The sequence below is a fragment of the Mustela erminea genome, chromosome 5 (assembly GCF_009829155.1).
Source record: "Mustela erminea isolate mMusErm1 chromosome 5, mMusErm1.Pri, whole genome shotgun sequence".
In the NCBI taxonomy this organism is placed as follows: Eukaryota; Metazoa; Chordata; class Mammalia; order Carnivora; family Mustelidae; genus Mustela; species Mustela erminea.
The window spans coordinates 49,848,059-49,985,446 of NC_045618.1; the positions used below are offsets into that span (position 1 = coordinate 49,848,059).

Here is a 137,388-nt window from a genome sequence, read left to right on the forward strand (position 1 = left end):
TTCTGATACACTGATTGATGAGGGAATCATACAGTGGTATTTTAAGTTATGAAACTGTGCATTAGAGGGAAGATGCCACATAGGGACAGAGTCAAGAAGAGTTTTCTTTCCAGAATATTCCTGCCATTAAGATACCAGTGCAAGAGAAAAGGTAGGAAACATAGAAAGCACACAGATTTATACTTCAAGATACAGATCTACTATATATGTCATTAGGCTTCTAAAGACATTCAGTGGTTCTGCTGGTATCACCTTTAGGCACAGGTGGGAGGGGCCTGCTTTAAGGGGCTCTGTTCTGGCCCTTCTCCAGCTGCATTCCCACATACTGAGCAGGAGGCCATCAAGCCAAAGGAGTGTGTCCATCTGGAGCCAATTTCACCTCTTCTGACCTTGCTCCAGGTACCCAGAAGCCAGAATTCCCTGTCCGAAACGCCCTGAGCCCACTTCCAGGGCCTGCGTGGGCTTCTCCTCTAGATCTTCTGATATGTACTCCTGGAGTGGCTAAGAAATGACAGTTTTATAGAGGGAAAAGTGGACATGTGGGCTAGAGTGCCTACGGGGTGTGGGCCTTAACTGGCTGTGGGAAGTGAAGTGGGGAAGCCTTCCCTGTGTGGAAACCAGCTCTCCCTGTTCTAGCAAGGAACTCTGAGAAGTCCTAGAATTCTAAGTTCAAACCTAAGTTTGGTCTTCCAAACTGTATTGAAAGTATATTTTCAAGGTGAAAGGATACACACACACACACACACACACACACACATTAAATTTCACAGTTTGTTAACTTCTTTTATAAAAAATTTACATATTTGTATATTTGACTGCGGGCTTCTATATGTAGCCTTTTTGTGGACCCTACAAATGTCAGGGTTGGTTCTGGCTCCCCATTTAATACCATTTAATACAGAACCAAGTTGAATCAGCTTGGCTTGGTTTGGAAGGCCTTTTAATATTGATTCCTCTCTAATCTTACCTCCCACTGCTGTTCTGCAGGAATCTTCCATCAACCAAACTGGTCGACCCATAGCCAGGCTCTGCTCACATTCTTTCCTCTCTGCTCGGTTCACACTATTTTTCTCTAAAAGGCCTCCACTTCTGTCCTGCATTTGTATGGGCCACACTACTGTTTTAAGACCCAGCCTCATAGTCACATGTCACATTCCACTGGCCTCTTCTAAAGGCTCTTGTCTGAGCCACTTACTGGCATTCAAAGTGTGCAACTACGTGTGGCCATTTTTTCTTATAATGGACAAGGAATGGCTATAAGATTAAGGAAACATCAATACATAATCATTTTCGGACCAAAAAAGGGGACCACCCCCCTCTTCCGCACCCCCCCCCCCAAAGTCAGAGGGGTAGCTAGGGAATGAGAAGAATGTAGTTAGGCAGGGACCCAAGGAGGAGATAGCCAGCATTGTCAAAAGCTGCAGAGAGCTCCGCGGGAAAGATGCCCCAAAATAGAATATTTGCCCATTAGAAAAGAGGTCTTTTGTGACCATTGAGAGAAGAATGTGTGGGTGAAACCAACATTGTAGTGGGAAAAATAAGAGATGAGAAAGTGGAGACAGCAAATATACTTCAGTGTCTCTCAAGAAAATGGGACTCGTGGAAAAGATAGAGTAGCTTTAACAGGGTGGAAGAAGTAGGGTTGGTTTTGTTCTGTTCAAAGGTTGGAGGAGACTGTATTTGTAGGAGAAAAGAGCCAGATTAGGAGGAAAATTGATAATGGGGAAAGAAAGGATAGATGATTCAACAAAATCTGGGAATGGCTGCGATCCAGTGCACAGGTGTAGGGGTTAACCTTGATGAGAAAGCTCGATTCTTCCTGTGGGTAAGGGAAGGAAGGAGGGAAGACGAATGAAGGCTACAGGATAGGCATAATAATGGAGTGATTGGACTTACTGGTGAAGAGATTGGCTGTCATTGCAGAGAAAAGGCTAAGGAAGTCCGAATTTTCTAGGGTGGGTCCAGATTTCAAATATTCAAACATCACATTCTTTATTCATTTCTTTTACTTTTGTTCAGTGTCCTGCATGTACCAGACACTGGGGTCTACAGCGATGCGACTTTTCATGCAATTTTGTAATTTGTTATACTGGGACTCAAGTGAGATTTACTTTTTACTCTCCTAGAAGGCTTGAAGTAGAAATAAATGCACGAATCAGAAGGGTCCTTTGTCAGACCAGATGTCCCGACTTGGGGTTTGGAAAACATGGGCATCTCAACAATGGCGCCCTGTTTGAGGCGGAGAGGGAAGAGAGGAGAGATAGGGGGAAGGTTTACACCCGGGTAACCCCAGGAGAGTGCGCCTTCAGCCAGGAGGGTGCGAATCTTCTGTGTACTTCGGGCCGCGTGTAACCAAGGGTAACGGCGCCTCAGCCTACACCAGTGTGAAGACCCGTTTCTTCCCTGAACCAGGTGTGTCTACGGAGGCTGAGCAGGACCAGACAGACACAAACCCAGCCTCGCCAACTCAGATACCTTGCCGCGATTCGCCACGGCCTCTATTTAAGGTCACTGCTCCTTTTGCCCCTAGTTAATTGGGAGGGGCGGGGGAGGGGAGAAGCGGTGGGCGGGACGAATCCCTTTTCTATTCTGCAACTGGTCGCAATGGGCTCCGAGTCCCGCCTCCTGCACCGCCGCCGACAGGCTCTGCGGGCTGTCACTCGAGCCGCCGCGGCCGCCCCTCGCCGTGGCTGGGATCTCGCGGGAAGAGCGGCGGGCACGGCTGTAGCTTGGTCTCCCGGCTGCGCGCGAAGCGGGAGGGTTCTCCTCACATAAGCGCTTCCTCGCGGAGAGGTTGGAGCTGCGGCAGTCGCAGGCCTGGGCCGCCCCTTCCCTGCCGCCGCCTTCTTTTCCTCAGGGCTCCTCGGTCCGCTCGCCCTCCGGCGCTCCCAGGTAAGGAAGCCCGGAGCGCGTCTCGGCTGCGAAGCGGTCGGGGCGCGGGGACTCGGAGCAACCGGGGTGGGCTGGCTCCCGACGGGGGCGGCTCCGCGGGCTGTTCGGCGCTGCCGGGTGGGCGCGAGGCTTAGCGGGGCTCGAGAGTGCGGGGGGCACGAGGCGGCGGGGTGGGACCCGAGTGCGGGCGCCCAGGGGTGGTGTGGCGGGTCCCGGGGCTCCTGAGGCGATGGGGCGGTTTATGGGGGGCTTCTTGAGGCTCTTCCAGCTTGGCGTGGGGGGTGGGTGGTGGCGCACAGGGTCCCACTTCGGGGTCAAGGGAGATTTGCCAGGGTCTTGGGGTTCCTCGAGGTGTCGTAGCGGGGTTTCACAACAAGGGGTCCTCATACCGCTGTCGCAGGCTCTTTGGAGGCAGAGAATTTAGCAGTTCCTAAGTCTCTGAAGGGGCAGATCATTGGGGTCTTGGGGGTCCTTTGAGCGGAAGCGTTTCACATCCGTGGGTGACAAAGCAGCGTATTAGGGTTCCGGGGAGGGGGCTCTGATTATCTGGGTCTCGGGGCGAGAGGGCGATGTGGTCTGGGTCCTGCAGGGGCCGGACCGCCTTGGTGGGCTGCTGGGGGCGGAAGGGTGTTCGGCGGAGACCGGCGTCTCCCCTGGGGTTTCTGCTTTGCCCAGAGGGGGGCGGTAACTTGACATGGTCTCCGGTCTTTAAAGGGGTGACAGGGCGAGTTAGCGGGTCTCCGGGAGATCTCGAATGGAGGGCGCGGCTCAGCTGGCACTACTGGGTCGGCTCGGGGTAGGAGGGGGGGTCTAGGGGCATCCGGAGCCAGCCCAGTAGACAGTCTGTGGTTGGTCGGCATCCTGGAACAGGTCTCTTTCTCCGTGAGATTGATTTGGTGCTCAGTGGGAGGACTGATCCGCGTTGTTTCTTAGTTGGAGAAATCGTGGGTTTGTTCTGCAGTTTTCTGTTCCCTGCCCCGGGCTCCCTGTGGGGGCGTGCTGGTCTCGCTGCTCTGGGAACGAGAGGGTGGCCGCACCTTAGGTTCTCTAGGGGGCGAGTCTCCTAAGGTTGGGCGTGCCAGCCACTGAAGAAAGGGAAGGCTGTGTGGTTTTGGCTTCTCTTTCCTAGATAGTCTGCTTATGCTGATCCTGCATTATTAGATCTGTCCTGAAGTCGTGCCTGAGTGGTAGGCAGTCGAGTAGGAATGGGAGGTGTGTTCTGGGTTCCCTCTGTCCTTTGAAAAACGTTCGTGCAGAGGGGTAACTTGAAGATGAGTCTCCAAATAATGTATTGGAATATGAAGTCCCAGAGCTAGAACTCTGCAGAAGCCTCATTTGAGACCTCTAAGGATGGCTAACAGCTCTTTTAGAGAATCCTGCAAAACAGTTTTATTGTTAAGGTTGAGTTAATCTTGTCTCTAATGCAGAGTTCTTGGTAACTAGCCCAGACTCTGGTGAAATTCAAGTAAAATGACCTATGTGTATGTGTATATGGTTTAAAAAAATAAATAAATGTATGGCTTGGGAAGTCTGCATTTGCTTGACAGTTCTTCAGGTTAGATAGCAACTTCATCACAGAGGCCTGTAAATGAAGTCTGATGTGACAGGGGGTGGAGCCCATATTAACAGTAATTCTGTCATTTTGGGTAAACAGACAAATTTGATTATGCCAAAGCAAAGAATTTTGCCTGCCTTAGTCTTTTTCTTAGTAATAGTTTTTTAAGATTGAGATTTCTTTTTATTTTAGAATCAAAAAGATTAGGAATAATGTACCTAATCCTTGAGTATTGCAGTCATTTAAAAAAAGGGAGGGATCCCACATAGCAATATTTAACCCATTGAGGAGCCTGAGCTTTTTGTTTTGTTTTCATCTTTGCCAGATTGACTTTTATAGCTATCAAAATTGATCAATTGAGCAGATACTCAGTTGGAACTACAGCCAGAAAACCTGAAACAGACCTTTGTTCTCCTCATTATTTTTGGAAGATGAATAATTAAGCAAATTTCAGTAACTTTTTAAAGCAGCTTATATGATTTCTAAGTAAGCATACTGAGCAGTCAACAAATATTTGATTAGGAGGTATCACAGCACTGGAGGTACAGTGATTCCAGCTCACATATAACCTATATTGAGAGAAAAAAAAATGAATATATAAAATAATTGACATACTGATAATGAAGAAACAGGTACTTGGGGTTCAGCTCACTTTTTAAAAAAATAACCCTTGAATAATAATATAATCGATGCCTGTTGTAATAACAAGAAACCAAATAAGGTAATGATCTGCCTTCTGAATTATTAAAGACTGAATTATGATCAGTACAGTTTGGATGTTAATTATATGTTGACTCTGAGCAGTAGCACCTTTTGTTACATAAGCATTAAAAAGTCTGTAAGGATACATACACATCGAATTTACAAGTATTTGGGGGATTCTTTAAGAGAGGGTTATAGAGGCGTGGAAGAGAGCTATTAATTTTAGGCTTTACTATTTGAACCTATTTCAGTGAGTGGACATAAGTGCAAATTAGAGAAGTCTAAAATTTAAAACATTTTGGTAACTATGCAAATCTCTGAAATGTACAGTATTTATAAGGCATTTTGTGAGTGTTGCTAGTTCACTGTGTGTAGTGAAGGAAAAAGTGTATTTCAAGAATCTGATAATTATAGGGGGTGGGGAGCACAACAGAATAAGAATACTGAGACCTAAGTAAAATGTTAAAACATGTTAAAGATGTTGGATATTTAAGTATATAAAGATAAATTAATTCAAGACCTTTCTTTTTTCAAATTTAATTATTTCCAAGTTTGAGAAGGGAAGTTTTTCAACTCCTTAGACAGAAATACCTTGTGTCTCTGTGTTGGGGGTAGAGGTGTTCTTATTGGTGCACAGACTAAAGGAAGAGATTTCTTTTTGTCAAATGTATGGGTACATCTACTAGATTTGTTTTTCTTCTGAGGCATATGAAACATAATAATTTTATGGTTATTACTATAATTTAGTATTAGTTTTTATATTTCATTATTGTTATACTGAAAATGGGACTACCAGAATGGCTCTTGGATTGTCATTCAAAATTCTAGAATTAGAAACATGATGTACTAAAGCAGTTTCTAGAAAGGAAATCATAAGGCATGGATCCCAGTCTTCACTGTCCTACTAACATATAACCAGGGTAATTTTTTAGACTCTTAGGGCCTCGGTTTCCATATATACAAAATTAAAGAGAAGTCCCTGTTAGTAATCAGTATAAGCTCCAATTCCAAGGATGCTATCGCATTGATTTTGATGTTGCATGTCAGCAGTGTTACATCTACAAAAAGGGATAGATGTCTGAAGAGTAGCTGGTTCTCAGGATACAACTAGTTCCATGTAATTTTCATTTATGATATGTAATTTTAGAAACCTCTTCCTTTTTAAGATACATAGGAAATATTTCATTCCAGAATATACAATCAAAGGTAAATGATTTTCTTTTGATAATTTAGCTTTATTTGTTAAAGCATTATTATTTTTATTTCCGATTTCTGGTTGAGTATCTATGTGATGATGTAATGTCCTTATTTAACTTGGAATTGTAGAATGAGGTTTGTAGTGGTTGACCCCCTTTAATCCATCTTTTACACTCCTGCCAAGGTGACTTTTCTAAAATGCAAATCTATTCAAAGCTTCTTTCTTAAAATCCATACTTCTTGTTTACCTACAGTACATATTTAGTTTTTAAAAAACTGAGTAAATTTTTAATTTATAAAATAATATTTTATAAAATTTATTAAAAAGATTATTATTTTATAAATAAAAAATTATTTTATATAATAATTATATAATTTATTTTTTATATAATAATTTATTTTTAGGTGTTCTTCATATAAATAATTATTTATTTGACAGAGATCACGAGTAGGCAGAGAGAGGAGGGGAAGCATGCTCCCTGCTGAGCAGAGAGCCCAACGTGGGGCTCGATCCCAGGACCCTGAGATCGTGACCTGAGCCGAAGGCAGAGGCTTAACCCTCTGAGCCACCCAGGAGCTTCGGGCTTTCTTTAATAAAATAAGATACTTTGCCCTTATACCTACGACCACAAGCTGATATTAGATCTGTAGTTCTTATTCTCATATTTAAGAAGTAAGACTCCCGGTACTATAGGAGTTAAGGGTTGCTCCATTATACTTGCAGATTTTGAGGCAACCACTAATTCCTGTAACTAAAATATAAGAGAGTTATAAACTAATTTGGGTATTTCAGATCTTGGATATCAGTGATTGGTAGATTTTTTTACCTTGGCTGCTTTTTGTATGGGACATGATTGTTGCCAACGTTTGTGTGTCTTTAGATTGTTTATTGGCTGAAGATTTATTAACTTGCTCAGGATCATTATCTACTAAGCAACAGGCTATAACTAGATTCAGGTCTGTTGTACTCCTGGTTCTATGCTTTTCCAAATACTCTACACTGCTTTCTGAATATGATGCCTTACTCAGTGTATTAAAATTATTATTTTTTTTTGATATTTTATTTATTTGACACAGAGAGAGACACAGTGAGAGAGGGAACACAAGCAGGGGGAGTGGGAGAGGGAGAAGCAAGCTTCCCACTGAGCAGGGAGCCGAATGCAGGACTCCAGGATCCTGGGTTCATGACCTGAGGTGAAGGCAGATGCTTAAAGACTGAGCCACCCAGGTGTCCCCAGTGTATTAAAATTATTAATAGATATTTTATTCATTTTACAAATTGAAGAAGCTAGGTTGTAATGTTTATTCATTCAGTTTTTTCAAAAAAAGCTAGAGAAGGGCGCCTGGGTGGCTCAGTGGGTTAAGCTGTTGCCTTAGGCTCAGGTCATGATCTCAGGATCCTGGGATCGAGTCCCGCATCGGGATCTCTGCTCAGCAGGGAGCCTGCTTCTCTCTCTATCTGCCTGCCTCTCTGTCTACTGTGAACTCTCTCTGTCAAATAAATAAATAAAATCTTAAAAAAAAAAAGCTAGAGAATTTGAGATTGTTTGGACGTTAGAGATCATTTAATCCAACTTCATTTTAGCATGTGAGGGAACTCAGGCATGCAAGATTGAATGACTTGCTCAAGGTCATGTAGCTAATTGGTTAAGATTTTCTTTGTTAAGTTAGTTATACACATTGGTGTTACAAAAGCATTATTTGAAAGGAATACCAGGTGCCTAGTCCTGTCTCCTCCCTGTAACAGGGAAAAAAAAAAAAAAAAAAGCCTGGAGTGGTTTTTAGAAAAGTGATGTTGAGGATCTCAGAGTCTTAAGGACATGGCTCAGAGAAAATCCAGACTTTGGATCATGACACATGGAGATGCCTCAGTGCCTTTACTCACATAGTTCCCTCATCTTGGTTTCTTCCCTTCCTCTTTTTCTTTTTAAAAATCTATCCACAGTTAACTAATCTTGTGCCTGATGAGATTATTAGTAACCACTTAAGTGCTATCCATAAGCCAACTAAGAGAGATAGAAAAAAGCATAAAAGCTAGTCACTGTCCTGAAGAGGCTTGGTTTATTTGCGAGTGGGAGACTGCATATTTAATTGCAAGGTAGTATGTAAAGATGCCAGTAGTGGTGCAGCTGTAGGAACTCAAAAGATTAGATAAGCGTGGACTGAGCTAGTGGTTACAGAAGTTTCTGCGTAGAAAAGATTGGAAAAAAGAAATAATCTTTTTTTTTTTTTTAAGATTTTATTTTTAAGTAATCTGTACCCCCAGAGTGAGGCTTGAACTCACAACCCCGAGATCAAGAATCAAATGCTCTAATGACTGAGCCAGCCAGGCATTCCGATTTAAGTTAATTTTTTTTTTTTTTTTTAATAGGGAGAGAGAGAGAGAGAGCACGAGAGGGTGGGGGAGAGGTGCAGAGGGAGAGAGAGAATTTTAAGCCAGTTTCATGCTGGGCTTGGAGCCTGACACAGGACTCTGTCTCATGACCGAGATCTTGACATGGGCCAAATCACGAGTCTATATTTAACAAACCGAGCCACCCAGGTGCCCCTAAGTTAATCTTTAAATAAGGAGTTGGAGTAAAACTCTTAATTAAACACGTTGAAACCCTTGCTATTTTATTTTGTTTTGCACACTTCCCTGTGGTCACAGTGGCCTTCTCTCTGCTTCAGGAGACCTGGAACATGTTCTTCCACACATACATGTCTCCCTCCCTTACTTCTTTCAAGTCTTAATTAAAATATTACCCCTTCTGTGAGGTCTTTACTGGCCCCCTTGTTTAGAATCCTAGCAGCCCTTCTACACATACTCTTCCTATTTCTCTTCCCTGTTTTGTTTCTTTGTTTTGTTTTTTCGGCTATCCAATGTACTCTGTATTGGCTTTCCAGGCCTATTATAAGATCCATGAGGGCAGGGATTTTTACCATTTTATTTAGTCCTGTATACCTAGCACCCATACAGTACCTGTTACAAACTGGGTGCTCAAATTTTTGTTGCATAAGACAACTGAACTTTAAAGCAGGAATCTGAAAACTATTTAACATTTTCTCCTTCCTTTTTTCCTTTCTTCCTGTTTTCCTGACTGGCATAGAGGAATAGGAACTTTCTCTTCCATTTTCTAAAAAATTTATGGGACTTCAGGAATATCCTACATGATAAAGTGCAGAAATTATAAACAGCTCAGTGTATTTCTACATGTGTAAACATGTAGTCACCAATCAGATCAAGATATAGAACACTTCCTCATGTTCTCTCCTAGTCAGAATTTTCCCAAAGTAACCACTCTTTAGACTTTTATCACAGTAGATTAGTTTTATTCTTGCTGAATGTCATACAAATGGAATCACCCTGGTTTCCTCTGCTCAGCATTGTGTCTGTAAGATTCATCCATGTTTTAAGTTAACAGTAATTCGTTCTTTTTTTATTGTAGTGTAGTATTCCATTGTGTGAGTACATATGTTTTTCTGTTCTGTTGATACATTTGGGCCATTTCTGGTTTTTAGCTCTTAGGAACAAAGCTACTGTGAACAACTTTGTGCCTGTCTGTTAGTGTGCATAAAGATTACTTTCTTTGGGTGCCTGGTGGCTCAGTCATTTGACTATCCAACTCTTGATTTTGGCTCAGGTCATGATCTCAGGGTCCCGGGACCAGCTGGGGTAGGCCTCCTTGCTCAGCGGGGAGTCAGCTTGAGAATTCTCTATCCTCTACCTCTGCTGCTTCCCCTGCTCATGTTCTCTGTTTCTCTCTCTCTCTCTCTCTCTCTCTCTCTTAAATAAATAAATAAGTAAATAAATCTTAAAAACAAAACAAAAGATTAGGGCACTTGGGTAGCTCAGTCAGTTAAGCGTCTTCCTTCAACTCAGGTCATGATCCCAGGGTCCTGGGATTGAGTTCTACATCAGGCTCCTTTCTCAGCAGGGAGTCTCCTTCTCCCTCTGCCCGCCCCCGCCCCCCCCCCCCACTTCTTTTCTGTGTCTCTCTCTCAAAAATAAATAAAATCTTCAAAAAGATTAATTTCTGGGGCACCTGGGTGGTTGAGTTTGTAAGCAACTGCCTTTGGCTCAGGTCACAACCCCAGAATGCTGAGATCAAGTCCGAGTCGGGCTCCCTGCTCAGTGGGAAGCTTGCTTCCCCCTCACCCACTCCCCCTGCTTGTGTTCCCTCTCTCACCATATATCTCTAGGTCAAATAAATAAAATCTTAAAAAAAAAGATTAATTTCTTGGCTAAATAACTAGAAGTTAACCTCATCTCCATATATATATATATAGAGAGAGAGAGAGAGAGAGGGATACACATAATTCTTAATACCACATAGTTTTTAAGCACATGCTAGATGATCATTAAATGATTGAAGATAAATCAGTGACTAATTATGTACTGTGAGATTATCTCAAACTTATTAAAAATATTGGAGAACCTTTTTTTTTTTTTAAAGATTTTATTTATTTATTTGAGAGAGTGAGAGCAAGTATAAGCAGGGGAGGGGCAGAAGCAGACTACCTGCAGAGCAGGGAGTGGAGCTCCAGGGCTTGATCCCAGTACCCTGGGGAAACAACCTGAGCCAAAGGCACACTCAGTTGATGAGTCTCCCAGGTGCCCCTGGAGAACTGTTTCTAAATCCATACTTTTTTCTTATGTCTGACGTTAAATATGGGTTCATCTAGGCTTTACACATTTCTCTTTCTTCTGGCATTGCCTTTTTTTTTTTTAAGCCATATTCCTTATTACTTGCTCTCCCTCCTCTAGAAAATGGGAGAAATATGTGCAGGAAAGAGAAAATTCAAATTAATTTCAAGATGTGAATTTCAGAACTGGTTGCTGTTTTTAATTTTTCAATAAGTCTTTTTTTTCCTGACATTTGGTACTACTGTACATTATATTTTTTCTAACGTTCTATACTCTTTTTGAAATCAGTTATACCAGTGCATTCATAACAGGTGGAAAAGCTATGAATCTTTTTTTTTATTTTTGTCATGTGTTAGTGATGTTTTGGGGTATGTTAAGCAAAGCCTTTCTTTGATGGCCTTAAGTAATTCTAGAAATGGCTTTAGTTGGTGAAGCATGCAAATGAGAGCTACAATAATAGAAGAAATCTTGAGTAATATTTTTCTAATTCTGGGAAAGTTTACAGTTTTCTTTTGAAGTGATTTCTAAGCTAAGACTTGAAAGATGAGTAGGAAACAAGGTGGATAGGACACCTCAGAGGGAATGAGGTAAAAGAAGGTAGGTAGCCAACTACATTTGTAGGAGAGAGTAGGGCAGATTTGGGGATCTGCAGGCAATTTAGGAAGGCCGGAGCAGTGTTTTCAAGCTATAATGTGCATATGAATCTCCTAATAGGAATGGGGCTTGTGAATTTGGAGTTCTGACATGCTTTGGTGATGGGAATGTTGCTGGTTCAAGGATCACACTTTCTTGTAAACTACTGGGTTCAGATGTAGAAAGCAAGTGAGAAGGAAGGAGTGGGGAGTGAAAGCAAGGACCGTCCATGAGTCTTAAAAACCAACCGAAGGAATTTGGGCTTAAGGCATTGGCAACCCACTGAAGGGTGCTGAGAGTAATAGTGAACTTGTGATTTAAGTGGGCAGTGGTGGTAGAAATAACCTTTAAGGGTAGGCTTCGTCTACATTTGAAACATACAGATTAATGTCTGAGAAATGATAATTTACCTATTCATCAGTAACTATTTTTGTTCTCCAGGAGCAGACTCAATGTATTTAAAGGAAAAGTTTGGTTATATTTATGAACTAGATGTTATATGTTAGTTTCAGCAGTTCCTTCTTGAAGGGATAGTGTTTATCCTATTAAATATTATTATAATTTTATATTATAATTTATCTCATAATTACATTATTAACCCTCTTCAATGGGATTAAATTTTTGTCCATTTTTGTACCAATATAATAGTCTGAAGTTTTCCTTTTTTATTATTTTGATTTAAAAATGAGCTAGCTGGTAGTGCTTATTGTATTGTATGGTAGTGCTTACTGTATGGTAGGAATGATCTTGATCCATAGTATGAGTAACTTGGGTTACTCTTCATTGGTTTCCCTAAATGTTATTAATTAAAAGGTTTTTAGTATTTCAACTGTTTAAACATAGTATCAGTTTTACAATATTATAAACTCCAGAATAAAGGTATGTGTTTATGTTTTACATATTTATATTGTATTTTCCCCTGATTGTGTAAGTTCTAGGTACTCTTTTTTTTTTTAAGATTTTTATTTATTTATTTATTTGACAGATAGAGATCACAAGTAGGCAGAGAGGCAGGCGGAGAGAGAGAGGAGGAAGCAGGCTCCCTGCTGAGCAGAGAGCCCAACGTGGGGCTCTATCCCAGGACCCTGGGATCATGACCTGAGCCGAAGGCAGAAGCTTTAACCCACTGAGCCACCCAGGCGCCCGCTAGGTACTCTTTTAAAAACTTGGAGAAAGGTAAAATAAGCTCAGCCCAAATATAAGCATTACTGCATTTTATGTCATTCTTCCTCCTCCCATGAATATATGAATATATTTATTTATTCATATGGATACTGTTTGTTGCCCCACCAAGGATTATATCCTGAGGACTTTTCTACTTTGTTAAAATTGTTTCAAAATCTAACTTTTAATAGTAGCACAGTTCTATTAAACGGATGTGTAGTGATTTAACCATTCTCATTTATTAAACATTTTTTTCCTCTGCTGCTAACATTGGAGAAAATCTTTGCATAAGTCATTCTCCATACCTGTTTTCTTAGGATGGGAATAAAAATGGTCAAAGGTAAGACCTTTAAAAAAAAATTAGGTATTGCCATACTGCTTTCTAGAAGGATCATGCCAATTTATATGCCAATATTCAGCTTTTCTAATTTGGTAAGCAAAAATGATCTTATTTTAATTTTGTCTTTTTGATTGTAAGAGAAGTCAAACATTGTAAACTGTTTTTAAAACAATTGCATGTTAAAATGTTTTAAATATATCTTTAAGAGAATCCTTTATATATTATATTGTAAGGTAAAATATTTTAACTGGAATTAATGTTTTCTTTTAATGGATAAATTAATTTTTTGAATAGTTTTTATAAAAACATAAAAAAACTCCAGGACCCAAACAGTTGCCTGAGAAGTAACCACTGTTAATCATTTTCTTATATATACTTTATATATACTTATATATACTTATATATACTTTCCAGAGTATGGTAGATCATGTATGTGTGTATGTGTGTATTTGTATGCCAAAATGTTAGATAAATTACAGAAAATACTGTCTAGTTCAGATGTGGTATTGTGTACTAAATTGTGTACTAAAAATTAGAAAGGGTCTAAATATGATTAGTATCTGGCTACTAGCCCAGAAAGAAGAAAAGCAGGGTCTGGCAGGATTTGGCAGTAATTTTCTATAAGACAAGTGGCCTTAGCTCTTTTTATTATTGGATCGATTCTTTGACAATAGCACTTCTGTTTATAGTACCAGTTCTGTAGTTCTGTTCCAAAAAGGAAAGCCAAGTTTATTAAAATTAGACAGTTGATGCCTGAAAGAAACTCTTTAAAGTAGGAAACCTATTTGGAGGCATTTAGGGGAAAGACACTTTATTCTTTTTTTTTTTTTTTTTTTAAGATTTTATTTATTTATTTGACAGACAGAGATCACAGGTAGGCAGAGAGGCAGGCAGAGAGAGAAAGCAGGCTCCCTGCTGAGCAGAGAGCCCGATGCAGGGCTCCATCCCAGGACCCCGGGATCATGACCCGAGCCGAAGGCAGAGGCTTTAACCCACTGAGCCACTCAGGCGCCCCACGACACTTTGTTCTTAGGTATTTTAGGATTTTTCTACTTGACATTTTTAGCAGAACTTTCATGACTTTGTTGTTTAACATTGAAAGTTTGAATAAAATAAAATAAAATTTAATTGTTTTCCTAAACTCTTATTTACCTATTTCAGAAACCAGTCATCCATGATATAAACATATTTTTAAAATGATATCCATGCTAATGGTACTATTTAATAGTAATTGGTCTCATACATCAAAGATTTTGAACTTGACTTGAATGTTACTCCTAAGTAAGTGATTTGAGCAATAAGAGAGCTTTTAATTGGATTTTAGAGAGTTTTAATGCTTTAGGCATAAGGATACTTGCTTTGCAGATAGATTTTTTTTAAGGCTCTTGTTTCCAAAAATAAAATTTGGGGACGACTATTGTTTACTGAATACTAACTCTCTGTGTGACCCACATAAGTAGGGGTATTATGAACATTCCTATTTTCTGGAATTCATACCTTCTATTCCAGATTAATTATCAGGCTGTAAAGGCCGCTAAAGAATTTGTACCTAATAGTGGTTGGTAATATTTGAGGTATTTTAGGAATGAATTTATCAGAGGTGAGAGAGATCATCTTAATTTTTTTAAAAGATTATTTATTTATTTATTTGACAGAAATCTCAAGTAGGCAGAGAGAGAGGAGGAAGCAGGCTCCCTGCTGAGCAGAGATCCTGATGGCGGGGCTCCATCTCAGGACCCTGGGATCACGACCTGAGCTGAAGGCAGAGGCTTTAACCCACTGAGCCACCCAGGTGCCCCGAGATCATCCTAATTTTTAAAAAACATTTAATTTTGAAAAACTTATGTACTGTATGTAAAAAAGTGTTTTAGCTACTGAAGTATAGACAATGTTGGAAAACAAGTAAAGACTGAAGAAAAAAAAAAAACTGATGAGCTAGGTGTCCTTCCTGAACAAATGCTCAGACTTTTTTTTTAAGATTTTATTTATTTATTTGGCAGACAGAGATCACAAGTAGGCAGAGAGGCAGGCAGAGAGAGAGGAAGGGAAGCAGGCTCCCTGCCGAGCAGAGAGCCCAGTGTGGGGCTCAGTCCCAGTACCCTGAGATCATGACCTGAGACAAAGGCAGAGACTTAACCTGCTGAGTCACCCAGGTGCTTCACAAATGCTCAGACTTTTTAACATGTTTGTTGTCGGTACTTAAAAAAGAAGGCGCTGATCACTAGGAGCTAGCATGGGTTCCCAGAGAGCAAGTAACATCGTACTGGCCTCATTTCTTACAGGGTCGGTAACCTGGTAGGTACAACAGGAGATATTCTGGCTGTATTATATCTAGAATTACAGCTACATTTATTGGATTTTTAATTTTGTGCTGGGCACTGGGTTAAATGCTTTTACATAGATTGTCTCATTTAGTGCTGTTTTACAAATGAGGGAAGGGACCCCCAAGGTTATACAGATAGCATTTGACAGCCTTTTATGATATCTTTATAGACAACTTAGAGAAATGTAGTGTGAATAATTGCATAGATAGGTGGATATGTGATTGATTAATGGGCTGATGTTAAAATTAAACTGCAGTTCATTCTTAGTGGTGTCCCTCAAGGTGCTGTCTTCCCCCATGTTCCATTAAAATGTTTATCCGTTACAAACTGTGAGGGAGTGCTAGTATGTTTTGTGGCAGAATCAAGCTCTTCCCTCTGTCCTCCCCCTTTATTTTTAATAATTGGAAAGACAGACGATGTCTAAGAAAATATTTGTTGTAATAAGTTTATATTTGACACGTATGTATTTGCTAGGGACAAGCAAAGCCCTGTAATTGATTTTTTTTTTTTTTCTCTTTAATCTGCACAATTACAGGGTTGGAGATTTGGAGGGCTAACAGGTAGTTTGTTGTTGTTGTTGTTGTTAAGTAGGTATGTGCCTGGCTGGGTCTCCTTATTTGTCTGAAGTTGATAAGTCATAGGTTTATTATAACTGCCCCAAAGGCTCTTACTCACTTAAATAATATTTTGAAGCAGGTTGTTTAAAACATAGTTGATTATCCTTTTCTACTCTGCATTTAGCTGACTGTTCTCAGTTCTGTTTGCTGCTTTTTGAGGAGGATGTTGATAGTGTATTTAGAGGAAAGTAATGGGAATGAAGCAGTGTCTTGAGACAAATATTTGCAAAATAATTGAAATATTTGAGATTTTCAGCCTGGAAAAAAGAAGACTTTAGTCGGGTATATGATAATACTTTTCTAATTGGGTAATTGAATGATCTTTAATATTCTTCCTGACTCAGATCTGTGGTTCTGTGAAAAGCATGAAGGAATGAGACATGGAAAAGGGACTAAAACATATCTTTTGTATCCCCAGAGGCCAGAACTAGGAACAATGAATGAAAATTAGAGGAAGGGAAATATTGGTACATAATGAAGATGTTTTTAACAATTGAAATAAAAAAGGAGTGGACATTTTCTCATTATGGTGTTAAAGTATGTACTGAATAGCATTTCATCAAGCTATTCTTATTCTCTAAGGACTTTTCCAACTCCTTTTTTTTTTTTTAAAGATTTATTTTTAAGTAATCTCTACACTCAGCGTGGGGCTTGAACCTCCAACCCCGAGATCAAGATTAACACGCTCCTCTGACTGAACCAGCCAGGTGCCGTCAATCTTACTTTATTTCTTCATTGGTTATAATTTCCCATAGCAAAATTTTCTTGGGTATATCACTTACTCTCAGCACCTTAAGGTGTTATATAGTACTAAATGTTAGTAATAACATATTATTATGCTGGTAATAAATTTAAACAACAGCATTTTTCACTGCTAGATTGATAAAGATTTTAAAAGTTTGACAATATACAACAAAGACAAGGGTTTATAGAATCACTAACATCTAGGCAGGAATGTAAATTAGTGCAGTTTCTTTGGAGGACTTATTAAAATTTTAAGTGTTCATACATTCTGACTCAGTAATTTTATTTTATTTTTTTGTTTATTTGTTTTCTGACTCAGTGATTTTAAAGAACTTATCTTTGTTTATTAAGTGCCTGAAGTCCTAAGTAATTCTTAATACAGGTTAAATAAATTATTGTACAGCCATATAGTGGGATGTCACACAGCTATAAAAGAAAGAGTAAAGGAGTACTTCTGCATGAGTTTATCTCTAACTTACTATTGAGTGAAAAAAAAAAGTTGCAGGACAGTATTTATTGTAAGCTGACATTACTGTAAAAAAGTAAGTTGTGAAAAAAAGTCAATTGTGTATATGTGGATGTATATGCAAATACAAATGCACACATTATTAGATACATTTATGGTTCTATATTCATAAACCTCTCAGGAAGGATACACAAGAAAAGAAGTAATTGCTTCTGTAGAGCAATTAGGAGATTAGCAGTTAGGAGATTAGAAGTCTGAGATCTCATTAAGACTTTGGTTTGCCTGAGTACACTTTTATGCCACCCAGACACACACACACACACACACACACGTGTGTGTGTGTGTATAGGTCAAGATTGTATTGTAAAAAATTTTTTAATTTTGAAGTCATTACAGAGTCATAGGAAGTTCCAAAGTTAGTATGGAAAGGTCCCACATACCCTTCTTCCAGTTTCTTAGGTAACTATAGTACAGTATCAAAACCAGGAAATTGGCATTGGTACAACCCACAGATCTTGTTCAGGTTTCGCCAGTTTTACATGTACTCATTTGTGTGTGTATATAATTCTTTTAGGTTTTATCAGATGTGTAGATTAGTGTAATCAACATCACAACTGAGATACAGAACTGTTCTCTCACCAAAAAGATCCTTGTGCTATACCCATCCATCCATCCTCTAGTCCCATTCAGTTCCCTAACCTCTGGCAACCACTAATCTTTATGCCATTTTTGAGCTTTGTCATTTCCAGAGGATAAATAAGTGGAATAAAAACATATGTAGCCTTTGAGACAGACTTTTTTTTTTTACTTAGTGCAATTCCTTTGGAATTCATCCAAGTTGTTGCATGTATCAATAATTGCTTTTTATTGCTGGGCAATATCCCATGGTATGGGTGTACCAGAGTTTGATTTTGTTTTGTTTTTTGTTAACATATAATGTATTATTGGTTTCAAAGGTACAGGTCTCTGTGTACCAGAGTTTTTTATATCTTCACTCATTGTTGGAGATTTGGGCAGCTTCCAGTTTTGACTATTACAAATAACAGCTGTTATCAACATTTGTGTGCAAGACATGAGATTTCATTTCTCTGGGAAAAATGTCTAGGAGTGTGAATTGCTGGATATTATTGTAAATGTATTTAAGAAAGTATATTTTAAGAGGCTGCCAAACCGTTTTCCAGAGTGGTATAACATTTTAGATTCCCATCATCATTGTATGAGAGGCCTAGTTTCTCTGTCTTCCTTGGCATTTGATATTGTCACTGTTTTTTACTTTAGGTGTTCTAATAGGTGTGTAGAGATATCTTTTTATTTGTGTTTTTTTTTCTTTTAAGATTTTTTTTTTCAAAGATTTTATTTATTTATTTGAAAGAGAGAGACCACAAGCAGGCAGAGAGGCAGGTAGAGAGAGAGTAGGGAAGCAGATTCCCCGCTGAGCAGAGAGCCTGATGCAGGACTCGATCCCAGGACCCTGAGATCACAACCTGAGCCGAAGGCAGAGGCTTAACCCACTGAGCCACCGAGGCACCCCTTTTTTAAGATTTTTCATTTATTTGAGAGAGAGCACAAGTGGGCGAGAGGCAGAGGAAGAAACCGACTCCCTTCCGAGCAGAAAGTCCAATGTGGGGCTCAATCCTGGAACTCTGGGATCATGATCTGAATTGAAGGCAGCCACTTAACCGACTGAGCCACCCAGGGGCCCCCCTCTCTTTATGGTTTTAATTTGCATTTCCTTGATGGCTAATGATGGTGAGCTTATTATTTTTGCCTTCTGTATTCTCTTTGGTGAAGTGTCTCATTTCTTCTCATTTAAAAATTTTTATTATTTTTTAAGATTTTATTTATTTGAGAGAGTGAGTGAGAAAGAGAGAACAAGAGAGCCCCTGAGCAGGGACAGAGGGAGGGGGAGAAGCAGACTCCCCTCCTGAGCAGGGAGCCTGTCACTGGGCTGGATTTCAGGACTCTGGGATCATGACCTGAACGGAAGGCAGACATTCAACTGACTGAGCCACTCAGGCGCTTCTCTTCTCATTTTTTTAATTGCATTTTTTGTTTTACTATTGGATTTTGAGAGCTCTTTATCTGTTCTAGATCTGAGTCATTTGTCATAGAAGTGGTTTGCAAATCTGACTTGTCAAACTTATTGGCCTAAAGTTATTATGTTTTCCTATTATTCTTCTAATGGCTATAGATTTTATAATGCTGTCATTTCTTTCATTCCTGATATTGGTTGTGTCTTCCTCTTTTCCCTTCTTTGTCTGGCTAGATGTTTAATAATTTTATTGCTCTTTTCAATGAACCAGCTTTTGGGTCCTCTGAATTTTCTCTGTTCTTTCCATTTTCTGTTTGTTTTTTGTTTTGTTTGTTTTTTTTAATTTCAGCTTTGGTCTTTTATTATTTCCTTTATTTGACTTACTTTGGGTTTAGTTTATTCTTCTTTTTTCTGGTTTCTAAAAGGTAGAAACTTAGGATAATTAATTTGAGACCTTTTCCAAATATAAGCAATTACTACTATAAATTTCGCCTTAAGTACTTCTTTAGCAGAATCTCATAAATTCTGATGTATTGTGCTTTTCTTTTCATTTAGTTATTAACACCTTCCGATTTGCCTTCCCCCCTTTTTAAGCCCACGAATTATGTAGAAGTGTTTTCTTTAATTTCTAGATATTTGAGGATTTTTCTATGATCTGTCTGTTACTGGTTTCTGTCTTAATCACACTATGGGCAGAGAACATACTTTGTCTAACTTAAATCATTTTGGATTTGTTTAGCCTTGTTTTGTTTCCCAGAATATGGTCTCTCTTCATAGGTGTTCTGTGTACTTTTTTTTTTTAAAATATTTTATTTATTTATTTGACACACAGAGAGAGAATAGAAGCAGGCAGAGGCAGAGGGAGAAGCAGGCTCCTTGCTAAGCAAGGAGCCCGATGCGGGGCTCGATCCCAGGACCCAGGGATCATGATCTAAGGTAAAGGCAGATGCTTAACTGACTGAGCCACCCAGGCATCCCAAGTTCTGTGTAATTTTTTTTTGTTTTTTTGAAGAGTTTATTTATTTGACAGAGATCACAAGTAGGCAGAGAGGCAGGCAGAGAGAGGGGGCGGGGAAGCAGGCTCCCCGCTGAGCAGAGAGCCGGACTCGGGCCTCTATCCTAGGACCCTGAGACCATGACCTGAGCCAAAGGCAGAGGCTTAACCCACTGAGCCACTTAGGTGCCCCACTTCTGTGTACTCTTGAGAGGCATGTGTATTCTGCTCTCAGGTAGAGTGTTTTAGAAATGTCAACCAGATCAAGTTGGTTGATAGTGTTGTTCAAATTTACTATCCTCCCTATTTTTCTTTTCTTTTCCTTTCCTTTTTTTTTTTTTTTTAAACCTATTTGTTACACTAATTTTTGAAAGAGAAGTATTGGAAATTCTTACAGCAATTGTGAATTTGTCTGTTTCCCTATGCACTTCCTTCAGTTTTTGCTTAATGTATTTTGAAGCTCTGTTATTAGGAGTATAAACATTGAGTATTGTTAGGTCTTACTGATAAAATGACTTGTTCATCATTATGAGATGACTGTCTTTATTCCTAGTTACAGTCTTTGCTCTAAGAATCTCCTTTGTCTTATATTAATATAGCTACTCCAGTATTTTTTCATATATCTTTTTCCATCTTTTTATTTTTAACCTACTTGTGTCATCTTCTTTATTTATTCATTTATTTATTTAGATTTAGTTGTTTGAGAGAGAGAAAGCGCAAGTAGGGGGAAGTGGGGGAGGGAGGAGCCTCAAGCAAACTCCTTGCCAAGGGCAGAGCCCGATATAGGGCTCAATGCCATGAGAGATCATGACCTGAGCTGAAATCAGAGTTGGATGCTTAACTGACTGAGCAACCCAGGTGCCCCGTGTCTTCCTGTTTAAAGTGTTTCTTATGGGCAGCTTCTAGTTGGATCACGTTTTTTAATCCAGTTTGATGGTATCTTGTTTTTTTGTTTGTTTGTTTTTTAATATCTTGTCTTTTAAGTAGATTCTGTAGATCATATACAGGCATACTTTGGAAATAGTGTGAGTTTAGTACCAGACTGCTGCAGTGAAGTGAATATTGCAATAAAGTATGTCACATGAATTTTTTTGCTTTCCCAGTGTGTACAAAAGTTATGTTTATACTATCATATATACTCTATTAAGTGTGCAATAGTATTATGTCTAAGAGAACACTGAACATAACTTAATTTAAAAATACTTGATTCCTAAAGTTGGTAACCATCTCATCTGAGCTTTCAGTGTTGTAATCATTCTTCACAGATCACCATAACATAGAGTAATAATAAAAAAGCTTGAAATACTGTGAGAATTACCAAAATGTTATAGGGACACATGAAGTGAGCTAATGCTGTTGGGAAAATGGCACTGATGGACTTGCTCAACAGTGTTGCCATAAACATTCAGTTTGTAAAAAACAATATCTGGGAAGTGCAATAAAGTGAAGCACAATAGGAGGTATGCCTGTGTGTCTGATGTGATTGTTGATGTTGTGTTTTGTGAATCTGTCATCTTGTTACTTGCATTTGTCCTGTGCTTTGTTCCTTCTTTTTTCTGTCTTCTTTTGGCTTAGTTGAGTATTTTCTATGATTCTGTTTTATCACATCAGTTGCCTTATTAGCTGTAACTGCGTGTTTGGTTATTTTAGTGGTTGCTTAGATTTACAGTATATAAATGTCTATAGTATATATCTTTCATTTCACTCCTTTTTTTTTTTTTTTTAGATTTTATTTATTTATTTGAGAGATCACAAGTAGGCAGAGAGGCAGGCAGAGAGAAAGAGGGAAGCAGGCTCCCTGCTGAGAAGAGAGCCTGATGCGGGGCTCCATCCCAGGATCCTGGGATCATGACCTGAGCTGAAGGCAGAGGCTTAACCCACTGAGCCACTCAGGTGCCCCTCATTTCACTACTTTCAAAGATAATGTCATTTTATGTATAGTACTATGAACCGTACAAAAGTGTATATACTTCCATACTCTTTTCTTAGCCTTTATGCCATTGTTGTGATCCATTTTACTTATACATGATATAAAACCTCATTACATTGTTATGTTTTTTAAACAGTCAGTTATCTTTTAAAGAGGTTTAAATACTAAAACAAAATCTTGAATATTTACCCTTGAAATGATCACTTCTGGTGTTCTTCATTCCTTTATGCAGATCCGTATTTGTATGTGGATTTTCCTTTTGGCTAAAGAATTTCCTTTAACATTTAAAAAATGTAGGTCTGCTTGTGATGAAGTCCTTCTACTTTTCATGTCTAATATTTCCATTTTTAAAAAATCTTCCATGTCCTTAAGTTTTTAACATGCGGAATGTGGTTATAATGACTATCTTATTGTTTTTATGCTAATTCTAATATTTGTATCAGTTCTGAGTCTTTTAAAAATAATTGTGGTAAAATATGCATAACATAAAATTTAACATTTTTAATCATACAAATAAGTGAAATTTAATACATTAACAATGTTGTACAACCATTGACACTATATATTTCTAGTACATTTTATCACCACAGTTTTAAGTCTTCCAGCCTATGAACATGCGATGTCTTTACATTGATTTAGGTCTTAATAATTTCTTTCACCAGTCATTTGTCCCTTGCAGTGTACATGTCATAGAGTTACTTGGTTAAATTTATTCCTAAGTGTTTTTTTCTTTTTGATGCTGTTGGAAGTGACATTGTTTTCTTACTTTCCTCTTCAGATTGTTCTTTGCTAATGTGTAAAATATAGCTGATTTTTATGTGTTGATCTTATATTCCACAACTTTACTGAATTTTATTAGCTCTAATGATTTTTCTTGTAGAGTCTTTAAGATTTTCTGTGTACGTAGTTTTACTTCTTTCTTTCCAATTTGGGTGCCTTTTGTGTATTTTGCCTTGCCTCACTGCTCTGACTGGAATTTCTGGTACAGTGTTTAAATAATCTTGTTCTTGATCTTAGTGAGAAAGCTTTATTTTCCCAACTTTGCTGAGCATTTTTTTTTTATTATTATGAAAGGGTGTTGGATTTTGTTATGCCTTTTTTTTTTTTTTTTAAGATTTTATTTATTAATTTGACAGAGAGAAATCACAAGTAGACGGAGAGGCAGCCAGAGAGAGAGAGAGAGGGAAGCAGGCTCTCTGCTGAGCAGAGAGCCCGATGCGGGACTCGATCCCAGGACTCTGAGATCATGACCTGAGCCGAAGGCAGCGGCTTAACCCACTGAGCCACCCAGGCGCCCCTGTTATGCCTTTTTTACGTTAACTGAGATGATCATGTTTTCCTCCCTTCATTGTATTAATAGGATGTATTACATTGATTTATTTTCATGTGTTGAACTTTGTTTACCTTTGCAGTCTTGGAATAAATACTACTTGCTCAAAGAATATAGTCTTTTTACTATGCTGCTGGATTACATTTACTAGTATTTTGTTGAATATTTTTGCATATGTTTAAAGGGACATTCATCGATAGTTTTCTTATATCTTTGTCTGGCTTTGGTATCAAGGCAATGTTTATATCTTAAAATTAGTTAGGAAGTGGGGCGCCTGGGTGGCTCAGTGGGTTAAGCCGCTGCCTTCGGCTCAGGTCATGATCTCAGGGTCCTGGGATCGAGTCCCGCATCGGGCTCTCTGCTCAGCAGGGAGCCTGCTTCCCTCTCTCTCTCTCTCTCTGGCGGCCTCTCTGTCTACTTGTGATTTCTCTCTGTCAAATTAATAAAAAAAAAAAAAAAAAAAAAATTAGTTAGGAAGTATTCCTTCAGTTTTTGTGCCAGAGTCTGAAAAGGATTGGTGTTAATTCTTTGGGAGGTTTTTGATTACTCATTCAGTCTCTTGTTATAGATCAGTAGATCATGTCTTTTAGGAATTTGTGCATCTCATCTAGGTTATCTAATTTGTTGGCATTCATTTGTTCATAGTATCCTTTTTTTTTCCTAAGATTTTATTCATTTATTTGACAGAGATCACAAGTAGACGGAAAGGCAGGCAGAGAGAGAGAGAAGGAAGCAGGCTCCCTGCTGAGCAGAGAGCCCGCTGCGGGACTCAATCCCAGGACCCTGAGATCATGACCTGAGCCAAAGGCAGAAGCTTAACCCACTGAGCTACCCAGGCGCCCTGTCATAGTATTCTTTTATGATCCTTTTTATTTCTTTAAATTCAGTGGTAATGTCCCATGTTCATTTCTAATTTTAGTAGTTTGAGTCTTCTCTGTATTTTCTTAGTTAGTCTAGCTAAAAGTTTGTCATTTTATCTTTTCAACTACCAACTTTTGGTTTCCTTGATTCTCTCTGTTGTCTTTATATTCTCTATTTAATTTATCTGGACTCTAATCTTTATTATTTACTGTCTTTTACTAGTTTGCTCTTCTTTTTCTAGTTCCTTAGTTAGATTGCTGACTTGAAAACTATTTTTTCCTGTAGATGTTTGCAATAACTTAGTTGTTTGAGTCTGTTTTAAGAGCTTGTTAATTTCCATTTATCTGTAGTTTTCTAGTTTTCTTTCTGTTACTGAGTTTAATTTTATTCTATTGTGTCCAGAGAATATACTTTGTATGATTGCAGTCTCTTAAATTTATTGAGACTTACTTATGTATGTAGCCTAACCTATGGTTTATCTTGAAAGTGTTCATATGCGGGGCACCTGGGTGTCTCATTCGGTTAACTGTCTGCCTTCAGCTCAGGTCTTGATTTCCAGAGTTCTGGGATTGAGCCCCACATCCAGCACTCTGCTCAACAAGGAGCCTACTTCTCTCTCTCCTTCTCCCTCTGCATGGCGCTCCCCCAGCTTGTGTTCTTTCTGTCAAATAAATAAGTAAAATCATTTAAAAAAAAAAAAAAGGAAGTGTTCATGTGAACTTCAGAAGAATATTCCAGAATGCCCTGTTGTGCTGTTGAGTGGCATGTTCTGTGTTTATGTGTTAGGTCTGGTTGGTTTATAGTGTTGCTTAAGTCTTCTATTTCCTTAACTTATTACCTGCCTGGTTTTTCTACTGAAAGTGGGATATTGAAGTATCCAGCTATTACTATAGAATGTTTCTCCCATCAGTTCTATTAGTTTTTGCTTTATATATTTTGAGGGTCTGTTGTTAGGTGCACATGTTTATATTTGATATATTTTCATGCTGGATTTACCTTTTATCGGTGTATAATATCTTCTTTTGTCTCTTGTGACTATTTTTGACTTAGTCTATTTTGTCTGGGGTGCCTTTGTGACTCAGTCAGTTAAACATCCAACTCTTGCTTTTGGTTCAGGTCATGATCCCTGGGTTAGGAGATGGAGCCCTGAGTGGGGCTTTGTGCTCAGCCTGGAGTCTGCTTGGGATTCTCTCTCTCCCTTTCTTTTTACCCCTCCTCCTCTGCCCCCTACTTGTGCTCTCTTGCTTTCACTCTTTCTCTCAAATAAATTTGAAAAAATTAAGCCTTATTTTGTTTGATATAAATATAACCACTTTAGCTCTCTCTTAGTTACTGTTTGTAAGGAATGTCTTTGTTCATTTTTTTGCTTTTAGCCTCTGATTCTCTGGATCCAGAATGAGTGCCTTGTAGACAGTATGTAGTTCAGTCATCTTTTAAAATCCTTTCTACCAATCTCTGCTTTTTTTTTTTTTTTTAAGATTTTATTTATTTGACAGACAGCGAGAGGGAGAGTGCATACACAAGCAGGGAGAGCAGCAAAGGGAGAGGGAGAAGCAGACTCTCTGCTGAGCAGGGAGTCTGATGTGGGGCTCGATCCAGGGACCCTGGGATCATGACCTGAGCCTAAGGCAGGCACTTAACTGACTGAGCCACCCAGGCACCCCCAATCTCTGCTTTTTAATTGAGGAATTAAGCTGTTTACATTTAAAGTATCTATAGGGAAGGGCTTTTTAATAAAAATATATATACTTATGGCTCAGTGGGTTAAAGCCTCTGCCTTGGGTTATGATCCCAGAGTTCTGGGATCCTGCACCTCGTCGGGCTTTCTGCTCAGCGGTTAGCCTGCTTCCCACTCTCTCTCTGCCTGCCTCTCTGCCTGCTTGTGATCTCTGTCTGTCAAATGAGTAAATAACATCTTAACTTAAAAAAATGTATCCCTTTTGTTCTTCAGTTCCTCCATTACTCCCTTCCTCTGCATTTATTTTTTCTAGTGTACTATTTTGTTTCCCTCTCTTATACTTTTAAAGAAAGGTTCTGGGAAGCCATGGTAAGGGAGAACCAAGTGGTGGTTAAAGCAAGAATTATTTTAGCCAGTTGAGGGGGTGAAGAACATCTCAAATAGAGAATATCATAAACAGAGGCTTAGAAGGTACCCAGTGTTGGAGAACAGAAATTACAGTGCTGTTTAGGAATTTAAGTGTATCCTTGTTTGAGATTGTCAGAGAACAAAATTGAACTGAGTAAATTTGAAGATCTAATTGGCTTTATTAAGTGATTTATGAATTGGGCAACTTCTTATCTAGCAAGTAGAGGGGAGCTCCAAGGGTCTGCACAAACTGGCAGTTTTTTTATAGGAAGGAAGTGGGGCAAGAAAGTTATTAGTGAAAGAAAAGAAAGGATTGTTCCAATCAAGATCACCTTCCCTTAGGTAGAAGGGCAAGAGGTATTATTAGCTGGATTTCCTCATCTTTCTTTCGGAGATGGAGAGGATTCATGTGAAGATTACCGCACTGGTGCTTATCAAAAAATTCCTGATGGACATGTTAAGACTTACATTTCTGTGGGAGGTTGAAACTGCAGTTAGGTAAGGGGTTAAAACCCTGGTTGGGTCTTTGCCTTCCCCAAGTGATGCCATTTTGGGCCTGTAGTTTTCTTTTTTTTTTTTTTTTTTAAAGATTTTATTTATTTATTTGACAGAGAGAAATCACAAGTAGATGGAGAGGCAGGCAGAGAGAGAGAGAGGGAAGCAGGCTCCCTGCTGAGCAGAGAGCCCGATGTGGGACTCGATCCCAGGACCCTGAGATCATGACCTGAGCCAAAGGCAGCGGCTTAACCCACTGAGCCACCCAGGCACCCTGTAGTTTTCTTTTTAACAGTGTTTTTGTAGACTTCCTCCTTTTAGTAGCACTTAGAATTAACAAATATTTTCTGTATTTTGGCATCCAGAAATTTTTCATAAAAATGAACATCAGACCCAAGACTGAAATCAGTAGTTGGTTCCCAAGACCAAGACTGATCCTGAACCATTAACAGTGATTTTTGTTGCAGCTTCCCAAACACCTCCTCAATTTTAGCTGTTGGGCATACAATGCAAAATAATGACACCTCTCCCCCTCATGGACTCTGCCTCCCTCCAGCTCTTCTAGGAATATCCAAGTCAGAGAAAATATTAATTATAAAATTATTAATTAAAATTTTTATTAATTATAAACATTTTAGTTATAAAATACAAGCATAGAGTTGTTACATTGCTTTTCCAAAATTCTGTTTTCTTTTTTCATTTTATATTACTACATCTAAATTACCTGCTGGGGGGACGCCTGGGTGGCTCAGTTGGTTAAGCAGCTGCCTTCGGCTCAGGTCATGATCCCAGCGTCCTGGGATCGAGTCCCACGTCGGGCTCCTTGCTCCGCAGGGAGCCTGCTTCTTCCTCTGACTCTGCCTGCCACTCTGTCTGCCTGTGCTCACTCTCGCTTGCTCTCTCTCTGACAAATAAATAAAATCTTTAAAAAAAATAAAAATAAAAAAAAAATAAATTACCTGCTGGGGTGTCTGGGTGGCTCAGTGGCTAAGGTCATGCCTTTGGCTCAGGTCAGGATCCCAGGGTGGTTCAGTGGCTAAGGTCTGTCTCTGGCTCAGGTCAGGATCCCAGGGTCCTGGGATTGAGCCCTGCTTCTGGCTTACTGCTCAACAGGTAGCCTGCTTCTCCCTTGCCCACTCCCCCTGCTTGTGTTCCTTCTCTCTGTCAAATAAATAAATAAAATCCTAACTAACTAAAGAAATAAACTGCTAATAGAATAAGTGTTCTTAAATCTTTTTTTAGAAATCCCAAAGCTCATTTTAGTTCTTAGGCATCTTTTGTAATTCATCAGCTAGATGTATTATCTCAGTGTCTGTTTCAGCTAGGCTTCTTTTGGCTCTGAGTATCAAAGGCCCATTCCAAATATGTAACAAGAAAGTTTTTTGTCTTAACATAACCGGCAGTGTTAAAGGACAGTAGTCTTCAGGATTCGCTCTTTACTACCCTACTGAAGACACCAGAAATTCAGATTCTTTTTTTTTTTTTTTTTAATTTTATTTATGTATTTGGCAGAAAGAGACACACACAGCAAGAGAGGGAACACAAGCAGGGGGAGTGGGAAAGGGAGAAGCAGGCTTCCTGTTGAGCAGGGAGCCCAGTGTGGGGTTCAGTCCCAGAACCCTGGCATCATGACCTGAGCGGAAGGCAGACGCTTAACGACTGAGCCACCCAGGCATCCCAAGAATTCAAGATTCTTTGCGTTGTTCTACTTTAGGTTCCATAATACTGGCTTTATGCCAAGGAGGGACTTTCTCTGTAGTTGTATGATGGTTGCCATGAAGGAACCATATGTTCTACAAGGAAGAAAAGTCTGGCATCTGTAGAGGCTGCTTTTAGGCAACAAGTTTCAGCAATGGAAACCTGAATAAGAGAGAAAGGCCCCAGGTGACCACTGAGCTAAACGCAAACAGGCATTGCAAACAGGCTCAATAAGCAGCCTACCTCAAAATAACCATAGGCCCTAACTGGCCAGTTACAACCAGACACAGCTCCTTCCTTCCTTCCTTCCTTCCTTCCTTCCTTCCTTCCTTCCTTCCTTCCTTCCAAGATTTTATTTATTTATTTGACAGAGAGAGAGAGAGATCACAAGTAGGCAGAGAGAAGAGAAAGCAGGCTCCCTGCTGAGCAGAGAGCCCAATGCGGGGGTTCAATCCCAGGACCCTGAGATCATGACCTGAGCATGGAAGGCAGAGGCTTAACCCACTGAGCCCCCCAGGCGCCCCCCAGGCACAGTTTCTAAGTTTACCAAAGAAAGGAAAATTCGTATGTCTGCATAACTCCCTCACTCTGCACTTAACTGCTGCCTCATCATAGGTAATCTTTGTTGCTGTCCTGCCTGCTGCTCCCTTGAATTCAGTAAACTTTCATCTCCTTTGCTTTCCCTTGGGTGAATGCTTTTACCACCAGAGGCATCAGCCTCTGCCCCAGAGTGCCCCATGTTTAGTGGCCCCCCCCCCCCCCCCATCCAGTGGGACACGCCACAGCTTCCTCTGGACAGAAAGGACAGACTTAACCAGAAGCTACCAGAAAACTTTTCTTCCTGTCTCTTTGGCATGATTGCCCTTATTTCTGAATTTCTGGCAGTGACGGTGAGCTGAAGTCAGCTTTCCTAGTTGCTGCCACGTAGAGTTGTGGAATGGGTATTGGAGCAGTCATAGTGTCTGCTTTGGTTGTGTCCTAGTGCTCTGAGGTTTCTTATTCATTCTTTTTCTGGTAGACTTTTATAATGAGTCAAAATATGCTTAGTCATATTTTACTGATTTAATTGCCTATGTTCAGAGCTTTCTATCATATAAAGCAATACAGCAATTTGTAAGCATTCCTTTCTTTAAAAAGAGAATCTTGAAATAGTGAAAAGATTGGAGATAGTTGGCAAATTTGAATCTGTTTCTCCTTGTAACCAATAATTTTTAACCCCTTTCACCTCCAGATAATTGACTTAGCTGCCATTTACATAGACACTTCAGTGATTTGATTTGTATCTCCTTTCTCTCTTCAAAAATTGCCTGGAGCATTGTGATAAAGTAGAAAGTGAGTTGGATTGTGATTAGGGTTCCAGTTATGTTTGATCATGGGCAAATCACTTCATCTCTCAGACCTTCAGCTGTCTTCTCTCTAAGATGAAATATCTTCTCGTGAAGTTGTTCTTATAGGAGTCAAATAAAATGATGTGAAAGAAATATGAGAAGTATGGAGTAGCACAATTTTAAATTGTCTTAATTGTTAAACTAATTAAAGAGTGGGCATTTAAAGGAGGAAAACCTAAAAAAAAAAAAAAAACAGAAGATTCTAGTCCTAAAAAATAATTGATCTTAGGTTTTGAGTATTCAAGAGCTATCAGTAGAAGATAAAGGTATGTGCAGCTTTTTTGAAATTAGATGCTCAATGAGTAAAAGATGTTTTATTGTAAACAGTTGTTTGAATGCTTGATTCTACTAAGTGTATCCTAGTAGCAGCTTTTCAGGTATTACCTACAATATTTTTACTTCAGATTTTTGCCTTGATTAAAGCTGTTTTCGAAGATAGCAGCCGTAGAGTAAATGTAAGCTGTAGTGCTTTATGTTGCTTGCAGGGTTGATGGATTTATTTATTTATCTATTTATTTATTCCAGTTATTGACTTTTCTCAAATGCACTTTTTCCTTCTTTGCGACATTATTCTTTTGGAGAATCCTGAGGTCTCCCACAGAAATGTGGGTGGAGTTTGATTGTTATTGCCAAAGGAGATTTGCATTTCATTTCTGAGAACTCTAATAAGCAAAAATTCCTCTTTGGTGTTGAATGAAATTAAAGTGATGGTGAGGAATTTGACTTTTAAAATACTATTTAATATAGTCATCATGTCTTAGGTTAATGTACAAGTGGAATCTGAATATATTAATAAACTATGTTAAATATAGTTTTTGTATTTTATTACATTAAAATCTGAAAACATAGATGCTCCTTGAATTGACATCATTTACCTTTTTGTTTTGACCTAGTTGCTGCTCTCTGTCATGTTGGATGTGGTTCTAAATGAGAAGACCAGCTCTGTAACTTGCCTTTTTTATATGAAAAATATTGCTTATAGATTTCGGAAGGAAAAAGGAACTAACGTATGTTGACTTTGTTACTATGTACTAACATACCAAGTACCTAATATTTATGTACTTTATTCTTCCTTCAGCCTGATGGGAGAGTATTAATATCCCCATTCTGTACCAGAAAACATTGAAATTTAGAGACTAAATAACCTCACAATTACTGCAATGGAGGAATCAATCACACTCTCCCTCCCTGTCTTGCTCGTTCCTTCATTACATTTCTTAGACTGCTTTCATGTAATTATTACATCTTTTTTTTTTTTTTTGAGGAAGATTTTATTCTTCTTGCAAATGAAGAAAAGTGTTAACATGAGTATATAAAGAATAAAAAAATTAGAACATGTATTCTGCATTAAAGGATAGAATCTTATATAAAGGTTTTTTTTAACAATTCATTTTTAACGTAAACCAATTTTGCTTTTCTCATAAAAACACCACTTGGTCATGATGCATTATGCTTTTTATGTATTGTTGGGTTTGATTTACAGAAATGTTAAGAATGTTTCTGTCTATATTCATGAGAGATTTGGTCTGTAGTTTTCTTAGGATGCCTTTGGTTTTGATATCAGGACAAAGATGGCCTTGTAGAATAAGTCAAGAAGTATTCCCACCTTCCTTTTCAATTTTCTGGATTTTTTAAGGTTTGGTATTATTTCTTACTTATATTTTAGGTAGAATTCACCAATGAAGTCAGTTGGGCCTGGACTTCTGTCTATGGAAAGATTTTAAACTACAATTGCAATTTCTTTAACTGATAATGGGATTATTCTGTTTATTTCTTCTTAAGTGAGCTTTGGTAGTTTGTCTTTCAAGGAATTTATCTGTTTCATCTGAGTTGTTAAATTTATTGGCATAGAATTGTTCATAACATTTCCTTCCTTCCTTCCTTCCTTCATTCATTCGTTAAAGATTTTATTCATTTATTTGACAGCACGCACAAGCAGGGGGAGCAGCAGGCAGAGGGAGAGGGAGAAGGAGGCTTCCAACAGAATAGGGGGAGCCCAATGTGGAACTTGATCCCAAGAACCCAGGTCATGACCCAAGCTGAAGGCATTTGCTGCTCAACCAACTAAGCCACCCAGATGCCCTCCCTTATTCTTCTAATGTTTATAATTTCTCTCCTATTTCTTTCTTTCTTTCTTTCTTTCTTTCTTTTTTTTCCTATTTCTGATATTGGTGTTTTGCCTCTTTGCCTTTTTTCCCTCCTGATTAGTCTGGCTAGAGGTTTCTTGGTTTTAGTTATATCAAAGAACCAGCTTTTGGTTTCATGGACTTAAAATTTTCTTTTTTTTTTTTTAAAAGATTTTATTTATTTATTTGACAGAGAGGGGCACAGCGAGAGAGGAAACACAAGCAGGAGAGTGGGAGAGGGAGAAGCAGGTTTCCTATTGAGCAGGGAGCCCAATGTGGGCTCTGTTCCAGGATCCCAGGGATCACAACCTGAGCTGAAGGCGGACACTTAATGACTGAGCCAGCCACGCAAGTGCCCCTGAAAATTTTTTTTTAAGATTTTATTTATTTATTTGACAGAGATCACAAGTAGGCAGAGAGGCAGGCAGAGAGAGGAGGCAGTCAGAGAGAGGAGGAAGCAGGATGATCCTGCTGAGCAGAGAGCCTGATGTGGGGCTCCATCCCAGGACTCTGGGATCATGACCCGAGCCGAAGGCAGAGGCTTTAACCCACTGAGCCACCCAGGCGCCCCTGAAAATTTCTTTTAAAACAGACTGTTTTTTAGAGTAGTTCTAGGTTCCCAGCAAAGTTGAGTGGAAAGTACAGATTTTTCTATATACCTCCTGCTCTCACGTGTGCACAGTCTCTTCCACCACTAATACTCAGTGAATCTACATTGACATATCATTATCACCCAAAGTCCATAGTTTACGTTAGGATTCACTCTTGGTGTTGTATGGGTTTGGACAAATGTTTAATGACCTATATTCACCATTATAGCATTATATAGAGTAGTTTGATGGCCCCCAAAATTGTGTGCAGTGCCTGTTCATTTCTCCCTCCCCCAACTCCTGGCATAGTTTTGACTTTTCCAGAATGTCATATGCCTTTTCACATTGGTTTCCTTTACTTAATAATATGCATTTAAGTTTCCTCCATGTCTTGTCATGGCTTGATAGCTCTTTTTAAAACCCTGAAGAATATTCCATCGTATAGATGTTCCACAGTTTACCCATTCAACTACTGAAGGACATCTTGTTGCTTGCAAGTTTTTGTTTTGTTTTGTTTATAGATTTTATTCACTTATCACACAAAAAAATTTTTTATTCACCTCCTAAAGAGTGCACACGAGCCACTGGGGGAGAGGCAGAGGGAGATGGAGAAGCAGACTTCCTGCTGAGCATGGAGCTGGATGTCAGGCTCCATTTCAGGACCCTGAGATCGTGACCTCAGCTGAAGGCAGATGCTTAACTGACTGAGCCACCCAGGCACCCCTCAAGTTTTGACAATTATAAATAAGGCTTATATAAATATTAATGTCCAGGTTTTTGTATAGAGATACATTTTTCAACTCATTTGGGTCAATTGGATTGTATAAGAATATGTTTTGTTTTTATGGGGCACTTGGATGTCTTGAGCTCAGATCTTGATCCCAGAGTCCTGGGATCCAGCCCCGCATCCTGCTTTTCCCTCTCCCTCTCTGCCTGTTCCTCCCCGTGCTTGTGCTATCTCTCTCTCTCTGTCAAATGAATAAATAAAATCTTAAAAAAAAAAAAAAAGTTTCGTTTTATAAGACACTGCCAAACTGTCTTCCAAAGTGTCTTTACCATTTTACGTTTTATTGATCTCAAAAAATTAGCTTTTTTTCTACCTGTTTTCTGTTTTGTTGTCCTAACCTTTTATTCTCTTTATCCCCGACATCTTCTGCTTACTTTTTTTTTTTTTTACAGAAAAGGAGAGAACATTTATTTACTGTTTAGGTTTATTTTGCTCTTCTCTTACTAATTTCTTAAGGTGGAATCTTAGGTCGTTGATTTCAGACTTTCTTTTTTAAGATACAGATGTTTCTAGATGTCTGGGGATTTTGAAGATGTTCAGATTTTAATTTGTAATTTAATTCCTTTGTGATAATAGACTTTTTTTATGATTTAAACTTCTTAAAATTATTGAGAATGGTTTTGTGGCTCAGAATATAGTCTCTTGGATAATGGTTCTGTGTGTATTTGAAAATAATGTATATTCTGCTGTTGGTGGAATGTTCTTTAAATTCAGTTAGATCAAGTTGGTTGATAGTATTGTTCAAGTCTGCTATATCCCTACTCGTTTTCTGTGTACTTGATCTATCACATATTGAGACTGTAGTGTTGAAATCACTGACAATAATTATGGTTTTGTCTATTTTTCCTTGCAATTTTATCAGTTTTTGCTTTATGTGTTTTGAAGCTCTTTGGTTTAGAATTCTTACGTCTTTATGATTAAATTGATTTCTTTATCATTATGAGATGACGCTTTTTATCTTTGGTAATAGTCTTAGCTATGAAATATACTTTATCTGATATTAAGAGAGCTATTCCAGCTCTTTTTTTTTTTAAGATTTTATTTATTTATTTGACAGACAGAGATCACAAGTAGGCAGAGAGGCAGGCAGAGGCAGGAAGCAGGCCCCCTGCTGAGCAGAGAGCCCAACGTGGGGCTCCATCCCAGGATCCTGGGATCATGACCTGAGCCTAAGGAAGAGGCTTTAATCCACTGAGCCACCCAGGCTCCCCTATTCCAGCTCTTTATTGATTAGTGGTAGCCTGGTATATTTTTATAATCCTTTAATTTTAACCTTTTTGTCTTTTATATTTAAGGTAGATTTCTTTTAGACAATATTTTAGACAATTTGATAATCTCTTCCTTTCAGTCAGGTGTTATATAATGTGATTGGGTTTATGTCTGCCATCTTGCTAATCTTGCTATTTGTTTCCTTTTTTCCATCTCTACTTTTTTTACTCTTACCATCTTTTTTTTTTTTTTTAAGATTTAATTTATTTATTTGACAGAGAGAGATCACAAGTAGGTGGAGAGGCAGGAAGAGAGAGGGAAACAGGCTTCCTGCTGAGCAGAGAGCCCGATGTGGGGCTCGATCCCAGGACCCTGAAATCATGACCTGAGCCGAAGGCAACGGCTTGACCCACTGAGCCACCCAGGTGCCCCACTCTTACCATCTTTTAAATTGAGTACATTTAGTATATGATTTTATCTTCACTCTTGCCTTATGAGCTATAAATATTTTTTTTTCTTTTTCAGTGGTTGACATGGATATAATAAGCGCCTTTAACTTACCACAGTCTTTCTACAAATAATCTATCACTTCATGTATAATGTGTGACTTTAAGCACAGTATATTTTTCCCTTATCCCATTACTTTTCCAAATGTTATCATATGTTTTACTTCTATATATTTTACAAACCCCATAATAGATTATTCTTTTAAAATAAGGAAAATCTGGGCGCCTGGGTGGCTCAGTGTGTTAAGCCTCTGCCTTTGGTTCGGGTCATGATCTCAGGCTCTCTGCTCAGTGGGGAGGCTGCTTCCCTCTCTCTCTCTGCCTGCCTCTCTGCCTACTTATGATCTCTCTCCCTGTCAAATAAATAAATAAAATATTTAAAAAATAAAATAAGGAAAATCTATTTTATGTTTATTGACATATTTACTTATTTTAGTGCTCTTCATTTTTTTGTATAGATTTATGTTTCTGTTTATCATCAGTTTTCTTCTGCAGAAATTATTTCTCCTCATTTTTTTAATGTACAAGTCTGCTGATGAGAAAGTCTCGCAATTTTATTTGTCTAAAAAGTATCTTATCAACATTTCAGAAAGATATTTTTTCTGGTACTGGATTTTAGTGTATTAAGAGTCTCCAGGACTGCCTTCAGGTTTGGTGGTTCGCTAGGAGAATTCTCAGGACTAGGTATATAGTTACAATCATGATTTATTACGGTGAAAGGATGCAAGGCCAAATTAGCAAAGGGAAAAGGTACGTGAGTAAAGTCTGGAGAAAACAAAGCACAGGAGTCTTCTAAGCATCTTCTCCCAGTGGAGTCACACAGGATATGTTTAATTTTCTTAACAATGAATTGTGTCAGCACATGAAAAATGCTGTCTAACAGAGAAGCCCATTAGAGACTCTGTGTCCAAAGTTTTTATTGAGAGTTGGTCACATGAGTATCCTCCGCCTAGCGTGCACCAAAATACCAGTCTCCTAGAAGGAAAGTAGGTGTTTAGCATAAATCATATTGTTTACACAAACACATTAGGTACAGTAAACCACCTGTATTAGTTAGAGAATGTTTTCTAAGGATAGCAGGCTTGAGCTTGGTATATTAATTCTCTTCTGTATCATAGGTCACTTTGTTTTTTACCTTTTTGCTAGATTTTATTTTGTTGTCTTCTGGCTTGGATACCTTCTGAGGAGGAATTTGTGGTAATTCTTTGTTCCGTTGTGTGTAATGTACTTTTTCCTCCTGCTGCTTTTAAGGCGTTTCATCACTGTTTTCAGTAATTGGTTTATGAGGTACTTTATGTGTACGTGTGAATGCGTTTTTGTGTTTATCTTGTGTGGGATTCCTTGGACTTCTTGGAACTGTGAATTTGAGGTACTGAACAAATTGAAATTTTCTCAGCCATTATTTTTTCTGACATTGCTCTACCTCTTTTTTTTTCATGCTTCAGTTATGTTAGACTGCTGGTAACTATCCCACGGGTCACTGTGTCTGTTTATTTGGGGAAGGGGAACATCTTTGTTACCCCGCTCTCCTTTTTTAAATAGTATTACTCTTTGGTCTTCAGGTTTACTTCTACAGTGGCTTATCTACTATAAATCCCTTCCAATGATATTTTTATTTTAGATATTATATTTTTCATCTCTAGATGTTCCATTTGATTTGTTTTTATAGGTTTCCTTGTCTCCTCATTATATTCAAATACTTTATTATGTTATTGAGGAAATATATCACTTTTAACTGTTCTCATATCTTCATCTGATTTGCTCCTCTCTTTCATTTCTGGTTCTGTTAATACTGGCTATGGTTTTCTAGTTCATGGGTCACATTTTATTGTTTATTCATAAACCTATTTTTGTCTAGTATTTTAAAATATTTTTTCATTATTTTATGATTATTGTATTTTTGATTATTGCTTTTTGATTATTGTATGCTTATCTTTGTTTTATGTTTGCTGGAATTTGCTGTATTACATTAAAGAATGTCAGAATTTTTATGGTAAACTGCTTAGTTACTTGCAGGTAAGTTTGGTCCTTTTATATCCTCTTTTTAAGCAGTTTCAGGGCAACCCCAGAATTGCCTTTACAGTAGGACTAATTTTTTTTTAATTTTTTTTAAAGTATTTTATTTATTTACTTGAAAGAGAGCACAGAGGGAAAGGGAGAAGCAGACCCTCACTGAGCAGGGAGCCTGCTCCTGAGTGGGGTCCGATCCCAGGACACGGAGATCATGACCTAAGGCGAAGGCAGATGCTTAACCAAGTGAGCCATCCAGGCACCCCTGTGGTGTAGGACCAAATTAACCTCACTTCTAAGGCATGGCCCTTCTGGGGTTACTGGTGGCTTCCATATTCAGCAAGATCTTTCCACTTTGGATTGGGGAAACTTTAACAATTCCTGGCCCTTTGTGAGCTCTGACAATTTTTATCTAACAGCTTCCTGGTAATATTCTTTCCTTAGAGTTTGATTTTGATTTTACCTCTTGCAGTTTCACTTTCTACATGTACAAATTGTATTCAGCTAAGATCCAATAGAACCCTCAGGCATTTTTTGGGACCTCTTTCTTTGTGTAGATCTCTCCTCTCAGTTAGTCTGTATCCTACACCCACACACATAGTTCTAGCCACCTTGGCCTCTCTAAACTTTGATCTGTGTCTTTTTAACTCAGTAATAGTGCTGGATTCTTTTGGGGTTATCAGACTTCTCTGTACCATTGCCTGGAAGTTACCTCCAGGTGGAACACTAGAGGTTTCTCTAATTTATTGCCCTTTATGAGCAGTAGTCTGGGATCACAGTCCTGTGTCGCCTTTGTTCAGTGTTTGAAAACAGTTGTTTCCTATATTTTGTCTAGTTTCTAGTTGTTGAGACAGAAGAATAATTCCAGGCCTTCTTTGTCCTTCATGTTCAAAGTGGAAATCTCTCCATAAACACTAAATTTTTCCATTTACACTATAAATTTTCCTTTTTCTAAAGATGTGTGCAATTGTCATTTTCCAGAATATGTGCAAAATGTCAAGCCTCTCATTATATTCAGAAGATGGTCATGATGAATGTGATCAGGATTTCAGACTTCAAATTCTGCTTAGGTAGTTCTTAAAGCCACATAATCTTCCACTATGCCTTTGATGAACGTATATCTATACATACATGCATGTGTGTGTGTGTGTGTGTGTGTGCGCGCGTGCGCGCGCATGTGTATATATAATTTTATATATATACACACATGTATATATTTATATATCACAGTGAATGAATATATATATTTGATGAATATATATTTTATTGATGAATATGTATATAGATATATATATCTCACAGTAGATCAGGGCTCTGAATTGGTGAGGCAGTGGGGCACCTACAGTACAGAATTTAAGGTGCCAATCCTGCACTTGAACTGCCTGTGGATTCAGAGCCTCCTTAAATATTGTGCCCTAGGCATCTTGCTTATCTTACTCTATTTCAGACTTTGCAGGGGATATTCCAGACAAAGATAATTTTTATTACTTAGGGTGTTGGTCCCAAACCACTATTAATTGCATCACATATTTCCTTTAGAGTAATTTTAAGTCTTTTTTTTTTTTTTTAACTTCCCTCCAACTGTTTATTTTCTTGAAGGAACTGGAAATAAAGTCTGATGTAGCATGTCAGTCCATAGATACTGGCTGAAAAATGGAAGTAACAAGAGTATCTGTGGTAGCAAATACTGTTTCAAAGAAACAAACCATGTATAGTGAAGTACTATATATTTTTAGGTTAGTCTTTTCTGGTCCGAGAAGTGAATGGCTCTCCCTACTTAGGCCAGGTTCTATCAGTTCCTGTGTGCTATTGCTCACTGGACTGGCAGCCATATTTGCAGTTTGAGAGTCCCAGGTAAGCCTGACTTGGCTTCATAAATGAACCTAGATTTCTGCTAGGAGAACTTTTAATATGGGTGAGAGACACACAGGTTCTGATGATAGGAAGAACAAAGCTTTTAATCTCACACGGAATGTACTCTTTTTAAAGAGTTAGTCTCTTGACCCACTTTTGTATTGCTTTAGGATGCAGATAGAATTATAAAGGAATCCCTCTCTCCTCATCTTAGAATATTAGAGGACTTCATGAAGAAGTCCAGATGAATCAAGTCATGAAACTATTTGTTGATCTAAAGCTGAGTTGAACCTTACGGGAGATGGGCAAAAAGAATTCACTCTTATTTCATTCTGAATTTCCAGGGTTGTTCAGATAAGGACCTAGTATGAGTTTTAGAAGTGATTTTTACCTGGAATTGACTTTGTTAAATATCTTCTTCTGGCTGCAGTGGTATTAAGTATCTGTTTGGTAGTTGAATGGTTCAAAAACATTTATCTTGGGGCACCTGGGTGGCTTAGTGGGTTGGGGCCTCTGCCTTCAGCTTAGGTCATGATCCCAGGGTGCTAGGATAGAGCCCTGTATCCGGCTCCCTGCTCGGCAGGGAGCCTGCTTCTCTCTCTCCCTCTGCCTGCCTCTCTGCCTACTTGTGATCTGTCGAATAAATAAATAAAATCTTTAAAAAAAAAACATTTATCTTATGTGCAGAGAATAACCATTAATCATATCACTACTGCTTTGGATACTGAGTTTTCTTTACTCCCATTTTATTGACTTCTTGGGCTTTTTCTCCTTTTTTTCTGTGAGAATGTTAGCACATTTGTAGCATCTGCAAAGCATTTTATAATAGGTTGGAATGTGAAAATATCCAGTCCTGAACGCAGACGCTTTTATAGTCAAGTTTTGTAGACTTAGGCAGTGGTACCTTTCTTTAATCACTGGGCGAGGTAATACGTCGTGATAGAAAACAGTAGACTTGTATTGGAAGGAACTTGGTTACCATCCAGTTTGAACCACTTACATAGTTTTGTGCCCCTGAGCAAGTCAGTTAATCTCTTTAAGACTCAGTTTTTCTCCATCTGTAAAGTGTGTGTAAGTATGTGGGAGGTGGGTGACGGTGTGATAATATCTGCCTGCTTACTGTACATATCAGTATGAAGATCATAAAGGTGTGAAAGCATTTGTGTAAAGCATTATACATATGTAAAAATATAGTTATAAAATTATTTTATCTCAGCTCGATCAAGTCCTGTTCTTTGAGAATCTGTTAAGTTTCATTTAAATAGTTCGTTTCTTTTATCACTGATAGTTCAGAGAAGAAAAATGTAGGGTGGAGTATAGATGGAAAATACATGATACTGTGTTACGCAAAGGTTATTAATTAACCTATGAAAAAATTTATAAAATCTTAAAAGTAGTTTTTTTGTACTAGTAAAATTTGATTGAAATTTTTACTTAACCTCTTCTCTACTCCTAGACTTTGCAAATTCTTAACAGTTATATCCTACGAAATACTCTGTGTAGATTTTTCACTTTAGATTATCTATAGAAAAAAAATGTTTTTAAGATTTTATTTATTTGAGAGAGAGTGCAGAGGAAGAGGGAAACGCAGGCTCCACACCGAGCATGTAGCCTGTCCAGGGGCTTGATCACAGGGTCCTGGGGTTATGACCTGAGCCAAAGGCAGACGCTTAACCTACTAAGCCTCCGTAGACACCCCTATGGAAAATTATTTTTAAAATAAATCTGGGGGGTGCCTTCTGTTGAGCATCCAACTCTTGCTTTTGTCTCAGGTCTTAATTTCAGGGTTGTGAGATGGAGCCCTGACTCAGACTTCGCAGTTGGTGCACAGTCTGTTTGAGATTGTGTCTCCTCTTGCCCTCCCTCCCTTTCTTTCTCCCTCTCTCTCAGATAAACCCATAAATCCTTAAAAAAAAAAAAAAAAGAATCAATAGGGGTTCTCCTTGTTTAAGATGAATCTGCCCTACTATTCCCCACATAATTAGTATTCATCGAAGGGAATGAACGAATATGAGCCCAATATGAATGTAATTAGAGACTTAAATCTGCCAGAACTTAAGTCATAATGATTGAAATATGGATGTAATATTTTGGTACCTTTGAAATTATCGAGATTATTCCCCTAACGACATTAGAATGAGTCAGTGGCAGGATCCCCTTGGTTGGTTCAGTCATTCATTGACCAAAAATGTTAATACAGTGCCTACTATTTTCAGGTACTCTTATATAGCAATATACAACAGGAAAGAAAAGAGACAAAAATTCCTGTTCTTATGAAACTTAAATTCTAGTGAAGGGAGACAGAAAATAACAGATGAGATACATAGTATGCCAGATAACAATAGGTACTGTAGAGAAAATTAAGAGATGGAAAGGCCATTGGGAATGTTGGGAGGTGCTGGAGGAGAGCACAGGCCAGAGAAAGAAGGGAACGACTGAGCAAAGACATGAAGGAACAATCTATACAAACAGTGGTCTTAGAGAAGAGTATTCCTGTTCCAAGGTAAAAGTAAGTTCAGTGTCTATAAGGAAAGTGTGCTTCATGTGTTCGGGGAACAGGGAGGAGGCCAGTGTGACTGAGTGGAGTGAGCCTAAGGGAGAATATTAGATGAGGTTAGAGAAGTAACGGCAAGCTAGTTAATTGAACTTAAGGGGACTTTGCCTTTTAATCTTAAAAAAGGACGTCATTAGAGAGTTTTGAGCAGAGTTATCACATGGTCTTTTTTTTTTTTTTTTTTTTTTTTAATTATCACCAGCTGTGGTGGGGGAAGTGGGGGTTTGAGGGAGAAATAGATCATTTAGGAGACTATTGATAATCTGTGTGTGCTTGGTAGCAGTGGAGATGATGAAATATGGTTGGATTCTGTTTTAAATTGAAGACAACAGGTTTTGCTGATAAGAAATAAGAGGGAGAGAGAAAGCAGGACTAACAGCAGATGTTTGGGCCTAAGCTATTAGAAGCTTATAGTTACCATTTGCTAAGATGGGAGACTGTGGAAGGAGAAGCAAGTTTGTTGGTTGGGTGGTGGTGAGGTTATTTAGGAGTTTTGTTTTGTTTTTGTTTTTTACAGATTTTATTTATTTGAGACAGAGAGAGAGAGCGAGCGTGCGAGCGAGCACATGCGCACACACTTGAGCATGAGTGGGGGAGGGGCAGAAGGAAAGGGAGCAGGGAGCCTGATACAAGCTTCATTCCAGTACCTGGAGATGACCTGAGCCGAAGTTACCTAGAGAGTGAATGTAGATGGAAGTACTGTTCTATACCCGATTCCAAACTGCATTTTTCCCCCAACACCATGCAGTTCTTGAGATACCAGCTGAATGCCCTACAATTTAAACTCAGTTCTAACTGTCCAGAGAGAGCTTCAGGTTCCTCATGTTAAGGGCTCAGTCCTACAAGACTAATCCCCCTTTCAGATGCTAGACACAAGTCTAGGTGTTCCCAGTGACCCCTATTCTTGCTAACAGAAGTGGCTAACAGAACTCAAATACTTTACTTAGAGATAACTGGTTTATTATAAAGCAGTGGCTAACAGAACTCAAATACTTTACTTAGAGATAACTGGTTTATTATAAAAGAATGTAACTCAGGAATAGCAAAGTGGAAGGAGATGCATAGGGCAAGGTATGAAGAAAGGGTGCAGAGCTTCTGGGCTCCCAGGGAGCAGCACATCACTCTTTTTTACAGATGTCAATATGTTCTCAACTTGGAAGGTTTCCTAAACTCCTCCTATTGTATGTTTTATGGAGGCTTCATTACGATTGATTAAATCATTGGCCATTGGTGACTGAGTCAACCTCTAGCCACTTGCCCCTCTCCTTTTCCAGAGGTCAAGTGGGTGAGACTGAAAGTTTCATGGGTAGGACTGAAGGTTTCAACCTTCTGAATTCAGGTTGGTCTTCCTGTAACTTCCTTGGTACTTTCTAAATCACCTCATTAACACAACCAAAAGACATCTTTATTGTTCTCCTCTCTTAGGAAATTCCAAGAGTTTTAGGAGTTTTGTGCCAGAAACGGAGAAAACCAAATATATATATTTCTTTTTATAAATTAGTGTCACACTAGAGAGAAGAGGTCCGAGGACTGAATTCTGGAACATTCTGTATTTAGGGAGAAGAGAAATGAACCAGCGAAAGAGAGTGAGAAAGATGAAAACCAGGAGAGTTGGTGTTCTGCGAACCATGTATTTTATAGGAGGAGTTACTGTTTGTATTAGCTGCTGGTCACAGGTAAAGTAGAAGGAAGACAGAATTGATCATTGTATTTAGCAATATGGAAGTCATTGACTTTATTAAGGGCAAGTTTGACAAATAGGTGGAGAATAAAACCTGGTTGTCAGGGATTCAAGAGATGAGATGGTGAGTATTGACAACACTTTAATTTAATTATAAAGGGGGAGCTGTACTCACATGACATATAGAGTTAAGGGAGGGAGTTTATTTTTGTTTTTAAATATGGGGTGAGAATGACCCCGTAGAAGGGGAATATTTGGCAGTGCAGTAGAGACAAGAGGTCATTGCTGGAGCATTTTCCTTGCATAGGTGGAGGGTAATTGGGATCTAGTATACAGGTGGAAAGCTTGGCCCTCGCTAAGTCCTATCTTGGAGCATAGACCATTTATTCATAATTAGTGATATTATTCCATAATAAAGTAATGTTCTGTAATCTAGTGGAGGTTGAAAGTTTACTAATTAATTAAAGTTATACTGTGCATATACAATACTAGAAAGCTCTTTGACTCTTATGCTACCTATAAACACTTGTACATTTTTGAAGTCGGAGCACTTCAATAATCATCTCTGCCCTCTATATTCCAGATTTACCAGATTACCTATAGTTTTCCAAACTGACCATTATATTTCATGCTTATAACTCACATTCCCCCTTTCAGAGAACTTCATTGCCTATGCCCTTCCGAAAACAAACTCTTTCTTAAGTCGCCACTGTACCCTGCACATACGTATTTCTGTTAGACTGCTTAAAACACTTTATTACCTTTATGTACATGTCTCTCACCCATTACTAGATTGTTAATACCTTGATCCTACTCATTGATCAACTCTTGGTTCCTTCAGTACAACGTTCAGTGTTATGTGCCTATATTATCTATTGCTGCCTAATAAATTGCCTTCAAAACTTAGCAGCTCAAAACCACATCATCTGGGGCGCCTGGGTGGCTCAGTCATTAAGTGTCTGCCTTCAGCTCAGGTCATGGTTCCAAGGTTCTGGGATCAAGCCCTGCATCGGGCTCTCTGCTTGGCAAGAAGCCTGCTTCTCCTTCTTCCACTCCCCCTGCTTGTGTTCCCTCTCTCCCTGTGTGTCTATCAAATAAATAAATCAAATAAATCAATCAATAAATAAAATCTTTAAAAAAAAAAGTCATCTCACTGTAGGTCAGGAATATAGGAATGGCTTAGGTGGGTCTTTTACAAGGCTACAGTCAGTGTGTTGAGTAGGCCTGCAGTCTCATCTGAAAGTTTACTGTGGAAGGATCCACTTCCTAGCTCACTCACATGGTTGTTGGCAGGATTCATTTCCTTATTGGGCTGTTGGTCAGAGGCCTCCCTTGGTTCCTTACTACGTGGACCTTTCCAGAGTATCTCCCTCAGAGCAAGTAAGCAAGAGGGCAAGAAAGAGTACCAGCAGAAGAGGGTGCTAGCAAATAGGACATCATCATCATTTTTAACCTAATCACAGAAGTGACATCCCTTCACTTTTGCCCTATTCTGATCTTCAGAAGGAAGTCAGTAGGCCCAGCCCACACTCAAGGGAACAGGGAATTACACAAGCCTGTGAGTACCATGAATGCAGGAATCATTGGAGATCCGTTATAAAAGTGTGCCACCTAGTCCCCAAACGCTGGTACTATGAAGCGCTTACATGTTGAATGGATTAGCCTTTTTTTCAAGCACCCTCATCTCTGGTAGCATACATTTGTGAGAGGGCTGGCTGAGGGTGAGGGCTCTGCTTGACGCTGCCAAAGACAGCTGCTTTTCAGGAGTTCTCTCGACCCCTGTTTTCCGATGAACTTAATGCTTTGCTTTTATGAAATAAGTTAACATTAGTGAAAAGTTAAAATCATGTTGCACCTCTGTGACCTACGTAAAACCAGGAATGCTACTTAGGAAAATCAGAATGCATGAAGTATATAATTTAATGGGATTTCAAGAAATAGTCTTATAGCAAGCTGTATTTTAAGTTCATTCAAGGTTCTCATCATCCCCAGTCCATATACTACTTTATGACCTGGATAGACAAAATGATGTATCAAAATTTGAGCAGTTGAAGTAGATAGCTAAATTTGCTCCCTACTATAAAATAATCTTTCCTTACAAAAATAAGCTCTTAATAGGCTGGAAAAATTATCAGGTCACGGATTTGGATTTTGGTTGGGGGAGGCATTTAAAATTGAGGCAGTTTAATCTTTAGAAGAGAACTAAGGAATCTCATCCTAGACTCATAATATGTTCCATATTAGCAATAATTTACCTAGCCTTATCTTTTTACAGATGAGGAAATGGCTTCCCAGTCAGTGATGTACCCAAGCTGCTGGTGGCAGGACCAGTGCCAGATCCCAGGCCGCCAGTTCCATAAAGTGCACTATACCGTGCCACATTGCTAGTCATAAATCATACTGGAACTACTTTGGGATCTTTAAAAGTACTTAGGCCTGTCCCATCCCCAGATATTCTTAGTTCATTGGGGTATAAGTTGAACACTGGGATTTTTAAGAGCCCCAAGTTTGAAAACTTCCTTAAGGAATGAGTGTGCTTATGGACTTGGAACCAGAGTGAGATCAATAGTACAGATTTCCATCCATTCTGATGCCTTAATCATATATTTGGCTAGGTTTTATCTGGGCAGTAAGAAAAATCTTTACATTGAGAAATAGCCAGGAGTTTTGCTGAACAAAGGCTTTCTTAATAAAGTTGTCCTTTCACTCACTAGTGTGTGTTTTGTAAATGAGATGGCCTGCAACAGAATTCTTCTTAATCATGAAATAGGAGAACAGTTCTTTGACACTGATCAAGCAAGGAGAAAGTCTTCTGCCATCTGTGTTGTGGCGTGCTCTGCTGTTGTTTTAACTAGATAAAATTCTAATTACTGTTAAACAGATTGTTTATGAGTTTTTTTTTAATATTTTAGAGCAAGTATATAAATATAAAGAGGCAAAGAAATGGTTCCAGATTTAAAAACAAAAGGCTTTTCCTTTGAAAGTAAGTTAATCTGGATTTGACATGCTGGGTTGTTCAATAACACATTTCTGTGTATGTTCTCGGTACTGCCTGTTGCAAGGAAATTTGCAGTTTTATTATAATCATTCTGTGGGGCAATCATGCACTCTTTGGTAGGATGCTGACTGAGCATTGTAACTAGAAAATAGAATTTGGGATTGGTAAACAACACATCTTGTTTCAGGATATCCCTTCCTTTAAACAGGGTATTTTCCTTCGTAAGGACAGGTACCAGCAGCATGAAGTAGAAGAGTTAATAGGAGATTGTGGTCAGATTGAAGCATTTAAGGATTTAAGATCTTTGAAAGAGTGTCAAGGTGATGACAAGAGGCTATACATTCAGGTTGCTAGAGTAGAAGTTAAAGGAGGTGCATTTGTTTTCTATTGCTACAGTGGCAAATCACTACAGGCTTTGTGGCTTAAACAACAGAAATCTATTAACATACATTCTGTAGGTCAGGAGAGTCCAGCTGGGCTAAAATCAAGATTTCATCAGGATAGGATTCTTTTCCTTCCAGTTGTAGGGCTGACATCCCAGTTGCCTTACTGGCTTTCCCATGAGGACCCTTCTCAGACCTTAAAGACTACCCTCGTACCTTGACTTATGGCATTCTTTCCTCTATTTTAAAAGCCAGCAACAACAGGTCAAGTCCCTTTCACACTTAAGGTATTTCCTCCTCCTTCTTCTGTCTCATCTCTGTGATCCACTTTTTGTCTTCCTCTTCACTTTAAAGGACTTTTGTGGTTGATTAGATTGGACCCACTTGGATAATTTAGGCCAACCTCCCCATTTTAGCATCCTTAATCTTAATAATAACTGAAAATATTTTTGTCATGTAAGGAAAGCTAGGCTGGGGGTAGGAGTGAAAGGAGAAAAGGACAACTTTGGAGGGCTGTTCTGTCTGTCAAAAGGGGCTAAGTCATTGAAGTCAAGGAAAGCAAATATCAGTATTGCCATGGCTGTTGAAAATCTTTGTCCAGCATTGCAATAGGCACTGGGGCTATTGTGATAAATAAGACAAGACACATTCCCTGCCCAGCCTGTATGTATATAGCAGCAAACTTAGAACAACAAACAAACCAGAGCAGTGCTTTATAAAGGATTCTTCATGTTCTTTGTATTTACATTAAGTTCTTTGAAAACAGATACTAGTGTTCTTTGTTTTGGTCCTTTCCTCATCCCACCACTAGACCAGTGTTTTACATCTTATGTGTTTAACAGATACTGTTCACAGAGGCTTACTTTGGTTTTCCTTTGCATTGTTAAGAATCTGATTTATCTCTTTTCTGATATTTTCTACTCTAAAAGCAGTGAGGAATTTTGAGTTCAGTCCAGACTAAGATGGCAAGTTAAGATTTAATCAGATTCCTGCTGAAGAATTTTTAAAAGGATTTAAAAATTTTCATGTACTCCATCTTCCTTTCCTGAGTTAAAACTCCAGAGTGGTAGAGGCAGCTTTACAAATGCTGTCATCATATAAATTGGCACTTTTGCTTTATTTCTCCTGGGTTCGACAGCCAGAAAGTACCTACCCAATTTTTTAAAAATCAGCAGTTCTATTAAGCCCTGTATTCATCAATAGATAGTAAAAAATTGCCAACCCTGAAGCACATTAAAATAAACTTCTCAATCTGGCTTTTCCATGGATAGATAGCCTATTAAAATAATGGGAGAAAATGAGTGAAAGAATAAAAATAAAATAATGGAAGAGATAGACTATCTGTTTACTATGCCTAGAGCTATCTTCTTCATATACAACTCCCTGTTGTTCTCCCACTGTGTGCTGAGTGTCATTCTGTTTTTTGTGAAAAGCCACAGGATTCTTACAAGTTGTTCAAAGACTTTAAAAGACAATTCTTAATTTTTTCAGTGATAGTCAAGGTTATTCTATGCTATGTAATGTCCCAGAGCAGCAATGAGGAACTTTAGTAATGATGGGTTGAAATAAACATTGGTGTGTGAGTTTTATAGATAATATACCAGCATTAATTTTAAACTTGATCATCACAGAACTTATCAAAACAATTGGCAAGTGGTTAAATATATTTGTTGCAAAGGTGTGAGCTCCACAGCATACATGTCACATAGGATCTTAGGACACCTTCTTAATTTTGGTACACACAGAACTCCAACCAAAATTCCTTCCTGATTCTTTTTTTTTAAATTAATTATTTTTATTAACATACAATGTATTATTTGCCCCAGGGGTACAGGTCTGTGAATCATCAGGCTTACACACTTCACAGCATTCACCATAGCACATACCCTCCCCAATGTCCATAACCCAACCACGCTCCCCACCGCAGCAACCCTCAGTTTGTTTTATGAGATTAAGAGTCTCTTATGGTTTATCTCCCTCCAAACCCATCTTGTTTCATTTTTCCTTCCCTACCCCCAAAGCCCCCCACTCTGCCTTTCAAATTCCTCATATCAGGGAGATCACATGATAATTATCTTTCTCTGATTGACTTATTTCGCTCAGCTAATACCTTCTAGTTCCATCCCGGTCATTGCAAATTCCTTCCTGATTTCTTTGGCAGTTAACATTATTATTTTTTTTTTTTAATTTTATTTATTTATTTGTCATAGAGAGGGAAGCGAGAGCAAGCACAGGCAGACAGAGTGGCAGGCAGAGGCAGAGGGAGAAGCAGGCTCCCCGCCAAGCAAGGAGCCCGATGTGGGACTCTATCCCAGGACGCTGGGATCATGACCTGAGCCGAAGGCAGCCGCTTAACCAACTGAGCCACCCAGGCGTCCCAACAGTTAACATTATTTATGGATATCTTATCCATATGACTCTTCATGTCTCCAAACAAGTAGCCTAAGTATATTTACACAAAATTTCATTTCTGATAAAAGAAATTTTAGAACAGTAGATGAAAAATTCATTTCATTTGCTTATGTTAAGATGGGTATTGTCCTATTAAATTTGCATGATATTAATGTGGGTTGAGGAAGGCGATAGCTGCTTTTGTTTTATAGAGGTGTTTTAATGCACTGTAATCATGAAAGCATTAATGGGCTTTTTCTGTGGGCTTTTTTTTTTTATGCTTCAGTGGGCTTTTTTTTTTTTATGCTTCAGTGAGTGTCTAGGAAAGTGTAGCATCCGGTCAGGTTTCATTCATATGCAAAAATTCTTATTAAATGGAAACTTTTGGCGTGCCTGAGTTACCTCAGTCCATTAAGTGTCTGCCTTTGGCTCAGTTCATGATCCTAGGGTCCTGAGTTCGAGTCCCATGTCGGGCTTCCTGCTTAGCTGGGAGCCTGCTTCTCCCTCTCCCTCTGCTCCTCTCTGCTCCTCATGCTTGCTCACTCTCGCGCTCTCTCTCAAATGAGTAAATAAAAATTCTAAATAAATAAGTAAATAAATTTAAAAAATGGAAACTTTTGAGGAGGCTGGGAGTATAACAGTACAATAATAAAGATAACTGAGGTTCTTTTGATTTTTGTAAAAAGAGAAGGGAAAAGATCCTCTGGTTTTGGTCATTAAAATGTAGTATTGACTTAAATACATGCAATGCCACAGTGAGATGAAATTTACTGACTTATCGAAGCTTTTGACAGGTATATTTGCATCTTTAGACGTCAGATTTGAATTATTAAAGCAGCCTTTGTTTAGTAAATTGAACATTTACTGAGAAGATTACATGGAAGAATAAGCATACTGATTTGCAGTAGGTGCAGTTTTAGCTGGTGTTAAAACTAAACTGGCCTTAGTGAATTCGTACCCTGGCTACACAGAAATGGCTTCAGTTTGAAAGGATATGGTTTCAGAAGTCATATATTTTTCCAAATGTGTTTCTGGGGAGAATAAACCTAAATTCTTGAAGCAGGCCGTTTCACTTCTAATTGAATGTAATACTAGGAAAACAAAAAGCCTTAAGGCAAAAACTGTTTCTTACAGAGGTTTTTGTTTTCCATTTGAAATTAGTGCAGTTGGAGATTGGCTTTTTTAAAAAAAAAAAAACTCCGATTCTTTTAAACAAAGTATAGCAATGTAAAATTGTTGCTAAATTTACTAGCACAACTGAGAACAATTGTCTTCTTTAAAAAAAAGTAATCAGTGAGTTTTATTTAAATAAAATAGTTGCCTGAATAGGATTTTTAAAAATAACACCTAAGATAAACCTAGGAATCAGATTAAATAATAATAAAAGGTGTTTTCAGGAGACGTAGTGCCTTTCTACTTAGATTTTAAAATTTAAACCAATTGTTGTGTATGGGTTTGAATGTTTTGTTCTGTGTGTATGTGCAGTATAATGAAAGCTTGTAGTAGTGCTGTATTAGTTCAGGTAAAACTCTTGCAGAAGCGTAGATTTCTGAAATATTATGTTATCTGATTTACATTTTTGCTTCACCTTCTTATTCAAGTAAAACAATTTTTGCCTGATAATAAAGGTGGAAACAAATGATTATGTTTTACTCTCCAATGTTAGAATGTTCTCAATGCATTTGAAGTAGAATTAATTACATTTTTTTCCTTCCCTGGAATTCTCTGGCTATAAATCAGTGTTTTTTTTTTTAATTAATGAAAGTTCTTTTATGATGCCCTTAAGCACCTGTCAAGACTTACTCAGTTAGGTAGGTTGTGATTAGACTCCTTTGCAGGTGATGCACTGACTAGAGGAATTGACTTTTAGGCTATTGATTCTATGTGTTAGGACTGAGCAGAGAAATTTTCATTTGTTTTATCTTAAAAGTAGCCAGAATAAATGAGAGGATTCTTATAGACTGTAAAACCCAAACTAAATATCCTGGAAAAATCTTCGTGACTTAAAGGTTATTTGTTTAAGTAGCAGAAATTAATTTTTTTAATGAACATGCAGTAAAATTGCCTCTTGGGCATACAGTTGATGAACTTTAACATGTGTAGATTTTCATGTAACTGTCATCACAGTCAGTATGCAGATACCCAGATGGTTCCATTAGTTCTTAAAATTCCCTTATGCTATCTCTATGTAGTTTTGTTGGGTCCATGGTCAAAGGAGCGAGACTGATACAAAGCGAAGGTCAAGCAAAGCTTTATTTCACGCCAGGCATCAAGAATCAAACTGACCGGCGGGGGTCGTCTCTTGCAAAGAGGCGACCTCTCTCTGCCTTACAGACTAGCTTTTAAGGGCAAAGGCCATGTGATTGGGCCTGACCACGCACAGGTGGCCAGTGAGATTGTAACACACAGAGAAAGCTGCGCAGTCATGTTAGGTCACATATAAGTGACCAATTGAATTACAGTTTACCTTAGAGTAGATGTTTGACTTAGCCTATCACCTTGGTCAGAATTGGCACCCAAAAGGTGCCCAGAGGGTGGGGCCCATACTCTTTGGTAGCTGGGGAGACAGTATGCCCCCCTTCTGATTGGATACCTCCACCTGGCCTGACCCACCCTTGTATTTGGGCTTTGTTACCTGGGACTGGTTTCTGGGACTTGTTTTTAAGTAAATTCCCTGAGGTGTGGGGGCAGGGGCAGTTTAAGTTTTACTGCATAAACAACAAAATCACTGTTTAACCGGATAGAGCTGCTCTGGCTAAATAGGCCCTTACAGTTGTACTCTCTTTATCTCACCCTGGCAACCACTTTGTTGTTTAGTTTTATGTTTTCAAAAATGGCCACTAAGTGGGATCATAAAGTATGTAGCTATTTGAGACAGTTATACATGCATTTATGCAGGATAGTGCCTTAATATTTCATCTAACTTGTTTTGTATATCATGATTTCATTCATTTTTATTGCTGAGTAGTATTTGATTTATTGAATTTACCACAGTTTATCCCTTAATTCATTGAAGGACTTTGAGTTGTTTTAAGTTCGTGACTATTTTAAATAGGGATGTTATAAACATTTGTTTGTTGACTTTTTGAATATAAGTTTTCATTTCTCTTGGGTAAATACATAGTAGTGAGATTGTTGGTAATTGTATAATTTTACTTAATAAGAAATTGCCAAACTGTTTTCTAAATTGGTTGTACCACTTTGTAGTCCCATCAGCAATGTGTGATTGTTCTAGTTGTTTTGCCTATTTGCCAGCACTTGGTAGGGTCATTCTTTTGTTTGTTTAGTTTTTATTTCATAATCATAAACTTAACTCTGTAATCCATCTAGACTTAGAGGGGAGTAAGGAAAACCTATAAAATTGTGGTGAGAGCACAAAGATTATAGGATATTTTAAACAGGTAAAGGTGAAGAGGTACTCTCATGAGCTACAGAAGGAACGGTCTGGTAGTTAAGATAAAACACAAGTGAAATTTATTACATTTGTCCATAGTTAGCAATGGTGATCATTTTGCTGGTCTTGCCATTCCTGGCTCCAAAGCACTCCATGGCTTTTATAGTATTCATGCCCTCCTTCACCTTGCCAAAGAACACATATTTGCTCTCCAACCACTCAGTGTTGGCACTGCAGATGAAAAACTGGGAGCTATTTATGTAGGGTTTAACATTTGCCATGGAGAAGATGCCAGGACCTGTGTGCTTCAGGATAAAATTCTTTTTTTTTTTTTTTTAAAGATTCATTTATTTATTTATTTGACAGAGAGATCACAAGTAGACAGAGAGGCAGGCAGAGAGAGAGAGAAGCAGGCTCCCCGCTGAGCAGAGAGCCCGACATGGGACTCGATCCCAGGACCCCGAGATCACAACCCGAGCCGAAGGCAGTGGCTTAAACCACTGAGCCACCCAGGCGCCCCCAGGATAAAATTCTTATCATCAAATTTCTCCCCATAGATGGACTTGCTGCCAGTGCCATTATGGCATGTAAAGTCACCACCCTGGCATGTAGATCCTAGAATAATCCTGTGAAAGCAAGCACCTTTATAACCAAATCCTTTTCCCCCAGTGCTCAGAGCACAAAAGTTTTTTGCTGTCTTTGGAGCTCTGTCTGCAAACAGCTTAAAGGAGACGTGGCCAAAGTGCTTGCTATCCACCGTGATATCCAAGAACACAATGCGGTGACCATGGTAGGCACAGGCAGCCCTGGTGCAGCAGCATCTGCAAGTGGTCATTCTTTTTAATTACAACCATTCTAATAGATTTGGAATGATATCTGATAATCATGATTTTAAATTGCATTTTCCTAATAGTTAATGATATCAACCACTTTGTTATGTGCTTTTTTGCTATACATGTATGCTTTTTGGGTCTCTCCAAGTCTTTTGTCCACTTTATAAAATAACAGACTTTATTGGGGAATAATTTTAGATTTGTAGAAAAGTTGCAAAGATAATATAGAGGATCCCTGTATGTCTCTCATCCAGATGATAACATCTTATAAAACCGAGACCAAATACATTCATCAAAATGAAGAAACCAACATTGGTACCTTAATGTTAACCAAATTATAAATTTTAAACTCAGATTTTGTCAGATTTTCCACGAGTCTCCTTTTTATGTTCCAAGGATTCCACATTGCGTTTACTATCTCCTTATTCTCCTTTGGTTTTTGGCAGTTTCTTAGTCTTCCCTTGTTTTTCATAACCTTGATAATTTTTTTTTTTTTTAAAGATTTTTTATTTATTTATTTGACAGAGAGAAATCACAAGTAGATGGAGAGGCAGGCAGAGAGAGAGAGAGGGAAGCAGGCTCCCTGCCGAGCAGAGAGCCCGATGCGGGACCCGATCCCAGGACCCTGAGATCATGACCTGAGCCGAAGGCAGCGGCTTAAACCACTGAGCCACCCAGGCGCCCCGATAACCTTGATAATTTTGAGTATTAATACTAGTGAGGTATTTTGGAGAATATCCCTTAATTTGTGTTTATCTGATGTTTTCTGATTAGACTGAGGTTAAGGATTTTAGGGGAGGATATCAAAGGTATGATAGTGAAGTACCCTTCTCATCACATCATATTAGGGAGTATCTGATATCATTTGGTTAAGGTAGTGTTTGCTAGGTTTGTACCCTGTAAAGTTATTATTTTTGTCTTTATGTCATCTGTTCTTTGGAAGTGAATCACTATTTCTAGCCTGCACTCAAGGAGGTGGGATGATGGTTTCATTTTATGGTTTGTCTACATTATTAGGATTTCTTCCATAAGAAAGTTTGTCCCTTACCTTTGATTCATTCATTAATTCTTTTATTCATTTAGGTTATTATGAATACTTATTTTTATACATTGGCTTATAACCCAATGAATGTTATTTGTTTTGTTGCTAAAATTATTTCATTGTTGAACCCTGTATCCCTTTGACATTTGTTGAAGAGTGCCTTGATTTCTGGCACTACAAGATACTCCAAACTCATCTTGTATTTTCTCCACCCTATTCCTAGCATCAGTCATTCTCTGAGCTCTGGTTTCTTGTATTAGAGAATTGTGTTTAGAGACCAGTGTCTGGGTGCTGGATGTACTCCTTACTCTTGGGGTGTCACTGTTTCTAAGCCTTTTCAGAGGATAAAGGTGGGAATTATACATCTGTATGCTAATCTGTGTGTATGTACACATTATAATTATGTATTTATGTATTTGTGTATTATGTAAGCAGTATATATGTTAAGTTCATACCAAAGTCTGTGACTCTGCTCCAGTACCATAAGGTTCATTCTAGCCTTCTTTTTGCTTAACTAACTTTTCTTGAGATGAGAAACCTGGCTTATTTACATTTTTGTTCCACCACAGTGTACATGTAAAAAGTAAATTTAGAATTAACCATTGCTATCATAAAAAATAAATTTACCAACTAGAGTACTGTGTTTATGTATGGGTCCTTTTGTATTTAGCCTTAAAGTTTCCGTTTAAAATACTGTTTTCCAAAGTTACTTAGGTCAGCTTATTTTCCTTCTAACCTCTTCAGTGGGGTGTTTGCCGTTCATTTGCAATACAGTCAGACTCATTTGTCACAGACTGCATTCTATCTTAAAATTTCCCTAGCATCTTAGTTGATTTTTAAAAATTTGCATACATTAAGGGTGCCTGGGTGGCTCAGTGGGTTAAAGCCTCTGCCTTCCGCTCAGGTCATGATCCCAGGGTCCTGGGATCAAGTCCTGCACAGCATCAGGCTCTCTGCTCAGCAGGGAGCCTGCCTCCCCTCCACCCCCCACCTGCCTCTCCGTCTACTTGTGATCTCCGTCTGTCAAATAAATAAATAAAATCTTTTAAAAAAATTTGCATACATTAAAGTTCACTTTTTGCATGTGCAGTTCTGTGGATTTTGACAAATGCACAGGGTCATCAGTCACTATTCCAGTACCCTACATACAGTTTCATCACACCAAGTATTCTCCTATTAAACAGTGCTGGACCCAGTTAACAACCTGTGTATATGTGCATGTATAGGGCAGAAGAGTTCCCCACACCAGCCAGCAGCTGGGTGTCCTACAATTCAACAAATGTCTGACAAATCTACCCAGAGATAGTATCAGTTAAGGGCTCAATCCCATATGACTGTGCACTCCATACCTCAGTTCATATACCAGGTGCAAGCCGAGATTGTCACCAGTGATTCTGACCAACAAGCTATCAATCAGAAGTTCCAATGACTCCCTCCTTGGGTTTGATTAATTTGTTAGAGTAGTTTTCAGAACTCAAACATTTAACTTAGTAGATTATTGGCTTATTAAAAAAGTATATAACTTAGGAACAGCCAGATGGAAGATAAGCCTAGGGCAAGGTATGGGAAAAGGGTGCAAAGCTTCTATGCCCTCTGAGAGCACACTGCTGTCCAAATGCCCATGTATTCACCACTTAGAAGTTCTCTGAAACCCTTCCTGTTGTGTTTTTATGGAGGCTTCATTACATAAACACAATTGATTAAATTATTGGCCATGGCACTTGATTCAGACTGTATTCCTTCTCCCCTCCCTGGAGGTTCATGGGGTGGAACTAAATTTCCAACTTCCTAATCCCAGGATTGGTTCTTCCAGAAACCTTCCTTCCTCAGTTACTTTCTGTAAATCCAGTTGTGGTGGAAAGGAGTTTATTACAACTAACAAGACACCCATTTCACCTTTATGGCTCTGAAGTGATTATAGGAACTGAGGCCAAGCTCTCCACTGAGCCCAGAGCCTGATGCGGGGGCCCTGAGATGATGACCTGAGCCAAAGGCAGAGGCTCAACCCACTGAGCCACCCAGGCACCCTACTGGGTTGTATTTTGATGTCATAGCTAAGAAGTCTTTACCTAGCTAGCCCTAGGTCACAAAAATTTTTATCCTGGGTTGGGGAGGGGTTGTATAAAAAGTTTTATAGTTTTATATTTTATGTATCCATTTGAGCTAATTTTTTAAAAAGATCTTATTTATTTATTTATTTGACAGAGACACAGCAAGAGAGGGAACACAAGCAGAGGTTGTGGTAGAAGGAGAAGGAGACTTGCTGCTGAGCAGGGAGGGGGCTCTATCCCAGGACTCTGGGATCAAGACCCGAGCAAAAGGCAGGCACTTAATGACTGAGCCCTCCAAGTGCCCCAGCTTGACCTAATTTTTTATATGAAATGAGAGGTTTAGGTAAAAATTCATTTTTTTCTTTATATTTGGATGTTCAGTTGTTCCAACACAATATGTCAAAAGCCTATCCTTTTCTCATTGTATTATCTTTGAACCTTTGTTAAAAATCAGTTGGTCATGTTTGTGTGGAGCTATTTGTAGAAACTGTTCTGTTCCATTGGATTGTATCGTTCCTCCAATTTCCTCTTTTTCATTTGTTTTTTAATAGCTTTGGCTATTTTAGATTTTTTGCCTTTCCATATTAGTTTGAAAATCAGCTTGCTATCACAGCAAAAATTGCTGGGATTTTTATTGTGTTAAATCTGTAAACCAGTTTGGGAGAGAATTGACATTTTTACTATTTTGACTTTTCCAGTCTGTGAACTCAGTATATCCTTCTATTCACTTATGTCTTCTTTGATTTACTTTATCAGCATTTTGTAGTTTTTAGCATACAGATCCTATACATGTTTTTATCAGATTTTATACCTAAGGAATTTGTTTCTATGGAACTATTATAAATGGCATTATTTAAAAATTGGGGGGGTTCCAAAGTGTTCGTTGTTTAGTATATAGAAATATAACTGATGTTGACCTTGTATTTTTTGACCATGATAAGTTCACTTATTAGTTCCAGGAGTGGTTTGTTTGTTTGTATTCCTTGGAATTTTTTGTGTAGACAGTAATGTTCTTTGCAAATAGGGACAGTTTTATTTCTTACTTTTCAGTCTTACCAGTCTGGAGTTAACCTCTTTTTTAAATGTTTGGTAGGTTTCATTATTGAAGACATCTGGGCCTGAAGAATTTCTTTTTTTTTTTTTTTTTTTTTGAAAGTTTTTAACTACAAATTCAACTTATCTGATACTTCTGTTCTGTGCAACTCATCCATACTATTCTAAGTGAATGTTTATAGTTTGTCATTTCAGGAAGTTCTTGAGTGTATGTGCATAGAGTTGCTCACAGTATTTCCTTGTTAATTAAATATTTGTATGATCTATTGTGAAATCTCTTCGTTTGTATTGATACTGAGAATTTATGTCTTCTTCCTTTTTGTGTTTGTCAGTCTTGCTTGTATTGATCTTTTCAAAGAGCCAGTTTAGGTTTTAGTTGATTTTCTGTATTTATTTGTTCTTTTCGATTTCATTGATTCCTGCTTTACTGTTTACTTCCTTCTACTTTTTAGTTTGCTCTTCTTTTTTCTATTCTCTTAAGATGAAAGCTTAGATTATTTCAGACTTTTCTTTTTTCTAACTTAAGTATTTAATGCTATAACATTTTCTAAGTAATGTGTTAGCTGTACCCCACAAATTTTGATATGTGTCTTATTTTTGTTTGGTTCAAAATACTTTCTATTCCCCTTTGGTTCATGGATTACATACAAGTGTGTTTTGAAATTTCCTTTTCTTTCTTTGTCCTTTCTGTTATTGGCATCTACTCTAATTTTGTTACAGATAACATCCTTTTGTATGATTAAAAATTTTTTTTTGTAAAGGTTTCTTTTATGATCCAGCATATTATTTTTCTTTTTTTTTTTTTTTTAAAGATTTTATTTATTTATTTATTTATTTATTTTATTTACTTGAGAGAGAGAGAGTGAGAAGGTGAGAGAGGAGAAGGTCAGAGAGAGAAGCAGACTCCTCATGGAGCTTGGAGTCCGATGCGGGACTCGATCCCGGGACTCCAGGATCATGACCTGAGCCGAAGGCAGTCGTCCAACCAACTGAGCCACCCAGGCGTCCCCAGCATATTATTTTTCTATTGCTGCTTTAACAAATTACCAGAAACAGTGGTTTAAACAGCACAAATTTTTTGTCTTACTGTTCTGGTGCTCAGAAGTTTGAAGCCTATTTCACTGGGCTATATTCCAGGTGTCAGCAAGATGGTTACTGCTTTCTGAAAGGTCAGTGGGTTAATATATTTTCTTATTCCTGCCACCTTCTGAAGGTGTTCACTTTTCTTGACTCCTGGCGTCTTTCAGTACTGGCTTACTAGTTATGCTATTATAGTTAAAGAATGTTTCTTTTACTATTCTTTTTTGACGTTCCTTTAATTGGTGTGTTTTGATCTTTTACATTTAATGTAATTATTGATGTATTTGAATTTACCTCTACCATTTTCTTGTTCTTTTTTTCCATTTGTTGCTCCTGTTTTTATCTATTTTCCCTTTCCTGCCTTCTTTTGGAGTATTTGATTTGTCTCTCTCTCTCTCTGTGTGTGTGTGTGTGTGTGTGTGTGTGTGTATTGGCTAGGTATTCCATTATAATTTGTTGTTTGTGTTTTTATAGTTTGTTTTTTAGTGATTGCTCTAGAGATTACAGTGTGCTTTTCAGTTTACGTAGAATCAAGATTTTACTACTTAATGTGGCAGATAGAAACTCTACCAGCATACAGTCCCTTTACCACCCCCCCCCCACTTTATACTCTTGTGTTATATATTATGTTATATGAAATACATTGAAAGCTCCATCACACAATGTTATACTTCGGGCTTTCAACTATCAAACATATTTAGAGAACTCAAGAGGCTAAGAATGATCTATTATATTTAATTATATATTTGACAATTACATTGCTCTTCCTTACTGATGTTTCAAAGTTCCCTTATGGTGTTATTTACCATCTGTTGGAAGAATTTCCTTTAGCAATTCTTTTAAAGCACTCCTGCTGTCAAAACATTCTTTAAGTTTCCCTTCATCTAAGAATGTCTTTATTTCACTTTTATCACTGAAGGATATTTTTGCTGGCTATGGAATTCTGGGTTGACAGTTCTTTTCTTTCAGCACTTTAAAAATGTTCTACTTCCTTCTGACCTGCATGTGTTCTGAAAATAGATGCACAGTCACTTGAACACTTTTCCCCTCTAAGTAATACTGAATTTTTCTGGTTGCTTTCAAAACTTTCTGACTAAAGTTTTCTGAGGTTTTATTAGTATCTGGCTGGTCATATATTTCTTCGTATTTATTCTGTTTGGAGAATCTGAGCTTCTTAAAACTTTAAGTTTGTCTTTGAAAAAATCAGCAAATACTGAACTCCTCTCTTGTTGGGATTCTAGTGTCACAAATGTGGGATTTGAGGCACTCATCTTTTTTTTTTTTTTAATCTTTTTCTCTATTGTTCACATTGGGTGATTTCAGTTCATCTGTATTAAGTATATTGACTTCATCTTTGTCATCTCTCTCTCTCTTTTTTTTTTTTTTAAGATTCTACTTATTTGAGAGAGAGGGAGAGAAAGCAAGTGAGAGAACAAGAATACAAGTGTCAGGGAGGGACAGAGGGAAAAGGAGAAGCAGATTCCCTGCATAGCAGGGAGCCAGACTTGGGACTAACTTGGGGATCATGCGCTGAGCCAAAGGCAGACGCTTAACTTACTGAGACACCCAGGTGCCCTGTCATCTCTGTTCTATTGAGCTCATCTAGTGAGTTCTTAATTTTGGTTATTGGTATTTTTTCACTTCTGGAAATTTGTATTTGATTCTTTTTTAAAAAATCTTCTTTTTCTTTTTTGAGACTTTATATTTTCCATTTGTTTCAAGAATGTTTGCTTTTACTTGGTGAAGCATTCTATAATTTTTGTTCTCATATCTTTAATATCTTCCTCAGATAGTTCCAGCATCTGTATTTTCTTGGTGTAGGCATCTTTTCTCATGCAAGTCGAGATTTTCCTTGTTCTTCATTTGCCAAGTAATTTTGGGTTATATTCTGGGCAGTTTGGTATGTTATGAAACTTTGCATCTTGTTCAGATCCCATGTAGAATGTTGATATATTTGTTTTATAGGCAAATAACCACATTAGGTTAAGACTGCAAGTTCCTGTTGGCTCTGTTTACAGTATTAGTTAAATTTTCAAAGCCTTTGCCATGTTATTTGGATCTGTCCTACATGTGCACCACACTTGGGTCAGTCTGGAACTTGGGTAGTGGTCTGTATCATAGTTCAAGTCTCAAAGTCTATTATATACTTGTTTGGGTCAGATCCACACATAGGCTGCTTGAGAGTGAGCCTGGGGAGTTCATAAACAACTTGAACCACTGCTTTCCTAAGCTTCTTCTCTGGGATCTCCTAGTGATTTCTGATTCCCTGGGGCTCCCTTTTCTATTCTCTGCCAGAAAGATGGAGCTTTATTTATTCTTCTCTAATGTGCATTCCCTACAACTGTGCCCATATCCAGGGCCAAGTAGCAGAACAACAGAGAAAAAGCAAACAGAGATTCACCATATCCTCTTGGGACGACAGCTCCTCTAATCACAGAGGAAGGTTTCCCCTTCCTCAGAGTTTTAGGATCCTAATGGGCCTCCATTGCCACAGCTACTACAGGAGGCTGAACTTGAGAGAATGGGGGAGAGATTTCCAGTTTCTTTTGGGTAGATCCCTTTCCTTCTCCTCTCCAACACTAGACAGATTTTACTGAAGTTTTTTCTGTACTAATGCCCACTTCCAGGCCTTCTGGGGCCTCCTTTATAAGGGCACACTAATCTCATTTATGAGGGCTCTCCTCTCATGATCTGATCACCTCCCAAAGGCCCTACCTCCAAGTACCATCACAATGGGGGTTAGGATTTCAACATACATTTCTGGGGGACACAAACATTTGATCAGATTTTTTAGACCCTGATGATGTCATTGTATAGTCTTTAGGGTTATAAAGAAACTAATACAGAAATGAGCCTTTAAGGTTTATCCTCACAGGAGATAATGCAAGAACACATTACTTTAATTGATAACTATGGGATTTTCTTAAACTTTAAGTGATATATTTCTTAAAGCCTTTGTTTATACATAGTTGTTTTCTTTTCTTGCAAATAAACTCTTAAAAAGTTTTATTTGCAAGATTTGCTATACTTTTGAAAGAGAGGAATAAAGGCTTTTTTTTTTTAAGATCTCCTTTTTAAAACAACTTGTTACTTTAGAATTATTTTAGATGTGGAAATAAGTTCTAAAGATAGTATGTGGTTTTTCTATATTATTCACTCAGCTTTTCCTAATGTTAACATATGATGTAGCCTTGGTACAGCGATCAAAACTAAATAATCACCATAGACTACTAAACTATGTACTTTACTAGAATTTCACCAATATTTCCACTACTGTTCTTTTTTCAGGATCCCACATTACATTTATTTGTTATATTTCCTTCATTTCCTCCAATTGTTGACAGTTCCTCGGTCTTCCCTTATTTTTCATTCACACTTTGCAAGAAGACTGATCAAGTAGACATTTGTAGAATATCATTCAATGTGATTTTCTCTGGTGTTTTCTCATGGTTAAGGTAAACTTAGATGGGGTGCCTGGGTGGCTCGGTGGGTTAAGCCTCTGCCTTCGGCTCAGGTCATGATCCCAGGGTCCTGGGATCGAGCCCCGCATCGGGCTCTCTGCTTAGCAGGGAACCTGCTTCCCCCTCTCTCTCTGCCTGCCTCTCTGCCTACTTGTGATCTCTGTCTGTCAAATAAATAAGTAAAATCTTTTTTAAATAAATAAATAAATAAATAAAATAAAGTAAGCTTAGAGATTTTGGAAAAGAATGCCAGAGAGGTGATGAATCCTCCTCAGCATATGATAACCAGGGGTTATATGATGTCAGCATGTCTCATTACTGGTGATTTTATTAACCCTTATCACCTGGTTATAGAGGTTTCTGCCAGATTTCTCCACTGTAAATTTACTATTTTTCCCTTAATAAATGTTTTGGGGGAAAATACTTTGAAGTTACACAAATACCCTATTTCTTTTTAAAAATTTGGCCACTAATTTTAGCATTGATTGGTGGATCTTGACTGAAGCAACAATTAGTATGTTGTTTTGTTGGTGATTTATCTATTTATTTATCTATCCCATGCCTGTCTTCTACATTTATTTATTTATTTTAAAGATTTTATCTTATTTGACAGAGAGAGATCACAGGTAGGCAGAGAGGCAGACAGAGAGAGAGGGGAAGTTTAGCAGGGAGCCTGATGTGGGGCTGGATCCCAGGAACCCGAGATCATGACCTGAGACGAAGTCAGATGTTTCACCATCTGAGCCATCCACGCGCCCTCTTATACATTTATTAATTATAATTCTATAAGAAAGAGTTGTCCTTCCCCACATTGATTTATTTTATTTAATCATTTATTTATATCCTCACATATTGATGGATTTTTATTTTATTCTCTGGATTAGGATCAGTACTAGTATTGATACCTTTTGTTGCTCAGATTGTTTCAGTTTTGGCCACTGGGAGCCCTTTGGAGTTTGCGTCTGTGTCCTTTCAACAGGTCTTTTGTTGTTCTTTCCAGCCATTTCTTACTCTCTGGCCCCACAAGATGCTTCAGGCTCATCGAATATTTTTCCTCCCCAGGCCTGAAATCACCCACATTTCCAAGTAGCCCAGGTCCAGCTTATTGGAGAATAGTATTTAAAAGCCAACATCTGGGTGCTAGGTGTGCTCATTGCTACCCAGGCATTAACTGCTTCTAGGCCTTTCAGAGCTAGGAAATGTATGCATGTATACTAAGCCAAATATATACACATATCTGTGTTTATTTCTGTATGTACTATCTGTATATATATAAAACATTATTTGATACTGATACTTCCATCTCTAGTCTAGCACCATAGGGATTATTCTAGCATTTTCCTTTTGCTTATTTGTAACTTATTTTGCCCACAGTGAGAAACCTGAGTCTCATCTGCAGTATAATTATATATTTACTATCCGTGTATTGGTGGTTTCAGAATTGCTACCCATACTCCTGTGAGAAACAAATTTACCAGAATACAGTGTTTGTGTACAATTTTTTCTATCTTTATTCTCACAGAATCCAGTCAAAATGCCTTTTTTTTTTTTTTAAAGATTTTATTTATTTATTTGACAGAGATCACAAGTAGGCAGAGGCAGGTGGTGGCGGGGTGGTGGGGGAGCAGGCTCCCCACTGAGCAGAGAGCCCGATGCGGGGCTCGATCCCAGGACCCTGAGATCATGACCTGAGCCGAAGGCAGAGGCTTAACCCACTGAGCCACCCAGGCACCCCAAAATGCTCTTTTCCAAAGCTTGTTAAGTCAGGTCTTTTCTCCCATATCCCCTTCAGTCTTCTATGTCATTCATTTGTCATACAGTTAGGTTCAATTTATCGCAGTTTGCATTCCATCTTCAGTTTTCCAGACTCTCTGGTTTGGTTTTTTAAAACACTTATATTCAATAAAATTCACTCCTTGTGTTATATAGTTCTGTGGAAATGCACAGAGTCCTATATCTGCTAACAAGAGTTCCATCACCCACAAAATGTTCTTGTGTTGCCCTTTCGTAGTCAACCCCTTTTCCCACCTCTCCCAAAGCCTAGCAAGTACTTATGTCTTTAGTTAGCTTTTTCCAGAATTTTGTATAATTGGAGTTTCATAATGTGTAGTCTCTTAGGACCTGCTTCTTTCACTTAACAAAATGCATTTAATATTCATTTATCTATTGTATAAATCACTAGTATGTTCCTTTTTATTGCTGTGTAGCATACCAGAGTTTGTTTATCCATTTACCTGTTGAGAGAAATCTGGGTTGTTTCCAGCTTTGGGCAATTACAAATAAAGCTACTATTACCTTTCCACGAAGGGTTTTTTGCTTGTTTGTTTTGTATTTTTTGTGTGGTTTTTGTTTGCTTTCACTTGGGTAAATACCTAGGAGTGGGATTATGGACTTTAAATATATATTCAATTTTCTAAGAAACTGCCAAACTTTTTTCCAAGTGGCTATACAATTTTGCATTCTTATCACCAGAGTATGAGAGTTCCTATTGCTCTGTATCCTCTTTATTAGCACATTGGTATTATCAGTTCGTTTTTGTCTTTTCTGTTCTAATGTATGTGTAGTGGTTTTAATTTGCATTTCCTAAATGACCAATAATGTTAATATGCTATCCATATTTGTGAATGGGTAGCTGGTCCCTTTTATTTCTCTTGATTTTCTCCTTTTGTGATCAACCAGGTGGATAGAGTCTTTTCCAATATAGTTTTTTTTTCTTTAAGATTTTATTTATTTATTTAATAGAGAGAGATCATAAGTAGGCAGAGAGAGATTGGGAAGCAGGCTTCCTGTTGAACAGAGAGCTTAATGTGGGGCTCGATCCCAGGACCCTGAGATCATGATCTGAGCCAAAGGCAGAGGCTTAACCCACTGAGCCACCCAGAGGTCCCTCCAATATAGTTTTGATTGAACTACTTGCTATCATCTCTGGCTATTTAGCTATATTTTATAATAAATACACATTTCCATATATGAGTTTGGCTTTTTGTACTTACTATAGTGGAACGAAGGTAACTTTTTATATAGCTGAGTATTTGAATGATAATTTCATTATTGTCTAAAGCTAGATTGCTTTATGAGAATCTATTCATAGATTACGTCTGTGACTAAATATACTTGCAAGGCAAGGGAAAATTTAGTAAATTCTGCTAGTGCTAGAGGTTGCTTTGGATTGACAAATGTCACTGGTAGAAAAAGAAATCTTAAGGTCTTTGGTGAGATCTTTCTCCTTTTAACTGAACAAGACATCTTGGGATGTCTGTCACTGTATTCAGCCTTTGTTATATTCTTATAACTAATCAGTTAATATTAGGTAAAGAGATTAGGAATGAATATTTTTAAATTTGCCCCAATTTACATAAACATTTAAATTGACTGCTTGAAAATACGATGTTGCTTCATTGAACTGAATTAATGAAAATGTGTGGAATACTCATCATCTACTTTCTTGCATTTCAAAGACTACTATTAAAAAATCCTGTAATTCAGTAACTGAGTTTTTAGTTTGAATTTAGCTTCTAATGGAATAAAATGAAGACATAAAGTTTTAGTGACTGATTTTTATCCTATTGGAGCTTTATATTCACTTTTTCTGTTTTGTGAAGGCCTGTGTTTAATCTATTAGGCTAAGTGCAGGGATGCCAAGTTATTTAAATAGATTTTTCTGTTTCTATGCTATATAAAGTCCTTTCGAGAATTTCATAGAATGTATGCTTAAAATACCTATAAGCCTTAAAGGATAACGTTCCTGTCACATCATATCAGTTGGGTAATTATGATTTGATTCTGTTGATAATGGATTCTAGTTAACAAAGGGAGTTATTCCCAATTTCAACAGGAGAAAGGCAGCTTGATGAATATTTTATTTACATATTCAGATTATGAAAATAACATTATTAGAAGTCATTACAAATGGGAAGATGACTTTATTATCTACTTTAGAATGAGCCTATCTCTTTAAATAATCTGTTTGGTAGTATGATTACATTACTGATTCTAGTGGCTGAAACCAGGGTGGTGGTTACTATTATGATCAATGGCAGTCTGAATTCAAAGCAGCAAATTTTATTTATTTATATTTATTTAAAGATTTTATTTATTTAAGACAGAGAACACTCGTGAAAGTAAGGAGAGTAGCAAAGGGAGAGAGAGAAGCAGACTCATCACTCAGCTGGGAACCTGACATAACTGCCTGAACCACCCAGCCATCCCAATCACCATTTCTGAATTTGGGGAATTGAGGAAGTTTGGAGTTTAACTTATTTTGAGCAGCTGTTCTTTGGTTGAGTCCAAACCAGGTCCTTTTATTTCCATGTTATTTAACTTGGTCCTCACAATTAGCCTACATGGTATGTATGATTACCCACATTTTACAAATAAAGAAAATTTATCCAAGGTAACACAGCTGGTAGTGGCAGAGTCAGAATTTGAACTCTTGTTTTTTTGTTTTTTTTAGCTAAGTGTCAGTGCTTATCCATTATACTGTATTGCCTCTCCTAATACTAGAAAAATAATGAAAATTATTAGAAAATCTCTCCAAAGTTTTAAGACTCTTGGAGAGAAACTAATAATTAGATAAGCCTTACATCCTCTCAGCCTTTGTAGTGTTTTCTTCAATCTTAAGGGGCTTCACTTTTGAAAGACTTATTTTATACATGTTATATGAGGGAACCACCAACAGAACACTTATCAATGGTAATTATATGATTAAGTCTCCAATATGTGTCTCAAAAAATATCTCTAATGATATTAGCAATATTATTAACTTTCTTGAAGGTAAAATCATGTGTGAATCAGAAATAAGTACATGTATGAATTGCTGTTAGTAATAAAAATATGTATCTCAAAAATTCATTTATAGTACTAGAAACTTTTAATCTAATTAAACTCTTATAAATGATACATAGTGTAACATTTGCAAAACAAACTGTTGTATAGCTTGGAAATAATACTTTAAACTGGTCAATAAACTCATTTTATGGTAGATCAATAAATTCCATTTGTGCAGTGATTAAGCTGTCTTTATCTTAATGGTATTTTACCCCGTAGTAATGTTATACTGTCAAATTAAACGACTGTATGTAGAATTGTGACTTATAAGAGTTTTTAACATATTCGTTGTATTAGTGGTCTTATTGTGTATTTGTAAATTCATCTATAGGCAAGTCATTAATTATTTAGTATTTATCTCTAGCATACTAAAATTCTCAAATCAATAAACGTAGAAAATATTTCAAATATGATAAAATAATATGGGAAATTGTTTCAGTATATATAAGCAGTCAAATTATAGATTTTTTGTTTTAAAAAGTGCTGAATATTTGTTGATACTTGGTAAGAAAAAACTCCAGAATTCATTATTTCTTTTGTTTTATTGTTTTACTTTAGGGAAAAATATAATATTAAGTAGGATGATGTAAAAGCATTACCTGAGTCTATTTATGTATTTACTTACTTATTATTCATTTTGATGTTGCACAGAGATCAGTACAGGCAGTAGGCTGAAATGGAAAACAGACCCTTAGAATCTAATCAGCATAGCTGAGTTCTAAAGTTGGTACAGCCAATACTAGCTGTGTGACTTAGGACAAATCATTAAACTTCCTTAGATCTAAACTCCTTTTTGTCTGTAGAGTAATTGGACCGTGGTTTTTAAGATTATTCCCAGGCCTATGATTTTTAGGCCAGAAATTATGTCAGTATTAAACTTAACATGGAAGGTAGAGTTGGTCTGTTTTTTGTAAAAATTAAATTACAATTAAATTAAATTACAATTAAATAGGGACTTTTGTTTTTTATTTTCAGAATGAGCAGCCCAGCACAACTCTGCTGGTGAAATTAAGTGCCTATGGTATTATATATATGTATAGTAACACAATATACATAAAAAAGTCTGACTTTTGATATCAGGAATAACATTAGCCAAATATTTTTTAAGCTTTTCTTTTTTCTTTTTTTGTAGAAGGAGGTAAGGAAGGGTTTGTTTATTTGGCCCTCTCTATGGTTGGCATAATGTGGAGTAAGCTCTTTGTACTGGAGGTACCTATAGTACATTAGCTATCTTTGTATCAGCTCTCATGGAATTCCTTGTTGTCTTAGTCAAGATATGTGTTCTTTACCACAGAGTTCAGCATCTAATTATATATGGTCTTATATTCTAAATAATTTGTTAATAATGATTATAAGGTTTTAAACAATAGTTGTAATGCTCTTGTCTTTATGTCCAAGTGCTTATTTAGGTGTTCACTTGATTGGATCATCATGTATAGGAATAATACTGTTTTGTGGAGTAGTAAAGGTTTTGAAACTTCAGTAGACATTAGGTTGAAAGTATATGAACAACTTCTTGTGATATTTAAAATTTTGAACTTTGACTTTTTAATTGAAAGTTCTTTCTCTCACTTTACTTCTTTTTCAAGCAGTGGATTGTGGTGGATTTACTAACACTTAATACTTTCAGTGTGCCTGGCACTGATCTAAATCCTTTACATACATTAACTCATTTAATTCTACTGTGAAGTAGTTATTCTTTAAACCCATATGATATATGAGGAAACTGAGATGTAAACAAGTTAAATAACTTTCTTAAAGACAGAATTAATAAGTGACAGGCCAGGATTCAAACCCAGAAGGACTAGTTAGAAGCCTGAATTATTAATTAGTATGTTGCATAGCTTCCCAGTGTTTTAGGTGAAGTTTTGGATTTTTGTTGGAATTAAGGCTTTAAATCCATCAAGACACACACACACATACACACACACTCACACACACACACATTCACACACATGCGTACTCATTTCAGTTCTTTGTTATTAGATGTACTGATTAGACTATCTTGTGAACGTGACATTTTCTGTTGCTAAACTGCTTATCTTTAGGTGACTTGGATAAGAACTAGGTCTTTGACACAAATACCACTTTTCTTCCAAACTATTTACATTTTAGAGCTATTTCATGACCGATAAACTTGATTTTGGCAAAGTTCCAAACACTGTTCTTGTTGGAATTGTCAAACTAGATAGAATTTTGAATACTAAGTAGACATTGAAAATGGAGTATTTTTGCAAAGATCTCATTAATCTCCCAGTCTGTATAAGCCCTGTCTGTCTCACAAATGTACAGTGCAGAAGATAGGAATATCTGAGGCAATAATATAGCCAGTCAGTCACTTTTTAAATGCAGTATTTTTTTGTTGTCCACGGTGTTTATTGCAAAAACAGTAATAGGAATAATGGGGTCTTTAGAGGAAGGCTAAATTGCCAAGCAGGAAAGTTTATACTACAAGGAATTCTAACATCTTAGTGAAAATCAAAACATGGCTGCATGAAAACTTTATAAGGACTTCATGCATATTCCTTATCTGTAAATAAGGACTTTAAATACAGATTTCCTGTCTTCATTGCTTCTCGGCCTTTTGGCTAAGATCAAGTACAGATTTCCTGTATTCAGTCACAGTAAGCGTACTAGCTAATTAGTATTTTCTTGAGTGCATGTCAGTAGAAAAATTACACATACATACACACACACCGCACCTATAAAATTATTGCTTACTTAAATCAATGGCAGTTAATTGTTTAAGTGTAATTTGAGTTAGTAGACCATGCTGAGCAAGAAATAAATTTGTTTTGCTAAGTTATTTAAAAGTGTTGGAAATATTTGTTATTTCCCCAGACCTTGATTATCCTGACTTAGACTAATTTGTATGTGCTATAGTAAGAGTATCCAATTTATCATGAGGGACCCCCCCCATTTATATAAAAGATACTTTGGGAAGAAAACATCAGTATTAGTGATATATTAGTGAAGTGTTAGTGAAGCCCTGTAACAACACAAGTCACTAGTCTTAAATACTAACTGCTCATTATAGACCTGATACTAGACTCCCTGTTGAGCATTGAGCCTGGTGTGTGAGACTTGATCCCACAACCCTGAGACCATGACTTGAGCTGAAATCAGAGTTGGATGCTTAACCGACTAAGCCAGCCAGGCACCCTTTTGTAAGTTTTAATAATAAGTTCTATTTTCCTAAGGATTTGTCCATTTCACCTAAATTCTCAATTTCATTGGCATAAAGTTATTTTAAAAATCCTCATATTGGGGCACCTGGGTGGCTCAGTTGGTTAAATGTTTGACTTTTTTTTTAAGACTTTTCTTTTTTTAAAGATTTATTTATTTGACAGACAGAGATCACAAGTAGGCAGAGAGGCAGGTAGGCAGAGAGAGAGAGAGGGTGGGGAAGCAGGCTGCCTGCTGAGCAGAGAGCCCGGTGCAGGGCTCAATCCCAAGACCCTAGATCACGACCTGAGTCGAAGACAGAGGCTTAACCCACTGAGCCACCCAGGCACCCCAAGTGTTTGACTTTTGATTTTAGCTTAGGTCATGATCTCAGGGTTGTGAGATCAACCCCTCATGTCAGGTTCCACATTGAGTGGAGTGAAGATTTTTTTTAAATCTTTAAAAAAAAGAAAAAGTTCACCATGATAAGTAGAGTTACCATACAAAATTACTACAATATTATTGACTATATTCCCCATGTTGAATTTTATAGTCTTGTCAACTGAATTATGTTAAAACTGGAATTTGGTACCTCTTAATCCCCTTCACCTTTTTTGCCCACCCTGCACCTTTCTCCCCTCTGGCAACCAAAATTTGTTCTCTGTATCTATGAATCTATTTTTGTTTTGTTTTTGTTCATTTATTTTTTTAGTTTCTACATATGAATAAAATCATACAGTATTTCTTTCTTTGACACATTTCACTTTATATGATACCTTCTAGGTCCATCCATGTTGTTACAATGGCAAGATTTCATTATTTATGTCTGAGTAATATTTCATTATATATATATATATACCGTATCTTTTTTGTTCATTCATGTATCAGTGGACAGTTTGGTTGCTTCCATATCTTGGCTATTGTAAATAATGCTACAGTGAACATAAGAGTGCATGTATCTTTTTGAATTAGTTTTTTCATTTTGAGTGGAGAAATACCCAGAAGTAGTGTCATATAGTGTTTCTGCTTTTAATTTTTTTTAAAACCTCCATACTGTTTTCCATGCTGACTGCACCAATTTATGTTTCCACCAACAGTGCTTGAGGGTTCCCTTTTCTTTACATCGTAACACTTGTTATTTCTTGGGTTGGTTTTTGGTTTTGTTTTGTTTTGTTTTATTTTTTAATATACTAGCTATTCTGACATCTGTGAGGTGATATCTCAGTATGTTTTGATTTGTGTTTCCCTGATGCTTGTGGTGTTGAGCATCTTTTCATATGTCTGCTGGCTATCTGTATGTCTTCATTGGAAATACATCTATTCAGGTCCACTGCTCAGTTTTTAATCAGGTTGTGGTTTTTTGGGTATTGAGAGTTCATATGAGTTCTTTATATGTTTCAGTAGGTTTCCTTTAAATTTGCTGATGCTTTCCATCACTGTGAAAAAGTTTTTTAGTTTGGTGTGGATCCAGTTGTTTATTTTTGCTTTTGTCACCCTAGGCTGAAGAACAGATCCAAAAAAATATTACTGAGACAGATGTTTAAGAATTTATTGTCGGGGCGCCTGGGTGGCTCAGTGGGTTAAGCCGCTGCCTTCGGCTCAGGTCATGATCTCAGGGTCCTGGGATCGAGTCCCGCATCGGGCTCTCTGCTCAGCGGGGAGCCTGCTTCCCTCTCTCGCTCTCTGCCTGCCTCTCCATCTACTTGTGATTTCTCTCTGTCAAGTAAATAAATAAAATCTTTTTTTAAAAAAAGAGTTTATTGTCTTTTCTTTTAGGGGTGTTATGGTTTTAGGCTTAACATTTAGGTCTTTCATCCATTTTATTTTGTTTATGGTATAAGAAAGTGATCCAGTTTCATTCTTCTGCTTGTACCTGTTCAGTTTTCTCAACACCATTTATTGAAAGACTGTCTTTTCCCCATTGTATATTCTTGCCTCTTTTATTGAAGATTAACTGACTGTAGAAGCATAGGTTTGTTTCTGGGCTCTCTGTTCTGTCCCATTGATCTATGTGTCTCTTTTTGTGCCGGTACTATACTGTTTTGGTAACTGTAGTTTTGTAGTAGGATTTGAAATGAGTGTGTGATACCTGCAGCCTTGTTCCTCTTGCTCAAGATTGTTGTGGCTATTTGAGGTATTTGTGGTTCCATAACAATTTTTAGGAGTATTTTTTCTGTTCCATGAAAAGTTCTGTTGGAATTTCGAAAGGGATTGCTTTGGGTAATGGACATTTTAACAATATTCTTCCAATACATGGACGTGGTATATATTTCCATTTGTGTCATTTTCAATTTCTTTCATCAATGTCTCAAAGTTTTCAGAGTACAGGTCTTTCTCTGCCTTTGTTAAATTTATTGCTAGGTATTTTATTCTTTTTGACTCCAGTGTAAATAGGATTGTTCTGCCACTTTGTTATTAATGTCTAGAAATACAACAAATTTCTGTATATTAATTTTGAATCGTGCAACTTTTCTGGATTTATATATTCTAAGTTTTTTGGTGAAATCTTTGGGATCTTCTGTATATAATATCATGTCATTTGCAGGTAGTGACAGTTTTACTTCTTTCTTACCAATTTGGATGCCTTTTATTTCTTTTCTTGTCTGATTACTGTGGCTAGGACTTCCAGTGTCATGTTGAATAAAAGTGGTAAGAGTGGGCATCCTTGTCTTATTTTTGACCTTAGAAGAAAATCTTCCAGTTTGTCACCATTGAGTATGATGTTAGCTATAGGCTTGTCATATATACCCTTTATTGTGTTGAAGTGTGTTTTTTATATACCTACGATGATGAGTCTTTTTTATCATGAATGGGTGTTGAATTTTGTCAAACAAGCATTTGTTTGATGTTTTGCATCTATTTGAGATACCTATATGATTCTTTTTTTTTTTTAAGATTTTATTTATTTATTTGACATAGAGAGATCACAAGTAGGCAGAGGCAGGTGAGAGCGAGGGGGAAGCAGGCTCCCCGCCGAACAGAGAGTATGATGCGGGGCTCCATCCCACATGACCCTGAGATCATGACCTGAGCCAAAGGCAGAGGCTTTAACCCACTGAGCCACCCAGGCACCCCTACCTATATGATTCTTATCCTTTGTTTTTTTAATGTGTATCACATTGATTGATTTGTAGGTATTAACCATGCTGCATCTCTGGAACAAATCCCATTTGATGATGGTGAATGATCCTTTTAATGTATTATTGATTTTGGTTCCTGATATTTTGTTGAGGATTTTTTGCATCTATGTTCATCAGGAATACTGACTTATAATTTTCTTTTTTCATAATGTCTCCATATGGTTTTGGTGCCAGGGTAATAATGCTGGTCTCATAGAATGAATTTGGTAGCATTTCTTCCTCTTGCACTTTTTTGGAAATAATTTGTAAAGAATAGATACTTACTCTTTAAATATTTGGTAGAATTCACCTGTGAAGCCATCTGGTCCTGGTCTTGGACTTTTGTTTGTTTCAGTTTTATAACTAGTAATCTGTTCACATTTTCTGTTTCTTCCTGATTCCGTCTGGGAAGATTGCATATTTATCATTATGTAATGCCTTTATTTGGCTCTTGTTACAATGTTTGTTTTAAAGTCTGTTTTGTCTCATGTAAGTATTACAACCCAGCTTTTATTTTATTTTATTTTTTTCTATTTGCATGGAGTATCTTTCCATTCCTTCAGTTAGGTCTGAAATGAGTCTCTTGAAGGTAGCATATAGATGGATTTTATTTTTTATTTATTCAGTCACTGTGTGTTTTGGTTGGAGCATTTAGTCCTTTAATACTTAAAGTAATTATTAATAGGCATGTAGTTAACACCATTTTATTAATAGTTTTCTGGTGGTTTTTGTAGTTCTTTTCCATTCTTCTCTTGCTCTCTTCCCTTGTGAAATGGTAACTTTCTTTAATGTTATTCTTGGATTCTTTCTCTTTATTTGTATCTATTATAGGTTTTGGGTTTGTGGCTACCATGAAGTTCATATATAACACTTTATGCATATAGCAATCTTTTTTTTTTTTTTTAAGATGTATTTATTTATATTGAGAGAGAGAGAGAACGGGTAAGGGGTAGAAGGAGAGGAAAAAGAGAAGCTCTCAAGCAGATTCCCCACTTAGTGCAGAGCCTGACCCGGGGCTCAGTCCCATGACCCTGAGATCATGACCTGAACTGAAACCAAGAGCTGGATGCTCAACCAACTGAGCCACCCAGGCACCCGTATAAAGTCTATTTTAAGTTGGTGGTTGCTTTAGTTCAGGCACATTCTAAAAGCACTAAATTTTTACCACCTTCAAGCATTTTATGTATTAAAAGTTTACATCTTTTTATTTTGTGTATCCCTGGACTAATTGCTGTAGCTGTTCATTTTACTACTTTTATCTTTTGGCCTTCATACTTGCTTTATAAGTGATTGATCTACTACTTTAATTATATGTTTGCTTTTTCCAATGAAATTTTTTCTTTCATAATTTTCTTCTAGTATGGCTCTAGGAAAACATTATCATCATGACCTTAGGGTTGGTAAAGATTCTTAAACAGAATACATAAAGCATTAACAATAAAAGGAAAAAATGATAAATTGTACTACATTAAAATTAAGAAATTCTGTTCACTAAAATATACAGTTAAGAATGAATGTCAGCCACAGAGTGGGAAAAAGATATTTGCAATTGGAAAAAAAAGTATTTGCAACTTTCATTACATATATCTGACAAAGAACTTGGCCAGAATATATAAAAACAGCGATAGAAAGACAGATAACCCAATAGAAAAATTAGACAAAATGCTTAAATGGGCATACACACATATTAAAAGATTTTCAATCTCTTGGGGCGCCTGGGTGGCTCAGTGGGTTAAACCTCTGCCTTCAGCTCAGGTCATGATCTCAGGGTCCTGGGATCGAGCCCCGTGTCGGGCTCTCTGCTCAGCGGGGAGCCTGCTTCCCCCTCTCTCTGCCTGCCTCTCTGCCTACTTGTGATCTCTCTTGCTCTGTCAAATAAATGAATCTTAAAAAAAAAAAAAAAAGATTTTCAATCTCATTAGTCATCTGCAGTATACAGATTAAACCTACTATGTGATACCACTCTACCCTACAGAGTGGCTTGGATTAAAAGACTGGTGGTATCAAATGTTGATGAGGATGTGTTGCATTTGTAGCTCATTTTCCCGGTGGTAGGAATATAAATTGCTTTAACCACTCTGGTTAATAGTTCCCCCCTCCTTCACCAAAGTTGAACTTAACTCATAGTTGTACCCCCATGACCTTACAGTTCCACTTCTAGGTATATATCCAACAAAAATGCTAACAAGTGTTCTCTAAAACACATGTGTAAGAGTGTTCATATTCATACAGGCCAAAACTGGAAACAATCCAAATGTTCAAAAACAGCAAACTGGGTAACTAAATGGTGGTATATTTGTGTAAGGGAATACCATACACCAGTGAGAATACGTGAAGTATTGTAGTGCACAGCGCATGGATGAACCTCAAGAACATAATGCTAAGTAGAAAAAGCCAGTCACAAAGGAGTGCACTGTGTTTCTAGTTAAATAAAGTTTGAAAACAGGCAAAACTGATTTATTGTGTTAGAAGTCAGGAGAGTTGTTACTTTGGGAGAAAGATCTGATAGGGAAATAATGTGCTCTTCTGTGTAGCTGATTAAGGAAGTTCTATTATACTGATTGTTATAAGCATTTAATAAAATCATGACTGGGTAATTTTATCAAATGCTTTCATCTGATAAAAGCTATTGACATAATGTGGTTTTCCTCTATTTTTCTTTTAATTTGAACTCTGAATGTTAAAGCAGCCTGTGTTCTTGTACTATATTTCTTGATTTGGGTTTTGGTTATAGATATGCAATAACTTTGTGAAAATTAAGCTGTAAACCAGTTTATTATACTGTAATAAAAATTTATTTAAAATTTTTAATTTAAAAAAAATGAAAATGATACTTGGAGGGGTAGTCAAAAATGTACCTGTTCAGTTTGTAAGACAAGAAGAGATAAAGAAAATTTACATTTCTATGGAAGATTATCCTTCTCAGTCATGCTTGGTTTAGAATGTACTTTATAGAATAATAACATTTTATGAGACACCTCAGTAATTAACACATGCCCCTGTGAAGTTAGCTACAAGTACAGTGAGGCTTTTTAGGTTGCAGCAAAACAATGGCTTAATAATTAAATGGAACTTACTAATTGTAAGAATTGGCTTCTCAACTTTACTTCTTTCCTGCTTGTGGTTTTTCACTTACTGGGTAAAAGTCATTCCAGGGTGATGATCTCTGATAGAAGAGAAACTAATGGGGTAAGCCCATAGTTTTTCCAAGCCACAGTACTGCTAGAGGCCATCTAAACAGCCCAGGAGTCTCACATGATTGAGTTTGGGGTTCAGGGATGACAAGCTAGGATTTTGAGAGCAAAATATTGGAAAGTCAAGGACTATAGAAATGGAGAGCTCCAAGGACCTGGAAAGTGCCCTTTCATGTCTTTCACTATCATTCTTTGTGTACTTGTGTAATAACTACTCAACAGTAGAAAGAGTCACTGGAAGGAGTAGGAAGAAAACTCCTCAGAGATGACAGAGAGTAAGGTAGCCACACTGTCCAGAGTGGAAAGACCTAATAGAAAAGCACTGCGGTAGACTAAAAGCTATATTAGCCCTTCCTTATCTGTGATTTTACTCTCTATGGTTTCAGTTATCCATTATCAGCTGTGATCCAGAAGCAGATGGTTCTCTTTCTGATGTATCATCAGGTCAATAGTATCCTAATGCTTCATCACAATGCCTATGTCATTCACCTCACTTTCATCACATAGGCATTTTTTATCATCTTATGTCATCACAAGTATGAGTATCATATGATATATTGAGAACAACCACATTCACATAACTTTTATTATGATATGTTGTTATAATTGTCCTATTTCATTAGTTTATGTTGTTAATTTCTTAATTTGCCTAGGTTATAAACTTTATCAGAGGTATGTGTATATAGGAAAAAACATATAGGTTTTGGTACTATCTGTAATTTCAGTCTTCCACTGTGGGTGGAAGGGAGGACTTCCCACAGATGAAGGGGAGACTGTTGTACTCTGGTCCCACCTAACAAAGTTTAAAAAATAAGCCTTGAAATTACAAACTGTTTCCTAGCCATTGAACTATTCCCAGAACAAAGCACTTAAAGGAATTTAAAAAATCCACACCAGATGTTCCAGCAATCTCACTCCTGGGTACTTATACAAAGTAATTGAAATCAGGATCTTGAAGAGAGATTTGTGTTTATGTGTTCCTTGAACCATTATTTACGAAGCCCAAGAGGTAGAAGCAACCCAAATGTCCATCAGTGGGTGATAAGGAAAATGGTGGTATGTACATACAGTAGAATATTATTCGGTCTTTAAAAGAGGAATTCTGTCATGCAGCAACATAGATGAAACTTGAGGATATTATGCTAAGTGAAATAAGCCCCAGAAAGACAAATACTGCATGATTCTACTTATATGAGGTATCTAAAGTAGTTAAACTCATATAAGCAGAAAGTGAAAGAGTGGTTGCCAGGGGCCGGAGCTAGGGGGAAAGGGGAAGTTGCTGCTTAATGGGTATAAAGTTCAGTTATGCAAATTGAAAAAGTTCTAGAAATCTGCTGTACAACATTTTGCTTATATTGTAATGTACACTTAAAAATTTGTGGATAAAATAAATCACACAAATTCATTTGTCAATTTATATTTGCTATAAATACCATTTCTGCTTTAAAACTGTGCAGTATATCCATATAGTGAAGATTAAGCATGAAAGATAAATATATTCATAACAAATTTGAAAAAATTCAATACCCAAAAATGTAAAATTTGTAATGTCTTGCATCCTATAAAAAACTACCAGACAGTCAAAGAAGCAGAAAATATTGCCCATAACAATGACAAAAATCAACGAATAGGAAGAGAGAAAGATGACCCATATGATCAAATTAGCTGACAAGAACATTAAAGCAGTAATTATAACTATGCTCTTACGTTCAGGAGAGTAGAGGAAAACAAACATGCCAATGTGAGACATGGGAGTTATTTTTTAAAAAGCGTGACCCAAATAGAACTTCCAGAGATGAAAAATAAAATTTCTGAAATGGAAAAATATAGCAGATGAAATTACCAGATTAGACATTGCAGGAGAAAAAGATGAGTTAATACTTGAAGACATAGCAATAACAACTATCTGAAATGAAATACCAATAGGAAAAAATAGTTGGAAAAAGACATATCAGTGAGCTGTGGGACACATCAAGCACTTTAACACAAGTATAACAAGTTTCAGAAGGAGATGGGAGACAGAAAAAAATATTTCAGGAAATAATAGGTAAATATTTACCAAGTTTGACGAAAATGCATGTCCATAGTTTATAGTTTACAAATTTGCAAGCAGAAGAATCAGGTACAATGATTAAATTGTTGAAACCAGCGACAAAAGTCTTGAAAGAAATCTTGAAAGCAGCCAGAGGAAAACATACCATGTTAAATATCAGATGAACAAATATATAAAAATCACTACAGATTTGTCAGAAACTATGCATGTCAGAAATGACATCCTTAAAAGTACTGGAAGAAGAAAAACAGTCAGAACTCAACCTGGAACTCTGTACCTGGCAAAAAGGATTTTCGAAAAATGAAGGCAAAATAAAAGATAAAGCTGAGAGAATTTCTTACACTATAAGAAATGTTAAGAGTAATGTGCTTTGGTGAGTGCTGTGAAATGTGTAAACCTGGCGATTCACAGACCTGTACCCCTGGGGATAAAAATATATTATATGTTTATAAAAAATAAAAAATTTAAAAATTAAAAAAAAAAAAAAAGAAAGAAAGAGGGAGAGAGAAACCAAGAAACAGACTTTTAACAATAGAGAGCAAACTGATAATTACCTGAGGGGAGGTGGTGGGGGGATGGGTGAAATGGGGGATGGGGATTAAGGAGTGCACTTGTGATGAGCGCTGGGTGATGTATGGAATTGTTGAATCACTATATTGTTCACCTGAAACTAATATAGCACTGTATAAAATAAAATTTAAAAAACCTAAAATAAATTAATTTTTTTAAAAATGTTAAGAGTAGTTCTTCAGGCAGAAAAAAATGATATCAGATGGAAATTTGCATCCATAAAAAGAAATTTAGAGTATATGAAATGGAAAATATGTGTATGAATAGAAAAGTCTATAGAAAAACAAGATAATTATTTAAAACAAGAATAACAATATATTGTATTTAAAAGTTAAAAACAAAGAAAAACATGGGCGCCTGGGTGCCTCAGTGGGTTAAGCCGCTGCCTTCGGCTCAGGTCATGATCTCAGGGCCCTGGGATCGAGTTCCGCATCGGGCTCTCTGCTCAGCAGGGAGCCTGCTTCCTCCTTCTCTCTGCCTGCCTCTCTGCCTACTTGTGATCTCTCTCTTGTCAAATGAATAAATAAAATCCTTAAAAAAAAAAAAAAACAAAGAAAAACAAAGAAGTATAGCTAGAAGTCCTAGAGCTAAAATGGAATCATAAAAAAATACTCACCAAAAGATGGCAAGAAAAAAAGAAAAAGAGAACAAAAGAAAGATGAGAGAAATAGCAAGACAGAGATTTAATTTAAATCCAACCATATCACTGATCACATTAAATGTAAATGGTCTATAGCTTCAGTTGAAAGAGATTGTCTGATTAGATGTTTTTATTTATTTTTTATTTTTTTAAAAGATTTTATTTATTTATTTGACAGAGATCACAAGTAGAGAGAGAGGAGGAAGCAGGCTCCCCACTGAGCAGAGATCCCGATGTGGGGCTTGATCCTAGGACCCTGGGATCATAACCTGAACCGAAGGCAGAGGCTTTAACCCACTTAGCCACCCAGGCACCTCTGATTAGGTGTTTTTAAAGTAAGACTCAATTACATACTGTCTACAAGAAACCCACTTTTGAATATAAAGGTACAGATTAAAGTAAGCAGATAAGAAAAGATACACTGTGTAAACAGTAATCACAAGAAAGCTGGAGTTCCTATATTAATATTGAATAATGTAGATTTCAAAATGAGAAATATAAAAGTTATTTTATAATGTAAACAGGGTCAGTTCATCAAAAGGCTGGCTGTAACAGTCATAGATCTGTCAGCATCCAGTAATAGAACTAAAATGGATGAAGGAAAAGCAGTACAACTAAAAGGAAAAGTAGAATGTACAATTATAGTTGCAAATTTCAACATTCTCAGCAATATGTGTTTGAGCTGTAGTCTGCCATGAGAGGCATGATTTATCATGATTTTTTTGTTTTAATGTTTTCTTTTATTTGACATTTGCTTTCTCATTAACCAAAAGATTTGCCTTCCAAACCTGATTATCAAAGTACGGTTAAGGTATAGATTCTATGTAAGTACCCCCAACCAAGGATCAGTAAAAACAAGTATTTATTGGGACTTACTGATTGCTAAATGTATTAGTTTTCTTTGCTAGTATAACTTATTACCACATAGTGGCTTAAAACAACACAAATTTATTATCTTACAGTTCTGGAAGTCGGAAGTCCAAAGTGTATTTCACTGGGCTGAAATCAAGGTATTGGCAGAACTGTGTTCTTGAGGCTCTAGGAAGTATCTATTACTTAGATTACTCATATTTCCAGTTTCTAGAGGCTGTCTGCATTTTGTGACTCGTGGCTCCCTTCTAAAATAAAATGGCTTGTATTTCAGATGGAGTACTTGATACAGATAATTTGAAGAGAGAGTGAAAGTAAATTTTTGAAAAAGAAAACAAGTGGTTGAGAATTCAAATCCACTTGTAGTTCTTGACAAAAATCAGTTTTTCTCCTGGTGCTCTATTTGGGTGTGACTAAGTGGATGGTGGGGCAGATTTTATTATACTTTAGATTTTTGATGACAAAATATCTAAAGTTTACCAAATTTTTCCAAACAGACAGGGGTTTTATTTTTGCTACCTAGCATTTCTTTTCTAGTCATTCCTAAAAAATTATGTTTTCGATAATTTGGTGGAGTAGTCATTGCCCCCTGGAAACACGCAGCAAATGACCCCATTTCATTTTTGTTGTTACTTATTTTTTATTTATTTATTTTTTAAAAGATTTTATCTATTTGACAGAGAGAGAGATCACAAGTAGGCAGAGAGGCAGGCGGAGAATGAGGGGGAAGCAGGCTCCTCGCTGAACAGAGAGCCCAATGTGGGGCTTGATCCCAGGACCCTGAGTTCATGACCTGAGCCGAAGGCAGAGGCTTAACCCACTGAGCCACCCAGGCACCCCTTTGTTTATTTATTATTCTTTAGCTCTTGAAAGACCTTTTCAATATCTTTATATATGCCTCTGAGTTTTTCCCATTTACGATATATATGTATTTCCGCTTTTCATACAAACCTTTGGATGGAATAAAACAGGCTGCGTGATCATAGTTCCTTTTATTTGCATAAAAATAACAGTTCTAATTATTTAAGCTAGAGAGCAACTTCCTATATGTGTCTAGTATGTTGGTGTGTCAAACCAGTAGTATCAATCTGGTAGGAAAGTAGAGTATGGTTGAGCAGTCATTAATGCTTTTCTTTTCCTTTTTTTTTTTTTAAATGCTTTTCTAATAGTCACTGATTCAGGTGCAATACTGTGTTCTAAATCAGTCGTATTTCTAGGCAGTAATCTTCAATGAGATACATAATATTGTGTTATATTATAAAATGTTTTTCCAGGTGAAGGTTTTGATTTGTCACTGGTACGATGGGATTGGTGTGACTACATGAAGTCTGTGTATGTATGTGTGTTAACTTGTGTCCATTTTCCTTCCTTCCTTCTTAGATTTATTTGTTGTGAAAGAATTTGCTGAGTTGTACTTTTATCTTATTATGCCAGTTGTCTTAAAGATTTCAAATACTTCTTTTTAAATTAATAGGTTGCCTTTTAAATGTGTTTCATTGTTGCAGAGCTTGGGGATCCTTCATACATGCCAAACTGATTATTTCCAGGGAACAAAAAGTGATTAAGATAGCAAGTGAAATTTGAGATGGAATTATATTCATAGGAATTTATTCAGATGTCTTGCAGGAATAATTAAACTATCATATGGAAAGAAAACAAACCCATTATTGTCTTAGGCACTTTGGGAAGGAGAAAAAAATCCATTCACACATATTTTCTCCTTTCAAAGAGTTTATTTTTTTATATAAATGCCTTAGCAAGGATGTATAAGAAATTCATTCTTGGATAATTAGAAGCTTTAAAGATTTTATTTACTTATTTGACAGAGATCAAAAGTAGACAGAGAGGCAGGCGGGGCGGGGTGGTGGTAGAGAGTAGGCTTCCTGCTGAGCAGAGAGCCATGCAGGGCTCCATCCCAGGACCCTGGGATCATGACCTGAGCTGAAGACAGAGGCTTTAACGCACTGAGCCACCCAGGCACCCCTAGAAGTATTAGTTTAAAATCATAAACTAGTTGAGAGTGTTTCTGTTTTAGTGGAAGATAATGCTGTTTGGAGAAAAGCAGCAGACAGGAATGAGACAATATCCAAGTGAGAAATAATTGTCTAATGTGAAGAAGTAACTTATTTGACATATTAAAGATTGTAGGTTCGCCTGAGTGGCTCAGTCAGTTGAGTGTCTGGCTTGGTTTCAGATCTGGTCATGATCTCAGGGTCCTGGGATCAAGTCCTGTGCCCAGCTCCACACTCAATGGGGAATCTGCTTCTTCTTCTCTCCTTTTGTCCCTCCTCCTCACATGCTCTCTCTCCCCATAAATAAATAAATCTTAAAAAAAAAAAAAAGTAGAATATCTGTATTTGGGCATTTTAGGGTAATTTCTCGTTTTCCTGGAAAGACTGCAGGAAGGTGTACTGGCTTAGAATTTTATGAATCCTTTGTAGGAGTTCCTTACAGAAAAGTGTGTTCAGGTTGGATGTATTTAATTAACTTTAAGGTGCTCTATCACTTCTAAGAGTTTATGAAAGACATGTAAAAGACTCCATATGACTCCCAAAAGCCTTGAAGCCACCAAATTCCTGTAACCTCCTTAGCCACTTCTTGTGACTAAGGTGGAAAGTAAGTTTCATTGACTTTGTTTTTAGCTTATAAAATAAAGTCCCCTTGTTTCATTCCAGCATTCAGACTGTGAATTGATACCCAAAAACTGCTAGAAGGGTTTAATTTTCAGTCAAGAAATAGATGTCAATAACATACTTGAACACCTTTCCCCTTACCTACCCCAGGCAGTGAATAGTAAGGGGGTGGAAATCATTAGCATCATGTCTTCAAATTCAGTGTATAATATTAAGCAATAAATGTGTTAAATTCACTCTGCTTCCTAGAGGTGGAGTTTAGCACTAACAAAAAAGAATGATCTCTATCCTTATTACAAATGTGTATCATAGAACATGATAGGAGACGCTTGATTTATAATCCAGATTCATTTGGGTTGTTTGGAGGCCATATCTGCTTTGTGGTTGGCTTAAGAGAAAAGGGAAGACTTGTGTATTATCTTCATTTCTTATTCTTGAATCAGTATTTGCCACACTTAGAAACCTAAAGCTGGGGCGCCTGGGTAGCTCAGTGGGTTAAAGCTCTGCATTGGACTCTCTGCTCGGCAGAGCCTGCTTCCCCCTCTCTCTCTGCCTGCTGCTCTGCCTACTTGTAATCTCTCTCCCTCTGTCAAATAAATAAATAAAACCTTAAAAAAGAAAGAAAGAAACCTAAAGCTCATGAAATGTGGGATAATACTTTAATTTTTAGAAAGATTTTATTTATTTATTTTTGTGAGAGAGAGGGAAAGAAAGAGCAAGTGAGCAAGTGAGCACGAGTAGGGAGAGGGGCAGAGGGAGAAGCAAGACTCCTGGCTGAGCAGGGAGCCTGATGAGGAACTTGAACATGACAGGATCATGAGCTGAGCTGAAGGCAGACACTTAAACGGCTAAGCCACCCAGGCATCCCTGGGATGATAAAGTTTGTTCGGAAGGAGCAATTTTTTTTTAATATTAGGTAATGTGTGCAGGATAGAATACTCTTTGTTGCCAGAAGAAAAAATACATGTATGTGTATATATATATGAAATATACATGATAAGCACACATATATGGAGAAAAGGATTTTGATTTGGGGAAGAAATTCTAGAAGATATCATTTTCTTTGTCATATACTCGTAATCCAGGTTTCACCTTTATAAATAGTCCCAGTGCCAAGATCTGAGACTTTATATAAATGTCAGTGAAAAGGTAGTTTTGCCCTTAGAAAATGTATAGAAATGTGGTTTTGTACATTAAGAAATACGGTTTTGGATAAATTTCATTTCTACTTCAGCTGTCTTATTTATTTAGGTAAATGGATTTCTGTGTGGTAATTTACACTCATCTCAAATTTAGAAACCAACAGAAAATATCCATACACTTTGCTCAACATGCATTTAAGTCTTAAGTAGGAGTTAAATGAAAGTTCCTACAGTGCTAAAGTTAATTCAATTTGATAACCTTCCTATTTGCTTAGAAAATTGTTCATTTGGGAAATCTTAGCCTAAATCTTACTTAATTCACATTTATTGCTGATAAAATATATTTCCCTTACTAATAGTATATCGTTCTGTGAAAGGCAGATTGTATTTGTTTCTTGATTGCTGTTCTTACCAACTTTTATGAGATAATAAAAGTCACAGAAGCTTAGAGGAAGGTGTTCTTTCACAGGGGGAGAGACTTGTACTTATCTCTTTTTTCAGATTGCTTATTTGGGAAAATGGTAACTTACCACATAATAGATGTTTAACAAATATATGTTGATTAAATGAAATGGTATAGCTAAGTGAAGCTCACTCTTTCTTTATTGACTTTAAAAAGAGGTATCACTTCATCCATAGACATTTTCCTTTGTTTGCTTGTTAGGTGGTGGGAACCAAATTAAGTGTTCATTTAATCTCAACTACTTTGTAAAGTAAAAGGTATTATCTCAGCTTTACATATGAGAAAATTGAGATTACCTGACTTATTCAGATTACCAGTATTGAAATTTAGTTATTTCAGACTCAAAAGCTTGTTTTTTCCCCAACAGACAATATCTCCTTTTTTTTTTAAGCTTTTATTTATTTTTTTATTTGACAGAGAGAGAGAGAGATCACAAGTAGGCAGAGAGGCAGGCAGAGAGAGAAGGAAGCGGGCTCCCTGCTGAGCAGAGAGCCTGATGGGGGACTTGAACCCAGGACCCTGAGATCATTACCTGAGCGGACGGCAGAGGCTTTAACCCACTGAGCCACCCAGGAACCCCCAGTTAGATGAGTTTTGACAGATGTATCTAGCCATGTAATCTGTATCACAACAATCAAACTCTAGAACATTTCCATTACCCCCCAAAGTCCCTCATACCCATCAATCCCTTCCTGCCATTACCGATCTAATTTTTATCCCTATAATTTTGCTTTTTTCCAAAATGTCATGTAAAGGGAATCATATATTAAGTAATCTTTTGTGTCTGGCTTCTTCTATTTAACAAAATGCTTTCAGGACTTACCCATATTGTTGCAGATACCAAGTATTGATTTATTGCTGAGCTCTATTCCATTATATGGGTAAACCAATGTTTATCCAGTCACCAGTTGAAGGACATTTGGGTTGTTTCTACTATTAAAAGATTATTATGAATAAATGCTTTAAACATTCACATTCACGACACCTGGGTAGCTCAGTCAGTTAAGCATCTGCTTTTGGGGGTGCCTGGGTGGCTTAGCGGGTTAAGCCTCTGCCTTCGGCTCAGGCCATGATCTCAGGGTCCTGGGATCGAGCCCAACATCGGGCTCTCTGCTAGGCAGGAAGCCTGCTTCCTCCTCTTTCTCTGCCTGCCTCTCTGCCTACTTGTGATCTCTGCCTGTCAAATAAATAAATAAAATCTGTTAAAAAAAAAAAAAAAAGAAAAGAAAAAAACTCATCTAACCGTACACTTTATTTATTTATTTTTTAAAAGGTTTTATTTATTTACTTGACAGAGATCACAAGCAGGCAGAGAGGGGGAGAGGGGGAACCAGGCTCACCACCAAGCAGAGAGCCTGCTTTTCCCTCTCTCTCTGCCTGCCTCTATGCCTACTTGTGATCTCTGTCTGTCAAATAAATAAAAATAAAATATTTTTTTAAAAAAAAAGCATCTGCTTTTGGCTCAGATCAGGGTCCAGGCATTGAGTCCCACATTGGGCTCCCCGCTCTGCGGGGAGCCTGCTTCTCCATCTCCCACTCCTCCTGCTTGTGTTCCCTCTCTTACTATGTCTCTCTCTGCCAAATAAATAAATAAAATCTTTTAAAAAAATAAATTAACATTCATGTTCATAACCTGTTTAGTTTTAAAATTTCTGGTATGGCATTATCTTGACTGACGTGACATCTCTTGGATGACTAGTTCATAGATTACTTAGTTTTAGATAATGTAAAATATGGGCTACTTCTCTAGGGGATTCTGAGCCCTCTATTAGAAATTAGGGAATGAAGAAAGTTGTTGACTGTTTTCAAAATTTGGGAGGGTACTCTGATATTTGGGACATATTTTTTTTTAATTTAGCATGTAGTATAAAGTTAATAGTATAAAGATAAATGATATGAGATGAAGTACAGTGAAAATGTAGTAAAGTAACAAACACTGGACTAAGAGTTAGAAAAATGATTTCTAGTCCTTTAATCTGGTTTTAGTTTCCAGCTGCATCTCTTAGTAAACTTTGGGTAAATTATGACTTTGAACAAATTAGTAAACACTCTGAAGAAGGAGGATGGAGCTAAGGTTTCCACATTTTTTAGATATATACTTTAGATCATTCAGTCCTCAGGACACCCTGAGGGGTACCTATGTGGTAGATTAGAACTAGCCCTACTGCGCTGAGGAGAGAACCGCAATTCGCAGAAGTAACTGGTAATGGTAGCAAAGTCAGTAAGTAGGTAGATGCTTCAACAATTGACTCCCTTCCAGTTTCCTTATCTGAAAAATGAATATAATAACCAGTTTTGTAGTTGTGAGTATTAAATGTGATTATATTAATAAGGACTCAGAACTGCCAGTCTCTTACTGTCCTTTCCTTCTTTTCCTATCTCCTGCCCTGCAATTCTGTTAACTATTAAGAGAAATCTAAAATGTGGGTGCTAATCTTACATCTTATTTATTTATTTGAGAGGGAGGGTCGGGGAGGCAGAAAGAGAGGGAGAGAGTCTTAAGCAGACTCTGCACTGAGCATGGAGCCCATTGTGGGGCTTGATCTCACAACCCTGAAATCATGACCTGAGCTGAAACCCAAGAGTCAGATGCCTAACTGGCTGTGCCACCCAGGCACTGCCCTGCCCACAGTGTCTTTTTCATTGCAAAAGATGCTATATTAGATGTTTCTTTTTATTATAAATATTAGAAAAACACTCAGCTAGCAAATAGAATTCATTTTAGTCCAACAACCTAGCAGATTGTTCTCACATGATTCCTGTTAGCACATTCCCTCAGTCTTTTTTTTTCTAGTGTGATAGGTTCTGCATTGTTTGTAAAGTAGCTCAGAACTGTATTCTACTTCTGCGTTAACAATTACCTCAGTAATTAGTCTTATTTAAAAACCACTTGGGGGTGCCTGGGTGGCTCAGTGTGTTAAGCCTCTGCTTTCGGCTTAGGTCATGATCTCAGAGTCCTGGGATCGAGGCCCACATCAGGCTCTCTGCTTAGCAGGGAGCCTGCTTCCCCTTCTCTCTCTCTCTGCCTGCCTCTCTGCCTACTTGTGACCTTTCTCCCTCTGTCAAATAAATAAATAAAATCTTTAGGGGGGAAAAAAAAAACACTTGGGACCAATGCCCACATAAGATTTCTTCCGCATCTTCCACATAGTTTCTACATGGCCAAGACTCTATACTTTATGATTGTTTAAAATTGCTATAAGCAAGCAACTTGATGAACTTTTGCCCTTTTGTCATTCCTGTTTTGCCGGATTGCAGCAAACTTGATAAAAAGTTATTATCAGCAGCTATTCTGTAGAACTTCTTAGGATAGTTCTACTAGTCTGTCCTGTAAAATCCCCATATGCATGAACCATGCAGCGTAAACACATCATTAGGTTTTCTCTCTCTTGCTTTCCTAATGAGGGAAGAAATGCTACACAGCTGGAGAAGCCAGGGACTCCTTTCTGAATCCGACTTATTTACATAACATATGCTTAGTTTGACACTTTGCTCAGAAGAAGCAGTTTTTTAGTTAAATATTATACAGTACTTCAAAGAACATTTTAGCTACACTATAACTATTCAGCTTTTCTGTATACAAAAGATGTTCTTTGCTTTTAAAAACATTCCTGTCCTAGTTCTTTATATTATTGCTTTCAGTATTAAGGAGAATTAAGCGGAATACGTTTAGAAGCTCTTTTCAGAAATGAATTTTAGTTTCAGAAGCTTCTGCACAGTGCCAGTAGTTTAAGATGTCTGCACAAATCAAGGGCAAATCATTCTGCTCTTAATCTAGTTGGTAAGAAAGTAAATAGTGATTTGGAGCCAGATGATATGCTATTGGTGTGATGTGAAGAACCTAACACTTTGAAGCTAGGTAAATCTAGGTTTAAATCCCACTATGTGCTTGCTAATAATTTTTCTTCAGCAGAGTTAAAAACTACTTAGTTTCTTCAACTACATACTGGTGATAACAACTCCTTCTTAGGGTTTGATTTCAATAACTGAAATATGTGTAGTACCTGACATATAGTTAAAAAAACAAACAAACAAACAAAAAAACTACTCTTTAAATGTTTCCTTTCCCTGTAAGCTTGTCCCCTACCCCTCAAAAACAAATAACTTCATTTATCATTCAAATGTAATTTGGTGTTTGTTGGTTTTTTAATGCTAAGTATGTCTAATGAAGGTTTGAGGCTAGATGAGGTGGCAGGGTTAACCTACCCATCAGTGATTGCTTGTGATAATCTTTAGCACAAGCTGTAGACTGTGGGAAGACTAGGTTGCCATGTAGTTTACACAAGCCAATAGATTAGATTGAAAGTGTATAGAACCGGAAACACTGTGATTGAATAAGGCACTTTCCAATTTAATATTTATGGAGTACTTCCTTTAAGTGGGTAAGACATTCAACTAAGAGATACACTCTTTTTGCCCTTCTGCCTTTTCTTTCTGGGCTATAACACAGCCGTGATGGCTGAGACTTAGTCACAGGCTTGGGCCTTAGTGTGGTGTGGAAAGATAGAAAGTACCTAGGTCCTTAATGATGTGTAGCTGCGTATATTGGTTCCAATCACCTACTCCTGAGTTTCTTTTACATAAGTGAAAAATAACAGTGGCTGGAGCATATAAGGATTTATTTCTGGTGTCTGTTACTAGCAGCAGAACCTAACCCTAACAGGTCAGCAGTCTGGGTGCAGGCATCTGACTCCCTGTAATCCCACATCTACTTACTTGTGAATGACTAAATATATCTTAATAAAATAGTACACCAACACTAAAATACGAAAAAGGGGAGATGTTCAGATCCTGAGATACAGAAATGTCAAGATATTTCTATCAGAAATAATATAGGTATTCCCACTATAAAAACTAGAACTCTCTGAAGAAGGGTTGTGTCTTTGGCGAGAAGTATACATGATGAAACTGGGGTATCTTGTAATACAAGAAAGCTATCAGAAACTACTTGGGTTGTGTCACAAGGACTTGGGAGCCAACTTGAAAAGATTTGCACTGGCTAAATGTGGGATAATTTGAGCATCAAAAAGTTGTAACTTTTAGGGCATCTGGGTGCTTCAGTCAGTTAAGCGTCTGCCTTCGGCTTAGGTCATGATCTCACAGTCCTCGGATCAAGCCCCTGCTACTCTCTCTCTCTCTGACCTTCCCACTCTACTCAAGCTCTATCTTATGCTTTCTCTTTCTCAAATAAATAAAATCCTTTTAAAAATTAACTTTGTAATGGATTGAAGCACATTAAATATATTTAATATTCATGAGTTCATTCGTATATTACTTTAAAAAATCATTTATTTTTGGAGCTTATTAGGGAGCAAATTCACTGTTTTCAATTGGTAAATAAAAGGAAAGATTCAGGCATTAATTCTGACCATACAGACTGTATACCCATACAGACTATATACCTCAGGATTACCAAATCGTTGGTAGAGAAGGGCAAGATTCTCTTTACAGAAGTAGGTCAGCTAATATATTAAGAAGGACTGGTAGAATATCACCATTTTGCAACCCTTAATGAAAAAGTCATTGCTAAAACTATTAGACGGCTGCTAACGGGGAACTTTATAATGGCTGGATCAAGATGACAACACATGAACATATAGATTAATCCTAACATAACAAAAAGAAAGACTATCAGACATTATATGCTTCCTGATAAAGGTTCATGCCTCTACTGTGAAGTATTCTTCCTGAAAAATCAAGCCCTACTTTTAGCAAGCTCTAAGTCTCACTGCTGATTTACAGGAAATATCTGGGAATTTCGGAATCTGAGGTAAGATCCTACAGCCACTGAAAAAAAACATAACACTTATTACAGGACAAAAGCATACCCTTGATAGTAAAGATTACTTCAGTTGCAAATTTTAGAAGCATTTTTTTAATTTTTGCAGACTAAAAAACAAAAAACTGGAGTCTTTGAGTAAGACATGGAAAATGAGTCACAAGATAGACTAAGATGAAAGGGGGAATGGCTAATGGGGAGCCATAAATTAAAAGGTATTGGATAAAATAAACTATAGGTTAGACTCTAAAATACAGTATCCAAATATGAAACCATAGAATAGTAACTAAATATGCAGTATCCAAATTAAGTTGTGTGCTTGAAAAAAGTAGAAACTTGAGAATATTGACTCTGTGATATGGAAAACAAGATTGAGAAGCTCTCCCAGAATGCATAGAAAAAGGGGAAAAGAGATGGACAAAGAAAACATGAAGAACAGTTAATAGACATAAAGGATAGAGTAAAAGAGATCTAACATAAAGATAATTGATATTCTGAAAGAGACCAAAACAAATTGAACAGGAGCAGTTGTTAAGCACACTATAGAAAAAAACATTTTCCAGAGCTAAAGGATTACTTGAGTCATTGCCAAATACCAGGAGAATTTAATAAAAAGAAATTAACAACTAAACTTGTCCTGGTGAAACTTCGTGCTTTCCCTTGTTAAAAATCATAATAATAATGATCAGGCATCCAGGCAAAGAGGAAAACAAACAAATATACAGAAGTTATTCATTCACAAGGGAACTTATGGCAGACTCCTAGCCTTGGATTGTTCTTATAATTAAACATCAGGAGACAATTAAGCATCATTTACAGAGTTCTGTAGACAGTTTAGGCCCCCAGGTTCTTTATCTAGCCAAGTTAGCAGACAAGAAGCAACACACCTTTTCAATTCTCAAAGCTTCAAAGTATAGCTACCCTTATGAAAGAATTACTTCAAAACCTATTCACGCTGACTGAGAAATTCTTTAGTAAACAAGCAAAAGCCAGAATTTGGAAAAATTTTCTATCTGTGACTTACTGTTTCAAGTTTAGCAAGCTCTTGAATCACTGCTTTGTCAGTATTAGAAACGAAGGACGTTAACTGAAGTCATTCTCAGTGGAGTATGGATTAATTATTCTGCGAAAATCAATGTGCTAATAATCTTAATCTTCACAATTGCCTGAAATAGTTCTGAGTCTGGGCAGCACACCTATTTTATCATTTGCAAATAGTATCTACTAGTCAAATAAATTTAATGCATGTGGTATATTAAAGTGATTCTTAAGAGTGTGGTCCGGCAGCATAGATTTCTCATCTGGAACTGGTTAGGCAGATTATTGGGCTCACCCAGATTCAGTCAATCAGAAACCATTGGAACAGAATTGGAACCTAGCAATCTGTGTTTGAACAAGCCTTCTGGATAATTCTGATGCCCAATAAAACTTAAGAACTGCTGGTATAGTATATTGGTGCCCAAACCTAATTAATCCTCAGAATCACCTGCGAAGATCTTGAAACGTATTCCCAGCCCAGAGGCTGATATGCTAGGTTTGGAAATCACTGATAAATTAGAGCTTGATTCAAAAGACCTAGATTTTGTGCTTGGCTCTACCTTATCAATTTTGACAACTTTATATTGCTGAGCCTCAGTTTTCTCTTTTGTAAAATAGCACTCACTTGCCTGCCCATTTGATTGGATTGTTGGAGGAATTAAATGAAAATGAAAAAGTACTTTGCACAATAGATATGGAAATCCATAGCTGTAAGAATATCATCTTTGTTCTGCTTTAGTATATGTTCTTCTGTGCATCTCATCCAAGCACCTTTCCCTTGCCTAACAACCTGCCACATTACTTTTTGAGTTGCAAATTCAGTGACCGTATGTTAGCACCTTTTCAATATAAACTTTTTCTTCAGTAGTTTCCCATACATTCAGATCTTGTCTCTGTGAGGTTGTAAGCCATTTGAAAAAAGGAATCATATGTAAGCATCTTATGTTTTCCTCAGTATCAGATCTTAGGCTAAATTATATACATAGTAATACCAAGTAAAATAGTTATTAATTCTTCATTAGCTCATTGTCATAACTAGTACTGTAGGAATTATTAAAGGTTTTCAAAACCTTTTTTACTTCATTAATTTAGTATTTTTATGCAAACAGACTTTCTTTATTTCCAGTAACAAGGAAAGGTGGTTGATCTGGTACCAGTCAACATCTGTACTTCACTTCAAATTATTTAAAGAAATGTTCCTTTTAGTATGCTTTCTGTCTAGTTGGTGGTTGCTGTATTTTAGAAAATGCATTGTTTTGGTGTCCTATTGGCACCTAAACTTTTCCTACAAAAGTAATGTGTCGAGTGGAAGGCCTAGTCAGCTTAGAATATGAACTTCCAGATTGAAAAAGGTGTAAGTAAATGGAAACACATCGCATGTTTGTGGATTGAAAGAATTCATATTGTTAAAGTATCATACTACTTAAAGTAATCTACCGATTTAGTGCAGTCCCTGTCAAAATTTCCATGTGATTTTGCAGAAACAGAAAAACTCATTCTAAAATGCATATGGAATTTCCAGAGACCCCCATGTAGCCAAACTGTCTTTTAAAAAAGGGAAAGAACTGGAGAATTCACACTTCCTAATTTCAAAGCTTACTTCAGGAATCAAAATAGTGCGTTATTTGCATAAAAACAGACATATAGATCAATGGAGTAGGCAGCCCAGAAATAAACCCTTGCATATATATATGGTTAGATGATTTTTTTTTAAAGATTTTATTTATTTATTTGACAGATCACAAGTAGGCAGAGAGAGAGGAGGAAGCAGGCTCCCCACTGAGCAGAGAGCCCGATGCGGGGCTTGATCCCAGAACCCTGAGATCATGACCTGAGCTGAAGGCAGAGGCTTTAACCCACTGAGCCACCCAGGCACTCCTGGTTAGATAATTTTAACAAGAGTGCCAAGATCATTCGATGGGGAAAGGACAGTCTTTTTCAACAAAAGGTGCTGAGAAAACTAGATATTCATGTGCAAAAGAATGAAGTTCTGGCCCCTACCTAACACCATATGTAAAAGTTAACTCCAAGATGGATCAAAGAGCTACACCTAACACCTAAACTATGAAATTCTCAGAAGAAAACAGAACAAAAGCTTCATGACATTGGATTTGGTAGTGATTTATTTATTTGTTTGTTTGTTTATTTTTTAAAGATTTTATTTATTTATTTGACAGAGATCACAAGTAAGCAGAGAGGCAGTCAGAGAGAGAGGGGAAGCAGGCTCCCCGCCGAGCAGAGAGCCCCATGGAGGACTCGATCCCAGGACCCTGAGATCATGACCTGAGCTGAAAGCAGAGGCTTAACCCACTGAGCCACCCAGGTGCCTCTGGTAGTGATTTCTTGAATATGACACTGAAAGCACAGGCAACAAAAGAAAAAATTAACAAATTGGGCCTCATAAAAATTAAATTCTATGCACCAAAGACCGTATCAGCAGAGTAAAAAAGGCAGCCCACAAAATGGGATAAAGTATTTGCAAATCACATGTTTGATAAGGGATTAATATCAGAATATATAGAGAGCTCCTAAAACTCAACAACAACAAAAAACCCAATTCATAAATGAGCAAAGGACTTGAAAAGACATTTCTCCAAAGAAGATACATAATTGGCCAATAAGCACTTGGAAAGATGTTCAACAACACTAATAATTAGGGAAATGCATTTCAAGACTACAGTGAGATACTACCTCATACACTTTAGGATGGGTACTATTTAAAAACAAAACAAACAGAAAATAAGTTGGCAAGAATGTGAAGAAACTGGAACTGTGTGCACTATTGGTGGGAATGTAATGTTATACCAACTATGGTAAACAGTATGATGGTTCATTAAAAACTTAGAAATAGGATTTCCATATGATCCAGTAATTCTGCTTCTAGATATATATCCAAAATAATTGAAAACAGCGTCTTCAAAAAGATCTTTGTACACCCATGTCCATAGCAGCGTTATACACAGTAGCCAAGAAGTACAAGTAACCCAAGTGTCCATAAACTGGTGAATGGATAAGTAAAGTGTGGTGTGTGCATACCATAAAATATTATTTAGCCTTGAAAAGAAAGGAAATTCTGACATATACTATACCATGGATGAAACTTGAGGTCATTATGCTAGGTGAAATAGACCAGCCACAAAAAAAGACATATACTATATGATTCCACCTCTGTAAATTACTTACAGTAACCAAAATCATAGACACAGAAAATAGGATGGTGGTTGCCCCGGGGCTGGTGGAGAGAGATAGAAGAGTTACTGTTTAATGGGCATAGATAGAGTTACAGTTTTACAAGATGAAGAGTTATAGAAATGAATGCTGGTGATGGTAGCACAATATTATGAATATATTTAATACCACTTAACTGTACACTGAAAAATGGTTAAGATGGTAAATTTTATGTTACATGTATTTTAGCTCAATAAAAAAAATTTGGAAAAAGAATGTGAGCTTCTACACTCTGGGCTAATAGAAAACGCCAGGTGGTCTCAGGTCTCCTTGCAGATACAGCACAGTACCACAAGTTTATTTTCTTCCAACTCCTGAGTTCTGTTTTTAGTTTTTATTTATATGATTAATGTATTCCTCATTAGATGGATCTCCTTCATCTTTGTGGTTAAAGTTTTTCATTTTTATTGTTTGCTTTTTCCTTTTCAGGCAATGGATATATGTTTATAAGAGAATAGCAGAGAAAGCAGAAGTATTGGTTTAACTTGCTTCAAAGCATATTTGTTTTGAGTAACTGTGCAGATAAATTTGAACTTTGATGTCAGGTAATTTTCATTCTGAAGGTAATTACAGACAGTCTGTATGCAAGACTAAGTAGGGGGAAAAAAAAGTTAAAGCATTTATATAACAAATTTACTCTTTTCGTCCTTTTTTTTTTTTTTTTTTTGGTTTGGTGGCAGTTGTTATTGCTAATAAAAAGATAGTCGTGGAATATAAAATTTTTTACTTAAGATTCTACTTTTTTTATACTCTCATTTCTTATATTAATTCTAGTTATTTTCCTTATATACTGCCACATTGGTGTTTTTAGGACACCAGTACATTATTCTCAAAGCCTCAAATTAACATGGACTAATGAAACTGTTATTAAGTTCCACTTTTATCTCTAGAGAAAGGTTTTGCTTGGATAAGTTATCCCAGTACATCACAATAATTATTAGCAGAAATGAGGTATTGTAATGCATTCGTAAGCTGTTGCTGGATTTGTGGGGCCCCAGAGATCCTATTTGCAAGGGCTTAATTATTCAAATACATGTGGAGAGCAGGTATCTTTATTGGATGATATATATACATGTATATTCATAATGATGACTCATTTCTATTCTTTTCTAATGTTAATATCAAATAATTATACTGTTTGAAGAAAATTTATAAATTCCAGTACCTTCATTCAGAAATATCAGTAAATTTTTAGAATAACTAGGTAACTTTCCCTAAAATGGTGTTTTTAGGAAATGTTATTTCCTTCCAATCCAGGAGCATGGAACATTTTTCCATTTCTTTGTGTCTTCCTCAATTTCTTTCATGAGTACTTTATAGTTTTCTGAGTATAGATTCTTAGCCTCTTTGGTTAGGAAATATTATTTCCTAAATAGTATTTCCTAATACTGTGTATCTATGTGGACTGTTGATTCATGGTCAAAATCAACTGTGTCTAAAATAAGACTGTTAATGGTGGGTCCAATTCACAATCTGGTAACCTGTTAGAAATTAGAATATCTTCTGGGGAAGGTTAGTATTCAGCTGCCGAAATATAATATGTAATTGGTCAAAGATACTTTATGGCACATCAGAGCACAGTGTTTGGAGTCAAACAAATGAGTTAAAATTTCAAGTGAACATCATGTACCTTAGGTTAAATTACACATTACAAAGCCTATTTGTTTCATCATCTGTAATATACAAAGAAACACAGTTTTTAACCACATTTAAGTTCTCACCTTTGTCCCTGTCTATAGGGACTCTCTTGTGGGCTATTATAACCTAGTCCCTTTGTCTGTAAAACGTGAATCATGTAATACAAGCATACCTCATTTTACTGCGTTTCATTTTATTGCCCTTCATTTATATTGCAGTTTTTTTGTTTGTTTGTTTAAATGAAAGTTTGTGGTAACTCTGTGTTGAGGAAGTCTATGGGTGCCACTTTCCGAATAGCATTTGCTTACTTCTTGTGTCTGGGTTACATTTTGGTAACTCTCACAATATCTTAAATTGTTTTAGTTTATTGTGGTGATCTGTGATCAGTGATCTTTGATGTTATTATTGTAATTGTTTTGGGGCTCTATGTACCATGTCCATATAACGCAGCAAACTTAATTGATAAATGTGTATGTTCTGACTGCTCCATGAACTGGCCATTCCTTCTTCCTCTCCTTGGGTCTCCCTATTCCCTAAAACAACAATATCAAAATTAGGTCAATTAAAACCCTGCAGTGTCTAAGTTTTCAAGTGAAAGTAACAGTCATATGTCTCTCATTTTAAAAGCTGTAAATTAAGCTCAGTAAGGATACATGTTGAAGCAGAGATAGGCCAAAACCTAGTCCTCTTGTGCCAAACAAGTCAGCCAAGCTGTGAATGCAAAGGAAAAGTTCTTAAAGAAAGTTAAAAGTGCTATTCCAGTGAACATACAAGTGATAAGAAGTAATATAGCCTTATTGTTGATATGGAGAAAGTTTTAGTGGTCTGGATTAAAGATCAAACCAGCTACAACATTTCCTTAAGCCACAGCTTAATCCAGAGCAACGCCTAACTCTCTGCAGTTCTACATAGGCTGAGAGATGATGACGCTGCAAAAGCGAAGTTTGAAGCTAGGAAAGGTTGGTTCATAATATGTAAGGAAAGAAGCTGTATCCATAACATAAAAGTGCTAGGTCACGCAGCAAGTCTTGATACAGAAGCTGCAGCAAGTTACCCAGAAGATCTAGCTAAGATAATTAATGAAAGTGGTTATACTAGATAACAGGTTTTCAGTATTGATGAAACATCCTTATATGAAGAAGATGCCATCTCAGACTTTCATAGCTAGAGAGAAGTCAATGCCTGACCTTGAAACTTCAAAGGACAGGCTGGCTGACTGCTTAGGAGATAATGCAGCTGGTGACTTAAAGCCAATAGTCATTTACCATTATGAAAATCCTAGGGGCCTTAAGAATTAGCTAAATGTACTCTGCCTGTGCTGTGTAAATGGAACAACAAAGCTTAGATCGCAGCACATCTGTTTACAACACAATTTACTGAATTTTATTTTTAAGCCCACAGTTGAGACCTACTGTTTGGGGGAGAGGGGGAATTCCTTTCAAAATATTACTGTTCATTGAGAATGCACCTGGTCACCCAAAAGCTCTGATGGAGATGTACAGTGAGGTTAATGTTGTTTTTATGCCTACAAACACAACTGTTCTGTAGCCCATGGATCAAAAGGAATTTCAACGTCCTGGTCTTATTATTTTAAGAAATACATTTCAGGGTCTCCTGGATGGCTCAGTTAGTTAAGTGTTTGACTCTTGGCTTAGGTCATTATCTCAGAGTCCGGAGATAGAGCCCTGAGTTGGGCTCCATGCTGGGCATGGAGCCTGCTTATAATTCTCTCTGTCCCTCTCTCTGCCCCTGCCCTGCTTCTTACGCCCACAGTCGGTCAGTCTCTCTCTCTCTCTCTAAAAAAAAAAAAAAAAAAAAAAAAAAAAGTTAAATACATTTCATAAAGCTATAGCTGCCATAGGTAGTGATTCCTCTGATAGATATGGGCAAAGTAAATTGAAAACCTTCTGGAAAGAATTTAGCTTTCTAAATGGGATTAAGAGCAGTCATGATTCATGGGGAAGGTCAAAACACCAACATTAACAGGAGTTTGGAAGAAGTGTTTTCCATCCTTCATGGAGGACTTTGAGAGGTTCAAGACTTAACTGAAGGAAGTAACTGCAGATGTGGCAGAAATAGCAAGAGAACTGGAATTAGAAGTGGAGCCTGTAGATGGGACTGAATTGTGACAATCTCATGATAAAACTGTAACAGATGAGGAGTTGCTTCTTATGGATAAGCAAAAAGTGGTTTCTTAAATGGAATCTACTCTGGTGAAGATTGTTGAAATGACAACAAAGGATTTAGAATATGACATAAAGTTAGTTGATAGAGCAGCAGCAGGGTTTGAGAGGATTGGCTCCAGTTTTGAAAGGAGTTCTGTGGGGCAATGCTATCAAAAATATTACATGCTGCAGAGAAATCATTTGTGAAAGGGAGAGTCAATTGATGTGAACTTCACTGTTGTCTTATTTTAAGAAATTGTCACAGCCACCCCAGCCTTCAGCAGCCACCACCCTGACCAGTCAGCAGATAAAGATTATGACTCATTGAAAGCTTATATGATGGTTAGCTAATGGTTAGCATTTTTTAGCAATAAAGTGTCTTAAAATTGAGGTATGTACTTGGTTTTTTAGACATAATGCTGTTGTATACTTAACAGACTACATTGTAGTCTACTAAGCATATTAGTCTATTAACAGTGTACTCAAACTCACATGCACTGGGAAACTAAAAAATTATTTTACTTGTTGTATTGTGATATTTGGTTTATTACAGTGTTCTGGAACCTAACCTGCAGTATCTCTAACATATGCCTCTGTACTCTATATCCCCTACTCAATTTCTTCAGGGTGTTTGCCTAGAAATACAACCTTATTTGAAGCATTGTGAGCCAGTTGTAGCATAGATTACTTTAACCTTAATATTTGAAAAAAAAAAAAATGGGATAGCAAAGTTAACTTCTCATCTTGTCCTTCATAATGAGAATACTATTTGTTTTACATTCCTGGAAGAGTCCTAACCACCAAAAATAGTAGGCATTTCTCTATTATGTCAGAGCTATCACAGAGTACTCAACCATTTGACTGTGTAATTTAAGTCTTGGTCTATCAAGCAGTAAACAGATGGAACATTTCTAACAGCAGTAATTAAATTGTAAATCTATTTTAACGAGTTGGCTAACATACAGCATCACAGTCCATATTCTGTTGTCTCAGTTACGTTCATTTTTATTTGGATTATGATTTCAGCATACCCAAACACAGGAAGGAAAACAAAGCTATTATTTGTTAAAATTGTATACTTGGGGTGCCTGGGCTGCTCGGTCGGTTAAGTGTCGCACTCTGATTTCAGATCAGGTCGTGATCTCAGAGTCATGGGATCCAGCCCCAGCGTCACTTAGCAGGGAGTCTGCTTGCCCCTCTCCCTCTGTCCCTCACCCCAGTTTTGTCTCCTCTCAAATGAATAAATAAAATCCTTAAATAAAATTGCATACTTACAGTACTCATTCATTCAACAAATCTTTATTGAATGCCTACTATGAACCAGACACATTTCTAGGCACTGGGGATCCAGCAGTGACCAGGAGAAGCAAAATTCCAGTCCTCACGGAGCTTAGATTCTAGTGGATTGGAGACAGATAATAAGCTAAATATGTGTAATACCAAGTGTGGTAAATACTATGAAGAAGTATAAAGCTGAGTAAAGACCAGAGAGGATGTTGGGGTGAGACATACTGTTTTAGATAGGGTAGTCAGGGAAGTAAGGCCTCTGATAAATTAACACTTAAGCAGTGACCTGAAGAAGTAAGGGAGCAAGCCAAGTAGATATCTGGGGAAACAGTGCTAGGCAGAGGGCATGGCAAGTGCAGATACCTGATTTATTAGTTGTCAGTGTGTATTCATTCCACCTTGAAGCTTTTCTTAACACCTTAAAAAATTAAGGGAGAGTTCCTTCTCTGTGTGTCATAGTATATTGTATGTAACTTTTTTATAATTCTTTCTCATCATTATTGTTTTTATGTGCATATTTCCCAATAATCTGACCTTTAGGGACAGGAATAGGTGCTGAATAGATGCTGATTGAACAAGTCAGTCAGTTTGAGTAAATATTGCACAACTACTTTTCTGTTTACTTGGTACCAAAGCATTATAAGAAATACAAATTGTCAGATACATAAGTAAATAAGAGAAAATAATGATCAAGTAAGCCGTGGTCTGCGTTAATCAGCGGAAAGAAATTTCTTTCAATGAAATCTTTATGAATTTATTTAAATGTTCTTAACTGTAATATGATCTTCATAATTTAAAAACTCAGGGTGATATCCATGATTTAATGTTTTGAATGACTTGGTTACTTGAAATATTCAGTTAGAAAAGTGAATTTGAGAAGTAAAAGTATCTATGCCACAGGAGTTTTTTGAATTGCAAATCATTTTAGAAGAGAACAGTTTGCCTTCCCTCATTTTTAACCATTTCTGCTAAGAAATTATTCCACAGTTTCTTTATGATACTTACTGAATGTTATTTTCTGTTTTAGATCTCTAAAGATACTAAAATCAATTTTTATTGGATTATGTTTCTAATGAAGTAAATCTTTAGGGTCTACAGTACATGAGGTTTCAAGGTTTTTTAATTTCCTGATTTTTTAAACCCTTTTTTTTTTTTTTTAACTTGAAAGGTTAATCTGGTTTATAGATGTGGCAAAAGCTTTAAAGTAAGTAGGAAGCTTATCACCACTCAGCAGAAAACCCTGGTTTGGTCTGTTACAGGTCCTGTTGTTACTGTACTAACAAAATGTCAGTGCAGTCTACTTTCTGAAATTTTAAAGTTTCTGATTAGTTTTCTACAATTTGAGCAACATTATAATAAAATTATCATGTTTACCTTTAAATAAACCTACTTAGTAGTTAATAGTGCATGTCAATACTCAGAGTTTTCTTTTTTTCATCCTTGTTTCTCCTATATTTTGAAAACTAAATATTTGTAGACATTTTAAACTTAAAATTTACCTTCCCTCTAATATTTTAACAAAGGTGACTTTGACCTAATTTTCTTAAAATAGAAAATGATTTTTAAAACCCAGTAAATATGGGAAATGTGTGTGTTGTTTTACTAAAGTGAGATCATTCTAGTGTGTTTGTGCCTCTTTTTTTCAATTTCAAGTCCACAGTCACATTTCCCAGTGGAGGACCACGTCTCACATCTAGTTGTTCTATGCCCTAATAAGTCTCTTTGGGAAAAAAAATCTGACCTAGTCCCCTTCTTCTTTTCATACCACTGACTTATTGAGGGGACAGGACCAGCTCTCCTGCAGGATGTCTTGCCTTTTAGATGTGTCTGGTTGATGGGTACCTAGGTGACTCAGTTAAGTGGCCATCTCTTAGTTTTGGCTCAGGTCATGATCTCAAGGTCCTGGGATGGAGCTCCGCATCCAGCTCTGTGCTCAGCGGGAGTCTGCTTGAGGATTCTCTCTCCCTTTCCTTCTGTCCCTCCTCCAACTCACATGCACACTTGTTCACTCCTTCTCTTTCCCAAATAAATAAATAAATCTTGAAAAGAAAAAGATGTGTCTGGATGCATCTGCATTTAACTTGTTCCTCTATCTCTTGTATTTCCTATTAATTAAAAGTCAAATTGTAAGGCCTCAGGGATCCATATTAAACATTTTTCATTGGGATATATGATAGGTTATTTACTTTTTATTTTAACTCATTAAAAAACACAGTATCTGGATGAGTCACCATTAATGAGACTGAATTTGAGCACTGAATTAGGGTAATGAATCTGATCCCTTTGTAGAGTTTCAGCTTTTTAATCTTGCTACTAGAAAATAATGTATTTGGTGTTACTTTGCACAGTATGAATCTCTAGGTCCCTATCAAACATATACCTGAATATAATACTTGTCTAAATTAGTAAATTTCATGAGGAAATCACATAATGCTAATTTTCTAATATTTTTACCATTTTTCTTTTACATCATTAGCCACCCTTCTTCTGTAAAAGGAATTATTTATCATATGGAGCTATTGGTTTGTTCTCTTAAAAAGGCCAGATAGATAAATAAATAATTTCACTTAGTTACCAATTTTAAGCATCTCAGTCAGAAGATGATAAAAGGTTGGTTTTTGTTTTGTTTGATTTTTCTGGTTCTCTTTTTTTGAGTATCATTGTAGACTCATGGATTTTTATTGTTTTAATGTATTTCAGTCAACATCAGTCATAATTCTTACAACTTTGACTGAGGGGGAAAAGGATCTGTCAGGCTGATTCTTGTATCTTTTTGCTGTGATACCTATGTTTTTAATTATGGAAATACTCAAACAAAGTATAGAGAATAATGTAGTGAACCTTCAACATATCTTTGAGCTTCAGTAATTACCAGTGTTTCCAATCTCATTTTCTATATATCCTGCTGCTTTTTTGATCCCCTGGATTATGATCTCACTGATGTTTGAAAGTTTTCTTTATTTTCTGGCATAACAAGGCCCTAGACTTTAGAGAAATCATCCATTTCTCTAAGAAGCCATCATTTCTTTTGTAAGCTTTTCATTTTCATTTTTGAAATGAAAGCTTTTCATTTCATTTCTCTTTACTTTGCCATCATGTGTCTCATTATAATGGTAGTATAGTTCCATAAGCAGGTTTGTTCTCATTTGAGTCATGGAGGAAGGGCATCTCTCAAAATTGGACAGAAGTCTTTATATTTCTATTTCAATTGATCTAAATGTTAGATATAGCTAACAAATGATTCAAATGTTAACACATTTAAGTGTTTTTAAGGAATGCTTAAAGAAGGATTGCTTTTTTTTAAATAAATACCGTTTAGTGTTACTGGTTTGTCTGTACTGCAATGTAAGGAAATCCTTTATAAATGTATGACTTCTGAAGGATTCCTTGTACCACGCTTTGGTTTTTTAGCATTCAAAACATTTTCTCATAGTCATAATGCAGATGATGAAAGTGTTACTGGATTCTGGCTCTTAAATCTGTGTAAGATTTCCCAGATGGATCAAACCCTGTCTTTGCCTTTTCCCCTCCTGATGCCCTACTGAAATAAAATGTATAGAAACAAGAAACAAAGAAACCAGTAAAGTAAGGAGGAAGACTATGAAAGAGTGATAACTGAACAGATTTCTGGATTTCTGTTCAAGTACTAGAAGATAGAACTCTACCCTCTCATTTCCCTATACCATTCTCATCCCTGCACTTGGACTATTGATAACAGGCATGAACCCCAAGCAAAACATTAAGCAGAGTTCTTGGCAAAGAAGCTAGGCAAAGAGAAGCTAGGCAAAGCTAAGGCTTCTAGAGTACAAGTCATGTCTCCAGAACAAAAGAAAAACTCCATCATTTTGGCATTTAGAGGGCCTGCTGGCTCCCTACCCATGCACCCTAAAGGAATACTGCCAGTCAGCCTATACCTACCCCACACAGAGTCCTCAGGAGACAGTCTATCCAAAAATCAGACCATCTGCACAATGGTAGAGGAATCTGTGTTGGCTAATGGGTCACTCAGATGTAAATACAAATGAGCCACCAAGATCACCAGGGATGTGAGGAAAAATGATGGCATGAAAGAGAGACTAAGATAATCAGAAAAATCGCTACTGGAGAAAATAGAGCTAATCAGAGAGAACTTAACAAGAAGTGAACTCTAAGGGCTGCAGGAAGATACTATACTCATTAAACAAGAATAAGAGAACACAAGTTTTCAGATCAATAGGGCACAGCAAGTGCTGAAATAGTGAATCAAATATAATGTACTTCTTTCTGGGAAGCTGAATTCCAAGGACAAAGATCCAGAGGAAAACCATGTACAAAGTGACAAGTATCAGTCTGAAACCAAGTCATCAGTAATTCTCTTAATGCTTTAAGACAATAAAACATTACCTACAACTTTTTAAAAGAAAATAATGTATAACCGGGGATTCTGTATCTTGCCAAACTGTTAATCAAAGGTAAGAGCAAACTGAAGGTTTTTTTAGACATACAAGAACTCAAAGGTATCTTCTCTTGGAATTAAAAGAAATGAGTGAGGGATGCCTGGCTGGGTCAGTCTGTAGAGCCTGCAACTCTTGATCTTGGAGGTCATGAGTTCAACCCCACATTGGGCGTAAGCTTACGATAGAGAATTACACTTTTACCATCAGCTTTCTTTAAAAAAATAGAAAATTATTGTGTAATATTTCACTCAACATTTTCATTTGGGGGTTTGATTTTTTTTTTTTTTTTTAAATCTCACTGCTGACAAAACGGTTTATTGAGGGGAAAAAGAAGATGAAGAATTAGAGACAGTAAAGTAAGTAGTTGTGGATTTATACCAGAAAATAAATTATAGAGCTACTACAGCAAACAATAAGGAGATTGATTCTGTAATTCTCCATAGTTCCCAATGACCCCCAGCAACAGGCAATTGAGGACTATTTTTTAATTGCAGTCACAGCTGGCTGATACACCATATGGCCAGCAGGGGCAACAGCATCAGATTCTTCTCCCATAATGACTGGAGTGACATGGTCTGGCTTATATTTAAAAGCATCATTCTAATGGTTATCGTTGAGCATAGACTTGGGGGTAGAATAGTAGAGCAGGGGTAGAAATAATGAGACCAGTTTGGATATCACTGCAGTATTCCAAGTAAAAGATGACAGTGGCTCGGATGTGGTGGTCATTGTGGAGTTGGGGGAAAGAGGTCAGATTCTAGGTTTTATTTGAAGGTAGAGCCAATAGCATTTCCTGACTGATTGGATATGAGGTGATCAAAAAAGGAGTAGAGGCTTCTGGTCTGAACAGTAGGAAAAGAGAAACGGGATGGGGGGAAAGAGTTGTTTTAGATGTTACAGAAGTCCATTTGACCTGCAAGTAAAGATGTCAATTTCTTGTATTGGCACTTAGATACATGTGTTTGTAGTTCTGAAGAAAGGTCTGGCTTAGAGATGGAATTTTAGAAGTAGTCAGCATATAAAGTATATTTAAAGCCATGAGAGTGTGTGAGATCACAGGAGTGAATAGAGATTTAAAAAAAAAAAGTTTGAGGACCGAGGCTCTAAAGCACACTAACACTTAAGGTTCAGGGAGATGAGAAAGAATGATCAGAGATGACTGAGGAGGAGCAGCCAGTGGCGTATAAGGAGAACCACAAGAAGATGGTGCCCTAGAAGCCATGAGAAGAAAGTGTTTCTGGTAGGAAAGAGTCATTGACTACTCATGCTGCTGAAGAGATCAAGTAGGATGAGCACTAAAAATCTACTGTTGGATTTGGCAACATGGATGTCAGTGTTTACCTTAATATCATTATGTTTTTTCAAACAGCCAGCTTGTTGGGACAAAAATAATGCATTAAGTTGTTCAGACCCAACTACTTAATAAATGAAACTATTAGATATTTCTTTTGGCCCAGAGACTTTGAAACAATTACTAAGATACAAAGAGAGTCACAAACAGAAAGCCTATACCTGCTTTAAAGGGTCATGCTATGTATTTTAAGAGGGGAAAGCTCCTCTTACCTTTTTGTTGTCTCTGCTAAAAAGTTTGAGTTAGTAATTTTAAATCTGATCAGATTCTACAGTGAATAAAATTGCCTTATTGTGGTTCAATGTAAAAAAATAAAATCTTATCCTATGAAATGTCTGCAGTACATCTTTGCATGAATTTTTCTTCTTGCCTCCATAGGTATGGTCTGAATATGCGTTGCTTGGCAGCTCGGGTCAACTATAAGACTTTGATTATCATCTGTACACTCTTCACTTTGGTCACAGTACTTTTGTGGAATAAATGTTCCAGTGATAAAGCGACCCAGTTTCCACGGCACTTGAGTAGTGGCTTCAGAGTGGATGGATTAGAAAAAAGAGCAGCAGCATCTGAGAGTAACAACTATGTGAACCACATGGCCAAACAGTCTGAGGAAGCATTCCCTCAGGAACAGCAGAAAGCACCCCCCGTTGTTGGAAGCTTCAACAGCAATGGGGGAAGCAAGGTGTTAGGGCTCAAATACGAAGAAATTGACTGTCTCATAAATGATGAACATACAATTAAAGGAAGGCGAGAGGGAAATGAAGTCTTTCTTCCATTCACTTGGGTAGAGAAATATTTTGACGTATATGGAAAGGTGGTTCAGTATGATGGCTATGATCGGTTTGAATTCTCTCATAGCTATTCCAAAGTCTATGCACAGAGAGCCCCATATCACCCTGATGGTGTGTTCATGTCCTTTGAAGGCTACAATGTGGAAGTCCGGGACAGAGTCAAGTGCATAAGTGGGGTTGAAGGTTGGTATCTGTCTGCTCCACTGCATTTTTCCATCCTGATTGTGCTGAGGAATAAAAAGTTGTAAGTGTTAATTATCTAGCAAGTACATACATAGCTTACTATCAAGAGACCTGATAGTCTCTGACTATCACAAGGAGGAAGAGATGAAGTCTGAACCTGGGGCAGTTTTCTAGATGATGTGTTTTAAGGGCTGCAAGAAGATCATACCTGATCAAATAGGATTATTCCATTAACCTTCCATAACATCTGAAATTCTCACCAGTGAGTTAAAGGCACAGCATCTCCAAAAATTTTGCATTAAAATGCAGTTATTCTCCTGTGAGAGGAGATGGGAACAGGAGAGACCAATGGACCTACGTATGTACTGATGCAGTCTTGTTACCACAGTAGCCAGGTATCTTCTCCAGATGGAGGTTTAAAGTCTTCAGAACAAGATAACACATAGGCACCATCTTCTCTGATCTTACATACTACACTCCTATAATCTACTGCATATTGTTTCTCAGATCTTATGGGTATAATCAGTACATTTTAGAATTTGTATTTCAAACCTAAGATTGATCAGAAAGCCAAATTGAATTTCACTTTAAAATACATCATTTAACCAGAGGAAAGAGCTTAGTGTGTTTTGAAATTGCTTAGTTTAAATTTTATTTTCCTCATTCTATAAAATGTGATTTCAGTATCTTGATTTTTTAAGTTTTATGTAATATCTTTGCCAAATGTTCGTAAGAAGAAAGGGCCAAATTCACTTATATTCATACCACTTCAAGATAATTATTACCGTTTTTGCATATTCTCTGGAAGTCTTTGTATGTAGTCCTATGTCTTAACATAGTTGTAATGATACTTAAACAACATACTTGTAATAATATTTATATACTTCAAAGATATCTGTCACCAAACTTCTTCATATTAATTTTATATTTAGATGCTAAAGAAAAGGTAAAAAATACCCATAACCTTTGTTAAATAATATTTTGATATGCTTTTCCAATCTTTTTGTTGTTGTTATAGAGATACATTTTTTAAACAAGTTGGAATCATACTGTATAGTCAATTTTATATTCTCCTTTTTTCATCTAAAATATCTTGTTATTTCCCCTTGTTCTTCCCCTTGTTTAAGGACTAGTATTCACAGTAAAAATAAGCCGTGGTACATGTAATAGTTGCAGCCTTTCTCTTTAGTTGGCTACTTAGGTCATTTCCAGTTTTTTTGCTTTTATATGTAATGGTATAGATACTCATGTTCATTGTTTGCTATTTTAATTATAGTCTAGGAGTAGTTGCCTAGGAAATAAACTGCCATGTCAATTAATATAAATTGAACTATTTTGCTAAACTGCTTTCCCAAAATGTTGAACCTACATGTACCTCCAGGAGCAGAGTATAAGGGTGCTTTTGTCACCCCACTCTTGTTGTCATGGAACATTGTTTTTTAATCTGTTGTTTACTAAGGGATCTCATCATTCACTATCAGTAACCATCAGTGAGGCCACATACCCTTTTCATATGCTTCTAATCATCATAAAATCTTGATCTTATTTCCCCCTTTTCTAATGTGATTAGTGGGTTCTATAGTCATGTGAACTTTTATATATATAGTAATATAATGATACTTTGTCACATTTGTTAAAGCTATTTTCTTCAATTTGATTGTCTTCCATTTTACTTATGATTTGTTAGTTTTAGAAGTTTTTAGTTCTATTTGGTGAACTTACAGACTTTTTAAATTTTTTTTTTTTTTTTTTACTTCTACTTTTATGCTGAGAAAGTCATTGCTATACCATGATCGGCTTTTCATCTGTATTTTCTCTAATAGTTTTATTAGGGTTGTGTTTTTTTACATTCAACTCTTTAGGCCAGCCAAATTGATTTATATCTTGGTATATGGTTTAAGGTCAGGGTATAATTTCAGATTTTTCTTTTCACATGTATTGAGTGATCTTTTTTCCCCAGTGATTCATGGTACAGTATTTATTGTTATGTAAAGCATTTTGAATAGCAGAGTAGGTTTCTGGCCTACTATTCTTGTTCATTGATCAGTCTAGCAATTGTTATGCTGGTTGCCCATTGTTAAAATTTTCATCCATCTTTAATGAGATATTGTATAAACCTTCCTTTCATTAAATGAAAACAATGCTATTTGAATCTTGGGGGGGAAAAGTCTCCTCTTGGAAAAAAAATACAAGTCAGGAGCTTATCTAGCCTAGGTTTCTTAGCCCTTATGGTTCCTAAATCCTTAAATTGTTTTGAAACTACATCACACATATGGTTTTGTAGGTTCTTAGCTTCTGCTGTGCCCATCTGATGCTTCTTAATTTATTTTAGAACTACAGAGAGGAGCTTATCTCTCAACACATAGACCATGATGCAACAATACAATATTCTGTGCAATGTCATATTATTGTATTTCCCATGTAGAAAATTACTAAAACACTAATACCAAACATTTAAAAGTTTTGCTTAGGACCTTAGAAGAGATAATCCATTAATGAGTTATGTCAAAAATCTGTGGTTCATTGTGCAATTTTAATTCATAAAAAAAAATGCCTGGTTCTCAAAAAATTATATTTTGACATGAAGGAGATGAAAAAGAATTGCAAGCTATGTTTATAGTTTAAGTTGCCTAGTTGTAACTGGCTCTGTAAACAGATACTTTAGCTGTCAGATGGTATAGGCATTAGACCACATCTTGACTTTGGAGAGAGAGATGGGTATGTAATTATCTTGAATATTAATACAGACATTTAAAAAATTTCATATTTAGGATGACCCTGTGGTAACATTACCTACATGTATTTGAATTGTACAAAATTTGTATGAAACAGGACAACTGTAGCTATGAGCAAAAGTTACACATGTAAAAAGTCAATCCTTAAAAGATAATCTGCAACATTGCATTGCTATCAACAAATACTGAATGAGAGTGAATAAACCTTCATTTTGTTTTTCATATCTGATTAATTAAGTTCTAGTTTTTAATAATTATGAAAACAGTATAAAATAGAAGCTTTAAAGTTGTAGATAAGCCTATAACATGCCCCAGAGGTCAAACAGTAAAGAATGGTTCTCAGAATATGCTTGTAAGTGTCCAGACATGGTTATTTATTTTGTTTCTCTATTTTTTTAGGTGTACCTTTATCTACACAGTGGGGACCTCAAGGCTATTTCTACCCAATCCAGATTGCACAGTATGGGTTAAGTCATTACAGCAAAAATCTAACTGAGAAACCCCCTCACATAGAAGTATATGAAACAGCAGAAGACAGGGACAAAAACAGCAAGCCTAATGACTGGACTGTGCCAAAGGGGTGCTTTATGGCTAGTGTGGCTGATAAGTCTAGATTCACCAATGTTAAACAATTCATTGCTCCAGGTAAGTGATACATTATTATGTGTGCCTGCTAATTTTGTGATGATTTATGGCACCTAATACTCCCTTAAAATTGTCTTTATGGTTTTAGGAAGCACATTAGCAGACCCTTTATATCTATATAAAGAAACAAATGGTGTCACCCAAGTGAAATCTCTAGAAAGGGACACCTGGGTGGCTCAGTCGTTAAGTGCCTGCCTTCGGCTCAGATCTGAGTGTCCTGGGATCAAGCCCCATATTGGGCTCCGTGCCCAGCAGGGAGCCTACTTCTCCCTCTTCAGCTCCCCAGTGCTTGTGTTCTCTCTCTCACTATCTCTGTCATAAATAAAATTTTTAAAAAAATAAAATAAAAAAGAAATCCCTAGAAAAAGAACAGCTAAAAATTCAAGGTTATAAAAAAAAAAATTTACTATGTATCTTTTTCCAGGGAGCTGTGTCCCACAGGAATGATGCTCCTTAGTTCATTTTAGCATTTCAGTACAATATTTAATTTTACTTTTAAACTATTTTGCATAAAGGTAGAAATTTTTCTTTACAGAACAGTCCTTTTCCTTTACCTGTTTTTTTTTTTTTTTTACCAGCAGCTTTTTATTTTTTCGAGATATTATAGCATTAACAACCAGGCCTGCTTCTCATATTGAGTTTTGTTAATGTAGTAGATTGTCTCAAACCTCATATAAAACCATTTCATTAATAAAATCATTTATAAAATCAAATTAACTTTATGTAACATTTCCCCTTTTAGTAAGACGGTATCATTAATTGGGATGTAATGTATTTTTCTCTGCTAATCAATTTCCATGAGAATTAATGAGTCCATTACTTAAAAAGACAATGAAATAATTGTAGTTAGCACCTCAGGCTTAATTCTCTATGGGGAAATGTTGTTAAGAACAGAACTCCTCCTCCCCACCACCCTCCCCTCCAATAACCTTGCAGTCGGTAAATACAATGAGAGAAAAGGTTATAAGACCTCTTCTGTATTCTCCCCTTGTCCTTTATTGATGACTGTGTAATTCACAGACCTTGAAAGCCACAATACAAATCTACTCATTCTAGATGGCCTTAAGTAATGGATTTATGAGTGCTTAATGCAGTGCAAATAATGGGTGACCTTTAGTTTTTATTCCGTGGCTAGAACTTCTTTTCTCCTGTGGTATTCTGTGATATTCCAGTACATAGAGCATCTCTGCTTGACTGGTGAGAAAGTACGTGGAGATGTTTAAGAATATGTAGAACAGGGGGCACCTGGGTGGCTCAGTGGGTTAAAGCCTCTGCCTTCGGCTCAGGTCATGATCCCAGGGTCCTGGGATCGAGCCCCACATCAGGCTCTCTGCTCAGCGGGGAGCCTGCTTCCTCCTCTCTGTCTGCCTCTCTGCCTACTTGTGATCTGTGTCTGTCAAATAAATAAATAAAATATTAAAAAAAATATGTAGAACAGGATTAGACTTTGCAAAAGGACATTTGTTTGTTCCCAAGGAGCTTGTTTTTGCACTAATTAATAATGTCTAGATTAGGGTGGAAAACAGCAGTCCTCATCTTGATCTCCTCAAATGCTGGGAAGTTTTCTAGAACAGTTCTTTGAACTCTATCCTATTTAAAGCAATAGATTACACTGTGCACTTCTGGATGCCCTGGGGGATACAAATGATAAGTCTCATACTACATGAGGGACCCTCATTTTACCTCTTCATTCTGCAGCCCATGGCTGGAGATAAAACTACTTCTTAAAGTGGTTTTAAGTATATGGAAGAGGAAACTCTGTGACAGTCGCTCTGCTAGTGGAACACAATCTCCTCACAGTTGGAATTCCCTGTTGGTGGGAGTGTGCTAAGTGGGAATGGGGTGCCAGTTTTGATATCTTGGGCATGCCTGGAGGTGTATTTGATCCAATGTTTGAGGGCAAGTGAGCTGAAATTACATGGGAGTTGCTCAGAGCAGGAGAAGGGAATCAAAAAGGTGAGACTTGTATTGAAGCACAAGTATGGGAGATGAAGCTTTTCAGAGGCTATAGACTTCATGGGAAATAAATTCAAAGAATCACTGTTGAGAAGAAATTGGAACTGTATATAAAAGCATAGGCCTCCATGAGGTGAGTCTCTGGAGGACCAGGGGCCAAATGCTGTTAGCCTTTTTTTTTTCTTTTTGGGCTTTGAATTATTTTCCCTGAAAGGAAATAAAGTTGTCTAGAAGAAAGAACCAGAACATGGGTCTACATCATATTTTTATTCTTTTGTTTGTTGAATAATGTTTTGTTCCTCTGCCTAATTTTAAAATTGAATGAACTGAAACTTTATACCTATCGTACTCTATTAAATTAGTTCTCCCTTTAGGGACCTCATTTCCGTGACCTCACTCCCTCCCCTGAATCTGTGTAGCCATTCTTTCTCAGACTTCTTGTGATCTTCTCTTCTTTTGCCTGGTCCTTATCTCTTGGTATTCCTCAAGGTCCTAAGTAGGGAGGACTTCTCACTCCTGTTGATTAAAACAAATGAATGATAATGGTTTGTGTTACAGGTGAAAACATTGATTTAAAGACTGTCCTTAAATGTTTATCATCCTTTGTTGCCTAAAGGGAAATATATACTACCACATATGCCAAGAATAAACACTAATAGTGACTCCCAGGTTTAACTGCTCAGAGAGAAGAGGAGTCGTGGATTTCAAAAAATGGAAAACCCAAAACTTTCTGCTAATAGATTTAAAGCAGGGGTCTCCAGATACCATAATACCTTCAGTAGAGCTCAGACTTTGCCTGCTACATTTCCAGGGTGGTTGCTGCAACCACACTCACATCCCAATTGCTACCATTTGGATCCCTCTGGGCGATGCTGACTACTTTAACTACTCTGTATATCTAGAAAATGGAAATTGAAAGACTTACAGGATTATTATGAAGACTGCGATTGTCTGTTGGTTGATTCATGTCGGGGATTGGGGCTTAGTCTCTTTTCCTGTGTGGTTCAGTAACCCCCTCTGGTGGTGGTGGGGTTTTAGGAAAATAGTCATTTTTTTTGAAAGGTTACATCCCGTGACATAATTTGTTACTGAGTTCTTTGAACTAATCTGTTATAGTAAAACATAAGATAATTGAGACCATACCATTTCGTTAGATTTGTATTCATAAAGTGAATTAGAATGGATTCTGGGAGGAAAATAGGTAATTGTTTAGCTTCCTCCCATTTGGACTTATAAAGTTGGATCACTGTTATCCAGTTTTGCGAGAATGGATGTCATGGTTAGTACTACTGCCTTATCAATGAGACATTGCCCTAGCAATGAAAAAATAAGGAGCACTCAAGATAGCCTTCTCTACGGAATATAATTGAAACTTTAGTGATTCATCAGGCCATTCAGAATCCTGGAGTGTGTTAGGAATGTTGTATTGAGTGTCAGATTCCACTTTACAATAGATGTAGGAAAATGCTAGTTAAGAGAGAGATTGCATGTTGACATTTTTCCAGATAAAATGGATTTTTATTATGTAATCTTATGTATGTATGTATGTTTAATATACATATGTATTATGTATGTATGACTTTTATCATGTATGCTATGTATTACGTACATGCTATGTATGTATCAGTATGCTTCTGATACCACTTTTTAAAGTCACTCAAGGGGCGCCTGGGTGGCTCAGTCATTAAGTGTCTGCCTTTGGCTCAGGTCATGATCCCAGGGTCCTGGGATGGAGCCCCACATCAGGCTCCCTGCTCAGTGGGAAGCCTGCTTCTCCCTCTTCACTCCCTCTGCTTATGTTCCTTCTCTTGCCATCTCTGTCAAATAAAGTCTTTAAAAAATAAAAATGTCATTTGACATGTAAGTCTATCAAGATGTTCTCATTCCTTATACAGCTTCCATGATTATCTGTCCCATCAGATGAAATCATTAAGGGCACTGGATCAATTATATCCCACAATGGTAGAGTCCAGTGTTGAGGGAGTTGAACAACCAGCTCAACGTGCTAAGACTCTCCAAGTTAATTACATTGTATACACTATCATCAGTCTACTTACGCTCCTGGTGACACACTAAGGATCTCCTTGAGGACTTCTCAAAGTGGATCTGATTCTTTGGCTTTGTTTAAGAGAAATAACTCTTCCACCAATTATGCTCATGAGAATGCTGTATCCAGTATCATTTCTTTTTCATAGTCTTTGAACTTAGGTCCAGGAATCCTGGTTTCTGGTCCCTACTCTACCACTAATTAACATTTGGTTTTGGGCAAACCTTTTAACCTTGCAAAGCTTCCATATCTTCATCTCTAAAATGGAAGTAGTAATTCCTGTTCTGCCAGCATCAGATTATTGTAAGGAGCATATGAATGTGTTTGGAAAATGTAGTTTCCTAGAGATGAAGGAATTCATATTTACCTTTAAGGTTATATATAAAATATGCACTACCTATTATTTGTTGTTGTTGTTGTTGTTCTTGTTGTGGCTGCTATTACATTGCAATATGCTCTGTTTCTTCTCTTGGTAGATCTAGACCAGCAATATTCAGAAAGTCAACTTTCTGGGAATCCACCCTCATTGTACTATAGATATGCAAGAGAAACTTCCTATTTGATAATTTGCCAGACAAAACAGCTATTACTATTTTATCAGCCTCTAAAGGCCAATGGCTTCAGACTAATAATAATAATCACTATCAATTTTCACTTTGTTCTAAGCCCCTATCTTTTTTTTAATCCTCCCAATTACCTTGCAAAGTAATATTATCTCCATTGAACATGTGAAGAAACCGAAGTTCAAAGAGCTATTTCATCTTGAATATCTCAAAGCTAGGAAGTAGAAGAGAAATAATTCAAACAGGGTTGTAGGGTTTGGGCTTTTTTTTTTTTTACTCAGAAGCCTTTGCTTCTCCCTCATCCTCTCCTAGTATCCCTCACTTTTGTTGATTACCTGAGCCCATTACTTAATTTTCAGAAATTTTATTCATGATTCCAGCAATTATCTGAAAACAAACCTATCATTTTCAGCATCAGCTAGTAATTAAGAGTGTATATTGTATATTGTATATTGTAGAGGGGTGCCTGGCTGATTCAGCCAGGAGAGTATGCAACTCTTGATCTTGGGGTCAGAAGTTTGAGCCCCATATTAGGTATAGAGATTACCAAAAAATAAATAAATACATAAACTTAAAAAAAAAAAAAAGTAAAGAAGACTGTGTATTGTGGAGCCAGACTAGGCAACCTAGGTTCAACATTTTGTATCTTGGGCAAGTTTCTTAACTTCCCTTTGTCTCAGTTTGTCATCCATTAAGTACAAGTAATAATAGCACTACTCTTGTAACTGTTACGAGGGTTAAATGAGTTAATTTGAGGATTAGATGAGTTAATATGAGTTAATATAATAAAATCAGAACATAATAAATACTAACTAAATGTTAATGTAAATGTTAATGTTAATGTTAACAAAATGTTTAATTCATTGTAAGCCATTCTAGCTTCTCACAATATGTGCTGAGCCAATTTTGATTATTTTTTCTTTTTATAAAATGGATATAATAAAGCAGTCATTGATTATTGATCAGCCAACATTTGATCTAGCATTTTGATCAACAATACCTTATCCATTTCCTCTTAACCCTCTAATATAAATTAGATGGGCCTGATACTCAAAAGCCGTCATGGACTCATCAGTTCTATCATTTGTTTATGGTTACTTTAGTAAAATAATTGATAATGATGATCGGACACAAAATACTGAAGTGTTAATTTTATATGGTTAGTGGTTATCAAAGATGAACTGCAGTTAACTTTTTTTTTTTAAGATTTTCTTTATTTATTTGACAGATCACAAGTAGGCAGAGAGGCAGGCAGAGAGAGAGAGGGGGAAGCATGCTCCCTACTGCTCAGAGAGCCCAATGCGGGGCTCGATCCCAGGACCCTGAGATCATGACATGAGCCGAAGGCAGAGGCTTAACCCACTGAGCCACCCAGGCGCCTCTGCAGTTAACTTTTTTTTTTTTTTTAATAAACATATAATATATTTTTATCCCCAGGGGTACAGGTCTGTGAATTGCCAGGTTTACACACTTCACAGCACTCACCATAGCACATACCCTCCCCAATGTCCATAACCCCACCCCCCTTCTCCCAATCCCCCCTCCCCCCAGCAACCCTCAGTTTGTTTTGTGAGATTAAGAGTCACTTATGGTTTGTCTCCCTCCCGATCCCATCTTGTTTCATTTATTCTTCTCCTACCCCCTTAACCCCCCATGTTGCATCACCACTTCCTCATATCAGGGAGATCATATGATAGTTATCTTTCTCTGACTGACTTATTTCGCTAAGCATGATACCCTCTAGTTCCATCCACGTCATCGCAAATGGTAAGATTTCATTTCTTTTGATGGCTGCATAGTATTCCATTGTGTATATATACACCACATCTTTATCCATTCATCTGTTGATGGACATCTAGGTTCTTTCCATAGTTTGGCTATTGTGGACATTGCTGCTATAAACATTTGGGTGCACGTGCCCCTTCAGATCACTATGTTTGTATCTTTAGGGTAAATACCCAGTAGTGCAATTGCTGGGTCATAGGGTAGTTCTATTTTCAACATTTTGAGGAACCTCCATGCTGTTTTCCAGAGTGGTTGCACCAGCTTGCATTCCCAGCAACAGTGTAGGAGGGTTCCCCTTTCTCCGCATCCTCACCAGCATCTGTCATTTCCTGACTTGTTAATTTTAGCCATTCTGACTGGTGTGAGGTGATATCTCATTGTGGTTTTGATTTGTATTTCCCTGATGCTGAGTGATATGGAGCACTTTTTCACGTGTCTGTTGGTCATCTGGATGTCTTCTTTGCAGATATCTGTTCATGTCTTCTGCCCATTTCTTGATTGGATTATTTGTTCTTTGGGTGTTGAGTTTGCTAAGTTCTTTATAGATTTTGGACACTAACCCTTATCTGATATGTCACATTTGCAAATATCATCTCCCATTCTGTCAGTTGTCTTTTGGTTTTGTTAACTGTTTCCTTTGCTGTGCAAAAAAAAGCTTTTCATCTTGATAAAATCCCAATAGTTCATTTTTGTCCTTGCTTCCCTTGTCTTTGGTGATGTTCCTAGGAAGATGTTGCTTCTGCAGTTAACTTTTAATACAAAGAACTTTTCTTCTAACTCGTCTTTGTTGGTGTATTTTCCCCCTACAGAAACCAGCGAAGGTATATCCTTGCAACTGGGGAACACGAAAGATTTTATTATTTCATTTGACCTCAAGTTCTTGACGAACGGAAGTATATCTGTGGTTCTAGAGACGACAGAAAAGAATCAGCTCTTCACTGTACATTATGTCTCAAATACCCAACTAATTGCTTTTAAAGAAAGAGACATATACTATGGCATTGGGCCCAGAACTTCATGGAGCACAGTTACAAGGGACCTGGTCACTGACCTCAGGAAAGGAGTGGGTCTTTCCAACACAAAAGCTGTCAAGCCAACCAAAATAATGCCCAAAAAGGTGGTTAAGTTGATTGCAAAAGGGAAGGGATTCCTCGACAACATTACCATCTCCACCACAGCCCACATGGCCGCATTCTTCGCTGCCAGTGATTGGCTGGTAAGGAACCAGGATGAGAAAGGTGGCTGGCCAATTATGGTGACCCGTAAGTTAGGAGAGGGGTTCAAGTCTTTAGAGCCAGGGTGGTACTCTGCCATGGCCCAAGGGCAAGCCATTTCTACGTTAGTCAGGGCCTATCTGTTGACAAAAGACCATTCATTCCTCAGTTCAGCTTTAAGGGCAACAGCCCCTTACAAGTTTCTGTCAGAGCAGCATGGAGTTAAGGCTGTGTTTATGAATAAACACGACTGGTATGAAGAGTATCCAACCACACCTAGCTCTTTTGTTTTAAATGGCTTTATGTATTCCTTAATTGGGCTGTATGACTTAAAAGAAACTGCAGGGGAAAAGCTCGGGAAAGAAGCGAGGTCCTTGTACGAGCGAGGCATGGAATCTCTTAAAGCCATGCTCCCCTTGTATGACACTGGCTCAGGGACCATCTATGACCTCCGCCACTTCATGCTTGGCATTGCCCCCAACCTGGCCCGCTGGGACTACCACACCACCCACATCAATCAGCTGCAGCTACTCAGCACCATCGATGAGTCCCCAATCTTCAAAGAATTTGTCAAAAGGTGGAAAAGCTACCTTAAAGGCAGCAGGGCAAAGCACAACTAGAGCTCAGAACCAAAATCATCCTTCAGCCTTTGCCGCACACAAAAACCATGGGCTCTATCTCAGCAGAGCTTAGGCACATTTTAAAAGATTGTATACTAGGTTTTTGTGGATTACATCAAAGTGATAACTGAAACCAGTCTTCTGAGATAATTGCATTGGGTTGGGTGTTTCAAAACATAGGTGGCACTTGGAGCAGAAAAGTGTTTAGTCGATGGTTGAACAGAGATGTTTAACTTTGCCTTGCCTATCACCTTCTACAGTTCCACAGACAGTCCAGTCCCTCTGGGTCTGGGGAAGACACTGGTAAGTAGTTGTTACTGGCCAACTGTCCGGCACTTACCTGAAAACTTAGTATGGGTCTCTTTTAAAATGTGATGATGTATGTTTATGTTGGAAACAAACTTTTAAAAAATACTGTGCTGTAATACAGTAAATGTGTACTCGCAGCCTGAATAGTGGACTGTGTGCAACTTTTTAAAATGATGTTTCTTTTCTACAGATTAATTTCTTGGAGAATTTCGTGTTGCGTTTCTTGAATTTGTTATATATGGAGAATATTTTGAATGTATGGTTTTCTTGAAATGTGTAAATTAAAAACACAAGCAGTGTTCAGGCTTCACAGTTATATAATGTAAGCACAACTAAAACAGAACTTGTTGACTGCACAAGAAATCACAAAGATGTTATGTTTTATGAAACTTGATCTACAATCAGTAAAGATTTGATAATCAGTTTATCCCTCTCCATCCCCACTGTGATGGTTTCTTTTTGTCACTGTCTAGAATTCTATATTTCATTTCAGACTATACTTGAGAGTTTTGTCTATTTGGGGGGAACATTTTTGGGGACATTGTGGAAATTTTATTGGAGAAAGGAGCTAATCCTTTCCCACTGCCCTTTCAGGATTTTCCCCCCCTCTTTGAAGAAAAATACTGTGTCAGATATTACATACAGGAATCATAGCAGGGGTTTTTTTTCCTACTTTTAGATCATTCTTGGACATCAACTTTCCAGACCATTGACTCTGCACATGAATGTTTTCCTTTGCAATTTTAACTTTAAATTCTTTCAGCTCTTGGGTAGAAGTGATTGATGCTACCGCATTTGCTGTATATGTGTAATCAGATCTTTATTTGGGTTTTCTGTCCCACTATACCTTACCTCACGTAAATAGGTTTCACAGCCCTCATACCCTGGGCAGTGTCTGCTATAGGGCTTTTCAGGCATTATCAAAATCAAGCGAGGTTGATTGTGTTGTTTTTGTCTGAATGTATGACAGTACACTAAGTCAATACTGTAACTTAATACAGATTGAAATTTGAGACCCCACATTTTCAGGAGACTGAGTCTGACAAACACATCAGTTTGTCTGTGACCTGTATTAAATGCATGTCAACCGCCACGTGGGCACTTGCCTACATACTGCATCTTAAATTGAACTCAGCCTACCAACACTACTTATAAACCAGAAAATATATACATATCTATGAAAAGAATAAACATGAAAAATATATATATTAGTGGCAAAGGGAGCAGGAACAAAGAAGACAATACAGATGTACACTGAAGACAGTAGTAAAGTGGCCACGGAAGAGGAAGCTTAAACTCCCAAGTTACATGACCACAATTCTCTTCTGCCCACAACACAACAGTTGGTGGGTTATTAAGTTTCTCCCTGGCTTTTGACCTTTGTCATTCTTAGATATGATTAGATGTCTCCACAAGAATATCTGGACTCCTTTATTTCAGTGCCCCAACATAAAATTTCTCTGAGCAGGAAACCCTTTGCCCTTCATTTTACTTGTTATTACTGAGAGCAGTCCAGACTTCTGCCTTGTGTTTGGATACTGGTCCTTCAGACTAAAGGAATCCATGAAAACAGCATGGTTCTCCTTCCGTGACAAATATCCAGTGCCTTAACAATGTGGCTGTCCTTTTCCACTGAAAAAGGAAAGACATTTTGATCTAGAAATGGCATTGCTGTTTCACTGATGTTGGTTTCACACTGCCTTCCACGTTGCAACAGCAACTTGATTTTTCTTATGATCCCAGAATTTTCTAAGAGAATGAGTTGAACCTGAGGCAGCCCTGCCAGTGTACACCAGTGGTTCTCAAGCTTTCAGGTGCCTCCTAATCACCTGGAAGCTTACTGAGCTACAGATGCCAGATAGTCACTAAGTCTGCCTGTGAAGCATGATAGTCCTGCGTTTTTAACAAGCATTCAGATAATTCTGATGCAGGTGATCTGTGGGGCAGACATGGAGGAACACTGCCCAAGACCATCAATTGCATTTTTGTTCCAAAACACCTGCAGCATTCTTCATAGGTTTTTAAATCATGTAAAATGTTTACTTATTCTGAGCTTAGAGAGCATGGGGAAGGTATTTTAAAGATTTATTTTATTTCTTTAAATATTTCTTTGTTTTCAGATAATGGGTATTTGTTTTTTATACTTATCTTGAGTTAGCTTTGATACTATATTAAATCTGTTGCCACTTCAGTTGTAAAACCAGCCAAAAGTTTCCAGATAAAGGTCAAGTTTGACCATTTGGGATTGTTGTACATAAAGGCTTCATCCAAAAACCATCCAGTGTACGTGAGCAAATACAGAAATGGCACAAGCACAGCTCTCCAGATGTGGCAGTCCTTTTCTTCGCCAGCGTGCAGACTCTCGCTGAAAGCTGCTCTTTTCCTTCTTGTTGCAATTGTTGTTCTTATTTCTCCTCCATTGTACATGTGGGTTAGAGACCATGTGTCAAATATGCAATAAAGTGTTTACTGGATGCCCTTCTGAAGGGTGGTCCTTTGTAAAGCTGTACAGACTTTGCGGTTTAAGCACAATGTGCACATGTTAGTTTTCTATACAGCAAAACTTGATTTTTTGCAGATGGAAAGGTATTTTGTTTCTATACAAAGTAAATGGATTGTTTGTGCTTCATGTAAAGCTGCTTTATAAAATTGTAAAATAAAGTTTTTATCTTAAAAGAAATATACTTGGATATTTGTTCCTTCTCTGATCTCAGATTCTTTTATGTGCCCAGCCGTAGATTTCTGACCATTTTCGGTTCAACCAGTGACAACTAGTCAGGCAACAGATGCTCATGAGAGGTGTATGAGGCTGTGTAAGACCAGGTGGGAAAGAGCCTGCCACGTGGTCCTCAGCCCTGGGAGGGAGGTGTAAGGTACATGGGGACACAATGTCCACAGAACAGTTTCAGGAAGATAAAATGCCAAATCAGGTGGTCAGTCAAGGAAGGTGTTGTGGAGGAGACAGGGCCTTATTGGGGCCTTCAGGCCTGCGTACTGGGTAGAAGAAGAGGAGGGGGTAAAGGGAGCAGAAACAGGCATGGCAGCTGTGAGGGTGCGCTTTCCCAGGCTCATTCAGGCTGGTCACCATTTTTGTCTGATTTCGATTTACTTGAAAGTTTGTCCTTCCTGTATTTTCTATACTTGCCTCTTCTCCAGAACAGTAAGCATTTTGTAATCTTTTTCCCTCTCTTCTTAGAGAGTGATGATATAGGTTCCGCAAATACATATAAAACCAGAGAGAGATCAGTCTGGGTTTATGTAATGTTTCCTTGCACATTATTTTTGGGGTTATAAACATTCTGTGCCATTTGTATAATGGAATTCCAGTGGATCTCCAGTCAACTTATAGCTGATGGGTGCACATACAGTGTCAACATCCTTGGGTCTCTTTTATCTCTCCCTTCAGTTGGGAAACAGCCATAGGTTGCAAGCAATTCTTGGTCTGGATGAGTCTGCTCTTGCTTTGATTTTGCTATTTGTAACCAAAGTTTAATACATTTGGCCATTCTGCTTTAATACACTAAACATATATTTGCCTCCCTGTTGCCCTTGAGAGAGAACAGACCCTCCGTGCCACAGAGGACTTATTCCACAGTCTGATGAGCTCTTTCCTGAGAATGCCCCCTCCCCCACAGGGCCCTAACAGTGACAGCCGCTATGTGCCCTGTGACCCTGTCGACCATCAGGCTCAAGCTGGGCCAATGAGTCTCTTCCTCAGGAATCCAAAATTGAGATAGATTAGAAAACTGAAGCAGATACCCAGTGAAAAGCAGAGATGAAAACAATCTTGACAGCTCCGGGCCCTGGATCCAGTGCATTTCTGAGGCCAGCTGCATTCCTCCAGTGTCACGAGCTACCACTGTATCCTTAGGATGCATTCCTTATGTGTGGTAAAGTTGGCTGGATTCGATCTCCTCTACTTAGACTAACAAGCCCCAATGAATAACACAGTGTCTGTGTTACAGAGAAATGTATAATGTAAATTCTACATTGTATACATTTTCCTCCAATCGCTAGGGCCACCATAACAAAATACTACAGGCTAAGTGGCTCAGGGAATGGAAATTTTTTTCCTCACATCTCTGGAGCCTAAATCCAAAATCAAGATGGCTGTCTTGCTGTGTCCTTACACGGTGGCCTCCCTGTGTTGTCTGTGTCCTGTTCTCTTCTTATACGGATACCAGTTATATTGAATTCAGACCCATTCATCTGACCTCATTTTACTTTAAGTACCCTTTTAAAGATCCTGTCTCCAAACAGTCACAATCTGAGGTCCTAGGGGTTAGGACTTCAACAGGAATTTTGGAGGAAGTAAACTCAAATCATAACAACCACGCTTCACTCTGAAGTGCAGAGAAACAGAATGAGCTAGGATTGCCATTTAATTAGTTGATAACCAGCCATGGCCAAAACTCTGAGAAATTTAGGGAACATTAGGTGGGCAGAAGTTTGTACTTGAGATTCGGGAGACAGGGCTCCCTGACTCTCAATTACTATCTCATAATACGGTCCAATAAGAGATTAATCTATCTTCAAGTTTTTTTTTTAATAAACTAATAAAAGGTAACCACTAAACTACATTTTTAAAAAACTACACAAAACCCCAACATCAGCTACTAGATTTTTATTCTTCCTACCCTGTGCCATTCCCATTAGCCATTCTGAATACAGAACTCTGAGGTATTAAAAACAGATAGATACAGAGTGTATCAAAGTTGCACGTTGTGGTGAGATTTATTTAATGAAACAATTTTTTTAAAATCCCAAGTCTACATTATTGCAACTGTTACAAATAGTTAACAATATAGGGATAAAATACTACTTTTCATTATACCAACCCATCAAAGATGTCAAATTGAAAATGGATGTGAATTTAAATGTTGTATTGGTGATGAATTTGAATGTTTGCTGCTCACTTTGTGGTGAAAAGAGCTACATTTGCCATCTGGTGAGCATGATTGGTAACTTGTGTGTATGCGCTGCTTTTCTGAATGTTAAGTAGCAGCAACACTGTGTAATTTTGCTAATCCTTTTCCAGGAGTAGGATTGTGGGAAATGACAGGGCTGCAAAACACACCAAGGAGGAGCCGTAGCAAAGAGAACAGCAAAGCAGGAGAAAAAAAAGACCTGTGAAGGCTCAGAACTCAACCCAGGAAATGATGGCAGACACACAGTTGAGGTAGGACACAACCTACCTCAACTGGAGGCAGTTGAGGTAGGACAACCCCAAGCTCACGACATCTGAGCTTACCCTGCAGCAGACCTGGTACTTCCTTGGGTTTCTGCTCTGTTCCCATTCGTACCTCATGGAAGCACTGAGATAAGGGCCACTCCATCTTAGTTTAGAAAATCAAGTAAAAGAGTGTTAATCTACTTGGGGACTAGAAGAAAGAAATCCCTGGGGCAGGGCAGGGGTGTATCTTGGCAAAAGTGCGTGGTTTTAATTTAATGTCTGTTACTTTATCTTTCCTCTTTAACACCACTGAAATTATATCTCTGTAATTCAATTGAATATGGAGTGTAAGGCCCCAGGGTAATTCTCAAATCCCATCAATGGTGTGACAAGGTAATCAGGAGGAAAGTGTATCTTCTCAACTCCTGCAGGCAACAGGGGCAGCATCTCCATCTGGAAGGATCCAACAGAAGATATTACCCCAGCAACTGCCTGGGTCCTTGAATGAATATTCTGAATTCTTAGTGTCTAGGTATAGCAGACTGGTTCTGACTGGTCTTTCTTGATGGTCTTTGCTTAAGGATAGGGATAGGGAACAAGCACCATTATAGGAGCTTCCCAGACTCTCACAGCTTACCATGAGTGAAAAAGCCTGACTCTGGTGGGGAGGGGGGTCAGGGACTGGGGGAGTGAAAAAACAGAAGGCTGTTTAAAAAGTAACGTGCTCAATGGGGCACCTGGGTGGCTCAGTGGGTTAAAGCCTCTGCCTTTAGCTCGGGTTATGATCTCAGGGTCCTAGGATGGAGACCCGCATCGGGCTCTCTGCTCAGCAGGGAGCCTGCTTCCCTTTCTCTCTCTGCCTGCCTCTCTGCCTACTTGTGATCTCTCTCTGTCAAATAAATAAATAAAAATCTTAAAAAAAATAAAAGGTAACGTGCTCGAGGTCATACAGTTCTTTTCACTAAACACCTCCTGAACACCTTCCTGCCAATCCTGGGCTACCTGCCCACAAGAAGCATTGAGAAGATCCCATTCCTGCCTTGAGTCACAGCCTGGAATGCTCTTCCTCTGATAGGCTTGGGGTAGCCTTTCCTTCCCAAAATCAAATACCAAGCAATAGTGACAATACGAACAGCTAAAGTGGCCAGGCTTTTGCAAAAGGACCCTGCACGCCTTCTTTCTAATTCCTTTGGCAATCTTGGGCAGAGGTATTAAGTGAACCGTACAGCTGACACACTTGAAGTTAAGCCACTTGCTAGACAAGCCAAGGTCTGGAAGCCATGTTCCATGTCTTGAACCACCATCCTCAGGCCATGACCATCTCCGCTCACTCCACCCCAGCCCACAGTGTGCTCCACCAGGGCTGCAGCTCTCCTGGAGATGAGAAAGCCCTTGCAGATAAGCCAATTTGCCTGTTTCATCGCAGACTCATCAGCTTTGCTGAAATTGGTACTTGCTCCATTAAATGATGAGAAGAGTCCAGAAACAGGTTATTTCTTGATCAAGACTACTTGGTATGTGCCCCATTTCTTCAGCATCCCTGGACTGTCTGTTTACATTAGATTGTGAAAGATTCGGCATTACAGCTCCTCTGTAGCCTCTCTGGGGACACCCCACATCCCCAGTTTACTGTCTTTCCTAATGGACTTGCAAAAGCTGTATCTAGTACAGAGGAAGATGTAAAAGAGTGTATTTGCGTGTGCACGTGTGTGCGCGCCTGCACACAGATGCACAGAAGACACCTGTAAGGAGTCGCATGGAAGTTTCCAGAGTTTCCAGACACTCTGCTGACTGCTGGAGGTGCAGTAATGAGTAAGGATAAGTCCCTTTGCTCTACAAGTCTGCGAGTAGCAGATTCAAGAGTTACATGTTTTTTGTTTGCTATGAAAACAAAACAAAACATGTATGACAAACTCCAAATTAGAGTTTGAATTAATGACATTCTAAAGAACTTCCCTACATTCAACTTTTTAGAGTCCTTATTTTAGTTATTTAGTTCATCCTCAGAGTGGGCTTAAGAGCCCCACTGAGTAGGCATCTCCTTTCATCACGGGAGCAGGGGCTCAGAGAGTGCTTGTGTTCCAGGGTCCGTGGGCTGGTGGTGGAGCTGAACTGAAGCCAGCTGTCTGTCCCTTCGTCCTGTGCTGTCGCCATAGCCTGTGTGGGAATCTAGAAGGGGTCTCCTCGGGACAGGGTCCATCTGGCCTGGCCTGGCCCTGGGCAGGGCCTTACCTTGTCTGCTTCAGCCCTGGGCTTGGCAGGAAGGGGGGGCACTTCTCCCTCAGTTTCTGTTTCACTTTGTTTATCAGTCTTCTATCCGCACATGTAAGCTCTTACTGACAGTACAGAAGAAAGTGACCCAGGAAACCACCCAAAAGTCTGCCTACCTGTTGCTTGGCTGCCTTATTTAAAGCTGGGGTTTTTTGTTTTGTTTTGTTTTGTGCTTTAAAAAAAAAAAAAAAAAGATTTTATTTATTTGACAGACACAGTGAGAGAGGGAACACAAGCAGGGGGAGTGGGAGAGGGAGAAGCAGACCCCCTGCTGACCAGGTAGCCAGATGTGGGGCTCGATCCCAGGACCCTGAGATCATGACCTGAGCCAAAGGCAGATGCTGAGCCACCCAGGCGCCTCAAAGCTAGGTTTTTATTTAAAGAAAATTAAATTTTAAAGAAAAAAAATATTCTATCTTAAGGTGCCAGTTACTTCATAAACTTTTAAGAATGATAGTTTTATTTTGTTCTAAGGAAAACTCAAGAAGAGTCTTACACCCCCGCGCCACTACCCCCAGCCTTCTGTTTCCTTGTGGCCATGACACTGGCCCACTGCTCCCCAGGCCCCTCCACACCTCAGTGAGTCTGCTGGCTGTGTGGACACAGAGTCGCAGGTGCAGGGACGGAAGTGGGAGCGTAGTAAGGAGTCATTGCCGGGCCTGGGGGAGAGGCAAGAGTGGCCAGGACTGAGGTGGCATGGTGACATGTGGTTGGATTGAGGATAGCTATGCAGCTGGCCCCCTGAGTGTTCAGGGAGAGGGACGGGGAGGGAGCTGGGCAACTCTGAGTTGGACTGAGATGGGAGGTCTAAATGTGCTCACAGGGGTCTTCTGCAGACCGGGTTCTCTCCTGGGCCTAACAGCTGTGCCTTTTCCAAGCTGTGCTCCATCTGAGGGCTTCTTGGATGCCAAGTTCCAGCCTCAGGGCATTTGCACAGCCCTCCTTCCTGCCTGGAACTGTCTCCCAGGTTTTCAGAGGCTGGCTGCTCTCCTCATTCAGACATCAGTGCCGGTCTCAGGTCCTGGCTGAGGCCTCCTCTGAGCACCCAGCTAACGCAGCCTCCCAGACACCCCTGCCACAGTACCCCCACTTTATATGTGTGTGTAGCCTTTCTCACCACCAGAAATGGGCTTGTTCACATGTTGGTTCACCTGTGCACTGGCGCCCCACCCCGCGCCCCGGAATATAACCTGCTGGACAGATGGAGCCTGACTCTTTGGTCTCTATCTTATTCCTAACACCTAACACAAAGCCCAGCCCATAGAATGAACTCCATAAATGGTACATGAGTGTTTGAAAGAATGAATGAATGAATGAATGAATGAATGAATGAATGAATGAATGCTTCAGAGAATTGACGGAGATTGGGAGCTAACTATATCCTTAAAATACTCTGACAAAGTTCCTTACACTCTCCAGCATCATATAGCATCACCCAGGAGCTTGCTGTAAATAAAGAATCTTAGCTCCACCTAAGCCTACTGAATCAGAGTCAGCATTTTACCAATATCCCCAGGCAATTGATGTGCATATTAAAGTGTAAGAAGCACTGCCTAGGACACTGAGGCTCAGAGTGTCCTGCACATTGGAATCTCCTGGGGAGTCCTACAAAACACTGGTGTCTTGGCCCCTCCCCCCTAGGATTCCGATCTGATCGGTTCTTGGTGTATCCTAGGGCCCAGCCAATTATAATGTGCAGCCGAGGTGGAGAACCAGCTGGTGTCTAGTGATCTTTCCTGTTGGCAGGCAAAAAGCAAGACTGAAGGAACCCTAAGTCTTGAGGAGGGTGGGAAGGAAGGGAAATGGGATTGCCTCCCATCTTGGGTTCAGCTATCAGCAGGGCACTTGCTTGCCCTTACTGGTTATGTTTGAGCACCCTTCTCTGGGTTTCTAAGACGCTGTGGGCCCTGTTTTCCTCCCCTTCATGTTGCTCTCTGATGGGAGGGCTGTGTCTCCCCCATCAGACTAGGGCATGACCCAGGATAGGAACTAAACCCTGGTCAGACAAGGACCTCCGTAAGACTTCTCGCTTCTCTCCATCCCCTAAAACAAACCAGTTCTCCAGAGCATTCAGCACAAGGTTGTCCGGCAGGTGCTCAGCAGGGAAAGTGGGTCAGGCTCAGGGTAGGCTCCAGACCCACGCGTGTGAGCATGCCTGTGTGTGCAGGTGCCAGTGTGCACACCGGTGTGCACTCCCTGCTGACTTTCCCCACCCTCTCAGGAAAGCCAAAGCTCCTCTCAGGACTGGTGGGCCCAACAGATCCTCTGGACAAAAGCTAGAGGAAGGTAAAGAGAACAGGAAACTGAGAGAAATTAGGAAAATCACAACTCAGTAGCTGTGTTTTCAATGGAAATGAGTCTTTCCCCCTGCTGGAACCACCCAGAACAAATGAGGACAGGACTCCTGCCCATCCCTCAGTGAAGCATCCAGTTAAAATGCAGACTAAGTAGCGAGCTGTTCTCCTGTCTGCTCATTGGTATAAGCAGCTGACCAGATCCTTTGTTGGGAGTGGCTTGCTGGGAGGTTGCACAGCCAGTGGGCCCCTGGGGCCAGGGGGGAAAGAGGATGAGCTAGACAAGATGCTCACCTGCATGTGAGCCACACCCCCCTCCCCCACTGTATTCCCTGGTGGACTGCCACTTGCCACAGTTCTTGTCTCCCACTCTGGCTCTGTGTCCCCCAGATCGGCCTCTTAATGAGCGGAACAAATCACTAACTGGAGGCATTCTCTCCTCCTCACAAAGTTGCTCACTTTGTACCACCACCTCAAATCAATGCACCCAGCCCTCTGGGGCCCACCCCACCAGCTGCCTGAGCTATAGATCATCCCACAGGGCTTTGTTCCTTTTCATTACTCACTGCATTAAACTGGACCGGTAGGAAAAAGGTGAGCGGATCTCACCCCTGGGCCTCTCCTTTGCCAATGGCACAATATTTCTCCAGGGACCTGCAGAGACCCCCTGCCCCACCTTGCTGAGCTTCTTGGTGAAGAGAGGAGGAGAACCTTCAGAGAACTCTACAAAAGCCAGGCATTCTTTCATCAGAAAAGTGCCCAGAGAATTTTAGGTGCATTGCTGGGTCTCATTATTCCTGCCCACAATTGTTGAGCCTCCAGATGTCCTGAATTTCCCCCCAAAGATCTGAAGAGGGTCCATGAACCTCAAGTGAAAAGTCACTTTGTATTTAAAAATATAAATTCACAAGCCTTGAGAAACTTGGCAGGTAACATAATTGTAAATGTAGAATTGGGTCAGTGGGTGATAGGGCATGGTGGGGACTGTGGCTAAAATGAAGCATTTAAAATCCATTTCAAAAATTAAATTATTACTAGATGAGTCAGACAAGATGCATCTTTAGAATGAACTCATGTATTACCTATGTATTGTCATAGGATTTTCTAGGTGTTTGTACTCGCCCCCCAGCCTCCAGCTGATACTGAGATCTGCCTATTACTCAACACCAGTCATTCCTCCTGGAGCATATGCCAGGTCCCCCTCCATCTTACTTGATAAGAATTTTCTCTTTGTTCTCCCCTTGTGCTGCTCCCAGTTCTTGCAGGGGTCTGCTCGCTGAAAGGTCCAAGTTAAACAGCGCCTCAGCCATGAAGCACCCCTGCCGGCCAGACCTACATCCCTCCCCACCTTTAATTCCCACAGGTGTTCTGGGGGAGCCCATAATAAGCTGCACTGTGCTCCCTGAGCCCTCTGACTCAGTTGTCAATTGGGGGGGAGGGATTTTGTCCTCCTAGGGGACATCTGGCAATGTCTGGAAACACTGATGGTCATGATTTGGGGACGGGGTACTTCCAGCATCTAGAACATAAAGGTCAGGGTTGTGGCTGAAAGTCCTATGATGCAAGAAACAGCCCCCCCCACACACAAATGAAAATTTTCTGGCCCAACTGTTGATAGTGCCAAGGTTGAGAATCCCTGTCCTGAGCTGGCCCAGAATGAGCTCCTGGAGGGCAGGGCTGTGTCTCGGTTAATGCTTTGCTCTCAGGGCCTAGGGTACAGGGTCTGCCAGGCAGGAGGTCCTCGGTGCAGGTGTGCTGATGAGGTGTATGGCTGAGGGATAGGCAGAAGAGGAAGAGCTGGGGCACCTGGGTGGTTCAGTCGGTTAAGCGTCTGCCTTCAGCTCAGGTCATGATCTCAGGGTCCTGGGGTGGCGCTCCAAGTAGGGCTTCCTACTCAGTGGAGAGTCTGCTTCTCCCTCTCCCTCTAACCCTCTCACCCTCTCCTAATCCTAATGCCACCTTCCCCCACTTGTACTCTCTCAAATAAATAAATAAAATCTTCAAAAAAAAAAAATGGCCTATCTTGGCCCCAGTAGTGTTGAGTCCAGGAGGCGACCTCACGCCCACTGGCCCTTCTCGTGCAGACCACTCCACTAAGGCTGGAGATCCATGAAATGAGTTTGCTGAGAGGGGCTTCATGAGCTTGGGGAGGGGACATTAGAATTGTTTGTTTAGTTGGGCTCTTTAGGTTGTAAGAACAGAAATGCATCTAGGGCACTGTAGGAAGTGAACCAATCATTCACTTTGAAGAGGAAACCCAGGCCTTGGCAACAGCAGGGTGGGGGGATGGCTAGGTTGAGATTACCTGGTCTGGTACCTTCGTTTCAGAAGATACAGAGAAAGCCCTGTCACTTCTCCCCCTCTCCCCTCCTCCCTGCCCCAGGTTCATCCAGGCTCTGCTGCTTACCCTTGACCTGGGCCCCTACCAGGCCAACTTCTCCATTACCACAGTGCCTAAGGCACTTTTTAGTGAAAATATTTTAATTTCTTTTAAAATCAGAAGGAAAAAAAGAATATGATAATATATAATAAAAAATTTATTTAATAATGAATGTAACCTAGATGATATCCCTCCCTATGCCAATACAGTCATACAATTTTTAATATATTTTTATGAAGAGGGGGACCTGCCCACTGGGGCACTGCCCATTACACTTCCCTGTCCCTTTACACCAAGACCTGGCAGGCTCAACTCCCCCATAAGCCAATTCTCCTTGCTTCTTAACAGAAATTCCAGAGAATGTATTGGAGACATTCTGAATAAAAACATGTATCTAGGAAGTCTGCTGACTTTGATGAATTTTCCCTGGGAAAGGGTTTTCCGGAATGGACTCCATTAGGTCAATTTAATTCCTTGATCAATTTTCTATAAAGCTGCGTTAAGCTATTTCCAATGTTTTCACTTTTTCATTTTGATTTGATTGAAACTATTTTCACTGGGACCAATTCCTTTTCACTTAATTTTTATAGCAGAAATTTGGTCCAGGTCCATAGATCAAATTTTTGTCAATATCGAAGTTCACCAATGAGAGAGTTGTGGCGAGTCCCTCCTGTGACCTTTATTTCTACCAAGTCCATTTTCCAGGGTCCAATTCGTTCTGAGTTCTGTCAAGAATATTGGATTCTTCCCTGAGTTCTAGTAGATTACCAATGATCTAATGTAGCCATCTTAGTTTTTTCTATACATTGGATAAAATCTTTAGAACTTGTAACTAACTCTAAGCTTAAACCACAAGAAAACTGTGACAACCTCAAGGAGCTGGAGAGACAGGGAGACAGAGGAGAGGAGGCAGAGTGGAGAAGAGAGACGTTTAGCAGCACTCCTAAGGATGTCCTGGGTGGGAGGGACAATCAATGGGAGGTTCAAAATGTTCTTCCCTGTTACAGCTCATCTTTGTCTACTCTTGTCTTATGTCGTAGGTTGACTACCCTTGCATCAACAGTGGGAAGCGGAAGCCTGTGGTATGAAATAAAATGGCCTGGAAGTACCACTGAGGCAAGCTAGTGTTCCTTAGGAAGGAAGGAAGGCACGACACCTGGGGTCCTGGAGCTGGGCAAGGATAGTTTCCGTCTGGATGGTCCTGTCTGTGTCGTGAAGCCCTTCCTCCCACCTGTGCTATTTCACATGATTTCTAAATCGTGCAGGGAGGCCAAAGGTATCACCTAAGTTATGGATGATAAAGGAAAAAAAGCCAGTAAGGCATGACCTCTTGTTTTATACTCGGGAATTTCATTATGCCTCAGAGCCGCTCACAAGAGGGGCAGTGAGGTGTCCCCCTGACGCTTTATAGTTGGCAAAGTTTCCTGACACTTCTGGGGCACAAAGGGAGGCCGCATTGCTATATGTCTAAATATTTAAGTTGCTAATCAGGCTCACAGTCCTTTAAAAGAAAATGTTTTCTCCTCCTACCTTAACAATATACCTTAATAATGATGAAATTGAGAGTGTTTTTTTCCCAAATAACTGAAAAATGGCCAAAAGTTAGTAAAATAGCAAAGAGGACTGCATTTGATCATTGCTATGGACATGAGTGTTCTGTTGAAGGGCTAAAGATGTTTGAAAGAATAGTAAACACACATATAAGTTACACACTGATTTATTTTGTGAAATTTGTCCCTCTTTATTTCAACAAAACTACTAATTATGTAGCAACATAATTATAATGAACAACGTAACTACTTAATTAGTAACACAATTTTGTCCTATTGGTGGAAACGCCAAATGAGACAACATTTCTTAAATCTTAGACAGTTTTCCTTTAAATTCTATATGGAGAAACTTCAATTTTCTGAGACAATAACAACTAGAATTCTCAATATATTCCTTACAGCAGGAGTTAGATCCAAAAATGAACCATAATTTTATATATCATGTTCAAATAGTATAATAAGTCTATATTTAATGACTTATACTATCACAAGAAACATGACATAATGTTCTGATTTTCCCGTGTAAGTTTCTATCACTTATAGACTGGAAATCTCTTCCTGCTGATTCTAGCTTGGTGCTACTCAGAATTCTAGTCCCTGAAGTGTTGCTGGTCTGTGATGAGATCAGAGGCTGTGGAAGAATGTGGTGCTCAGCACACTATTTTTTTTTTTTTTTTTTTTTTTACATTTTTACTTATTTATTAGACAGAGATCACAAGTAGGCAAAGAAGCAGGCAGAGAGACAGGCAGATAGAGAGAGAGATAGGGAAGCAGGCTCTCCACTGAGCAGAGAGCTTAATGCAGGATTCGATGCAGGGCTCTATCCCAGGACCCTGAGATCATGACCTTAGGCAGAGGCTTAACCCACTGAGCACCCTGGTGCCCCCACTAGGCACACTCTTAATTCAGCTAGTAGTCTTTCATAGCATAAAGAATCTACTAGCATTTCCTAAATTCATCATATTTCTCAACACTGGGATATTATAAAGAAAACCCAAAGTGCCAGTATTTGTTCCAATCTCTTTAATTGCGACTCTACCTTAATCTAGAGTGGTCTGAACATAGTTGCTATAAACTGGGCTATCAGAATGTGAATCTTCTCCTTTATAGTCACATGGGCATTTTACTTTGTTTTCTAATTGTATTTTACTGGGATATCGCATTTATTGCATATTTTCTATAAAGCCTCTTTCTGTATATTTTTTTTAAAAAGCATGTTCTCTAAACATTTAAAAATATTTTCAGTCCATTAAAAAAATGATACGGCCAATTTAGCCCTGTTTGTTTTTGAAAATAAACTTTTGCTAACATTGTTAATGGCAAGCAAGAGTTCATACCCAGTAATTAAGGATAGCACAAATTTAAAGAACCCTCCTTCATTTTCTGTCAAAGACCATGCTTTATCTCTTTATCTGAGAATCTGCTGTTTACCCAAACAGTTCTAGTAATGTTGTATGTTGTCCAAATTACATCTTGATTCCTTTAGGAGCATTTTGCTGTCATTCCCATCAACTCTATGACAGGTTATAAGGTCAGATTTGATTTTTTTTTTTTTAAGATCTCATCTATCTGAGAGAGAGAGGGAGCACACACATGCGTGAGCGAGAGAGCACAAACAGGGAGGAGAAGGAGAAGCAGGCTCCCCACTGAGCAGGGAGCCTGACATAATATGTGTTTCATCAGGATGTTCAGTCTTGGGACAGACCCAGAAAAATATATATATAATCACTGAATTGTCCAAAGAATGCCATTGCATGGGCACAGCTGAAGTCACACCTTCCAGTATGGACGGAAACCACGTGCTGTATGCAGCACAGAGATGCTTCTGCCTTTTTGGCTGAAATTCTGACTCATGCACTTCCCTTTTTTTTACGGTTGTATTAGTGGCATCATTACAGAGTTACCCTTGACCATTCACTGTCTGTAACTGAAAGCTGTTCATTCAGTTCATCACATTAATTCAAACCTTTACTTTCTATAAAAGGCATAAAACCAGTGAAATGCTCCTTAACTTTGACTTTGTTTTCTTTTTCTGTAGTTCAGAACAGGGACAATAAGCATTAGTTATTCATCATGGCCTTTGTCTATGATACAATCTAATTGATCTGAGTAATATTTACTTAAAAAATTTTTTATGTTCCATTTCTTCTCTCACTTCTTATCCTCCCAATTAATTAAGTCATTGTCTATATCCTAGGTAATTACTTATTTCACTGCTAAAAATATCCATCCTACATGTTTGGCAACTTGGGCATTAAAATTTTGAAGTCATTTGGACAAAGGAAAAAAAGACAAAATAACAGACTCTTAAATACAGAGAACAAACTTGTGGTTGCCGGAGAAGTGGTGGGGGATGGGTGAAATAGGAAAAACAAATTGAAGTAATTTCTACTAAACCTAGGCTTTATTAGTTTTCTGTATATGTTATGCCTTTAGTGCTTCTCCCGACCCCAAATAAAACATTATGTTTGGCTGAACATAGGACACATGATTTTATTCTTTTAGGAACATCCCACCAATGTTCCCTAGTGCTGTCCATTTGTCTTTGCTGAAGCTGTCCACGGGTGACTGTCTATCTCTCTTCTCCATCTCTAGTAGTCATAGGAGTGCTTTATGGGGGGGTATAAGTAAAATCCACTCACTTTGTTGTTGGCAGTTTTAAAAATTTTAATCAGACTCTCCCTTTCAAGATTTTTCTTTTTCTTTTTTCCTTGTTTTGCCTGCATTCCACTGTCATAACTGTGCTATCATGATTGCTAGTTGTACTCATGCTCAGTAATCCAGGGATTCAAGACAAAATGAATTACACCCAGAGTATACAATTGGAGTATATTTTCATCATAGGAATATAAATTACATCAGTCATAAAAATTAATTTTAAAAAAGTTTGTGAAAAATTTTATTTTTTCTAATACTAAAAAAGTTACCTATTACATTTTAAAGACTAAATACAGAAAGTAATAAATACCAAAAGTTGAAATCAAAATTACTAAACCTAGAATTCTTAATTTTTTGAAATTATAATGAAATCTTGTTGATTATTTTACAAAAATAAAACCACTGTGATTCTAGCTTTCAACTGAATCTATCTAGTTAGAAATACCGGTACCCTTTCCTGAGTCTCTGATCTATCGTGCTTGAGGAGTACCAATAATTGCTAAGACTGATTAAATGCTTATTACGCATTCTGATGGCCCTATGAAGTGGGAGGGATTAGTCATTTCTTAGCGTGGGCAAACAGAGAAACCAGAGACTTGTCCCGGCGTCCTCAGGCCGTGAGGGGCGGAACCAGGACTCACTCCACAGTTGAATACCACCCCCGCAAAGGCCACCAGGCAGGTGGGTGTTCTCTGTCTTTACCCTGATGCCTCTGGCTCCTTGAGGCCTGACGCTCGGTGTCCTGCCACCCCTTAGCCCACCTGAGCCTGGCCAGGGTCAAAGGTCCAAGCCGGCGACGCCACCTGCAGCGGCACGAGGGTGCCACCTGCAGGGCAGCGGGGGCCCTGCCCAAGAAAGGCCGCTCTGAGGGCGAGAGAGGTCCAGCTGCTGGTCAGGCCCCCGCTGTTACCACCGGAAATAAGAAAGTCTGGATAAGTGGAGTCAGGAAAGACTCAAGATGCTCTCCTGACCATTCATTCAGTTACCCCTTTTCACTTCTTCCTTTGGCAGACGGAAAGTTCTTCTCAATGTCTAACCTCCATCCCTCAGACTGCAGTGGAAGCCTTTTTCACTGCAGAGCCACAGGGCAACCCCAATCTTTGTAGCTGCTTCCTGGGGGTGTCCAGTGGTCCAGGGCCCTGGAAGTGCTTTGGGAGTTCCTGCCCCATTCCAGCTAACCTGGTCTCTCCATCCATAACTCTTGCTCAGACCCATCTGCTTGCTTTAGGGAAAGCTCTTCTCAGTTTATAAATGTTTGCCTGGAATTTTGCTACCAAATTACACCTTCACAGCCCTCACAACAACCCAGGGAGGTCAGGATTGCTGCTGTTGGTTTCCTAGGGAGACGGTGTGACTTGTTGCATGGTGGGGGGGGGGGCGGGGAGCAGGCTGGAAACGGTGGAGATCTGATCACTTGCCCTTCCAAGCACCCTCCTGGCTTATGGGAAAGGAGTGTGTGCAGTGGTGAATTCCTGTGTCTGTTCTCTGTAAGGGGGGCTGTGCAGAGCCAGGGTGCGCATTCACGTGCTTTGTCCAAGTGTATGAATGACTGAGATAACTGGGCATCTATTTCCAAGACCAAAAAGAAAACAAAAGAAAAAGACCTCACCTACCCCACCTCTTATTGTAAAAAAACAAAAAACAAAACACAAAAAAAACCCTCATTCCAAAACAGATCATAGTTTTAAATGTGAGATCCAAACCTATAAACGTCTAGAAGCTACAAGAGAAAGTATTTGTGACTTTGGGTTAAGCAAAGAGTGTTCCGATATCAAAAACATAATGTGTAAAAGAACTCTGTTGATAAGAAAGTGGCCTTCATCACTATTAAAAACTTCTGCTCTACAAAAGACAGTGGAAATGTAAACACAGCCTGGGAGAAAATACTTAGAAATTATAGCTCTGACAAAGGACTTATATTCAAAATATGTAAGAAAAGAAATAACCCAATTAAAAAATAGGCAAACGATCTCAAGAGCTATTTCACTAAAGAAGAAATAAGGATGGCATATAAACACATAAAAGATGCAGAGCATCATTAGTCTTAGGGTAATGTAAATTAAAACCAAATGAAACAACTTAAATATTCAAAACTAAGGATATAGCTGAATTATGGTGCATTTGTGAAAAAGCATATTATCCACCTTCAAAAATTATATTTTTCTCTTCAAAATAACATAAAAAATACTTATGGAACAATGTAGTAAGTAAAAGAAACAGGATTTAGAGATACAAGCATTTGAAGGAAAACTGTGTGTGTGTAACATACATGTATTTTTTTAAAGACTTATTTATTGTAGAGAGAGAGCGTGTGCACACGGGGTGGGTGGGGCCAGAGGGAGAGGGAGAGAGAGAGAAGAGACAGAGAGAATCTCAAGCAGACTCTCTGCTGAGCACAGAGCCTGACGAGGGGCTCGAGCTTGTGACCCATGAGATCATGACCTGAGCTCAAATCAACAGTTGGCTGCTTAACCGACTGAGCGACCCAGGTGGCCCCTACACATATATTAAGTAAAAACTGAAATACATAGGGGCACC

General features: G+C 38.1%; 1 protein-coding gene across 2 annotated transcripts; it reads left to right on the top strand.

Moving 5' to 3' along the window:
* The first annotated feature begins 2,677 nt into the window (after positions 1-2,677).
* GLCE (glucuronic acid epimerase) lies at positions 2,678-121,202 on the top strand. Of its 2 annotated transcripts, XM_032343019.1 has the most exons (4): positions 2,678-2,892; positions 106,055-106,650; positions 109,785-110,030; positions 117,191-121,202. In XM_032343019.1, the coding sequence occupies exons 2-4, from the start codon at positions 106,068-106,070 to the stop codon at positions 118,213-118,215; spliced, it is 1,854 nt and encodes a 617-aa protein (XP_032198910.1). In that variant the 5' UTR covers positions 2,678-2,892; positions 106,055-106,067; the 3' UTR covers positions 118,216-121,202. The 2 variants fall into 2 exon arrangements, with proteins under 2 accessions (XP_032198910.1, XP_032198911.1); XM_032343020.1 differs by lacking the exon at positions 106,055-106,650.
* The last annotated feature ends 16,186 nt before the right edge of the window (positions 121,203-137,388 follow it).

Excerpts from the sequence above, each read along its gene's own strand:
- GLCE (XM_032343019.1), top strand. The coding sequence starts at position 106,068 with ATGCGTTGCTTGGCAGCTCGGGTCAACTATAAGACTTTGATTATCATC. Across the intron at positions 106,651-109,784 it reads GTGCATAAGTGGGGTTGAAG|GTGTACCTTTATCTACACAG; the intron begins GTTGGTATCTGT and ends CTATTTTTTTAG. Across the intron at positions 110,031-117,190 it reads TAAACAATTCATTGCTCCAG|AAACCAGCGAAGGTATATCC; the intron begins GTAAGTGATACA and ends TTCCCCCTACAG.